This window comes from Lagopus muta, chromosome 5 (assembly GCF_023343835.1).
Source record: "Lagopus muta isolate bLagMut1 chromosome 5, bLagMut1 primary, whole genome shotgun sequence".
In the NCBI taxonomy this organism is placed as follows: domain Eukaryota; kingdom Metazoa; phylum Chordata; class Aves; order Galliformes; family Phasianidae; genus Lagopus; species Lagopus muta.
Window position 1 is genome coordinate 29,009,433 of NC_064437.1, and position 108,792 is coordinate 29,118,224.

Sequence of the window (108,792 nt, forward strand, 5' to 3'; positions counted from 1 at the left end):
GACCAACCCCCACCTTGCTACAGCAGCCCTTCCAGTAGCTGTAAGAGAGCAATAATATCTCTCCTGAGCTTTCTCTTCTCTGGATTAAACACTCCCAGTTCCCTCTGCCACTCCTCACCCTTCAGCAGCTTCATTGCCTTTCTTTGGACATGTTCTAGGGCACCAATGTCTTTCTTGCTGTGAGGGCCCAAAACTGAACACAGTACTTGACCAGCGCCAAGTACAGAGAGACAGCCATCTCCCTGCTCCTGCTAAAGTCAGGCTCTATCAAATGAGGAAACATGCCAGCCATTTATCCTACTTCTAAATATAGTGCCAGTAGACCTTAGGGATTTCCTCAGTGCCCTTGCTACAGCCATGTCCAGGCACTATTTGGTGTCCAGTATGTTCACTCCTCACAATGAAAGCGAAATTTTGCTACCAATATCCATGTCTGTATCCTGTCAAGAATAGTGTGGCGTTCAGTCTACTAAAACTGGCTTCTGTCCAAAAGGGTTTCAGGCCACTGAGCTGAAATGTCTTCGAGATATCAGTAATTTTAGAACTTCATAATGTAATAAGCCTTTGTTCAGTATGAACACTGATAAGCCACGTAAGACTCTCCTACAATACATAAAATACAGATATTACTTGATGTCACATAGACCTATCTAGTGTTTACTGACTGTTAATTAGTTGAATTATCATTTGATTTTCTTCAGAAATCATGTTGTAACATCAATAAATGAGGCTCTTACCAACTGATTCATAGTTGAACTGTTCTATCAGGAGAGTTAATGCTGTAGCAATCATTTATCAAGTAAATCCAATTAACTGATGTCATGATCATCAGTAATAGCATAGGGTTGGTTTTTTTTTTATTTATGGTACTTTAGGCTTTTGTATCTGAGCTTAATTTTCCCAAAGGGAGAGCAATCTAGCATGCATTTACATCTTCATCACTGGTGAACAGGCAGAAAATCTTCAAATGCTGAAACCATGCCAAAAAGCTTTTAAACACCAAATCCTCTAGAAAATCAGATTTTATTACTCCTAGAGCTCACAGAATTCTTCTCCCTTCAGACATACAGCAAGCTGCATATGTCTGTTACTCTATCCACCTCCAGTGCCTGCTGCAGTTAATTTGAAGTCTACAGTCAAATGCCTGCAGCAGCTCATGTTTAACCAAGTGTTACGTTCTGCTGCATAATCACATCTGGAGGGAGAAGAAAAAACATCATGAGAACATTGAGAACATTTATCTATCTCTTGATCTCACATTTTTGATTACCTGACCAGCTGCTGCTATGAGAAGAGATGAGGACCTGGCTGATTTTATCACCGCAGCAATGAAACAGAACTACTGTGACACTTTGCAGAAAGTACCTAAATTCTGCAGCAGGTTTCTGAAGCAGCTGCACCAAACCTATGCATAGTGGTGTTGCAAAAGTTGGGGATGTAGGACCAGATGCCAGCCTCTGGGTTTTATGACAAGGAACACGGTGTTAAGATATTTGCAATTCACTTCCTATTTTACTCACCAGAAATTCATGCTGTTGAGTACTCTGTCAGCTTGTTCATGAAATCAGAACTGAAAAAAACAAAGAAATTCAGATATCTTCGCCCATACCTAGGACAGCAATACTGTTACTTCTGTTTTGAATAAGCACTGCTTCTTTTCACATCACGTAGGTGACACATAATACCGAATTTTCTCCAAATTTTGTCACTGGGAGGTAAATTGGCATTTCAATACTGTATTAGTGCACACATTGGGCTGGCGTGCATAAAAGAAGAGATTGAAATGAATCACAGGAATGCATAGTAAGATTTTTTCCAGAGAAGATAATTACGTTCCCTTCATTTTCCTTTTCCCCCTTCTCTCATTCTCCCTTGCTCTGCCTTAGGCAAATAAGCTTCCTGATATCTCATGTTTCATGTTACAACAAGCCATTTTCTGTTGATGCTGATGCATCTCAACACAAGAAAGGAGAATACGTTAGAAACTTTCCAGAAAAAATAAAATAACACTGCAATGAAATTAGTGTATTACAAGTTGATATAACTACAGTCTGACCGTGGCAAAGGCTAAAATATTCAGAATTAATTTCACAATAGGGCTGTGGCATACGAATGCCTTAGGAGCATCTAGATCTACACAGAAAATTTAGCCCAGAAGTTTTGCCGTACATAAATAATTTCAAGTCCCAGGAAAATAATTCAATCTGCTGTTTATGCAAGCTCTGTTTTTGGGGTAGGATAGGAAAAGCGTGTGTTTTAAGTCATCAGTTATCTCTCTAAATTGTGACACTTATTTACGCATTCAGAGAAAATCTGTGTAAATGCATTAGTTACTGTATGTAACTACACTCCCAGTATCCTTGGTCTGTAAAGAAAGCACAAACATTAATTCTAATCTCCAGCAGGTTTATAAGCCACATGTAAGGTTGTTTACAATTTTGCTGGCAAAAGTTCACTGTTTATAAGTAAGAATCTATCATGGGAGCTGAAGAAAAATGAGAAATCACTGGAATGATACCAATGGTTAAATAAATAAATAAATAAATAAATAAAAAGCTGTACAGGAAAGGAATAAACTAGGTAATGTAAATCCTATTGAAATTACAGCTCTGCTGTGCTCCCTGTGGTCACATCATATTGTCTGCTTTGGCTCTCATCTTCTGGTTAAAGTAACATGAGGAATAAATTAATTATAAATTCCTTGTTTTATTTCATGTATCTGTAGTTGCCACAAGAGTGTCAGAATCATATAGTGGAGACAGTGTTATATCTGATAATGTGAGTGAAAAGGAAAAACAATTCAGCCCAATGCACTGTAAAGCTGCAGATGGTTGGAATGGGACTTGGGCATCCACCATTCAATTAAATGCCTTCTAAACAATTATAACTTTATTTGGTAAATATCCAAGTAAAAAACATACATCTAACTGACACAGCTTTATAGTTCATCAGAGGAAACTTTTTTTCCCCTTATTTAGGACATGTTGATCCCATTCAGGCGTCCTTTTTGCCTTTACAACATACACCACTTCTACATGCATATCTTCTCAGATAAGATAAATGTGGAAATTAACCTCCAAACCAGGAAGCAAAGCTTATTACTTTGTGAAAGGAAAACATTCCACCTTTTAATGACTGAAGATGAAGCTATTATATTAGAGTAAGGACAGAAACAAAACACTTCTGCCATTACGAGTTAGCCTGTCTGCTTGGGTCTGTCAGTCCTAAGGGAACACTTCCAAGGCAGCAATGAACTTCTCAAGCACTGGTCCAAGATGGGTCCTTCATCAATATGCTCTCCTTAACAGAGCACATTCTTGTTTGGTCTGCTATGCCTTACCTTATGCTAGATAATCACCACAAAACACACATCAATTTAATAAAACTGACAAGAAGTTAATAAATACTCTCAAGAGCGCTTGTCTGAAGTGTTACAAGTTGCTCTCTGTTCTTCTTTCTCAGAGGGAATTCCAAGTGGGGCAACTAAGTCCTGCTCCAGAGGAAGGAACTGCTGTTATCCAGCATCAGAACTGCAAGCTAACACAACATCTCAAATGATGGGAACGTGACAAACAAAAACTTCACATATCCCAGAGGATGGTCAGAGGTAGCCAGGAATTAAGAAAATGTGAAATTCAAAGCAGATGTAAACAAATTCTGTTCAATTGCCTAATTCTATCAAATTTGACAATAAAGCTGCTTATTATGCTTACCCAGCCTTTATACCAAATCCGATTGCAAGGTCAATCCTGCCTTTTGCAGATAATAGTAACAAAGTATAGCTACAAAAAAAGCAAAAGCAAGAATGCATGTTGACATACTTTTACAATTACAAATATACATTAAAAAGAAACAACAAACAAACAAAAACAACCTTTAACCAAGTTAAGAAGAAAAATCATCAGAATTAAAGATAGTTTCTCAGCCAAACTTATTTTGCTGCTTTCTGCAGGCAACTTCTCACACATCCAGAGCTTTAACAGGCAATCACAATCAAACATTACCCCAAACAGTCAGTGGAGATTCACTCAAATTCACAAGTTTAGATTCCCCCAGCCCTCCCTGCAGGGGCTCCTTTCTCTTGACAGAAAAGAACAGTATGAGCCCCTTTGAAGTGCCCACTTCTGCTTCTAGACCTTCACAATTAACTTCTCAACCAATGTCAGTGCCTTGCCTTTTTCATAAAAACTGCTCCTTGGCCTCTCTGAATGCCTGTCTCCAGTCACTGTAGAATCCTAGTTCAAACGCAAGAGATTTTAGACAAAACACAGGGATGAGATGCACTGCCAAACACTGAGCTTGAAAAACCCCCCTCAGCAGGGTACTGCTTTCAGTGTCATTCAGCAAAAAGCTCCAACAAATCTTTCAGGAATATGTTAATTCGAGCAGGAATACAGATGTTTTGAGTTCAGAATCTGAATATATACTTTAATATCAACTGAAACATCTGCCCTGACTTTTGCAGGACAACTCAGGTCAAGCATTGAGGTTAAACATGGATTGAAGCTTGTTACCTTAGATATCTACATTTCAAAACGTTGGCTGCTCTCTAAGTAAAATCCTGAATTTCAGGGCATTTACTGCTTAGCTTTTAGTTTTTGGGGGAGGGGGGGGTGGTCTTCTGTGGTTTTGGGTTTGTTTGTTGGGTGGGTTTTTTTGTAGGTTTTTTTTTTTTGTGCTTTTTTTTTTTTTAATCTTGTTAATCTTAATTGAAATTTGATAATATTAAACTTAACTAATTTTCTTTCTGAAACAATAAACCAAGAGCAATTTTAAAATGCCTGCCTGCTGCCTCCCCTTACAGGACATAGTGACACTATGGAGAAATAGACTGATGTAAAAGAAGTTGAGCTAACTCTCCATTTCAGAGTGAAATCCAGAAATAAAAAGTTTAATTTTATAAAGACAATCAGAACTTGCAGTTGCGTAAGTGAATAGTGAAAGCAAATGGCAAACTATAAAACATGATCTATAACATTTCAATTACTTTTCATACGCATAATTATAGGTCTAATTTAGAAGAACTCTTAAAAAAAAAAAAAAAAAAAAAACGTAAAAAAAGTATACACATTTTTACCCTGTGATTTTAAACCTAAGTCAGTGCTGTGAAACCAGGGCACATTGAGAATTTACGGAATTTTCTTACTGACCAAGCCTTAAAGATAATTGAAACATTGAACTGCACCTGTTTCAAATGTTTCCGTCTCACAGATAAAGAACAACGTAACTGCCCCAAAGCAGATAGAACAAATAATCCAATCACCCTCTCATCAGTCACAGTAATCTACAGTGAAGTTGACAGCTTTCTACGTCAAGCCCTCCTGGGTTTCTTCCTCTCATAAAACCTCTTCTTTAAGCTAATAAGGTCCACTCTAGCATTATGACTTTTTTTTTTTTTTTCTCTCAGACACAGTGATGTGTAACTCTATGTGATATACCACACCAGCCAAGCACTAAAGCGTTCACCCACCCATCTAAGTCTTTATTACAAGTCTCAGCAACACTGCACTGGTGCGAATAATCATGCAGGGTGACTAAAGTTTTGAAGGTTGGCTCTGAAAACAGAATTTACCCTCCTAGATGGAAGGTATCACGCATCACTGAATATAAAGGGAGCTGTAGCTACTTCTTCAGGCACTTCTGGCTAGCAGCTATCTGCTTTAGTGCACACCACCAATGACCTGCGCCTGGTGATTAGAAGTGCTTAAGGCTTTCCGCTCCCTCTGCATTGTGCTCGCAACTGGTCTGAAATTCTGACCTCAGACCTTGACACTGCCTTTGCTTACGTAAAGATGTTAATGCCACTTGCAAATCTAACTGCATACATGACAGAGGATAGATTATTATTTTTTTTTATGAGAGACCAGCTGGTTCAACCTTGTGCTTTCAACCTCCCCCCTCCAAGTTCCTTATTAAGCATTCTATCTAACAGAAAGAACTACAACATACAGAACATGGAGCAAAATATGAACAATTTTTTGCAAAGGTAGTAACTGTATAGTAACTATAGTAGCAATAAGTGGATTATGTCCAGGGCTAAAGCACATGCATCCTAACTAACCAAACTGCGGAAGTATAACCTCAAACACACAGTGTGTATTCCATGCTGCAGATCACACCCTGCAGTGCACACAAAATGCACTAACTGTGAAAGCTTCAATGACATTGGTGAGCTGGATTAGTCTCTTTAGGAATCTGTCACTATTGCTAGCACAGAAAGGCACCTGCTGCCTCCAGTCCCAACAGCAGGTACAGTTTCACATGTGGAAGGCTCTTGGTTCTGCTATACTGGAAAATTACCACTGCCTACATGATGGAGATGATGCAGTGTTCCAGTTACAGTCAGGATCTTTCCTAGAAACTGTCTGGGAGCAACATTTGAACACAGTCTAGAAGAGGAAGTTCAGATCTCACTATTGGATTGCACAGAATGTAATGAGACCAGAGTCCTTCAGATCTCACAATACAAGATTTTCACTTCTGTCTCTGTATTTCTACTATTTTGTCATGGACAAAGACCACAAAAAGGTGAACACCTACAGGAAAATGCATATTGACATAAGAAACTGAAGTCACAAAATTCTATAGAGTTGCTATGGTACTACTGCCAGTCTATTTGAAATAGTGTGCAGACTACAGTTTTTAAGATATTATTCAGAATATATCATTTTGTTTCTTCTAAATTCAACTTGAGCATTTAAGTCTAGACCTACTTCTCTTGGCTTGCTTATCAGGTGCCCATTCGCCTGATAAGTTCACTTGGATACAGGGAAGTGCGGTTGAAGAATTTTTTCACAAGGCAAGAGCCTCACCTGACACCTGGGATGCACATGCTGGCTAACCAACCATCACACATAGCTCAAAATATAAACATGGAATTACATCTCATTGACAAATATCTTTTAGAGGACACCATTTACTTTTCATCCTTCCATTTCCACAAGTCCAGTAAATTTCATAGTTCATAGGCAATTTTATTTTTATATTATTTTTATGTATTACCTATAACCATCTTATGAACACGTTTTCACATATGTGGCTTTGATGCCCTTCACAGCAGCCTCCATCAAACACACGATACTGAAATTAACGGGCTATATTGTGACAATTCCTAGTTCTAATAGGTTCCAGTGACCTCGTGACCCAAAAATAAGAAATAACAAGTAGAGAAGCTCAGTAATTCTGTAGGCTTACAGGAGCAATCACTCTAAAAACAGTAATAGAAGATAAGTGAAATTGAGTTTACAGTCTTTATATCCCAAGTACAAAGCTACCCAGTATTACTATGATTGCCAGCTTCTGCTCAAAAGAGATCACACCTGTGTAATCACTGAAAAGCTTGGAGAATTACACTGTTGCAGAGCACTCTGGAGAGATGTGAACAGCAGCTTTGCCACTGTGCACAGGCACAAGGCAGGAACTCCCCACTGATCATATAATTCTCACCTGCACAATTCCATGCAACTAACCACTGCCTTCCAGCTCTGCCATCCACCAGGTGGTAGGGTCAATTCAGGTTTATGAGGACTGTGTTAACACATGACCTTAAATTCCTGAAGAACAGCACAGTCAGTCAACTAATTGGGATTCACAGACAGCTGGGAAAGTGAACACAAATGTTCTGGTCCGTCCATGTGGATTTACACTGTTTGCTTTACTATCTCAGCATCCTGCTGCCCTCAATCTTAAAAATTTGTACAGGTAATGGCTGGGCATATTTCTAACCAGAGGCACTTGCAGAACGTGCTTTACAGCTGGCAGAACTCAGCTACCAGCATCCTCATATTTATCCAAATATTAGGAACCTATTTTTAACATGGGAAATACAGCATGCTCAGACCCCTCAAGGACCTCTCACCCCCCCCCAAAAATCCAACAAAACAGAACAAACCACCAACAACAAAGAACACATCTGAGTACTTCACTAAGACACAGGAGAATTCCCTACCCTCGTGATCGCTATTTTGGAAGGAAGAGTATGTATTACAGAAGATACAACTGATCCAATAATGCAGCTTCCCATGGATCTCCTTGCAGTTACATGTTCAAATGTGTGTGTCCTCGGGTGCCTAACTGGGAAACACCTGGCTTGGACAGCCTGATTCTTGCCACATCAAGCTAAAAACTATAAATATTTATAACTTCATTGAGAGGAAAGAAGAATAATTTGCATGACTTGCTCCAGGCTCATAGTCTGACTCAGTAGAAGGCTGTGAAGTAGAATTTTAGGAGTTCCCATCTCCCAGGATTGTGGTCAGCTTACCAGCCTGCATATTGCTAGGATCATTGCCTCATGTCACTTCAATAGAGTGGTGAAATGCAACTTTGTGTTGCTATTATTCATCCAATCTTTTCAGCTTTATTAGGCACAACAGATCACCGATGTATGTTTTAAAGAGAGCTTTCATTTGTTAGGCAATCAGTTTCCACCATCAAACCCTCTCTTTCCTCATAGAAGAAAAAATCTCCTCAGCATCAGCACACAGTACAGCTTCCTGTAGATATCAGTGTAAGAGTTGAGATGGACTTCCAAGGCTTTGAGCTAGCATGTCCACAAAGCTGTATATTACTGACATAGGAAGGAGTTTCCGTTTTGCATGTGAGAAGGGATTAGCTTCATATTTCTATTCAAAATCAACTGAAAGTTGAGTACCGCGTTCAGTTTTGGGCACCTCAGTACAGAAAGGACATGGAAGTGCTGGAGCAGGTCCAAAGAAGGGCATACAAGGCTTGTGAAGGGCTTGGAGAATATGGCCTATGAGGAGAGATTGGAGGAACTGGGGCTGTTCAGTCTGGGGAGGAGGCTGAGGGGAGACCTTATTGCTCTCTTCCAATATCTGAAAGGTGCTTACAGCAGAGCGGGGCTGGTTGTCTTCTCACCGGTGATAGGTGACAGCACAAGGGAAAATGGCCTAAAGTTGCACCAGGGGAAGTTTAAGTTGGATATCAGGAAATGCTTCTTCACAGAAAGGGTTGTTAAGCACTGAAATAGGCTCCCCAGGGAGGTGGTTGAGTCACCATCCCTGGATGTGTTTAAAAGCCATTTTGATGTGGTGCTCAGGGACATGATTTAGCAGAGAGTTGATAGAGTTAGGGTAGGATGGTTAGGTTGTGGTTGGACTTGACAATCTTTAAGGTCTTTTCCAACCTGAGTGATTTTATGATTCTGTGGTTTTATGAAAGAAAATTGGGTCCAGTAACAGGATTTATGCACAATGACCTACCTACAGATATACCTACATAAAGAATTTCTACTGGTTTCTTATATACTTTCATCCCAAAATAATTTTGATTGTTTTGATTAATCACCAGCAACATATGTGTGGAAAGACTTATACTCACATTTACTAATTAGAATTACTAATTAGAATTAATCCCAATGCACCTGAGAATCAGATCCCTCGTGTCTTGCGCAGCCACCATTCCACTTTGTCCTTTGGCGCTAATTGGTAAAAAAAAAAAGTGTATATCCTCTTGTGCACACTGGAAACACACTGAAGCCATTCAGGTCTAACTCATCAGCAGCTTTCAAATATGCCATTCTTGGCTGTGTGGCCAAGAATTTAGGATTTGCTTTAAGATTCTACCTTAACACATGAACAGTTAAAACTTAATAGACCTGGTCTAGACTAAATGGGAATACTCAAATTGTCTGCCTTAAGATTCCTGTGAACAGTGACATCTGTTCAGTGTTCAGTGACAAATTACAGTTTTCAACTACAAACGAAACCGTTTTTAACCTTCTGACACAGAAAATTGATCTGCTTGTGGAAGCTGCACGACCCCAAGAACATTAATTGTGATTATCAGGAAACAGCAAACACCACCTTGACCAGATGAGACCAAATGGTCTCGTCAAATCCTGCTGCTCTGTAATGCTCTGGCAGTACCCAAAACTCATCTTTTGAATTCTTCACATACAGAAACCTCTCTCTTCCCTTAAAGAGCAGTGGTTCTACTTCACTCCTCAAAAAAGTGTACAGCTTGGGCACTGCTGTATCACTGTATTCTATGGTTGGTGCCTTGCTCTTGGGTTTGTTCTATAGAACAGGTAGAAGAAAACAATTTATATAATAATTTCTGTTCCTTAAAAACTCAGATGAGCCAGTACAAGCAGTCTAACTCCAGGATATTCTGAAGTCCATTGCCCAACAGGTACAAGTACTTAGCTGCATGCTCTGTATGAGAAATGAGCAGTTCAGGCAATCCTTAAAAATGAAGACATTGGCAGAATGGATAATTAATAGGTTTCCACTTTCAAAGGGAAGAGAGTCCCATTGCAGAAAAGTTTACAAGCAAGTCTGTGCTATATACAGACTATGCTCTGAATATCCTATGATGACTATGAATCAGCAGCCTAGGCATTCTCAGTGTTTGTTCATAGATCTTTTAGAAGAGATTGACATATCATCCCAGTTGCTTTTTACAGCATAATAAACTCTACAGCTATGTGTATTCTGACCTTCACTGACACCTAACTGCTACAGGAAACTATACATCATGTGCCATCCTCCTGTAAACATATCCCTTTTCTATCCTGTTTTTGTTTTTTTGTGTTTTTTTTGTTGTTGTTGTTGTTGTTGTTGTTTTTTTGAACCTGCAGCATCTTCTACTCCAGTCACCAACATGGAAGAAAATGCAAACACCAGTTTGGAAGAAGATTTCGAAGGACAAGCAACACACACAGGCAAGAAAACTGACTATACTTGTTTTCTAAAAATAAGCAAAACTTCCTCTGATCACTAAGGAAGCCTAGAGTCCATCTACACTAACTGGGATGCTGAAGTCCTTGAACAGAAATGTAGGCTCCAAATCCATTGAGAATATATTTTGGATTAAGTGACAGCTCTCATGGGAAGGCAGGTAATACCAAACCAATTTCTGTGACAGTCATCCTCGCATCTCAAACAAATGACAAATGCAGACACTTGAAAAAGCCTCCAACAGCAATTGCCCAATGCAGATCTTGTTGTTTTATTGTTTCAGTGACAAACAAACTGCCATTCTTCTTTTTGGGGGAAAAAAAAACAAGGTTACAAGGTTCCACAATAAAGGCTGAATTATTTTTTCCTTCTTTTGGAAGGAACATTCAGTGCTGAAATTGCATCTATAGATTCTTTTGGCAAACACAGCATAGCATTTAAAAGCTTTAAAGGCATTCTTGCTTGGAATCACAATTCTTTTTAATCCAGCGCTCGATCACTAATCCTTTTCATGAGTACTGACACTGCACTCAATTCTACGGACAGGTATCACTGCATCCTATCTCCCTAACAGGTAACTATATATGCTTTAAGGCAAGCATTCCTCTCTGTGCTTTGAAGGCTTCTTTTCTTGTGCTGTAATAACTCTTGTAGCTCTTGTAATAACTGTTTTTTAGGGTTCTTTCCCAAGAAGCCTTGCTGCTGTTGGCTAAGTTGGCATTTTTCAGAGTCAAATGTAGGGTACTATATCAACACTTAGGCTTCTAAATAATTTTTAAAATCAAGTCACTGTATACTTAAAGCGTTATCACTATGCCAAGACTTACAGGTTAATTCCTGTCTTGGAATCTTGTTTGCAAAAGACAGTTCATCTTTCCTTTCCATCTAGGGGGTGTACTGCTTTTAGCTGCCTTTCAAGATATCAAAATCTAATCTAAAACAGACTCTTAGCAACTGGCAACACTACTCTCTCTCATGAGTGGGAGAGCTTAACTAGCCACTCCTGAATTTCCACAGAAGAAAACTTGATCTCTGAAAACATTCAAATATTCCTTGGTTTTACTTTATGGTGCAAATTTAAGTGTTTTGCTTTGACAAAACAACATAGGAATTTTGAAATGAATGTCTTCTTTTCCCCTCTCCACTCCAAAATTTAACCAATTCAATTAACCAGTTCCAAAGAGCAAGATCTGCATTACCATGAGAGTTACTAGACCACTGCCTTACAGGTTACACTTCCAGTGGAATATACATGGACTTAAAAATAAACAAAATCTTGAGGGCTCCAGGATCTCACTTTTACAATGAATGCCAATTCCTTGTGCCTGGTATGCATTCAGACCCTGTCCATAAGGAAAGGCAAATGCACATTTATGAAGCACTGGCTTTGGCCAAGGTATCAGTTTTAAAAAATTTCCACAACCTCATCCTAGTTAACTATTCATGTAGATCACTAAAATATTTTTTATGATAATGATATAAACTAGATCACCTCTTCTGGAGGCTAATGAATACACTGATTGTAACGTTCTGATTCTCAGCCCTCCTGGAGAGTATTCTGAAGGGAAAAGGGGTGGATAAACTGCAGCATAGGTAGGCAAGCGAATAGAGGGCAAACTTAAGGAAGCTTTTTGTTGCCACCAGTTTCTCATCTAACAACTTCTCTCTTAGGGCCCAAAGGTGTGATCAATGACTGGAGAAAGTTTAAATTAGAAAGTGAAGATAAAGACTCCTTACCCTTGAGCAAGAAAGAAATTCTTAGACAAATGTCTTCACCACACAGGTCCTTCAGTAAAGATGATAAAGATACCAGAGAGAGATTCTGCCGTAAGGTAAGAGAAAACAAAACAAAACAAAACAAAAAAACAAAAAACATTTTGATTCTATATAAAACACACAATGCCATAAACAAGAAAATCCTGAAATCATCAGCCTTATTTCCTCTGCAGCTTAGCAGAGGTCATATCAGACAAACAAATCAGAATTACTGACAGTAACTTTACTTTGTATTTATACTGTAAATATAATACGAAGCATCCTCTTGGCCACAGACCATACCACGGTCACAAAGTGGCATGCACATACATAGTGCCACTGAGGAATAAGACCATATTCAAAGAGAAAAGACTGACTTGCCAAGAGAACAGCAGCATTTGACCTAAAACACAGACCCAACCATTTATATAGCCCTCTCTCTCTCCAGAAGGTTTTAAGCTCTGTAAAATAAGCAGTACACTTCACAACAGTCACACGACTCTGAGAGCTTGACCCTTCTTTCTCCAATCCCTGCTTTAATACTCTATCTTTGGTTAGGGCAACTAAAAGTTTGTAATATGCTTAAAAGTCATGGGATGGGATCATCATACCTATCCCTTCAGAAGCCATGAAAGAAACTGTAGGAAGTTGTTCTTCTAGCTAAGCTTTCTATGCAGTGTTCTTTAGATAGCAACTTCTTATCTTTCTGTTTGGCTATCAATAAACAACCACTTACTCATACAGTATTCTCTCAATATTCACAGATGAGTATGCAGGAGTATGAATTAATAAATGATGAGAAAGAAGATGAAAGTTGCCTACAAAAATACCGTAAGCGCTGCATGCAAGATATGCACCAAAGGCTGAGTTTCGGGCCTAAATATGGCTATCTGTGCGAGCTGCAAAATGGAGAACAGTTCCTGGAAGCCATTGAAAAAGAACGTAAAACTACCACTGTCATTGTTCACATTTATGAAGACGGCGTCAAGGGCTGTGATGCTCTGAACAGCAGCTTAACCTGCCTTGCTGCTGAGTACACTACTGTGAAGTTCTGCAAGATCAAAGCCTCTAATACTGGGGCTGGAGATCGCTTCTCAGACGAAGTGCTTCCCACTCTGCTCATCTATAAGGGCGGAGAGCTTCTGAGCAATTTCATCAGCGTTTCTGAACAATTCAATGAGGAATTCTTTGCTGTGGATGTGGAATCTTTCCTAAACGAGTATGGGTTGCTACCTGAAAGGGAGCTTCCAGCACTCGGAAATGTCAACACTGATGAGCAAGATGTTGAATAGAAAGCCATAGTCCTCGCTGCCTTCCCTTTCTCTCCTGCACATTATATATCAATCTCAGTAATACCCACCTCATTTAGAGAAGGCTGTCATTGCTTCCTAAAGAATTTCTGAGATATGCATATTTAAATACTCCTTAGCTATTAGTGTGTGAATTTTTAAGCAAAGCACATACAACAGCCAGCAATGTACATAGTTATTTCTACACCAGGCACAAATAACAGGAAGAACAAGAGATGATACTGATGATCTGCAAGAAACTAGGCAAGCACAAAATTAAAAATCAAGGGCCTGAGCAGGTCTCTGCTATGCACAAGAATGACTTCACATCAATAGGAACAGAACTGATCTGTGCCTGTGCATACAAGAAAAGCCATCTCCATCATCAGAAATTGTGGAGAGTCCTGGCTCCACAGATTCACTTTCCCAACTACTTTCAGTAGGAACAAGACTTCGTCAATTCATAAGGGCAAACAAATAGCTTGAAGCCCTTGCAATCTTAAATGGCTTAGGTACCTAGGACACTGCTCCATTTTCCGCATTTAAGTCTCAGTAATTGTGAAAATACAACAGCTAACACAAACAACCTACCAGCTAATTTCAGTTCATCATTTCTCCGTGTTTTGAACTGTATTATTTAAAATATTTGCAAGCTACTGAAAAAGTATATTATGCTTATGTAATAACTCTGAATAAAGCTTAACAGCTTTCAAAAACTGCCATGAGAAGTGCAAAATATGTTTTTAATCTGTAACATTAAAAATGTGGGAAGTATCAGAAAGTACTCATTTATTCAAGTTTTTATCTTTAAAGAAAAGGATACTACTGATAACAATTTTAAAACTGATTTCAGGAAGACACTTTGTAGATTCCCTACACATCTTACTCACTGCTTCTCCGCACCATGTGAAGATGTTCCGCTTTTGCAGCAAGACATTAGTAAAGTTTCAATAATTTCTTTTGCCAAGTGAAGGCTAAACTTTACTCTAAAAACAGAGATATCTGCATCTTAACTGCAGTTTTGCTGATAATGTCTGATATTACCAAAATCTTCTGGCACTCATCAGATTCACTTACCAGTTTCTATTTGATTTGCTAGTTTCACATTTTGACCACTTTAGAGTGAGAGATTCAGTTTTTCTTCAGGTCAGGATTCCATCATGGAAATGTCTCCTTGTGAGAGCCTGAACATGGATCAGTGCAAATGTACAATTCAGCATCAAGGAGCTATGAGATATGGTTTAGAGGCTTGTGGTAGCAGTGGTAATGGGAGGACGATTGGACTAGATCATCTTGCAGGTCGTTTCCAACCTTGTGATTCTATGATCAAGGAACTATTGCTGTGCTCTAACCCACACTGCATGACTTAAAAGCAGGCTCCTGATCACTCTTTTGAACACATTTTTTTCCACTTTTCATTCATATAGAAAATTCACAGGGTAAACCAAAGTTACACCACTTTCCAACGGATCTGCACAACAAAATTATTATACTTTAAAAAAAAAAAAAAATTCCCCTGTAAAAACCTGCTGTAGCAAGATAGCTTTTCAAATAAAATGGTTAGAACAAAACTTCGGATTCGTTTTAAAAAGCGTCCACTTTTAATGGCTATCAAAATATTTCTGAATTTATTTTCAAAATTGTTTTGCCATGGATTTATGTTTTAACAGAGTATTCAAAACCTTACCCTGCATAAATTAAGCAATAAGAATGAAGTTTCATATCTTAACAACACATCAGCTCCTTTAAAATGTGAAACAATGCAGGATTTTATTCCCCCAGGAGGTCAAAGACTATCTTCTCAAAATTTCATGAGTTCTGTGTCATAAATTTCTGAAGAACCAACAAATACACAATACCATACATTTTTCTGACAGACCCCTGATTGGGATAAAACTGGCAGCAGTCTTTTTCCTTAGACCAGACCCTTTCTCTCTTCATCAAGCATGATGCTTACTCCTCAGTTACTAGCATCTTCATTTCCTCTTAATGTTGCATTTGCATCAGCATGCCAACTTTTCAAAAAGCTACAAATTATAGATACACCTACTATCACATGATCATATAGAAGGTTATGCAGAAAATAATCAATTATATTTTGTCCATCACAAATACAGCTAGCTTCCTGTGTATCAAGACATTTATCTTGGGTTTGGCTGTTTTTTTTTTGTTTTTTTTTTGTGAAATATTTGAAACAGGAGGTATAAAAGATTTTTGTAATCCACACACGGGAAAGTCTCCAAATAATTGGTTGGAACTTAACACTCTTGAGAATTCTTCCTTCTATCAAACTTAATTCAAAAGTTGGTAGATGAACTTAAGCAGTCTAATCACATAAGCTTCATTTCTTTGAGAAATCAGACTGAAAACAAAACCCCTTTACAAACAGTAACCATCCCAGAAAATGCATTAATAGCTCGCTGTAAGAAACAAGCTGACACTCCAATTTAAAAGACAGATTAAACATGCTTAAGCAGGATTTCTGTCAATCTGTAGTTCAAAAAAGAAAGAGAAATGTGACACCAAGCCTTAACAGCTCATGACTAAGTTTCAAATAAAGTTCTGATCACATCCTTATTTCTGCTAGAAAAGAAAAAAAAATAGAACCTTGAAAACATAAAGCAAGACTTGACTCAAATACCACCCTACTGCAAAGGTTCTCGAATAGCAAGCAGCAAATGTTTCAACAAGACAATGGGAGAACCCTTTCTGCTTCCTAAATATGAATTTATTCTTCCGTTTGACTCAAAGTGGCAGGAACCCTACATGTGTTCACATACGCTGCTTCAGACAAAAATGAAGGTGGGAAAACTATCAGTGGTGTCTCTGATGACTAGATTAAAGACAGAAGCTCTAGAAGGAAGGATCACATCAAAATAATACTGTTTAAAAGTGAAGCATTTCATATTTCATAGATTTAAACACTGTAAACAAACAAACAAAAAACAGAATAATAACGACAAGCAGAGAAATAAAGTTTGTATAAAATTATTCCATAACTTCAACTTTACAACTAACAACTACACCTGAAGAAGACAAATATTCAGACATGGAAGTCTCAAAAGCCCCTCTAGACTCCTGCACATTAAAATAAAAATATGTTCTTATCCAGGGATAAGGAGTTAAACATCTCAGTTTCAATCACAATGGAATTTTCACAGATTGTAAGCTTTAGGAGCTTACAGTCAGAAAAAGGACGTGCTTATGTAAAACCTGAGAAAAAGTTAAGAAACAGTCTAGTAATAGACTTTAAAAGCTTTTAATTTTCCTTTAAAAAAAAACAGTATCTTAGGTTGTCAATGGCTAACAGTAGAAAAGGGATGGGAAGCAAGAAGACAGTGAAATCATCTTGATCAGTTCTGTAATTCTTAAACAAGTGAGAATCTGCTTTCTTCTACATCCACTGTTTCTCGCGGCACAATGACTGGAAGGTTCAATCTGTAGTTACAAGACAAATTACTCTTTTTTTCTTGGACAGGGCTAAACTGTTTTTGTACTGCAAAGATGAAGTCTCCTGTGATACAAAGCAGAGAGCTTATCCAGAGGAACTTTGTTCTTTGCGTTTCAATATCGAAGTGAAGTATTAGACTTCCACAGATCCTTGATACGTAAAAAAGATTAATTTGATGGTCTGTGATAACACTGTAAAGAGTATTTACTATACCCTGAATGTGCCTGCATGTGAAAAGGGTAATAGAATTCTTCCCTAGGTGATCCACAGAACATCTAAACAAGCTGTACTTTTTACACAACTGCCAAACAAAAAAACTATTGGAAGAGCACTTCATTACTATTTTCCTCTTGGGTGTAACGTAGCACCTGCAATGTTGTTCTTCCCATCCTTTGTGGAGTTGTGAGCAAAGCAACTACAAAAGAACTGCTTTGTAGTTTTACTTCCATGGAGGCACTCTGCAGTTAAGAACACTTCTGTTTACAAATCAGATGGGCTGTCTGAGACTGAAGAAGAAAACTTAAAACAGTGTTATAGAAACAGTCCCTTTTTCGGCTTTCCTTCATGGTGGTGTATATAGAAATTGCAAGTAAACCTGGGTGGGAGACGGGCAAGAGCTCAAGCAAAAGACTTGCAATTCATTGACTTTGTTGTTGGTACAAATATTCTATCTCATACAGAATGATTTAACCATGAAGTGAATCAGACAAATAGTCACACACACATACGAATATCAAGCAAATACAAGTTTAAAAATGTGACTGTTTAAAATGCAAGATGTTACTTCTATGCAACTAAGCTTGAGTCCTATCAAGATATGAGCAAGAATGAGGAAATAGGACAAGGATATTAAACAAAAAAAAAAAAAGAAAAAAAGAGAGTGATAGAGAGAGAGAGAGGGAGAGAAAACCTTTATTCTTCCCATTACTTCTGTTCCCTTGCAATACTTTCTTTACTCTGCTACAGCAGAGTAATTTTTAGACCAACCATATTATAAAGCATATTGGTAAACTCATCTCATTTTCTGGCAGCACTCAATTTCTATTTGCACAGAATATGACTCATCTACAAGCTATGCAGCAGTTGATGGACTTACCTGAAAACAGTATCTTCAATTATAACCTTCACTTTTCCCTGAGAGGCCCTACTTGACAATACTGAGCACAGAGGAGCTGCATTCCACAATAAGTTACAAAACTAAAAGTAGATAATTTTACCGAATATGTGAAAACAGAATACACAGACAAGGTAAGAGGATTTCAAATGCATACATCCCATTCTTGCTTTTTATTGAAAGTATTCAAATACATACTTACATACTTGATTATGTTTTAGAATCTAATCTTTAAGTGTTCCTGTGGCTTTACACTAAAAAGAAACCTGCAGTGATACTTAACTGTGCTAAAATCTGAAATTCCATTCTACTATGATTCAGATCCAAGCAAACATCACATTTCATATATGAATTACCTTTATCAACTTTACAAGAACTTTTCCTTCCCCCTGCATTCCTCATGTCAAGTTTAGGATAATGATATTGCCCACTAAACCCAGAAGAATATCTAATCATGGAAAGTTACCTGCATATGGTCTAAATATCAGGATTAGCAAACAAATTTTGACAGCTTAGTTATAAAAAAAAATAGTCTTTAACAGCTGCCTAGATGCAGATCAGAAGTAACAGGATAAAAGGCAGCAGATCCACAAAATTCTACACATTTTACTGATTTTTGAGTTCTCCAGGTCTTAAACTAAGTTATTTACAGTCTGAATTGGCCGTCTGGAATATTATCTAAAAAGTGCATGTGGTGAGACACTGGCTTTGTAAAATCCAATTTTCCCTTAATTAAGTTTAATAAGATGAGATATCTTTTAGCAAAGGAACTCCCGAAGTAAGAATTTTCATACTAAGTAACTCTGCTAATATTACCAATAGCCTGGAAAATACCAGCAGTAACATTTTATGTTAAAATTAGAAGCTAGAGGAAAATGGAGGTTCTGTGTTGGTTTAAGGACACTTTCTAGACCATAATGTCATTAATTTACATAAGAGTAACATAACTAGTTTTGTATAAATTTGATTTACCTGCTACTTGATATATTAATTGCATGCAGGAACAAAGTAGCCGGAAATGTAGCAATTTATATTGCGCATCTAACTGGTGGTTTTTAGGCAACAATCCTCAACTACTGGTATATTAAACCCCAATGTTTCCATCTTGTATAAATGTGATTACCAGACTCTACTTCAGTGAGGCTGCTTTGCTCGACTTTAGTCGCTGAAGTAATTGAAAGAGAAGATTGATGCAAAGACTGCAACAGCAACTGCTATTACCACACCTAAAAACAACAAAGGAAATGCTTTCGGTGAGCAGCAAGTCCAGTGAGTGGCACAGTCAGCAGCTAGGGTGTGGAGGGTAGGGTCACTATGAATGACAAGCAAGAGGAGATACAGCAAAAGCCACCCCAAAAGCTATGCACACCACTGCTCAGCCTACATTCAAAGCTATGATCTCAGATAATTAAATTACAGAAGCTTTTCATAAAATCTTTGGTCAGAGCAGGCTCCTTCCAAAAACCAGTTGACAGCACCTTCCCTAGTAACTCGGTCATGCCCTGCCCATAAAATAAGGCAGCGACTCCACACTACTGCTTAATTCTAGGAATACAACTAGCAAAAAACCCAAAATCTTCAGGCTTGAAGAAACAAAAGCTACTAAGTTCTTCCACAGAGACACTAGGGTTAGGGATTTTCTCTGTGGCACTGCATCTATTCCTTAAGTCTCTTTGTACCACAACAACAATTTGCTTATTGATTAATAGTTTGTTACTGTTGCAGTTGAATAAAATACACTGGGGTGAGAGGAAGGACTGATGACTAGAGGGAATAAATTGTTATTGTTACACTATGTGCAAACCTAACAGACATTAATACTTTTCTCCATTAAAGTTATCATGTTCTAGAATTAAGAATTAATAGAAAGCAAACGTTATAGTTGACTAAAGTGCAATTATTGTAATACAAAAAGACAGCTAAAGCTCACAGCAAGGAGAACTGCAGTAAGTGCAGATAAATGTATGAAAGCTGGAAAGCTGAATCAAGGGGATATAATGGAGAGACAGCAATTGGAAAAATTCTGTAGCTGCTCTTTCCTCTACTGAGGCTGAGAAATACCACCCAAGCCCATATGTATTCATCAAAAGAAGAAGCTTAGTCACTAGCCAATTTAGGGATGCCTGTTCGACAAAGCTACTCAGATGTGGGTTTTTTTCCCAACTACGAAATTATAGAAGTGATGGCTCTCCAATAACTTAAGCTTTCCATATTGACTTGTAGGCTGAATGAACTACAAGCACTGGTTTTGTTCAAAGAGCGAATTGATATTTGTCCAGAAACACCCTCTATCTACAACAGTAAAATTCTAGAAAAGCTACTGCATCTCCTCACAGAAGCAATGAAGAGGGCTTTTTTGTTGGTTTTTTTTTGTTGTTGTTATTTTTTAATTAATCTTACCAGCTGTGAGAATAATAATAATGCTGTGGAAGCAAATTATATAGAGAAAGGACTCATCATAATCCCTACATTGCCACAGTAGAAATAGGGAGGTAACATACCCATATTTTGTTGAAATTTCAACAGCAGTGTTGCTTCCGTCAGTTGTTTCTGTTGTGTATCATCCATGTTTTCGGAAACTGGACAAATACCAACTGCATGGAAATCAAGAGAACAAGTAAATACCAGGTGAAAAGATAACATTTGCATTTCAAACTTGAATTAATGCAGAAGATCATAAACTTCCTATCAACTTCACAAAGTAGAAAAATCAGCTTATTCCTGTAGAAACAGCAGCAACAGCACAGTATTAAAAGATTTCCCTTCAAAGCCATTTGTGCAGAATTTAGGGTACATGCAAAATCTACTGCCACTGAAACAGAAAGGCCAGCATCATTCACCTGCTGCACAAAAATAAATGTTCTTTTTGAAGCACAGAAATTTCTTCTCAAAAGTCCCTAAAAAATATACTTCCAGAACAGGAATAGAGGATCTACTCTCCTTTGGAACAACTACTAAATTCTTGGGCTGCTCATCCAGGATGAGAGCTTAACTATTTCCAGACTGATGGAATTCAAACCCTTATCTATTGCCTTTCCAAAGATTTCTCTAATCATTTTGATATAACCAGTATGTTGGAGAGAAGGGAGGAGAGAAAGAAGACCTCTCCATGAACGTGCTTGTTTGTCCCACACAGAGTGAGCACACTTTGGTCTCTGCAGTCTAACGATAAGGTCACTTAGTGGTGGCCATGGGCCAAATGCCTTCAGTTGCCATTCCTGTACAAAGCACTGTTTGTCAAGCATCAAAATTTTTAATTACAGTTCAGTAATTACTACTGCATTTCTGCTGTGGAAAAGTACAAAGGAAGTGGGAGAAAGTGCTTGTGCTATTGCAGTGAGATTTGGATGCCTTCAGAAAGAAGGGAATACAAACACAGATACAAGAAACTAACATGCTGTTCCTGTTCTGAAGACGAAGGAAAAAACAACAGCAGTGCCAATACTAAGTCTACAAAATATTGATCTAAATTAAAAAAAATAATAAAAAAAAAGGATGTCTCATTTTCAGAGTGGGGTTGTTAATCAGCTTTAATTACAAATTACATAGCTGAGTAATACAAGGCACATCCCATTATGATTCACGTGCAAATGATTCATGGAAATGTACTTTATCCTAAAGTCGGAGGGAAATGCATAATCTAAATGTGTGATCAGATAGGTTGTTTCTGTCATCTAAGATGAGTCATGTGTACACATCTTCAAAATCTTAAGTCAAACTTGCACAAGATCTTGCTTTTCACAAAAACATTCAAACTAGCCATTTACAACCTGTCTTTAGCCATTTCTATTCCTTAATCCATTGGCTTTGTATAAACTCCATGCCAGCAATTAAGAACTGCCTGATACAAAACTTAACAGGGTATCTTTAAATTTACACTAATATGTATGCAAATGTAAGCATAAATATGGCTGAGATCTGCCAGCAAGCTTCACATTATGTAAAATAAGAATAAAACCATTCAGTGCATGCACTGCTTTCTTGAAATCATCTTAACTTTAATATCTGAGGCTGTTGCTTCATCATTATTTTTTCTGAAGAACACAACTTCATCTACCCAAAATATGAGCAGAAATCTGTAACTAGTGTGCAATAAGTAAATGATTAACAGTAACATGACAGCTTTTTAAGTACTGTACCCAGTGTAGTAAGAGCACCACATTCTCTCAAAATTACTTAGAAGAGTTTTCAGTTCCCTAAAATAACCTCTTGCTTTTAGAGAAGTTGACTGCGTTTCTTGGGTCCTTTTTAAAGTCTAGATCTAGCAGGTAACTTTCTGCTCTACCTCTGATGCGCAAGTAGGGCAATTGGTGCCCTCTAAATTTACATTTCTTCGCACTGTTCTAAGAACAGCTACACATTTCTGAAAATAATTTTGAAGCTAAACATCAAGGCAGCAATGCCCACTTATTCATGAAAATAAAGAAAGAGAAGAAGCAAAAAAGAAATACCCTCAGGCTATTTACTTACTGAAGGCATTTATACCATTAAGTTAAGGAAGACCTATATTTGAAGTAGCTGTATTATAAACCATATAAAGTTTTCAAAAGCAGAATTCTACGAATCCTTAATTCCACAGCAATTCCTCAATTTGCTAACAAAGGTGGAGAAGAGATTACTATCACTGTCTCATCTTCTCAGCGTACTTAATACCCCCACCCTGAGGATGAACAGGGATTTAGAAAAGCCAGTCATAAATGCAGACCTTTCAATTGCTTGCATTAAAGTACTAAATATCTTGAAACCGCAGTGTTAGAGCTGCTTACATCTTTCAGTTACAAATAGTTCTGGTTTTGCTTTTTATTTTCTGTGTAATAATTTTAAAGCAAGACCTCAGAGCGACCTGGAGAGATGTTCAAGTGATTAAGAAAATAAAGCTGCAGGTGACAACAACGGGCCATATGAAGTCAGCACATGAACCTGGCCTTCTCCAAATATCTTCATTTCACATGTGCTGGCTACGTGCTTCTTAATCATAGATCTTTTCACGGTATTGACTGGATGGTCTTCTTATTTATATTTTAAAGAACATTAAAAAAGGCACTATTTGAAAAGCCTCCTTAAGTTTTTGATTTTTAAACAGGTTTTTTTTTTTAAGTAAATTTTCTGCATAACTTTGCAAGAGATATCATTTCTCTCATTAATTCAAGGTCAGTGTCTAAAATAACAGTAACTGCAGTATAAACAGGGAGATGTCAAGATTTGCAGCAAATCAGTTTTTATACCATATACTGAGTACTAGAAATATGTTTAGTAATGACAATCAAGCTTTGAGAAACAACAAATGCTGGCCATATTAGAATGATACATTGGGAAAGCACAAGGGAAACTCCAAACTTTCCTGTCACAGAACTATGTTTACAGCAATACACACAGGCTAAATCTCAAAGTACCAAGAGAGCTGTCAAGCTGTAGAATTAATGCTTTTCTTTACAATAAAGTAAGGAAAAACAACATAGCTAGCAGGTCTGGTTTGTAAAATAGCCTTCTGGTGCTAATAAATTGAAGAAGCATTTTGATAAATCTCAAGTTAATGATTTCTTAACAGTAATCATCAAACAGCACTGCGTGGATAGCATAATTACCACCAGGAGCAGTGCCAGAACCCATTCTTATGGGCAAACATTTTGATGTTCACCGGGGCGAGGTCAGTCTCATTTCTTTTGTAAAATCTTCTTGGTATGGTTTTCCTTTTCCTCTTTTATGCATTTACTTTAATTCACATTTAAAAAAATCCCACATATCTAGCTCCATTACCAGTAAGTTACAAGAACACAGCTCTACTCTGTGAGCTATCCAGACATCATTTTATACATATTAGCAGCTCCTAGTCTTTTTGATGCGCTGCTGTTAGATTAAGTACTGCCTTTCTTCCTACCTCTGGATTCTACATCCTTACATAAGCAGTAAAGCTGAACTGAATCATCACCTTTTCCCACACCTACCTTCAGTGCTGCATTAATTTACTTCCATAAGTTACATTAATTGCTTTAAGTTATTAGTTTTTAGTAATAACTAGATTTATGATTAATAAAAGGTACTGTCATAATACAATACAGATTTTTATTGCCTTTACTGTTTTTTCTCCAGGCTCTTACACTGTGCACATCTTTTGCTTCTCAATTCAACAAGTCAGATTCACTGCTAAGCTTAGTTAAAACCTAGAAAATCCAATAATTTCAGAAAGATATAAGAATTTATAGTTAGTTCTGAAATTAAGAAATTTTTAAAAAGCAAGTGAGCAAGGGGGTCAAGAAGAACATCAGGAATCACAGTTCAATTTAGAGAGCACGCTCTTGGCTACGCTATTTTTGTCCGCTAATACCAATATCAAGAAGATATCACTACTATTATCTAAGAAATAGTGACAATTTTTTGTACTTAAACTACAGAACTCTATCCTGCAGCTCACAATGACACTGGGGTGGGAATTTCTTCCAAGAGACCACAGGAACTATTACTAGATGCATTTCAAATACAGATTTGACTCCAAGATTGAAATCAAACTCTTATGGAAAAAATAGGGTACAATCTAATTCAGATTATACAGGAAAATCAGTAAAGTTTCAGAAAAGAACCAATAACTAGATTGTAGCAAAGTAAGTGTATTAAATAGAGGATAATAGTTTCATGAGATCATAAACTTAAAAAGCATTCAGTAGAAAAAAGAAAGATCTGATGGAACCACAATCTTTCCAAGTGAACCACAAAACTTCAGTTTTGAGCACTGCATTCAGTACATAAGAAAAAACACTGAGAACAAAGAAGAGACTTCATATTTTTGAAAAAGTAATGCTAAAAGCACTCAACTTCTCTTTCTATCTAGTATTAGAATTACTCTGCTCTTCAACTGCGAAGTTGAATTACTGTAAAAATAAGCAGAGTATAAAGCTTAATAGATTTTTCTCATAGTTTATCCACAAATACAGGATGAGCACAAATAAACATTGTTCAGCTATATACTTACATATCTATTATAGCTCATGAGCTGCAACCATGGTTGCATAGATAATAAAATTGATAAGAAAGTGCAATATAATTACAGCATTCTGTTACAAGCCAAAAACAGATGCTGCAAGAAAACATACAATTTTTGAGAAATATGTTTAAAACATAATTAGATAGATATAAACAAGCTTCAAAAATATTAAGTAAACCAACTTTAAACACACTAAACTCCATGTCTGCATAAAACTGGCCTTTGAAATCAATTAACACTTTGATAATTTCTGATGCACTCCATCCTGGCTCTCAGATACTCTATTTACCTGTGTTAACCTCCTCTGCTATATGGATATCTTCAGCTTGCACAAATTGGTCCAACATCTCAACAAAACGTTCCTGAATTTCTCCAGCAGCCTCATCACCAAACTTATAATCACTGAGCATCACACTGGATCCAGCAAAAGGAACAAACAGTCTTTGAGGTAAGACATGATATACCCTCTCAAAATCTAAAAGGAAAAGGGGAAAAATACCATCTAAATAAAAGCCTTGATAGTTATGATAAGATTCCCAACTAATCACTGACAGAAAGACAAAGCTGTTGCAAAAGAACTGCTCAAGGTTTCTATGTAAAAATCCTGATTACAAACATGGTTTGTTTAGATGTTACTATTTTATGAAAGATTTGGCTGCTATTATACAGATGTTTTTAGTCTCTCCAGAAATATCTGAGAGACCTCCAAAACAGACCACAAATTCTTAACAGACCTTTTATCGTGTTTAGAATGACTAGCAGAAGAACTCTGGGAAACACTGCAGATAAGAGCATGCACAGGACAGCATATAATTTCAACACCACAAAGGCTGCAAACACTTGGCTGCTTTATTCTCTACCTACAGCCACGAAGGAAGGGTGCCCCCTAGAGAGGAAACTGAAAATTGCATGCAACTGAAAACTTCAAAAAGGAGTTGAGATAAAGTTGGCTAACAGAAATGCAGAATGCTACGCAGGTAACATAAGAACAAGCAAGGCCATGCCCACAGCTGGTTCTTATAATCTTGCCAAATTTTATCATATCTTTCATTTTAATATTAGTAGGAAGGAACGCCGTAGAGGGATTTTGCAAAAACCGCACACTACAAATTAGGAGTTCAATTAGAGTTTGAACTACGGAATTTTGAAAAATTAAAGAATTCACAGTCAATGAGAAAAGGGCTGAAGTTGCATTTTATGGCCATAAGAACTGAACACAAACTTTGTGTGAAAACTGTGGTACCAAAAAACATATCTGGACTTAATCAAAACTCTCCCGACTTAAGAAAATGTCAATGCCAGCAAATTGAAATTTTGCAGTTTGTTTTGGTGTTTTTTTGTGTTCCTTTTTTTTCTCTAGCAGGACTTCAGTAAGGCAGCATAGCTTTTTACAAGAACAAAAATGTATTGCAAGTGTAAATGTTTTTTTTTTCTCTGAATTCCTACTTTTTTTACAATGTCCTTCATTTATTATGAGATCCTCAAACAGTATTTCACAGCGATCGCTCAATGTGTTTATTATGTCTCTCTTCAAAGCCTGCAGAAGGAAAAAGTAAAAATCTGAGCAACACAAAAGACATTTGCAAACCTTTCTGTTAGTAAGAAACAAGAACAGAAGTGCCTCATAGGTCTAAACCTTGTTGAAAGAATAGTTCTCCAGAAAATAAAAAGCTCTGAAGAAAATTAAAATAAGAGAAAATCTTATCAGATTTTAAAATCTCCAGTGGGAACTGAAAGTTCAATAAACAGAAGCTAGCATTACAAGAACTAGTATAAAATAGAAAACAACAGAGATGAAAAGCAGAGAAAAATTTTAGTATTGCTAGAACTGATGATTTCTGGACATCAAAATCAAACAAAAATGACAAGGCATTGACTCGATAAAGAACAAAAAAAACCACTGATCAAACAAAGTTGTATTTTACCTTCTGTGTGTACAAAATTACACAGTCTGCAACATTTTCTTAAGAAAATCTGTAACAGTCTAAACATAAATTATGCAAAGATTCACTAAAGAATAGTTTTAACAGAAGAAATAGCTGAAAAAGTGAAAAATGAACTGAACCTGCGCCCTCTACCCCAGTGATTTCAGAAACTAATCTATATGATCAAGGGGTGAACCCCAGTTTAGGCCACACCATTTCAGTGATGAAAAAAGCATGATAAATTTTACGTATTTTGGAAAACTATTTCTGATGAAGACATTACCTGAATAGCTTCTTTCACTTTTGGCTTGTTGTTATGTACATAGGCTCTGCACTTCACAGCACCTTTGAGATTTATGGAACCACTGCAGACCTGGACTGTTGCTGTTGATCTGTGACTTGAACCCTGGGACTGAAAAACAAACGTGCTTCAGTTTCATCTTATTACCTAAGGCACTTGCAGCACAAGTAACAAAAAACACAGCTAGGACATTAAACGCATACTTTAAGATGTTTACATGTAACCTGCCTTCCCTCATTATTTCTCTTTTTCTTTTTTAAGTTTTGTTAATTATAACTCAAAATATCTCTCCTCCTCAATTATTTAAAACTTATTCTTGTGATTTAAATATTTGTGTCTGTGATACTTCCGAAACATTTCAGGAAAGGGATGGTAAGTACTGGTATCACAATCTAGCAAGCTTTTAAACATATTTTTTTTTTAGTAATTAAGTAGTTATTTTACCATATAATAAGCATAACCTAGGGTATTCAGAGAGCCACCCATCAACAAGCAGTGATCATACATCTATCTAATATCTATTATATTATATATATAAATAAATAATTATATATATAGGTACAAAAATAAATAATATATATATATATCTACTATCTACATCTATGTTGTATTTAAAACTGCATCAACCTGTTTCCTAGAGACAGGTTCCTTATTTACAGAAAACAATGAGTACATCCTAGGAAGCATTTTAAGATACACCTGGAAACACCCGGATGTGTAACTTCTGCAGGAACTGTGTAATCAACTTCTGTTGTGACTGGAAAAAGTAAATGTAACCCTCACTTTTTAAAAAGGAAGGAATGGAAGATCCAGGGAACTGCATCCCATTCAGTCTCACCTCTGCACCTGGCAAATCCTCCTGTAAACTATGCTAAGGCACATGGTAGGTGACAGACAACATGGACTCACTAAGGTTAAATTGTGCCTGGCAAATTTGCTGGCGATCTACAGTACTGGTGGATAAGCTAAGAGCAACTGATGTCACGTACTGGGAATTGTCCAAAGGATTTGATAATGTCCCACACAACATCCTTGTCTCTAAAATGGAGAAACAGATTTGGCAGATGAATCATTTGATAGATAAGGAATTGCCCAGATCAGGCACATCCTGCAGCCCAACCCAGCCTGTCCTGCAGTCCAGCCCCTGCCCCGCATCCTCATGGCAGTGGCTCTTCCCATTGAGCGGCCTGGCCCAGCCCCAGGTGTGCACCCATTTCTGGGCAATGACCAAACATCAGTGTCAGCTAAAACCAGGGCATGGGCAGGGCGCAGTGCAGTGCTATCTCAAGCCATGGCAAATAACTGTATGCATTTTGATTTGTTGGCTAAACACAGTCCCGTGAACAGCAAAAAAATTCCAGCCTTGCTTTCCATTGTGATAAAGGAATTTGAGAACAGGTTTCAAGAATGCTGAAAAAAATCAATTTTTCAATTTTTTTTTTTTTTTTTTTTTTTTTTTTACTTTTTGGTCTGAGGTCAGTGAGATTATTAATAAAGTTCAACAAAACCAAGTGTCTGATTCTGCACTTCAGTCACAACAACCACGTACAGTGCTATAAGCTTAGGGCAGAGTGGCTGGAAAACTGCACAAAAGATCTGCTGGTGTTGGTTGGCTCAACTGAACATGAGCCAGCAGTCTGCTCCATCAGCCAAAATTGCCAATGGCATCCTGGCTTATATCAGAAATAGTGCAGCCAGCAGGAGCAGGGAGGTGATTATTCCTCCATACTCAGCTCTGGTGAGGTCACACCTCGAGTGCCATGTTCAGTTTTGGACCCCTCAAAGCAAGAGACACATCAAGACCCTAGAGAGTGTCCAGAAAAGGGCAATGAAGCTGGTGAAGTGCCTGGAGCACAAGTCATGTGGGGAGAGGCTGAGGGAACTGCAATAATGCTGTAGAAGTCTCAGGGGAGACCTTTTTGCTCTCTGTAGCTGCCTGAAAGAAGGTTGTGGCGAGGTGGCAATCAGACTCTTCCCTCAGGTAAACAGCAACAAGGGTAAGAGGGAATGGCCTCAAATTGTTCCAGGGGATGTTCATGTTGGATATTAAGAATTTCCTCTCAGAAACAGTGGTCAGGCATTAAAGCAGGCTGCCCAGGAAAGCTGTGGAATCATTATTCCTGGAGGTGTTTAAGGAAAGGGTAGATGTAGCATTTAAGCATGTTTTAGAATACTGGTGATAGATCACGCGTGTCCAACCTTTTGGTTTGCCTGATACAAGTTTTGTGAATAGAAATTGTGTTGGGCCACAGATATGTAGGCCACTCCAAAAGTAATGCCTCCTATTTATTTCAAGGGAAATGACAACATATACAGAGTGCACAATAATGTTATTTGATAGAGCAAATTCTCAGCTACAAAATACTATTTTTCAATATAGTCACCACCATTAACTATGCATTTTTGCTAGTGATAAACAACAGCCTGCATCCCATACTCATAACAATCTGACCCACTGTCACCACTGCTGAAACAAACCACCACTCACATTCACTGTTTGGTCTCAATAACAATTAAGAAAGTTTTGGGGAATGTCAATTGGTGCAAATTTTTTGCACGGAGAAGTTCAGTGACATACCTTTACTTCACACACACTTGCACATCAGATGCCATTTTGTCAGACTGCCCCTCTGCTGCCATCTGCCACATGGCAACAAAATGTAACGGAATACTGGTTGGAAGGTTCAACCTTTACTGCCATACCACCAGCATTTGCCTCTGATGTTATGGGCCAACATAATAAAACAGGAGGTGTTACTTTCAGATCAGCCCTCGCAAAATATACAATTCTATTATTAAATTATTTAGTATCAAAACATACTACTTTAAAATATTTTTCTTAAAATACTAAAAAAAAAAAAAAAAAAAAAAAAAAAAAAAAAGAGAAACAAGCATAAAACTTGTGGGATATTTGACTTTGTTTTTGTGAAACTAACACACCGGTCAGATTTGATGGCAGCAGCTGCAATTTGTAGTGAGACATTCAGGTGTTCAATGATTTTTGATAAAATCCTTTACTACTTCCGTACTTCCACCTTGATGGTAATTGTTCATAATGTCTGTACTGTCAAAAAGCAATGAATATGAATAAGGCACGATTGTGAAACAAAGGATATTTTTTCCTGCTAAGATAGGGATTGTAAGAGTGTAGTAAAGAATCACGATCAGATTTTTGAGTTGAATTTTTGACTGCAACTCTATACATTCCATTTGAAAATTTGCAGGTCATGTACTTATATCAATTGAAAATGATCTCACAAATGTAAACTGTTTTTTTTTTTCTTTTTTTTTGCACCCAAGGGACAGGCTGCCATTCAGACTGACCTACACAGCCTAAACAATGTGCCCTGGACAACCTCATGAGGTACAATAAATCCAAGTGCAAAGTCTTGCACCTGGGTTGAGGCAATCCCCACTACCAATATAAACTAGGGGACGAAAGGATGGAGCACAGCTCTACTGAAAAGGACTTACAGGTACTGCAGGATGAGAAGCTGGACATGAGCCAGCAACGTGCCCTCACAGCCCAAAAAGCCATCCATACCCCGGGCCGCATCAAAAGCAGTGTGACCAGCAGGGTGAGGGAGGTGATCCTGCCCCTCTGCTCTGTGCTGATGAGACCTCACCTGGAGCACTGTGTCCAGATGCAGAGTCCTTGGTAGAGACACGGACCTCTGGGAAAGCATCCACAAGAGGGCTGCAAAAATGATCCAAGGGTTGGAAGACCTCTCTACAAGTACAGGCTGCGAGAGCTGGGGCTGTTCGGCCTGAAGAGATGGCTCCAAGGTGACCTGCAAGTGGCCTTTCAGTATCTAATGGACAGCTATAAGAAAGAAGGGGACAGACTCTTTAGCGGAGTCCATGGTGATAGGACAAGGGGAAACAGTTTCAAACTAAAAGAGGGTAGATTTGGGTTTGGTATAAGGAAGAAGTCTTCTACAGTGAGGGTGGTGATGCACTGGAACATGTTGTCTAGCTATGTGGTGGAAGTCTCATCCCTGGAGACTTTCAAGGCCAGGCTGGACCACACTCTGAGCACCTGATTGAAATGTGGATGCCCCTGCTCATTGCAGGAGAGTCGGACCAGATAATCTTTAAAGATCCCTTCCAACTGTAAAGGTTCTATGATTCCATTTTCAAATTCCTTTATCAAAACAGAAAGCATAGCTGCATATTCCTTGCTGTTCAAAGCTCTGTCTTTAGACAGTGTATCAAAATGCATATAGTAATTTGCTATTGCTTGAGTCAACACTGCACAGCACTGCCCCCCATGCCCTGGTTTCAGGTGACAGTGTTCACAGCACAATGACAGTTTAGCAGTCGCTGAGAGATTGGCGTGGGGCCGCCCTGAGGCGCAGAAACACTGCCTTTAAATTGCAGGAAGGGGGTGAGCTGCACTGTAAGCCGTGCTGGGCAGGTAGGACATGCCTGGATCTTAATGGCCTTTTGATGATTCTACATTATACATTTCGTAAGTATCCCAAGACAATTCCTCTTCACTCAAATGTGGCCCAGGCAAGCCGAAAAGGTGGACATCCACAGCCTAGATGCTCACTCAAAAAGTTACAGTCAACAATTCAGTGATCAGGCAGAGACAAGTGATGAGTGGTGTTCCTCAGAGGTTGGCATTGGGACCAGCACTATCTAGCATCTTTGTCAGTGACACAGGCAATGGGTCTGAGTGCACTCTCAGCAAGTCTGCAGGCAACACAAACCTGCATGATGTGGTCAATAAAAAGGATGCCATCCACAGATATAAACAGACTAGAAAGGTAGGTCCATGTGAAGCTCATGAAATTCACCAAGACAAAGAGCATGATCCTGTACACGAGTCAGAGAGATCCCAGACATGAATATAGGCTGAATGGAGATTGAATTGAGGATCGCCCTGGGAAGGACTTAGAAGTGTTAGTGTACAAAAACTGAACACAAGCCAGAAACGTGAGCTTGCAACCCACAAAGCCAAACACACCCTATTATCACACCTAAATCACACCTGCATTAAAAACAGTGTGACCAGCAGGGTAAAGGAGATAACTGTCTGACTGACTTCTGCTTCCCTTTCGTGAGAACATACCTGCAGTGCTGCATTCAGCTCTAGGGCCCCCAGCACCAGAAGGACACAGAGGTGTTGGAGTTAGTTCAGTTGAGGCGACAAGGCTTATCATGGGTCACATGCCGTCTGATCTACTATTAGACATGTGACCAAGGGGAGCCTGTTGATGAGGCCTTCTTCCTTCAGCTGCAAGAGGTGTTGCACTCCCAAGCTCTGATCCTAATGGGGGTTTTCAACCACCCGGATGTATGCTGGGAAATGAACAAGGTGAGCTGCAAGTGATCCAGGAGACTCCTGGAGTCCATTAATGACAACTTTCTGGTTTGAGTATTGGACAGGCCAATCAGAGGGGAAGTGCTGACAGATCTGGTACTCACCAGAGCAGAGGAGCTGCTTAAAGAGGATAAGATTGGAGGCAACCTGGGCTGCAGCGACCATACCCTGGTCGAACTTGTGATCTCGAGGAACATGGACCAGGAAAAGGGTGGAGTCAGGACACTGAACTCCATGAGAGCAAACTTCAATTCCTGGAATTCCAAGGAATTGTTGGATGAGATCCCCCTGGGAAACTCCCCGTAGGGACAAAGAAACAAAACAGAGCTGGCAGTGGTTTAAGAACAGGTTTCCGAGAGCGCAAGAGCTCTCTGTACTCCAGAATAAGATATCAGGCAGAGAAGGCATCATAGATGAGCAAGGACCTGCTATTCAAACTGAGGGAAAAGAAGAAAAAGTATAAGCAGTAGAATCAGGGAAGGGTGGCCTAGGAAGAATACAGGGATGCTGTCAGGATGTGCAGGGATGAGATCAAGAAAGCCATGGCATGGATGGAATTTAGTTCAGTAAGGAATGAAGAAAACCAGGCGGGTTTCTTTGGGTACATGGGTCATTAGTGTCAGGTGAAGGAGAGTGCACTCCCTCTGAAAAGGGAAAACTGGCCTCCTCAGATGTGGAGAAGGCTAAGGTACTCAGTGAGTTCTTTGCCTCCGTTTCCACTGCCAGTCAGGCTTCCCAAGTATCTTGAATCCCTGAACTTACAAGCAGAAGTCAGGGTAGCAAAATCCCTCCCAGACTAACAGCAGAGCAGGTCTGAGACCACTCATAAGGCTGACTGTGGACAACTCTATGGGACCAGATAATATATATCCCAGGATCCAGAAGGAACTGGCTGATGTGACTGCCAAACTGTGCTCCATCATATCTGAAAAGTCATGGCTGTTAGGTGAGGTCCCTGGTGACTGGAAAAAGGAAATCATCCTCATTTCTGAAGAAAGGGAAAATGGAAGACCCAGGCAACTACAGGCCAGTGAGTCTCAGGTCTGTGCATGGGAAGATCGTGAGGCAGATCCTCCTGGAAGAGATGCTAAGGCACATGAGATAAGGTGATCTGAGACAGCCAACACAACTTCACCAAGGGCAGATCATGCCTGACCAATCTGGTGGCCTTCTATGGAGTGATAGCACTGGGGGGACAAAGGAAGGGTGACTGATTTCATGCACCTGGACTTGTGCAAGGCCTTTGACATAGTTCTGCACCACACCTTTTTCTCTAAATTAATGAGATATGGATTTGAAGGGTAGACTGCTCAGAGAATAAGGAATTGGCTGGCTGATCATAACCAGAGGGTTGTTGTAAATGGCTCTGCTTCCAGGTGGAGGCCAGTCATAAAGCAGTCCCCCAGGGGTCCATCTTAGGACCAGTGCTCTTCAACATCTTTATCAATGACTCAGACTGCGGGATGCAAGTTTGCAGATGACGCTATGACACTGAGTGGTGTAGTCAATAGCACAGAAGGAAGGGATGCCATCCAGAGGGACCACAACAAGCCTGAAAAGTGGGACCATGAGAATCTCGTGAGGTTCCATAAGGCCGAGTGCCAGGTGTTGCACATGGGTCAGGGCAATCCCAGCTATGAGTACAGACTGGGAGATGAACTGTGAGAGCAGCCCTGCCACTTGGGGTCCTGGCGGATAAAAAGCTGGACATGAGCCAGCATGTGCTCTTGGAGCCCAAAATGCCAATGGTACCCTGGACTGCATCAAAAGAGGAATGGCCAACAGGGAAGCGGGAGGGAATTGTCTCTCTACTCTGCCTTTGTGAGGCCCCCTCTGAAGTACTACGTCCAGGACTGGGGCTCCCAGCACAAGAAGGATGTGGAGCTGTTGGGAGTGGGCCCAGAAAAGGGCCACAAAGATTATCAGAGGACTGGATACCTCTACAATGAAGAAAGGTTGAGGGAGTTGAAACTGTTTAGCCTGGAGAAGAGAAGGCTATGGGGAGACCTCACTGTGATCTTCCAGTACTGAAAGGAGCTTCCAAGCAGGAGAGGGACCAACTTTTTACGCAGGTAGATGGTGATAGGACAAAGGGAAATGGATTTAAACAAAAAGAAGATAAATTTAGGCTACATGTTAGGAAGCAATTCTTCACTCAGAGTGGTAAGGCGCTGGAATAAACTGCCCAGACAATTTGTGGATGCCCTATTCCTGGAGGCAGCCTAGGCCAGGCATCATGGGTTCTGGGCAGTCTGATCTAGTGGTTGGCAACCCTGCCCAGAGCAGAGGGTTGGAACTGAATGATCTTTGAAGTCCCTTCCAACTCTAGCCCTTCTTTAATTCTATGAGCACCTCTCTTATGGAGACATGCTGAGGGAGTTAGGGCTTGGTAAGTTAGAACAGCTTTCCAGTATTTAATAGGGATCTACAGGAAGGATGGGGAGGGACTCCTTCTCCGGAGTGCAGTGTTAGGACAGGAGGGAACAGTTCAAAATTTTTGAGAGTAGATTTAGACAAAACACTAGGCATATTTTTTTTACTCACAAGATTGTCAGGCACCGGAATAGCACAGGCTGCCCAGAAAAGCTATGGATGCCCCATTGTGGGAGGTGCTAAAAGCCAGGTTGCACAGGGCCCCGGGCATCCTGATCTGGTGGGAGATGTCCTGCCTATGGCAGGGGGCCGGAATTAGATGGGTCCTTTCAACCCAAACCATTCTGTAATTCCGTAATTACACCAAAATAAAAAGGTTTTTTTTCCATTGTTTTTTCTGAGATAATTAACCATTGGAACAGTGTAACAATGGAAATAGCTTAGGTACTCCAAAGTCTTTAAAATGACTTTTTATAAGTTTATAGATGTTTTGCTAGACACAGCTTTATGAAACGAAGGAATCAGCTAACAAAACAGAACGACCTGTGCTATGAAGGAAGACTACAAAGCAATGCCTGGGCATAAAACTTCATGACATGACTGGGGCACCTAACTCAGGTGTCATTTCAGCACAACCTCTGCTAGAAAGGAAACTTCTAACTTAGATCTGGACAGCTCCAGTTTTTGATTCAGCTCACAAGATCTGTACCTCAATTCAAAACTAGTGACAGCTTCTGATGAAAGTATTCAAGGAAATGTGCATAGCAAGCCATTACAAATAGGATTCATTCTGAAATTCAGAACAAGTGCAGTCACCATGAGTTCAGTGTACGTGAGGATACACAAGTGCCTTAGTATGAAGTGAACTAGTCTTCATTTCTCTAGTGAATGGTTCAATTTTTCCTCACAATTTTCATCAATGTTGTGCAATTCTTAGTCAACGTGGACATCAAGAAAAGAATTCCAAAGACAAACTATGCAGATCTGTCCACAGCCAGTTTCACAGTCAATATTTCAAAGTCAACATCCAGAGAAAAAAAAAAATATTAGGATAAACTAAGGAGGATTTCTAGACTAGAATCTTCTTTCATTTCTTACTGCATTTTATCAGATAGCACTACTTACCAGCTGTGTCAAAACCTTGACATCAAAAATCTGAGTACTGGAATGAGTATTTCCCCTTAACTTTTTCTGAAAGAAAATGTACACGTGTCATATGAAATATTTATGTTAAGCTGCTTTATAATCATTTTCACTATGGCATAAAATGGGCCATAGTTTATATTTTAAGAGGAAAAACAATGCTAAATAGCTGTGAGACTATAGTCACAAAATCAAAAGGAGAAATGACTGGGGCAGCCAATCAAGGCGTTTTTTTTGTTGTTGTTGTTTTGTTTTTTGTTTTTTTTTTTGTTGTTTTTAACATTTAGACATATATAGGTCTTAATAATCTCATCACCTACATCTACACCTACCTTGGATTTTTTAATGAGGCAATAAGGCCAGAGACAACATATAGGATGTTTTTTTTTTAGTCAGATGTCATATATTCACATTACTTTCACTATTGCAGAGGAAGAAGAGACAATTTGCAGCAATGAAAAAAGGAAAAACAACAATTTCTGCATACTATTTGAAACAGGCCAATTACATCAATAAATATTGTACAGAAATCCTACTGTTCCCAGTTTTATCAAACTGGAGGTTCATATATTAGTTTTTCCTTATTATATGGCACTCACCTGCCCTTCCAGCAGTTCTGTATCATTGTCTTTAACTTGTCCATTGATCAGAAAAATACTGTCTTCTATCTGCTTTGACCACCGATTTAACCCATTCTTTAAAAAAGTGAAAACAAAAACGTCATTTTGGGCCCCTCGCTACAGGAAAGACATCAAGGTCCTGGAGCGTGTCAAGAAGGGCAGCAAAGCTGGTAAAGTGTTAGTGAAGTGTTATGGGGAGAGGCTGAGGGAACTGGAATTGTTTAGTCCAAAGAGGAGGCACCTCAGGGGAGACCTTACTGCTCTCTACGACTGCCTGAAAGGAGGCTGTGGCGAGGTGGGGATCAGCCTCTTCTCCCATATCATTAGCAACAGGAACTGAGAATGGCCTCAAGTTGTGCCTGGGGAGGTTCAGGATGGATGTTAGGAAAAATTTCTCCTCCAAAAGAGTGCTGAGGCACTGGAATGGGCTGCCCAGGGAAGTGGTTGAGTCACCATCTTCGGAGGTGTTCAAGCAACGTTTAGATGTGGTACTAAGGGACACAGTTTAGTGAGGAAATTTTAGTGGCAGATGGACAACTGGAATGGAAGTCTTTTCCAACCTTGGCAATTCTATGATCATCATGATAATTGCTAACAATTTTGAGGAAAGGAAACCACAAACACTAAGCACAGCAAAAGAAGAGCTATCAGTATTTCTATATTAGCAATGCTTCAAATTGAATTTAAATAACATTTAAAAGAGGAAAAATAACTAGAAGATTGATGCAGTCAGTTACTTACCTTGGTATTCTTCTCCAAGTCATGGTTGGGTGAAGTCACAAGAAGTGGAATGTGGATGTTAACATTTACTGTGCAGCCCAAGGACAACCAGGAAGCAGACAGAGCACTTTGATATTTCCAGTCTGCTGGTTTAGCTGAACCCTGAGGGCAGAAGTAAGCAAGAAAACACCTATATGAAACATTATGTAACTCACATACAAGGTATTTTTAAAACATGAATTGTCATGCATTAAAAGCTGCACACAATGCAGAGCAACAAACTTACCTTTGGATCTTGTACATCATAGGTCCGGCAAACTATTCTTCACTACTTAAAGAAAAAGATTGAAAGGAAAGCAAAAAGCAAATAGAAACAATTTGCAATTACTTTATCCTTTGTAGTAGTAGCTTCTTTTTTGAGAACTGAGAAAGGTCTCAACTTTAATTAATATAAAAAAGTAGAAAAATATTTGACTCTAAACTCCAAATACCATAGTGATGCTGGGTCATCCATATTAATATCAACAAGTACTCACAAGGAGAACCACCAATGCACAAATTTGCACTTTGCCAGTTTCTCTGAATTTGTTAAGTAAAATCTTGCTTTCTCCTCTTGCATTTACCTCATTATCAACAAACCCAGACTTCTTCTGCAGGACCAGTAGAGATCCCACATGCCTGGCACTTCTCTATTTCCATACGCGTATCTCTTTGAAGTTTAAGTTATGCAATACTTCAGATTTCCTTATTCTACGCAATTTTTTTCTTATGGTGAGAGGCAGTTTGATGCCACCAAACACATACACAAATTTAACAGCAAGAGACTGGGGAAATTTTACCCAAGTAAGAGAGCCAACAGTCCTACTATGGCTTATCAGAAAAGTCCATGATTTCAGCTTAAAGGTATATCTCAACTAAAAAAAAAATAACTTTCCCCTCCCAGTTCATCTACCAGCCAAAAACCTTGCTCTCTACTCCAGAAACAATAGACACATCTATCAACTAATGATTACAGAAGACGCGATACTGTCTTGCAGCTTCTACATTAGAAGTACCACCAAACGTAGCAAATCCATTCATTTTAATTCACAGAAAACCATAATTTTAGTATGAGCAGTCTTATAGTTCACTGTACTTGTACACAATACAAAAAAAAAAGAGAATATAGATGCCAACTAAACATGCCTTACAAAGCCTTATGACTAGTTACACTAGGCAGAGTTATGATAAATGGACATGGTGCCATGAAATGAGCAAACCAGAAGAGACTCCTTTTCAAGGGTTGTATAGTAAATTAATCCTCTACAAAATCTTGTATTCAAAAATAACTACAGAAATCAGATTGGGATCTCAGTCAACAAAATTTGCTAAAAAAGGATACTTTTTTGTAGCCGAACAAATTTGAAGAGCTGCTCTGTCTGAGACATCTTCATCAGCAGGTTTCCAGAGCCGTCTCTTAGTCAAGGACTTTTCTATGGAAAAGATTAGCTAAAGATTTAAAGAAAAAAAAATATTACACGTTTTTCCAGCCAACTGATCTATTACAAGTTCTGGAAAACAGTTTTGCACTGAGGTTGTAACTCCAACAATCTTGTGATTATGGATAAATAACATTTTCATATATGTCACCAAAATTTCATACTGAAAGAAAATTCAGCAAAGATTCATAGGCTAACACTCCAAAGTGAAAGTTGCATATGCAAGCTTAATTCACCTTCCATATAAACTGAAGCAAGCAATACATATTCACATGTTCAAATTGTAAGATTTTCTCCTACAAAAAATGCTACAGCATTTCACCTTAGACCAAAGGCTGCAAATCTTTCACATTAAAATCACTTATGTTCATCCTATGAAAAAAAGAAAATGAACCTACATCTAAAGGACTAAAACTAAGCACAGCACAAGGTGTTTCAATACTACAATGATGCATTTTAAGCCTGTAAGACATGACAACAGGTGGTTTCTAAATACAATCCCATGGACCTAAATCAAATAATAATATCTCCACATAAAACATTCCTTTTAGAGAAATTAGAGTTATAGATCTTTCACTATTTTAAATATCTCTAAACAATCAAAAAGCTAATATGTTCCATTGCCAATGATCGTGCCACGAAGATTTAATAGAAACGGCATTAAAGAGATTTTCTCTAAGCCAAAGCATCTGTTTTTAGTAAATGCTTTAGGATAGTATACTTGAGCATTGTAGTGCTTCAAAACGCCACAAGAGACAGAAAGCTAGCAAATGCCAGAGCACAGTCTTGGAGGTTTCACTCTCAAAACTCTAAATCAAACCAGAATGTTTTTGCCACTTTATCTTTTAAAAAAAACATATATACTAAAGACAATAACATAAAATTACTCAGTTATACACCTAAAAATACCCTAGCCTTTTTCCCATTTTTCTCTACTTACCCTGCGTAAAGCATTTTGACTATCTTTTGATAGTTCTGGAGTTACAATTATAAACACACCAAGAACTAATAAGCCTCCAGGAAGCATTCTAGAAACCTTAAAGACAGGAAACAACATGTATTAATACAAATCATAGCAGAGGCATAACACAGTGCATCAAAAACTTCTAACAAGATGAGTACGAGTTGAGAGCAGATAAAAGCAAAGCCATTTCTCAGATACAGGTTCTTCCAAAATAGAGGAACAGACTATCCTGCAAATTTTCTTGCTTTTTAGCCCTATTACGTTTCTGTTTTATCATAAACTTCGGAAGCAAAAAATAAAGACATTTTGGTTTAATAAACCAAAGTGTGCCTGAGAAAGTGTATCTTTAGAAGAAAAAAAAAAAAAAAAAAAAAAAAGCTAGAGATTGCAGAAGTGATGGTAGCTCCATATCATCTCCTTTCCATTTCTCCCAGCCTCTCCACAAACTCAGATTGCACTACCTGACTGGCATGTGCAGTGATCCATTCTTCATCAATGGAATCCAGTTTTGAAGGACTGGTATTTCCTTCCTTCTGCTCTTCCTTTGGAGGCGTTCGAGCAGCTCGAATTACGTAGTCTCTTTGTGGAGAACACTTGCAAAAACAATAGGAGCCAATAGTTCCATGTTAAATCCAAGTCCAGAAACATACATACTATGTAACACAGCACCTGTAAGTGCCACTTTACAACACTTAGGGCTAAACTGTATAACCTGCTACAAAACTACTTCCTGCATGAACTTTTTCTGTCTTTGCCTTAAAAAACTGATTGTTAAGTGTTACCATTAAGATTTTTCTTTTCCCTGTGTCCAGTCTTTCAAAACATTTTTTTAGAAAACTTGAGTAGTCAGCTGATACTGCAAATGCTTTATGGACCACCTTACAATAGAGAAGCCCTGTGGAATACCAACAGACAACACAGACTTTGGAAGTCAATGGGGTTTTCTCCACCTAAAATGAGTACAGAATGGGCTTCGCAATCCTTCCCCATATGCTTACCTGCCCTATTAACAGCCCAGTGACATAAGGCTTAAACTTTACGCTGAGGTCTGAAAGGTACTGCCCAACAGTTTCCTCAACAAAATACGTTCTGCCCATTGCTGCAAGTTCAAGACCAGGTATTTCAGTTTCAGCCTACAAAACAAATCATGTACAAAGTCAAATCGGTTATACAGTGGTAACTACATTGATTACATGAAAACAACAATCAGAAAAAAAAAATCCTGAGCAGGTTAATTTTTATTTCTCAAGAAAAGTATCCTATGATCTACAACTGTTTTTCAATGAAAAAAATAGAACTCCGCAGGCTAGAAAAAAAGTACACGCTAGCCTTACTTGAAAGACTACTTTACAATACCCACTTTAAGTGCCCATCACTGAAATGACACAAGTCAAGCAAGTAAGCATTAGGAAAACCACGTTTTCGAGCAACGACCTTCTGCCGCACCGCGCTGCGCCCAAGCTCACGACACGCCATTCCTCCTGCGTTCAGAGCCCTTCGAAAGAACTTGCTTTGGTGCCCAGTTGCACCGCTTAATTATCAGCCCGCGGCACAGCTGGAGCTCAACACCACAACGAGGACGGCCGCCGTCCCCTCACCTCACCACCGCCGGCACCCGCCTCGCTTCAGCCGGCTCCGTACCGCCTCTGCGCCGCTCGATGCTCTGCTGCTGCACCTCAGCGCCGCCAACACCGGCCAACCCAACACCGGCCGCACGGCAGCCGCCGACACCTCTCAGCTTCGCCTCAGCGCCGCATTCCGATGACGCTCAAGAGCGGAATAAAAGCGCGCGGCGGGACGGCCCGCCGCCATGTTTTGTGTGGCCGAGGCTTCAGCACCTTATCCGTACTGCCCAGAATGCTTCGGGAAAGGGAGCGACTGCACGGCAGATCTCCCCGCAACGTGCCCGAGCCTCCTAGCGCCACAGCAGCCACTCTCACTCGTCCGGCAGCAGCCGTCACCTCACCCAACGTGGTGGGATAAGCTGCTCTACCGGAAGCGCAAGTACCGGTCAGCACTAGGCCCGCCCCGCGGAAAACTACGCTTCCCATGGTTCCGTGGGGCCCGGCCCGTCGGCCGCGCGGTCGGGAGCGTTGCGCCTGCGCCCTGTGCGCGTCGCGAGCGGTGGCGCCCTGCACTGCGCCCAAGATGGCGGCCGTGCTGCAGCAGGTCCTGGAGCGGGCCGAGCTCGCCAAGTTGTCCAAGCCGGTGCAGGGAAAGCTGGAGCGTTTTCTGGCAGATCAGCAGAGCGAGATCGATGGGCTGCGAGCCAGGCATGAGCGCTTCAAGGTGGACAGCGGTGAGTCTAAGGGCAAGGAGGGCGGGCGGCGAGCGGCAGTGGGGCCGGGGCGCCGTGAGGGGCCAGGGCGAGGCGCTGCCCGGAAGTGGCTGGGCTGAGTGGCTCGTCCTGCTGCCCGGTGGGGCCGTTGTTCCCTCAGCCGGGGCCTGGGCCGGGGCAGAGGGTGAGGGGTGGCGGCGGCGAGGTGCCCTCTGACGGGAATGTTGGGACAGGAGGATGTAGCGCTCGGTGTCTGCCGCGGCCTGCGCGGTTCCTGGGTCCCTGGCCCGCGGGTCTCAGCCGGGCCCTACCGGGGTCTCCTGCTGCAGGGAGTGCGTGCTGCGAGGGAACGACGCCTTGTCGCTTTTCTGTGAAGCTACAAACCGCTTTAAAACTGCCTTCAGAATGGACCTAAGGAACAGCTCTTTGTCAGGCTTGTAACGAGCTTTGATCTTTGTCGTGGAGGAGCAATAATTGTTTGTTCGCTCAACCCTCGAATAGTTTTCCTTCTTGATTCTCTGTTGGAAATCATAACATATGTGGATAAAACACGCCATATAGAAACTAAATCTTTCTATTGATTTGGGGATTACTTGGTCACAGAAGACTGGATTGTTGTAGAGAGCTGGAGCAGAAGTTCAAACAGAGGGGAGGAGTAAGAGCACTGGGCAGTGCTGGGAAAGTGGGTCAAGTTGTTGGGGACTGCGACCTGCTGCCTCCCCATTAGCCTCTGTGTTTTTCATGGTAGAAGTCTTATGGAAGTACGTGAATAAATACTGTGAGTTAAGTTGAGGTAACTACATGCTGTAGCGCGTTATTCTCTTTCATGTCCATGCTTCTCTCACATAACTGGAGGGCAGTATTACTTGGAGCTATAAAATATGCTCTGAAACATAAAATATGCAAAAATCATTCAGTGCTTCCCCAGAAGTCCACAGTGCCTGATAACAACACAAACGCTGGTTTTACAACGTATCATGTAGTTAAGTGCTGTAACACACTGTTTCAGATGATAAATCAAAATGTCTGCCTAATTATTTTTTGAGTATGCTGGGAAGTGCAGCGTAGACCTGCATAGAGTTAGTTTTAAGAATCATTGAACGTTTTCCAAATCTCACAATACTTGTCTTTTATTCTATATATGTAGAATTAGTCTACACATGCAAGAAATTTTAAGGTGACATGAGTGAGCCAAGGCTGTATGGTTGTGCTGCTGTAACACTCTAGCTAAATCAAAAACGTTCAAGTGTAGCAGTTAAGTAGAGTTTATTTGTTGATTGGTTTTGCAAGCATAGCAAGCATATTCCTTTCCCATATTAATGAAGAGTTTAAAACAACGTTAATTCAATATGAAAGTTCAACTTTTGGCTTCAAAAGGATATTTTCTTTCAAAATCTACAATAGTGTTATTATTTTTAAAATATTTTATGATTAAATACTGTTTTAAACTAGTGTTCGATAGTATGCATCCTCCGTAAGGAGAAGAAAGAAGAAAAGTGCATTTGAAGTAGAACTCAGGTAATGTTATTAACTTTGCAGAACAACAGTACTTTGAAGTAGAAAAGCGTCTGGCTCAAAGTCAGGAGAGACTTGTAAATGAGACACAAGAATGTCAAACTCTCCGTGAGGAGCTTAAAAAACTTCGTGAGTATTATTGCTTGTTCATAAGACTGGGCAAAGTTGTCACTCTTTAGTCCAGTATTGTATTGAAATGTCTTTAAGTTTTCACTAGGAGTTAAAATTCATAAAATACATTTATTATTTCTGCAAATAGAGACTTTGCTTTTAGTGAAATTTTCCATTTTAATGGGAAAAAAACTGTAATAGCTTTAGAGTCATTTACATTTTGTTCTTCACTATAAATGCCTCTGGCCCCATGATGGTTTTAGTTTGTCACAGTACTGTCTCCCCATCCCATTTACTGGATTTTTGTTACAGATGCCTCACAACTGTTTGTTTTTATCTAATAGATGAACAGCTGAAGTTGCTGAATGAGAAAAATAAAGAGCTCGAAGCTGCTCAGGATCGTAATGCAGCCATTCAGGTACTGGAAGAACTAGACACAGTAAACAAAGAGTTGAGTTTACCTGTCTGATCCTGCAAAGAACACATACAGTCCAACTTGAAATTTGGTTCAGTACCAGTACGTGTATCGATAAACATATTTACATGTCTTTGTGGACGTGTGAGCAAGATAACTGCATGTCTTTTTTTTTTTTTTTTAAGAAGTTAATGTTCTAGCAAACTGAGTTACAGGTGAGCATAAGCCAGAGTAGATCCTTTTATTTGAATTTGAGTATATTCTTACCCCATCTGAAACCTACCAAAGTGTTCCAAAGTGACTTTAAAGTGAACCTCAGAAATCAAGGGTGTGTTTTATATTACTCCTTATCAAACACTGAGCTGCAAATTAGAGATCTGTTTTTCCTCCATCCTTTCCCCTACTCTGGTACAGTTTTCCTTGCATTATGCTCATAAGTGATAAGGAATCGCAGAATGAGTGACATTGGATGACTGATCCAGCAGAACACTAATTTGTGGAGCGGGAAGATAAAATATTGTTATACTAATTCTTCAAGCATGAAAGAGCTATCTGATGTTTCCATGCAGGGCTGTACTTCAGCTTTGCTGAAGTAGTTCATAGTGCTTCCTTAGAAGACAACGGCAATGCTTTGGCTTGTAAATCATGCAAGGGTATTCAGTTCGGGCTCCATTTTTTTCTTTTATGTGTGTTCATTCCTTGATTACTCTGTTATCTTTTGTTTAACGAAATAAAACTGTTTCAATGAACTCCGTAGCTAACAAAGCTGTCCTGCAAAGCACGTTATAATTACATATTGTTCTAGACAGTTCTTTTTGTTGTTTCTTTTGTATTTCTACTGGCCCTTTTGTTGATTTCATCTGCTTTATGTACAAAAATTTCCATTCTAGTCTTTGTTTGCATACAGCTATAATCCTGTGGCAGTCTGGATCTCTATATCCCAGTTAAAAGGCAAAGGCATGGACTCTACCTATGCTGCTGTTGGAAGTTGTGTGATGCTTCTTTCTCTGCTTTATTGTCTGATATTAGACATTTTGTGTTTAAGGACATAAGTCCTGTTGGACATGAATAGCAGAATGATTTATGAGAAAAAAAATAAAAATTGAAACCTGTTATTTATTATGCACTAGAAGAAAAATGTGTTAACTTGCAGTTGTTTGACTTGTTCCCAGTGTGACAGAAACATTGGACTCAGTCATAGTTTCATGTTATGTAGTTTAGACTGATTCAGTTGTCCATCATAGAAGCCTCTTATCCCAGTTTTCATTCGCTAACATTGGAGGGGGTAGCATTTAACACACTTCTCTGTGATGATAAATGTAAATAGTGACTAATCTCTCATAGAAAGCTGATCACATTTCTTTATTACTTTTTTTTAATCTTTTCAGAGCCATTTAGGTAGAGAAAAAGAAGAACTGGAAGCTGAGAAGAGAGATTTGGTTCGAACAAGTGAAAGACGATCTCAGGAAGTTGAGCATTTGAATGGTATAACCAAGAATATATTAACAAATTGGTTCACATAATTATTCTAAGTAGAAGACTTACCTGAACAATTTTACAAGTATGGAATATCCAGTTAGTATAGGCAGTTCCAGAAAATGGATTGGAAAACTAGACAAAAGGAAGCAAAGCAGAAAGTTTTATGGTAATTGGAAAAAACAAAATGTCTTGCAACAGTCTGATAACAAATGTACATGATATGATTTTACATTTACAAAAAAAATCAAACAATATATCATTTTACAGTATACAATTATATACTTTATGTGTCATTTGTCCTCATTCTTTAGAACTTATTTGAATTTGGACAGTAATGAAAACTGATAGTTCTACAGTTAATTCTGCAATTAGCATTTTTCAAATATTGGTTTCGCTTTCCACAGAGGATGTTAAACGCTTAAATGAAAAGCTTACAGAAGCAAACACAGAAAAAGTGAAACTGCAGCTGAAGTTGGATGAACTTCAAACATCAGATGTTACTGTGAAGGTTAGTGGTTTTTCCGTGCATAACGCGTGTTAAGGCTAAAACTGCCAGTGAGCGGTTGTTTACAAGTGATGTGGTCATTTTGTCATTGTTGACGTTAAAAGTAGGTCAAGGCTATTCCTGCTACTTATGACTAATGACTTTGTTATAAAACTGATGGTTGCGGCTGGAGGTGACAAGTGTGTTTATAGAAGACAAGGAAAGACATCAAGTTAAATAAACATGCCCAAGCTTCAGCCGTGGCAGTGGTAGCTGCTTTTGTCAATGAAACGTAGTGATTCTGTATCCACAAAAGCAGGTAAAAAGGAGAGAACCAATTGTTTGGTAAAAGGAGAAGAGGAGGAAAATTTTGATGTCTTAATGTATTGCTTTGATTAGGATAATATGTAGTTAAATGTTCCAAACTACGATAAATGTTGAGGAATGTGTGTCAGGAAGTTCTTAGTAGTCTGAGACCTGTAAGTCAGTATTGCCAATACAACAACCTCATTTGTGGTTACCATAAATCATTGTTACATCTACTCTGTAGTGCTTTGTTAACTTCTTTTCTTTCTATGGAACCAGTACAATTGTGTTTTCATTTCTCTTTTTAGTACCGTGAGAAGAGGTTGGAGCAAGAAAAAGAACTGCTGCAGAGTCAAAACACTTGGCTGAACTCTGAGTTGAAAGCCAAAACAGATGAACTTCTACATACTGCCAGGGAGAAAGGCAGTGAAATCTTAGAACTTAAATGTAATCTGGAGAACAAGAAAGAGGAGGTATTTTTGAATTGAGTGCTTTCGCCTTTCTTTTCTTTTTTCCAAATTATACTTCCTGATTAGCTGAATTAAATGAAAACAAATACTTCATTAACTATTATAAGAAAAAGAAGTGTAATTTCTGCCAGCTGTAAAGAGGTTTTTCGTTTAACTTGTGAATTATAAGGAATATATAGGGAATATATGAGTGTTGAAAATCAGAGTCAGAGATTTTAATGGTAAGCTAGAGATTTTGGCATCACTGATAACAAAAGGATATAACGATATCATGCTATTAAAATGCATGGGAATATAATTCTCAATTGTGTAAGAAGCAGAAGAATCTGCTTTAACTTTTGGTGGGAGGGAGAGCAAGGAATGATGTGTTGTTTTTTTTGTTTGTTTTCCTGGAATCAAAATACATGGCAAAATCATATTTTTTGAAAATGTTCAGCTTTATTGAGTTTCTGTTTGGGTACTTAAGTAGTTTGAACTGTGTCAGTTGATCAGGTTTTCTGTACTGTTTTTCTCCTCTGAGGCTCATGAAGTTACATGAGCGGTTTGAAGATTGTCACTATTTCATTTAGCTGAATGTATGAGAGCCCATTAGAAATGTAAACTAATGCTCTTTCTGGTATCTTTGTTTGATTTTGAGTGAAAGACAGACTGTATTTTCTAAAATAAGTTACTAATTTGTATGATATAATGACAAATCTATACACGATACTCTCATTTACTGTTTGACAGGTTTCCCGGATGGAAGAACAGGTAAACAGCTTAAAACAGTCTAATGAAAATCTTCAGAAACACGTGGAAGACCTTTTGAATAAACTGAAGGAGGTAGGGCAGCTTGAAGTGCATGTATAACAGCATTACAGTTGATTCTACAAAATAAAAAATGTGTGAAATTAATGGTGAATTGCTCCACACCCTGGCTCTTCTTTACTAGGCAAAAGAACAACAAGCTGGTATGGAGGAAAGATTCCACAATGAACTGAATGCCCACATCAAATTATCTAATTTGTATAAGGTAAGCTGATAAGTCAGCAGTACATGTTGTTAGCATTACTTGGGGCTGAGTTTTAGGTTTAAGAACATTGCACACTGATTGGCTGGTTGGTTTTCTCCCCCCATGAAGTGGTGGATTTGAGAAAGGCTATCTTACAGTACAAAATATTGTAAAATGTCCTGTTTTAGGTAACATTTGTAATCTTAAGTTGTTTGCATCACATGGCAGTTTAATCAAAACTGCTTAAAACAGTAATTTTATGCTTACTGATTTAGTGCTTCATATCATATCATATGAGTTGTGTTTTATGATGTTGTATTGACAGTTAAAGCTTCTTACGTAGAGGTTGACTACGGAGGTGTTTTAGGTTTGGCTATTTGAAGTTTACTGCAACAAACAGCACAAATACCAGTGATGTGGTTCAGGCAGCTGGATGTTATACAGTGTCAAATAAGCAGCCATCTAAGCAGGAATTTGTGTCGGTTGTTTTGTCAGCTCAGAGTGAAAAATATTCTGTAGTGTGTTAAGACAGCTGAAAGAGCCAGCTGACTGGTCCTCTGTTTATCTGCTGATTTCACGGATTAAGTAATCCTGTTTTGTGAGTTTTCATGCATTGATAGTTATATACCTAGCATTAAGTGCAATAGAATGCTTAATTTCTGCATGAGTATTTTGTCTGGTCAGATCATAGATGATGTTACCCCTGCCGAAGCATTGTACAGTCTTGTACTTCTGAAATCTTTAACTGAAAACAAACACAAACTGTGTATATAATATTTTGAATCTCAAATTCTTAAGGAGATCAAATTTGAATACTCAAAATTTCTTAGAACTGTTCCTTTTCTTCAATAAATAAAAAGCTAGTACCACCTATAAAGCAGCTAAAGGGCATGCCAACATTAGTTAGCTTTGTCGTAGCATATTGGTGTCTGATGTGTCTTACTTTCAGGTAGGTGTCTTGCATCAATTGAGATTTAATCCACGTGGAAACAGAGTTGTCCAGCTTAGGTGAATCTCCTACTATTTTACTCAAAATCTCTATAATTTTGGTCTGTTTGAACTTTATTATGAAGATAGTTGCTCTTACTACATAGTAAAAAGTTACACGAAATGCTTTTATTTAGAGTGCTGCTGATGACTCAGAGGCAAAGAGCAATGAACTGACAGGTGCGGTAGAAGAGCTGCACAAGCTTCTAAAGGAAGCAGGTGAAGGTAAGCTTTGAATGAGAAGTGGAGGAACAGAACCTAACAACCTCTTTATAACTAAGTTGACAAGCTTTATAACTAAGTTGAGCATTTATGAAGGGATGATCCTTAGGATTTGGGGATGGAGGAAACGCTACACTTTGTAACAAACATTTTATGTGTCTATTTTAATTTCCTTGGAGGTCTGTGTGTACGAGGGAATCCTCAGATACACATGAAATTTTATTTTGAATGTTGAGGAGAGGACCTAATTTTGCAGCTTTTCTTTTCCATTTTATTTCTCAGTTTGGATTTCATTGATAAAAGGGCAGTTCTCATTTTATCTCTCTTCTATGTGAAGGTGATAGGCAGCAGTTCTTGTTTCTGTCATTATACTGGGTATTCTTATAAGCATGAGCTTCTGCAAGCTCTGTAAAGTGGAGTTTAAAGTTTGTATGCCAACTTAGATTGTTCTAAGTGGGGGGGGAGAAAAATGAAAATTGCCTGTCAATTTTAGCTAATAAAGCAACCCAAGAGCATTTGGCTGAGTTGGAAGAGGCAAAAGCTGTAATGGAAAAAGAATTGAGAGAGAAGATAAGTAAGCTGGAAAAGGAACTGGAGAATGCTAACGATCTACTGTCAGCAACAAAACGTAAAGGTAGGAGTGACATTAGGAACTAAAATGCATAGAGCCTCAGACATTTTATCCTTACCAGTTTTCCATGAAATTAGTAATGCTGCATGTATATAGGGAATGCAATAATTCGTATGTAATGTGTATGTAGGTAGGTGTTTTTCCCCACTAGATAAATACATTTTTTTTTCAAGTTCCTCTGTTAATCTGATATATCTTTTCATATAAAAAGTAGAGGAAAATTTCTCTAATGCTGAATCCGTTCTACTGTTAATGGTTTTATGGTGACTATAGCATGAATGGTAGACTTCTAACGAAGAAATCTGTCCTTAAATTTTTATTTACTGCTAAATCTTGCTCATAATTGCTCTAGTTTTTTGTTGTTTTGTTTGTTTGTTTTTGGAAAGAAGAGCCTGTTTATTCAATACCTGTAGGAAGTTTGTGGAGGCAAGAGAACAGTCCAAGAGGGAACAGAGGCATCAAGTACATTTGTTATCTCTGTAAGGAATGTCAACAAGTCCTCTGCAAAAGCTGTTCATAATTTCAAATTAAACTGGTTGAAAGGCCTAATGATGTGCAATAAAGAATATTAAGTATAATATCAATCACTTGCAACGTATACCTAGAGAAAACATTTCCACCAGTAACTTTAAGAACTTAAAATATAATTATTTAGAATACACTAGTTGTAAAGTACAAAGGTATATGAGAACATTCTTTATTTTTAATAAAGAATAATTATAATGGTATTATTGCTCCTTTTTTTTTTTTTTTTTTTTTGGCTAATTGGTGGTATTATGTGTTCAGGAGCCATATTGTCTGAGGAGGAACTGGCAGCCATGTCTCCCACTGCTGCAGCAGTCGCTAAAGTAGTAAAACCTGGAATGAAATTAACGGAGGTAAGTGAGAAGAAATTTGCCAAGTTTCAAGGCCCTTGAAAAGCCAGCAGAGAGATACTAGTAATGGAGGAGTGTAGATTTTCATTCACTGGCTGAGAACTGGTATAATTCCCAACTAAAGTAAACAAAATGTTGTGTTTCAGGCAGGCTTGACTAGCTATAATATTGGCATGTTTATGCAATATACATTTTAGATTCAACTTAGTATATTAAAACATACAGAAGTTTTGGTTTTGTGTCTTTTTTTTTTTGTTTGTTTTGTTTTGTTTTTTTTTGTATTCCTGGATTTTTTGTGTATGTGCCCACAGCTTATTTTCTGTATTTTTGACAGGACGTTTTCTTTGTTGATACATATTTGCATAATTTAGGTATTTTTTCTGCTGTGGGCTTGGCTTATACTTGAAGGAAAAAATGAATGTAATGATACATGAATGTGTAGATTTTTTTCCATCTGTCTATGGAAATGTGTTCTTTTTGTTTTGGTCATTCTGTTCAGCCATAAAATTATATTCCATGCTTGCTATTTTCTATTGTGATACTACATTTCTATTTTTTTATATTTCTATTATCTTTAGTTTTCTTAAGGTTTGTCACTTCTACGTGGAATTCTTTAATTGCATACAGTTGCACTGTAACAGTTTGCATTTCTGAACTGCTCTGCCATGGTGTGAGTTATAAGAACTTTTTTTTCTTTTTAAGTCAGTCTGGTTCCTTTGAATTAATTTGGTTACCACTGTATAAACCTACAGTGCTCTAAGATACCAAATGTGTAATTACCAGTGGTTCTTTGATATATCTGGCCAGATTTGTCTGTAAATAAATAAATAAAAATCTTGTGTTGCAGCTCTACAATGCATATGTAGAAACTCAGGATCAGTTGCTTTTGGAAAAGCTGGAGAATAAGAGAATCAATAAATATTTGGATGAAATAGTGCAGGAGGTTGAAGCCAAAGCACCAATTCTGAAACGTCAGCGTGAGGAATTTGAGCGTTCCCAAAAAGCTGTTGCTAGTCTATCTGCAAAGCTTGAGCAAGCTATGAAGGTTAGTATAAAAGGAAAAGAAGCACAAAAAATATGAAAAAAAAGAAGATTTTGATGTCTTTAATTCCAAAGACTGCTAAAATATGTATAAACAGGGTCTTTTGTTCAGCTGTTCCTGTGGGGGAAATGCCCATTAAACTTCACCTTGAGAATTATTGAGCTTTTACAGAATTACATTGTGTTTTACAGAAACAACATTTTTATTACTTTGAAGTTAGCCTTTAGATGTGATTTTTGTGGTGGAAAAAGAATATAGACTTCAGTGTTTCTATTAATGCACACTCTAATGAAGCATTATACGTCATGGCTTCTGATTCCTAAGTACATGAGGTTTAACCTTTTAACTTGAGGAAATAAAGCTTGATTTTAATTGAAAAAGTAAAGCTGCTGGTTAGTCTCGAAGTAAGCAAGATTAGTAAAAATCTGTTATGCATATTTAATTCACAGTGCATACCTCAGTAATTGACATCATATTTCTCTCTCTCTCTCTCTCAAAAAAAAAAAAAAAAAAAAAAAAAAAGAATTTTCTTGAATGAATTACTACATATTTTTTTAACTGCAGGAAATCCAGAGATTGCAGGAGGATGCTGATAAAGCCAATAAGCAGACCTCTGTGCTTGAAAGAGAAAACCAGAGACTGGAAATACAAGTGAAAGACCTCTCACAGCAGGTAGAACAAATGCTGCTGTAGTTTTAAAATGTGCTGTTTACAGTTTGTTTATTAATATAGTGCTGTTTTTCTAAATCTACTTGAAAGCTGTGTTCAGCTATGCTCATTCTTGGGCTGTCATAAGAATTATTAATAGCATTTCCCTGAGATAATATGATATTTACATTTCTGCTTACAGAACTGGATTAAGTTTATGGATAGAGGAGAGGCATCTTTAGAGTAATACCGTTCAACATCTGTCTGGAAAACTAAAGTATAATTTGTTTTTTGTTTTATTGGAAAGCCCAGTGGTAGGTTTCAGGAATTGAACACCAGAAATATCTACTTCAGATTTTGATGTGGTTTTCATTCTGCCAATCTGTCTTTTTAATAATGCATTTACCTCACAAGGATGTGTTTATTGTAACAGTTCATGTGTTGTAGGAAAAAGAAAATACTTGAAATTATTTTGTAATACTGTTTTTTTTTTTCTGAATGAACTTTTAATACTATGTGCAAGTCTTATGCTAGATTGTTCTCTTTCAGATTCGTGTGCTGTTAATGGAACTTGAAGAAGCTAGAGGCAATCATGTGATTCGTGATGAAGAAGTGAGCTCTGCTGACATCAGTAGCTCTTCCGAAGTAATATCTCAACATCTGGTGTCTTACAGAAACATTGAAGAACTTCAGCAGCAGAATCAGCGTCTCCTGGTGGCTCTTAGGGAGCTGGGAGAGGCTAGAGAAAAAGAGGAGCAAGAAACAACATCATCCAAGTAAATAATTTGTTCTTTCTATTGAAGTGTTTATACTGTGTAGTAACGGAATTACCTGCAAACTGTTCAATTTTTTGTTCTTACTGATTATGTGTATATAAGTTAATATATGCTCATGAGCAACTCCGTAATTGTGGTTTAACCTAGGAGAGGGAGCTCAGCACCACACAGCTCTTTGCTCATCCCCGCTCCCAGTGGGGTGAGGGAGAGAACTGAAAGGGGAGAAAAAAAAGTGGAACTTAAGAGTTGAGATTAACAACTATTTACTAAGACAGAAAAGGAAGTGGGTAAAAGATTAATAATTACAATATATAATACAATAATCACACACACAAACACACAGAACAAGTGATGCACAGGCAGTTACTGCCCCCCCTTGCCAACTCCTCACTGTTTTCCAGTTCTTGGTTTTTTTGCACTATGCCATATGGGATGGAATATCCCTTTGGCCAGGTTAGGGCAGCTGTCCAGGTTCTGTCCCCTCCCAGCTCCTCGTGTTCTCACTGCCCCACCTGTGGGGGGCTGGGGAAATAGTTGAAAAGCAGAATGTCCTTGGCTTTGTGCAGCACTGCTCAGCAACAACTGAAACATTGGTGTGTTATCAACATTGTTTTTCTCGTGAAGCCAAAATACAGCATTGCACCAGGCATAGTGAAGGAGAAATCTATACTGTCTCAGCTGAAACCAGGACAGTAATATATAAGGGCAATTGTTATTAAGCAGATGCCATATTGCTGTATTGCTTTATGTCTCATCATTCCCCCTTCAACATTGTTTATTTGACTAATGAAAATAATTTTTCTTCAAACATTCTTCCTAAACATTTTTTTTTTTCATAGATACACAGGTCTGAGAATACACAGTGAAATGACAGCCTATCATAAAATAGGAGTAGTCTGTGTGAAAATCTTTTAAACTTGTGACATTCAAGAAAAGTGATTGTCAGTCCTCCACTAAATGCAATTCCACACATAGATGTTATTCAAAGAAGATTAAGTTTTCATTTGTGCTGAGGAAAAAAGAAAAGCATATGGTCTATAAAGCTCATAAATAATGTGATTCTATATTAAACAGTCTCAGCATGATTTTCTGTTAATGCTGCTGTTCAAAGTTACTCACGTGAACAGAATTACCTCTATTCTGCCTTTCATGAAAGGGGACGCCTACTTTCTTTCAGTCATCTACAAAAATCAAGACCTTATGCCATTTTTCCCATATGTTTTCTGAAACATCTCAGTGATGCTTAGCTTTCAAAGGTAACGTGTACTCTGGAAGACTTGTCACAAAATCTGAGAAGTGTGTAACCTTGGTAAGCCTTGTTGTTATATTACTAAAAACAACTGGTCTTGGTTTCAGAATTTCTGAGCTTCAAAGTCAACTTGATGAAGCTCTCAATGAGCTAGAAAAACTGCGTGAGTCACGTCATCATCAGTTGCAGCTCGTTGAGTCTATCGTTCGTCAGCGTGACATGTTTCGCATATTGTTGGCACAGACCACGGGAGCTGTCATTCCTTTGCAAGGTCAGTTCTGTGCTTCTGTGCCAATTGTTACAAGCTTCCAGGGGTGATGCTAAAATGAGACTAGTAATTTCTGTTAATTTCCTATTCCACTTTTACGCTTAGTTAATTGAAGATCCATGAATTGCATTTGGACACATGATTCTATTTCTGTAGTGTAATAACTTCCACGTAATGACTCGCCTGTAGTGGTGACTACATATGTGATGTAGTAGCATACTGTAGGTGTAAAGAATGGGCAGTCAGTCACTTGCTTAGGAAAACACACGACTTTCCTAGCAACATAGTATTGTTCTTAGGTTATATGATTTTCTGCTTTGCAAAGCCTTCATTCAGTTGTCATCTTTAAAATTTATTTTTTTCTAGCATCTGGTATCTTGCCAGAAGAGATTTCTCTTACATCTACTCCAAAGCGCTCAACTATACCTCAAGCCATGTCAACTCCAGCTCCAGCGTCAATGAGTGAGTCAGTGGAGACTGCGGAGGCTAAAGCTGCACTTAAGCAGGTATTATTTTTTTTTTCAGAAAACACTGCACAAAGCTGTTATTGTGGTGTTGGTTTTGTTTTTTGTTTTTTTTTTTTTCACTTTTCTAAGCACATTGATGTCTATTCTTTGATGCAGTTGCAGGAAGTTTTTGAGAACTATAAAAAGGAGAAAGCAGAGAATGACAAGTTGCTGAATGAACAAAATGAAAAGCTTCAGGAGCAAGTCACAGAATTGAGGTCACAAAATGCAAAGATATCCACACAGCTGGAGTTTGCCTCCAAACGGTAAACTGGCAATTTGTGTTACTTTATGTATGTGCTCTTAACAGAAGAATCACATGGTCTGCTTGATATAGGTTGCTTGGGAAGAGTTACCAGTTAAGTATCAGCATTATCTATTTTGTTTAAAAAAAAAAAAAGAAAAATATCATAAGGGTGGGATTGAGAATATACCCCGTAGTTAAGTACAGGTAGAGGCTATCTGAAAACCAGTGCATATCAACATGAAATGTATGTCTGTGTACTTACACATCTTATGTTTAAATTTAAAAAAAAAAGAAAAAAAAAAAGTATGATGGCAAACATTCTTTGCTATGTTGTTCTCTGTGAAGTTATGAAATGCTGCAAGATAATGTTGAAGGCTATCGTCGAGAAATAACATCTCTACATGAAAGAACCCAGAAACTCACAGCAACAACTCAGAAGCAAGAACAGATCATTAACACTATGACTCAAGACCTGAGAGGAGCTAATGAAAAACTGGCAGTGGCAGAGGTGAGTACTACAATGGATGAGGCTTCACGTATCCCAAGTTAGTGCTAGAATTTTTCTTAGAAGTTGTTAAAACTGGATGTGTGATAGTTTTAAATGTCAACTACTGTATTCGTAGTATGTATACTTGTGTGTTTTTGAATCTAATGGTGTTTGTTTGCAACTTCACAGAAAATATCTCAAGTACTGAGTAAATATGGAATAAGATATCCAAGGTGTTTCAGTACCCGTATTTATATAGTAAATAGAATGTGATAAATGAAGCAGTTGTGTTATTACTGTTCTTGGCCTTGATTTATACCCTGTAGTTTTAAATCAAAAGCTTGCTGCAGTAGTATTAAATGACCATGCTGGTACTATCTGAAGTAAAAAATAAAGACCAGATTTGGGACAGATAACAAAATTTGTATTGTTTGCTATCTTAAAGGTGAGAGCAGAAAATCTGAAAAAGGAGAAAGATATCTTGAAAATGTCAGATGTGCGTTTGACTCAGCAACGTGAGTCTCTACTGGTTGAACAAAGAGGACAGAACTTGCTACTTACTAATTTGCGAACTATTCAGGTATGGAATGTTACTCATGGTAAATATCTGTCAGTCTTCGGTAAATGTCAATTGAAATTGACTTCCTGAGTCATAGAATAGAGTCTGAAAGAGGGTTGTTTATTTGTTACAAGTTGACACTAAACATAAATTATTTGAGCAACTTCTTTAAGATCTTTTTAATTCCTGTCTTGCATTTAAGATTTTGCCTGTGTAGATAATAGAGAGTTTTGAAATGATAAACAGGGTTTTTGCTTTAAGGTGGAGACAAAATGTGAAACAAAGAAAAAGGAAAAAAAAAGGTTGTGTGTTTTTATAATAGTAAAATTTACCAATGCTTGCCTTAATAAAGTATGCCTTAAAACAATAGGGGAATAGACTATTGTTTTCAGTTTTTAAGGTAAACTTACTTTTGTAGCATAAATATGTAAGGTTGCACATTTTGTCATATTCAACTTTTGTAGAAGGCTTTTTGTTTTTTTAATCCCTGTATTAGACCACTTGAGTAATGGGTTTTCTCCTGATAATACTTATGTCCATATTATTAAAGAATATTTCAAAACTAAGTCTAAGTCTTAACTGCTGTTTCATGTATAATTATTGCTCCATTTAGTAATTAGTGTGGTTAGAAGTGTTATGACAATAAACCATTATGAAGTGCTGCAATAATTCAGAAGAAAATTATTGAAATATGTTGTAAGCATACTGCATTATGTTCTTTTATCAGGGAATACTGGAGAGGTCTGAGACGGAAACAAAACAAAGACTCAATAATCAGGTAGAAAAGCTGGAGCGTGAGATATCTCAGCTAAAGAAGAAACTAGAAAACGAGGTGGAACAAAGACATGCTCTTACCAAAAATCAGGAGGTAAATATAACTATGCTAAACTTGCCTTAGTAAAAATAAAGCAAGAGTTGAATGAATGGCTTCTGCCAGCTTGCAGTGGATTTTCAGATGTGAAATTTAGGAGCTCAGGTATATTGGAACTTCCTGCTGTGTGTTCAGGTTCACATCCTGGATCTTAAGAGGCAGCTAGAGACTGAGACAAACCGTCATGTTCACACGAAGGAGCTTTTGAAGAATGCCCAGAAAGAAACTACAGTGTTGAAACAACAGCTTAATAATACAGAGGCTCAGCTAGCATCTCAGTCATCACAGAGGGCTCCAGGGAAAGGTAAAGATGTTTTCCTGCATTGAATTTCTCTTTATTTTAAACACTATTATGTGTAGAATGGTAAGATTCATTACAATTTAGAATTAAGGAGGAAATATAGTAAATAATAAATCACCTCATTTTTGCAACCACAAATTTGAGTGAAAGATAACCAGGATGAGTTTTTAAAGTAAAATCAATGTCCAGCAGATTTTAAAAATGGAAAAAAGTAAAACCAAACTAAACGAAGAATCGCTTTTATTTTTATTTCAGGGCTTTTACATCTTTAAAGTATCTGTATTTAAGCAGCCAATTTTTTGTGAATCAGCAGTTTGTTGTAAGCCATTCTTTTGTTTATAAATAACAACTTTCTTTAGGGATGCTTTATGAGGGTGATTTTATTTTCTTCTAATTTTTCTCCCAGTTATCCTCAAAAAATGTCAGTTTTTAAATGGAGCAGCTGTCTAAAAAGCTGAAGTAGACTTCCACAGTTAATGAATATCTCCTGATGTTATAGGTCAGCCTGGTACAAGTGAAGATGTGGATGATCTTGTAAGTCGACTAAGACAAGCTGATGAACAAGTCAATGACCTAAGAGAAAGACTCAAGACTAGTTCTAGCAATGTGGACCAGTACAGAGCCATGGTTCTTAGTCTAGAGGAATCTCTTAATAAGGAAAAACAAGTAAGTAGTTAGCATCTAACACTCTTTATTAAAGCAAAACGAGAAATATAATGGAAGATTTTACTTTTTGTTTGTACTGTGTTCTGTAGATTTATGGGAGGAATTAGAAAGCACCTGAGGGTAGTTTAGTTTTAGCACTGTAAAATAATGTAGTTAGATCAGACTTTACACAACTTCATTAAAAATACTTATAATGAAGGAAATATTAAATGTGTCTTGCAACATATTTTTAAAATGTTGAATTGTAAATTTGACTTAGCTTTGTACTTCCTTCAAAAGAGGAAATTCTTCCAAAAATTCTTCCTCGCTGTGATCATTGTTCTAAAAATATTATCTCTCAGTCAAAGCAGTTAAATCCATACCTTCTTTAGCTAAATAATAATCTTCAGTGATTCTGAAGAACATTCTTGATGTGTTCACTGGAAGAGCTTTATAACAACTCTCCCTTCTGTGAAATACTTGACCATTTTAATGGTGAACGAGGTGATCTTCTTGCAAGATTTTCAGCATATCAAAATAAGATCACGGAAGTAGGACACTCATTTTCTAGTGAAGTTACAGCTTCATAAGATGGTGTGTTTTTCTAGTATCCAGTTCTCTTCTGATCTGTGATCTGTCTTCTGTTACTGTATAACTTAATCTTAATTGTGGCTTGATTTGCCTTATGAGTGTTCCAGGTTTAGTGTGTTTTAAAAAAATAAAAATAAAAAAAATGTTGATGCATGGCTGAACGTAGTCATCTAAACTGTATCTTAGGTGTACTTCTAGCTTGGAGAAAAGAAGGTTCTGAGAAGACTTTATTGTGTGCTTTCAATACTTAAAGGGATCTGTTAAGCAGGAGGGAGACCAGCTTTTTACATGGCCTAGTGATAGGAAAAAGGCTGGGGATGGCTTTTAAACTAAGACAGAGGAAATTTAGGTTAGACATTAGGCAGAAATTCTTTACTCGAAGAGTGGTGAGGCACTGGAAAAGGTTGCCCAGAGAAATTATGGATGCCCCATCCCTGAGGGCATTTAAGCCCAGGTTGAATCAGGGCCCTGAGCAATCTGATCTAGTGGAAGGCAGCCTTGCCCGAAGAAGAGGGTTGGAACAAGATGATCTCTATGGTCTCTTCCAATCCAAGATATTCTGTGATTCTATGTATTGTAGTTTTGAAAAAATAAAATTTTTTCAGTGTTATTTTTTAGTTTCAGCATCTTCAGTGATGTACTAAATGAAATGTTGAGAAACATTCTCAACCTTCTCAACCAGAGAAACCTTCTCTGACTATTACTAAATATAACTAAAATCAAGGTGCCATATTTAAAGAAAAAAAAAAAAAAAGAAAAAAAAAACCCAAACGTATCTATATCTAATTATGAGCTTTGATGAAAGGTGACAGAAGAAGTTCGTGCAACAGTTGAAGCTCGTCTGAAGGAGTCTTCAGAGTATCAAGCACAGCTGGAAAAGAAGTTGATGGAGTCAGAAAAAGAAAAGCAGGAACTTCAAGAGGAAAAGCGTAAAGCAGTGGAGAATATGGAACAACAGGTACACATCAAATACCACCTCTCTTAGGCTCTCTTGCACTGTCATCAAGAATGAGTTTTTACTTGATTCCCTCCTTCTGTAGGAGCAGTGCATTGTAGTAGTGCCCCAAACTAAATCTCCTAGGATATACTGAAGTCTAACTAAATCTGAGAGGTTTCCAAACATGAAGTTTATCACTTCACTGGGATAGTGACAGCTTTAAATGGACTACCATCCTCTTGAACTCTAAGCACTAGTTACAGTAAAATGTGAGCAAGCCTTTGAGAAAGGTTTTGTGTAATCTGTTTTGGAACATGAACCAAAGCAGTACCTGTAGGATGCATGTATCCTAAAACTAGAGTAACCTTTGTCTCTATTTGTATCTTATTTGGGCTCTAACTGGGCTGGAAAGAAACATCGTGAATGCAGTTAGTACTGCATTGAAACCAGACTCTGGAAGAACAGTATTATTTTTTACATAAGAAAGAACTTTGAATGTTTGTAAGACAAAGATGAGGGAGTGTTTCTTTTTATGTTTTAACTGTTATAGAATAATTGTGCTTCAGCTTTAATTTATTCACAACTGCCTACAGTCAAAGCTGCATTCAATACTTAGTTAAATACTTTGTCAGTTAGTCTTTAAATTTTTATTTGATTTTTTGTTTGTGTTTGATTTCTTTTTTTTTTTTTTTTTTTTTTTTTTTCTTCCCTCATTCGTCACTGTAGCTATCAGAACTAAAGAAGAGCCTGTCAGCTTTGCAATCAGAAGTTCAGGAGGCCCTTCAGAGAGCCAGCACAGCTCTAAGTAATGAACAGCAAGCCAGACGTGACTGTCAGGAACAAGTATGTTTGTTGTATTTGCCTGTTTTAGCCAAAGGTAGTAAAATTAATGTTAGTTTTTCATTGTTTTTCTCTTGAACTCAGGGCATTTTTCAAGGTTATCCTGCCAATTGTAATAGAGAAAATGAAAACAACTGTAAGAGCATTTTATCTGTTTTATGAATCTGCCTTCTTAATGCATCACTGTTTTACATTATCAAACGTTTGTAAATTAAACTGACTTTGAGATAAAGTGATGCTGCAAGCACAGTTTTTGTCATTAAAAAAAGCAATGAATTCCAAGGTTTGCTTCATTATGTAAAAAATATATTAGCAGCATGTGATAAGGTTAGCTGTTGTTTAATCCAGCCCCAACATTTATTAGACAGTCTTCCTTTTTTTTTTTTTTTTTTTTTAACCTAATGTTACAACTGCAGGCTGTCCTTAGCTTTTTACCCTCATGTACTATATATCTTTCCCATTCACATGCAGAAATAATTGGCAGATGTTTTTATAAAAATTTCCATGTCTCATCTGTGCAATCTACAGCAAGAGCATTGACTGTAGATTATCTACAAAAAGTGTTTCTTCCACCGACCCTCTCAAAAGAAATGATTACGCTTTCTAACTTTTTAAAAAGAATAATTTCTTCAATTAATTTCAATAATTTCTAAAAGTATCAATATCTTCTACACTTAGGAATGATGAAAGGTTTTGGTCAGTGGTTTTGTTTTTGATCAGCATTCACTAATTTTGTCCAGCATTTGAGAATCTCCAGGTAGTATCAAGCACAACATAAAAGGTAACAGAATCTGTAATTGTTTTCTTCAGGCAAAAATGGCTTCTGAAGCTCAGAATAAATATGAACGGGAATTAATGCTTCATGCTGCTGATGTTGAGGCATTACAGGCTATTAAAGAACAAGTTGCCAAGAATACAGCAGTAAAGCAGCAGCTTGAGGAAGCTGCACAGAAAGCTGAGTCTACGTTGCTAGAATGCAAAGCCTCCTGGGAAGAGAGGGAAAGAATGATGAAGGTATGATTGTTTTTATGGTTGCAGTAGGTGTTATCAGTTGCTAGTCTACATGAACTTTAAATTACTGAATAATTTTGTTGTAGGATGAAGCTTCAACACTTGCATCCCGCTGTGAAGATTTGGAAAAACAAAATCGATTATTACATGAGCAACTGGAAAGTCTGAGTGACAAGATGGTGACCTCTATGAAAGAAGCTATGCCAGCTGCATTAAATGTTTCTCTCAATGAGGAAGGGAAATCTCAGGAACAAATTTTAGAAATTCTTAGGTAAATTCAGCTCTGAGCTCCTTCTGTTGGTGGTTTTCATTCAATTTCCCAAATAAATAGTTCAGTCTTACTTCATATTTGGGAGACAATGTATAAAACTTAAATATGTTTTTAGTAGGTAGGAGATGATTGTCCTATATCAGTAAATAGTAAAGAGAATTTCTTTCTACTCCTAGAAAAACAGCAAAGTCAGTTTTGACAGGAAGCTAAGGTAGATTTTACAATGTGTGACTGGCAGGAAAGTTTCATAGAGATTTTCTTTTTTTTTCTTTTTTTTTTTTTTGTAAATCTAAATTTTTCTATGGTTTTTGTCTCAAATTTTCATCTTTATGGATCAATTTCTATACTCCTTTAGATAGAGGATGCTTCTATTTAAAATGCCTTGCTTCATGTTTTCATTGACATGATGCCTTGTTTGTCTTGCGCAGATTTATACGTCGAGAAAAGGAGATTGCAGAAACTAGATTTGAGGTGGCCCAGGTGGAAAGTTTGCGTTTTCGTCAGAGAGTGGAGCATCTGGAAAGAGAACTCCAGGAAGTGCAAGACAGTCTCAATGCAGAGAGAGAGAAGGTGCAGGTATGGTTCAATATTAATGTTTATGATGTCAGGAAGTAGAGGGTTGCTCTCTGTGTTCTGCTTTCTCTCATTGCTGCTTGTGCTCAAGAATTTTGGAAGAATCAGAACCTTCTGTATTGAGGTTGGTATCTAGCCAAATGGAGAGTCTTGTCCTGGATCCTGAAAAGCACTGGCAATACCAAAAGCACGTAAATGGGGAAAATAAAGATCCTTTATCTGTTTTTTTTCCCAAACTCTTTTTTTCTTCAGTGATATTTACTTGTTTTGAATGTCTGTGTGAGATAATGAATTTCCACAGTAGTTACATAAGTTAGCATTATGCCTAGTCTCAGTCAGTATGGATATGTGTACAAGCAAAACAAATGAGTTAAATATTTTTAAAAGGTAACAGCAAAAACCATTGCGCAACATGAAGAATTAATGAAGAAGACAGAAACCATGAATGTACTTATAGAAACCAACAAGATGCTAAGAGAAGAGAAAGAGAGGCTAGAACAGGAGCTGCAGCAAATGCAAGCAAAGGTTAGTACTGGTCTCACGTATGTTTGCAGGCATTCAACTTGGTGAGTTAACATATGGATATACTGTTAATTACTTAAATTGTGAGTATTCTTTTACATCAAACTCGTATGAGGAGATGTTCCATTTTGGATTTAAGGTGACATTGTTCTTAGAATATTGCAGAGTCACAAGTTCAGTTTTCTTTACTGAAAATCAGCATTTATCACTGATGTTGTAACAAGGATATTATCAGCAGATAATGGCACAAAAATACATGCAAAGTAGGCCACAATTTTATTGAGAATGTAAAAACAAAATGTATAGATATCTCTTCCCAGTTCTACCTACGCATTGCTTTAATAGAATCCAGTGTGGTTTTGCTTGACTTCTAATACACAGTAATTCATTTCTTACAGCGAAGGACAAAGTAATGGTTTTGAGATTGTGAAGCTATAACTATAGTTGTTTTTCCTGTAGGATCATAGCCTACTCTTGCTTTCTGTTACTTTTCCTGCCTCCAGCTGGCTACTGAGAGGCAGAGTTGGGGAAAAAAAAGCTTTATCATGACTTTCTTGGGGATGTTTTGTTTTTTTTCTACAGTCTTTTTGCTGTCTCTGTCTTTCTTATAGTCATTAAACAAAGCCTACCATATTCCATTTTCTTGAGTCTCATTCAGTTTAATCTCCAACTTTGATTTTCAGGTACGCAAGCTTGAGGCAGACATTCTACCTCTACAGGAGTCTAATGCTGAACTGAGTGAGAAGAGTGGAATGTTGCAGGCAGAGAAAAAGCTTTTGGAAGAAGATGTCAAACGCTGGAAAACCCGAACACAGGTGGGAAATGTACATTTTAAGAAGTGTTTTGGAAGGGAAAGAAGAGGAAAAAAGTTCCAAAACATTTTTTAAAACAAAAAAAACCACACAAAACTATGTAATTTAAGTGACAGAAAAAAAGGAAATGTATTTAAATTTAAATCTGCATAAGCAATGTTTTATAGGTAGGCTGCTCTAATTCATAGGCAGACTAAATCAAAACACAGAATGACAGAATCATAGGGTTTGGAAGGGATCATCGAGTCCAGCTGCCCCAGCAAAAGCAGGTTTGCTGCAGTAGGTTTTACAGGAAACCATCCAGGAAGGTCTTTAATGTCTCCAGAGAAGGAGTCTCCACAACCTCTCTGGGAGGACTCTTCCTATGTTCCAGTTTGTGCCCATTGCCCCTTGTTCTGTTGCTGTGCACCGCTTAAAAGTGCCTGGCTTCATCTACTTGACTCCCACATTTTAGGTATTTTTAAATAGTGATCCCTTCTCCAGGTTGGCAGTCTGAGGTCTCTCAGCCTTTACTTGTATGGGCGATACTCCAAGCCCCTCCTCGTCTATGTGACCCCCCACTTGACTCTCTAGAAGTTCCTTGTCTGTTTCAAACCCTTAGTTTTAAAGTCCGGAGCTGGATGCAGTCCTCCAGATGTAGCTTCACCAGGACAGAGTAGAGGGAGAGGGATAGCCTTCTTGACTGTGAGAGCACACTGCTGTCTCATCGCCAGCCTGTTATCAACCAGGACATCCAGGTCCTTCTCTGCAGAGCTCACAAAACAGTAACTTGTTTAAAAAGATACCCTGAATGTGTCTGTTTAATCATCTTGTGAAAACGCAGACTGTTTTGTCAACCTTTCAGCATTTGTTGAGTCAGCAGAAGGACACGGATCTTGAAGAATATCGGAAGCTACTTTCAGAAAAAGAGGCAAATACCAAGCGTATACAGCAAATGAGTGAAGAAACAGGCAGGCTTAAAGCTGAAATTGCCAGGTATTGTAAAAGTCAATCAGTAAAACATCTGATGCAAAGCTTAATGTTTATAATAAAATTGCATATGGAAATGTAACTTCTTCACTATTTCCATGTAATTATTAAACTTTTGGTGTTATTGATGTAGCCTGATAACATACAAATAAAATAAGAATTGTTTTGGAAGATGTCTCATAGCTAAAGAAGCTCTAAAAAGCATTAAACATTTGTACTGTAAAATCCTAGAGAATACGATTTACAGTGGATGGTGCCTACAGTATTGCATAAATGAGTGATATTGCAGTATATTATTTCAGACTTCTCACTTGCATCTCCTTTTTCTTTCTTGCTATTTAGAACTAATGCATCCTTGACTACAAGCCAGAATCTTCTTCAGAACTTGAAGGATGAAGTAGCCAAAATAAGAGCAGAGAAGGAAACTTTGCAGAAAGAACTAGATGTTAAGGTGGCTGATATACAGGAAAAAGTGAAAACTATAACACAGGTCAAGAAAATTGGGCGCAGATACAAGACTCAGTATGAGGAGCTGAAAGCACAGCATGATAAGGTAGATATGATTTTGTTTGCAAAGAAATTCAGTTGTGTGTTTTCATGTAAAGGTCATTAGCTGGATTATACATTCCCTTTGCTGTGACATGAGCACTTACTTGCAAAGGGAAAAGCAGAAAATTACATAGTTATGCTAACTCAGAAAATGAGTTCTATATCATTTAATACTTTGCTATGTTGTTAACACAACACTGGAGTTCATTAGAATGCCTGTGTTCTACCCAGAACTTTTAAAATTATTGCTCTGCATGCAACTGCAACTTGTGAAAGTGAATGTGTTCTAACTGGACAGCATCATTCAGCCTGATACCACTTGACATATTTCAGATGGTTGCCGAAGCAGCAACTCAGTCTTTAGTAGAGCAACAAGAAGAACAAGTTTCTGTCCAGGAAGTACAAGAACTGAAAGACTCTCTCAGTCAATCTGAAGTGAAGACAAAGACTTTGGAGAATCAGGTTGAAAATTTACAAAAGGTAAGAACAGAGCAAGCAATTTCAGAGGAATTTTTCTGGAGTCTCAAATAAATAACTGTGATGACCATGATGGTGGTGGTCTGTGTGCATTTGCACATAGATGTGTGTACACACAGAAACATAGTTTTCTGAAATAGCTCATTGTGGCCAATCTTTCTATAGACTATAACAGAAAAGGAAACTGAAGCTAGAAATCTTCAGGATCAGGTATCACAGCTACAGTCAGAGCTTGCTCGTTTTCGTCAAGATCTGCAAGAGAAGACTACACAGGAGGAGCAGCTTAGGCAACAAATCTCTGAGAAGGAAGAGAAAACTAGGAAAACCTTTCTCGCAGCCAAGCAGAAAATTGCGCAATTAGCTGGTATTATTAATTTTTTTTCCTGTTCTTAAGGTGTCTTCTGTTTGGATTTTTGAGTATTCCTCTGGGGAAGTATTCAGACAGTATTCTTAACGGTATTTTCTACATTAGATGTCTTAAAATCATTCTAAGATTTAGAAAATTTAGTTCCTTAAGGAGATGGTGCAGGTACATAACTACTGTACATCTGGGGGATCAAAATTTTGTCTAATTTTGGCCAACCAATTTTTTTATGGTCTTGTTGATTACAGCAGATTGACTCTCCTAAAGACTTCAGTAATTCTCCCCTTGCCTCCTCAGAATGTAAGGGTGCAAAATATGCCACTTCTTCTTCTATTTTAAATAGATATTGAGAGGAATGATGGTGCAAGTACTTGCTGAAAATATCTTGTCCTCCTATGACTGCTTATTTATTTATTGGATATATTTTTATATTCAATTTTTTTATTTAATTGCAATTAAATGAATGATATGCAGAAGTTAAAATTGTCTTGAAGAACTCCTAAAGCTTAACATATTTAGGATTTCAAAATTATTCAGTCATCTTATAAAATCAGATGGGCATTCAGCATGCAGAGACCTAGTATGCAGTTTTACAGTAGCAAAACTGGATCCTTTCTATTAAATTAGGTACAAAAGAACAGCTAACTAAAGAAAATGAAGAGTGGAAGCAGAAGAGCAATTCATTAGAAGAGCAGAAGACTGAACTGGAAGTACGGATGAGTGCACTCAAGTCACAGTATGAAGGTCGAATCTGCCGCCTGGAAAGAGAGCTTAGAGAGCAGCAAGAGCGACACCATGAGCAGCGAGATGAGCCGGCAGAATCTACAAATAAGGTACAGAATATGTTTATATGGCTGCATGAGAACAGGTTAGCCTTTTTTATGTGTCTCGTACTGAACTACAGTAGCTTTCAGCCCTAGCTCTGTTGTACAGTTTGGCTTGTTTTTTTAATGTATTCGTATGGGAGAACTTTAGGTGAAGGCTGGTTTATCTAATACTAAACAGTAGATGAAAATTCTTCTTATAAATAAATAGCAGTGAACCTAGCAAATAGCACTACTCAAGTTCCATTAGCCCCAGACTAGTGGTTTTGGAGATATGCAGGCTCGCTTTAGTAAGGATTCAGAACTTAATTTAAAACTTGTTTCTTGCCAGTGTCATAATACCCAATGCTGGCAAGCATGCAGTTATCTTGATCACAGTGAATTAGCTGATAAATTGTTTTCACTATGCTTTTGATTTTTATATTTTCATACACATGTTCAGCTATTTTTGGCAGTGTTTTATATTTCAACAGCTTCAAAAAATATCTGAAAAGTCTTGAGAAATTACTGAATTAGTTTACATACTTGGTATGACTGCTGTGATTTTTTTGAGAGAACTTTTGATTAATCATGGAGTCTGATTAGGCACACTAACAAAGATGTTCTTAAAAACAATTGTTAATGAAAAGATTTGTCTGCTGAAGTATTCTACCTAGTTGCTTGCTCTGTTTTGTATTTATATGTCACAATGCTTTTGTTTCCTACTTCATAGGTTCCAGAGCAGCAGAGGCAAATTTCACTCAAGTCTACTCCAGCTTCAGGTGAAAGAGGAATGTGAGTTATAGGGCTTGGGGTTTTCTGCAGAGTTTCTGCTGTTTTTATCTTCATTTGTGTTTTTTTTTGTTTGTTTGTTTTTTTGTTTTTCAGAAAACAATTGGCTTTTTCCAAGTTTTCTTAAGCAGCTGTAAAATACTGATTGGCATATGTTCTTCCTATTTTCTTAGACCCATTTAATCATTAATCAATAAAGCTTTCCAGATTTGTCATATAACTGCTAGGAACAAGATACTTGCAAAACACTAAGTCTGGAAATTCTTCAAAAATACTTGAACATTCATAATGTTGTTCAGTTTTGGTTATTACCTTTAACCTATTTGTAACAGTGGAGGGTGAGATGGGGAAAGTTTCTTGTGCAAGGAGCTCAGATATGAGAAATGGACTAAGTTGATGGTAACTAGCAGATAAAATTGTCGAATGGAACAGCAGCCAAGCTCCAAAATGCATAATATTATCATTTTACTAAGTTTAGTGAACTGAATCTCTTTTAATTTTATTATATCATACATTTAAACTAAGACTCTGATCTTCAAAAACACCTTGTAAATTTGACTGATCCTCATGTCAGTCAAGAAATTATATTGTTCTGTATTTAGTGAACCAATTAGCTTTAATATAAACTGCATTACTCACCTTAACAAAAATACCAGTGCAGCTAACATTATTAACTGTGCTTGTCCTTTTGATCTGCTTACAGATTGCTCACAGATTGTTAGTAGATTACCCTTGAAGAAATCTGTCAGTCCTCTAAGCTGGACAGAATGTTACTGATGGAATTGTTGGCCTGTTTGTTTGTTTTTTCCTTTATTTATCATTAAAAATTAAGCAAATTTTGGAATACAAATTGTTATGTCCTTGTCAGGTTTTCAAAATCTTCAAAAATGAATATTTCAGAATATGATAATATATTTAAATTCAATATTTTAAAAATTTTGCTTTCTGTGATACCATGATGAATCCAATACTCTCTTTTTCAGTGCTAGCACTTCAGATCCACCAACAGCAAATATTAAGCCAACACCTGTTGTGTCAACTCCAAGTAAAGTGACTGCTGCTGCTATAGCTGGGAATAAATCTACTCCAAGAGCTAGTATCCGTCCAATGGTTACTCCTGCTACAGTCACTAATCCTACCACTACTCCAACAGCCACAGTTATGCCTACAACACAAGTGGAGACTCAGGAAGGTGAGCATTTTAGTAGTACTGAGATCTACATCAGCTATAAGGTCTGTTTTTTTCCTTGAAGTCTCACTAGATGTTTGAGGTACTTTCATTGATACCGTGTCTCTTTAAATACTGCTCTCTTGTGAACACTTTTGTTGCCACACAGTTCTCAGTTCCTCATCTGAGCACAGATAGAAGCAATGTTAACTGAATCTGAGAAACATTTCATCTGCATATTCAGGACGTTCTGATATTGAGAAATGTGAACCTCACTTGATTATATGATGACAGTTGAATGTACTACTGTTTGCCTTTCAGCTATGCAGTCAGAAGGACCTGTGGAGCATGTTCCTGTCTTTGGAAGCACTAGTGGATCTGTGCGTTCCACCAGTCCAAATGTTCAGACATCTCTCTCTCAGCCTATCTTGACTGTTCAGCAGCAGACTCAAGCAACTGCTTTTGTGCAGCCCACTCAGCAAAGTCATCCTCAAGTCGAGCCTGCTAATCAGGAGCCATCCCCTACCATTGTAGAAGTTGTACAGAGCTCTCAAATAGAGAGGCCATCCACTTCTACAGCAGTGTTTGGCACAGGTTGGTTTCATTTTATTGGCCTACCTTCTTGAACAGTTCCTTTGAAGTAGCTCCATTGTCAAACCAGGCCTAATTTCAGCCAAGGCATATACTTTTTTTCTTTCCCTTATTATATTGCATGTTCTACAAAATCTCTTTGAGTGGACTTCTTTCATAAACTTTCATAAACCTTCAGAAGAGCTACCCCTGAAATTCAATTGTCAGGACATTCCTTAAATAGGGATTAAAACTCATGTGTATCTATCCATAGCAGTCTTGGGGTTTAATACATTAAACTTTTTTGCTCCTGTTTCCATAATAGATTTGAAACAAAGTTAATTTTAGGATTCATGAGTAAAATACTTAAGTTGGAATTCGAGATATAGAGAAGAACACTGAAACTACTCTGTGTAGTGCATTTACATCTGTTTGCCACACATAGTATGGAACTCAGTTTATTTCCCAAAAAACACTTTTGCAAACAGCTTTTTTGTTTTTCAGTACATATTCTGTTAGTTTTTAGGTGCACTTTTCAGAAGCAATGATGTGGTAAAAAAGTATTTTAGTGTTGTAACACTTGGAATCTTACATTGGAGTCCAGTTAGAGAATATGGATCCAAGAACATAAGATTTGTAACCCAGCGTACTGATGTTTTCTTGTCCTAGAAGACAGCAAAACACAGTTCCAGTTCTGTTATTCAGAGCAGAAGAGTTGGTTTTACAGAGTAAAACACCGAACCTTCCAGTTTTCTGTTTTGTACATTTATAGTTCTCCTCCAAATAACTGAGAGTTTTTTCTAAGTTTCAGCTACCCCAAGTTCTTCACTGTCTAAACGTCCACGAGAGGAAGAGGAAGATAACACTGTGGAAAACTCAGACCAGATTTCAGAGGAAACAGTGGATGTACCTCTTCCAAAGAAACTGAGGAGCATACAGAGGGTTGGACCTGAGGTTTGTAAGAACATAAACATGCTGCTGGTACATTGCTGCTTTGGTTGATTTTTAATGGGAAGAGGAAGTATATTACTTCGGAGTTAAGTCAGTTAATTTTAAGCATGAATATTTAATCTATCAGAGAAGAAGCAAGTTTGGGTGTCTTAAAAAGCAGATGTTGTCCCAGCTACAATGGCTAGCACAAATCATAGTGAACTGGAGTGTGGGTGGGGAGAGAGAGAGCCATAGCCTAGCACAGAAGAGGAAGAAGTTAAAATATTTTTAGATGTGGTCTGAAAGATCATTATCTACACTGATTGTGGAAGAAAATAGCGTGCTTGAGGAGATGCCAGAAAAGGAAAAACGAAGTGCTTTTTTGAAAAACATCGAGGTGATGCACATGAAATGTTAGTTTGAGGGAACCAGGATATCCTGAGAAAATAGAGTGAGCTTGAGACTCCTCACAGCAGACAATTTATGAAAAATGTTAAGGAATACAGACACTTCATTAGCTGTGCAGGATAGGAGTGGTGCATAACATAGAAGGACAAGATTGTAATGAGATTATCACTTAATTAGCTGAGAGGATAGGGTCTGAATAGGAAACTGAGGATTTTGTTTAGTTCTATGTAGATCTAGGAACACAGAAGAGAGTCAGGCCAGTGAACCAGAATGAGAAGATGGTATTTCAGGACAGAGAAATCAGAGGTGCTAGATAAAAACAAAACTAAGGAATAGTAGCAAAAGGAGAAAAAATGTTATCCATAATCTTTGTGGGAAGAGAAGGAATAGAAAAGAAGTCTAATATGCTAGAGAATCAAACTTGCAGGATTAACGATATGTCTTAAGAAAGGTATATGGTGTTTCAGGAGGAAGTGACAGCAGAAGAAAGCACTGATGGTGAAGTAGAAGCTCAGACATACAATCAAGACTCACAGGACTCCATTGGAGAAGTAAGTATATTTGAAAAGAAAAAAAAAATCATAGTTTCAGAAAAAAAACTTTTTCTTTTTTACTATTATGTCATACAACACTTTTGAAAGAGGGCTCTCAAATCAGATCCTACAGAATGTCAGTTGAAAACAGTTACAACCGTTTGAAGTTTAAACTTGCTATCTTTAAGAATAGATACTGATTTTTTTAATTGCACTCTACGTGCACCTATATAAGTAACAGTGAGAATGTTAATGAGTCTTTACAATTTAATATGACATTTTAGAAATCCTGGTATCTTTAGCCCCAGGGCTGTGTAGTGAAGCTGAGACATAGAGGTTAAATGTATCACAATATAAAAACAGATGTGGAGTTTACATTTCTTCATTTACTTCTTTGCTATCTGGCTTTAGTTTTAAAGAAATATTTGACATGTCCTTGGATCATGGTATGATAAACAAAGGAAAAGAAGTTGCTTTTGTGCTAGTTCTGTAAGATGCATGTTACAGCTGTGTTAGGAATGCTAAATATAAGTGAAAAGCAGATATTTAATCTTTGTCTTTAGAAACAAGCACAAGTCATGGTAGTTCTCTAACTTAGCATAGTCCCATCTAGAGTTGTGAAATCTATTTTCTTTAAGCAGTGGTAAGTACTATTTAGAAGACATGATAGGTGTTTACCAATAAATGCTAGCTGTGTGCTTTCTATCTTTCTATCTATGCCATGTATTCTTAAAATTTAATACTACTACTCAATGTAATTTAAATTCTGCTGCTAAACACCACCTATTTGCATTACAGTGACACATTACTTGGTAAATAACAGAACCTAGTTATCTAACCTGAGCCAGAAAACTTGAGTGCTATAAAATATATCCAGTAGAGTCCTAATTTAAGTTTTGTGAGAGTTTTCTCCCTGAAACATTTTATTTCTCTTGAAATACTTTCAATACTTTCAATACTTTCTCTTGAGTACTTTCAATCATACTTGTATATTCAAAATGTTTATACTGAATCTGACATTTGTACTGAATGTGAAGAGAACATGATGACTCTGTCCGACTGTCATGCAAATTTCATAACTTTTCATACAGACTGAAAGAACTCTAGTAAAATAGTAACTCAGATTTCATTTTTCAGAAGAGAAATTGTTATTTCTTGATCCTGGAGAGACTCCTAGTTGTTTGTATTCAGTGGCATCATAATCTCTAGCATTGTCTTGTTTTCTCCTATTTTGTTGGTTCTTAATGAAGTGATAAGCAGTGTTTCTCTTGCAAGTATCGATCTGTTTCTCATCTGATTATCTACAGTGTTGTGCACTGCCATTAACTGCAATGTCCTTAGGCTGCTCAGGGAGTTAGTGGAGTGCTGCCTCAGCTGTCAGCAGTGTTCCACACACCCGTATTCACTTACTGTGCAGGTGTTGATGATGGCTCCTTGGTTATCTGAAATAGAAGGTTGAACATTCGGACGGCAGCTTTTTATGGCTGTGTTTTTGAATACATCCTATATGAACACAGAGCGTGTAGTGATAGTCCCCCATCCCAAATCAGAGTTGGAAGCGTAGGTCAAAATACTTGTGTTGTTCAACAGGTCTTCTGTTTTATTGAGCTTAGAAGTGAAACCAGGGAACTCCTATAAGTGCAGTGGGTGCTTTCGAGATGAGCACTTTAAAGAATACATATGCTGCATTTCATTTCCTTTTGTAATTTACTCTTATCTTCTACAGGGTGTTACACAGGGAGAGTATGCTCCCATGGAGGATAATGAAGAAACTTCTCAGTCTATCCCAATAGATCTTGGGCCTCTTCAGTCAGATCAGCAAAATACTACTTCATCTCAGGATGGTCAGTCCAAGAGAGACGATGTCATTGTGATTGACAGTGATGATGAAGATGATGATGATGATGAAAATGAAGGCGAACAGGAAGTATGTATACTGAGGAATCAATTCTATTTAGGAATTACTTTACTTACCTTTTCTGTCTTTGATCAACTGCAAAGCTAATATTGCACAACTATTTTAATCAAAAATATCTTTTTTTTGTGTGTCTGTAAGTGTTGTCTCTGTTTCTGTTGCCTGGATGTTTAGAGTTTTAAAGACTCTTGTTAATTTCACCTGTTGTTTTGGGGTTTTTTGTTTTGTTTTTTAAGTTTTAAGTGCTTTACAGTCCAGCCATTCCTTTTCATACAGTGCTGCCTCTCTTTGTCGCCTGCCCTACTTGTCTGTCCTGTAGAGTCTATAACTGTCCATCACGACATATTGCTTATAGTACTCTTCTCACCAAGACTCTTTTTTTCTCTCCCAAGTTTATTCTGTTTTGCCCGTGGCTGTAGATGGTAAGCCATCTCTCAATCTTTATCTTGCTCCTCAAATTTTTCCATTTTATTTTGTCCATCTGTCCTGTTGAAGAGAGGGAATGAGAGCAGCTGGTGGATGTCTGGCATCCCGCCAGTTGTTGGAAAATACATACAACCAGTCTACCAATGGTAAATGCTGAAAATCTTCACATCACATCTTCACACAAATCTTCACAAACAAAGGTGGTCTCTGTACGTGAAGCAAGTGAAGTTTACCACTTTACCATGTGAAGAATTCCTACTGTTTCAGCATTTCTGTAAGATGTTTTTATGGTACTATCACAGGATTATGAAGATGAGGAAGAGGAAGATGAAGATGATGATGAAGACACAGGGATGGGAGACGAAGGTGATGACAGTAATGAAGGAACTGGTAGTGCTGATGGTAATGATGGATATGAAGCAGATGATGCTGAGGTGAGATTTGCATTTCTTTATAGTTTGTTAAAGTACTTGGAATAAATTGGCATTGTAATGCAACTGTAAAGATTTGAATATTTGAAAATCTTAGTGTGAATTTCTCCCAGAAAATTGAGGCTGTATAGTAGATGACAATGATTTCTGTTAGAACTGGTCTTTTCACAAGAAAAGGTCAGCTTTGAATATATAAAGGAACTGAACGAAAATGTAAAATATAAGACACAGCATCGATTACTATGGATGCAAAGTTAATAAGGCAGTTTCTTCAAATGCCAGGTATTTCATTGTCATTAAGTGGTGATGGCTATGGCATTCACATTTGTGTCTGCAGATATGCAGAATTTTTAACATTTCTTATAGTTGTGTACATTTAGTCTAGGAGGTTTCTGGTGTGTATGGAGGATAATTTTTTGATGCAGCTGGTGAGAGAGCCTATGAGAAGAGCTGCCCCACTAGACCTGCTGTTCACAAACAGAGAAAGTCTGGTGGGAGATGTGGAGGTTGGGGGCTGTCTTGGACAGAGTGACCATGAAATGATAGAGTTTTCGATTCTTGGTGGAGCCAGGAAAAGGAGTGGCAAAACTGCTACCTTGGACTTCCAGAGGGCGGACTTTGAATTGTTGAGAAGGCTAGTAGGGGGAGTCCACTGAGATTCAGTCTTGGAGAGTAAAGGACTCCAAGATGGCTGGTCGCTCTTCAAGAAGGAAGTCTTAAAGGTGCAGGAGCTGGCTGTTCCCTTGAGCCGCAAAAAGAACCGGTGCGGAAGAAGACCGGCGTGGATGAACAGGGAGTTATTCTTGAGGCTCCGGGAGAAAAAGAGAATCTACCTCCTGTGGAAGAAGGGGTGGGCGACTCAGAAAGAGTACAGAGAAGTTGTTAAGGTATGTAGAGAGCAAATCAGAAAGGCAAGCAAAAGCCCAGCTTGAACTCAACCTGGCTGCTGGGGTAAAAAGGAACAAGAAACCCTTTTACAAATACATCAGCGGTAAGCAGAGGACTCAGGAGAATCTTCATTTTTTACTGGATAAGGCTGGGAATGTGAGCACTGAGGATAAGGAGAAGGCAGAGGTTCTGAACGTTTTCCCTACATCTGTCTTTAAAGGGGTCAGACCAGTTATCCTCAGGATACTCCTCTCTCTGACCTGGTAGTCTTGGCTGGGGAGCAGACTGAGCCCCCTGTGATTCAGGAGGATGCGGAAACCTACTACTCCAGCTGGACAAGTCCCTGGGGCTGGATGGGATTCACCCTAGAGTGCTGAGGAAACTGGCGCAGGTGACAGCTGAGCCACTTGCTATTATCTATCAGCACTCTTTGTTGACTGGTGAGGTCCAAGAAGACCGGGGCTTGCCAATATGACTCCCGTCTACAAGAAGGGTTGTAAAGAGGATCCAGGGAACTACAGGCCTGTTAGCTTGACCCCTGTGCCAGGGAAGGTTGTGGAGCATATTGCCTTGAGGGAGATCATGCGGCACGTGCTGGACAACTGGGGGATCAGACCTAGCAGCATGGGTTCACAAAGGGCAGGTCCTGCTTGACCAACCTAATCTCCTTCTGTGATCAGTGACCCATCTGGTAGACGAGGGAAAGGCTGTTGATGTAGTCTCCCACAGCATTCTCCTGCGGAAGCTGACAGCCCGTGGCTTGGACAGGTACACTCTAGGCTGGATAAGGAACTGGCTGTAGAGCCAGGCCCAGGGAATGATGGTGAATGGAACTAAATGCAGCTGGAGACCTGTCACGAGCAGTGTTCCCCAGTGGTTGGTGCTGGGACCTGTCCTTTTCAATATCTTTATTGATTACCTGGATGAGGACATTGAATGTACCATCAGTAACTTTGCAGATGACACCAAGTTGGCTGGAAGTGTTGATCTGCCAGGAGGTAGCGAGGCCCTATAGAGGGAGCTGGACAGACTGGAATGCTGGGCTGAAGCCAATGGGGTGAGGTTCAACAAAACCAAGTGTCGAGTCCTGCACTTTGGCCACAACAACCCCAGGCAACGCTACAGGCCTGGGGCAGAGTGGCTGGAAGACTGTGTAGAGGAAATGGACCTGGGGGTTTGATTGATGCTCGGCTGAATATGAGCCAGCAGTGTGCCCAGGTGGCCAAGAAGCCCAATGGCATCCTGGCTTGCATCAGAAACGGTGTTGCCAGCAGAGACAGGGAAGTGATTGTCCCCTGTACTCAGCTCTGGTGAGGCCGCACCTCGAGTACTGTGTCCAGTTTTGGGCCCCTCACTGCAAGAAAGACATTGAGGCCCTGGAGTGGGTTCAAAGAAGGGCAACAAAGCTGGTGAGGGGTCTGGAGCACAGGGCTGATGAGGAGCGGCTGAAGGAGCTGGGACTATTCAGTCTGGAGATGAGGAGGCTCAGGGGAGACCTCATTGCTCTCTACAACTTCCTGAAGGGAGGTTGTAGTGAGCTGGGGTTCAGCCTCTTCTCTCATGCGACTGGTGATAGAACTAGAGGGAATGGCTTCAAGCTGCACCAGGGGAGATTTAGGCTGGATGTTAGGAAATACTACTTCTCTGAAAGAGTGGTCAGGTAGTGAAATGGGCTGACCAGGGAGATGGTGCAGTCACCGAGCCTGGAGGTATTCAAGGAACGTTTGGAGTTTGCGTTGAGGGACATGGTTTAGTGAGAACTATTGGTGATAGGTGCGTGGTTGGACTGGATGATCTTTTAGGTCTTTTCCAACCTTGCTGAATCTGTGATTCTATGATTTAGATAATTTTGTAAAAATTTACAGAAATAACTTGAAGATTTTTTCATATATGTTTATTTACTTTCCGAATACTTTTACACTGCTTACAGTTTTATTGCAGACAGTAGGTGTTTGGTGCTACATCATTATGTCTGTGGATTTTAGGGTGCTGATGGTACCGATCCTGGAACAGAAACTGAGGAAAGTATGGGAGGAGGTGAAAGCAACCAGAGGGCAGCAGATTCTCAAAACAGCTGTACGGTTAATTCTTGCTTCTTCAAAATCTCTTTGTAAAGGGAAAAACGTAACAGTGATTTTGCATATGTTTAAAAAGTTAATTTAATGTAAAATAATGTAACATCAAAAGTGGATTATTTTGAAATGGTCTCTTCTAGATATAGTCTACTTTCCTTTGAAAACACAGTAGACGCAATTTGCTAATGCTATCAAGCTGCTGTTGATGTTCCAAAAGATGAACCTCCTCTGTGTGAATTACTGCTTGAATAATCACTGATTTGTTTCAGTGCTGGTGTTGACTTAGCTCACACAAATCTTCTTTTAAATGACTTTAAATAATACTGAGAAGTCTATTTATGCAAAAGTAAAAAATGCCTGTTTAAATGTGGTAGCAGAATTTGAAGACTTAATATCTTCAACTCAGGAAAATGTTGGATGGCATAAATTTAATTCTCTGAATTTCCATACTTTTTAGGTGAAGGAAGTACAAGTGCCGCGGAGTCCACTTTTCCTCAAGAAAGTTCTAGAGAACAGCAGCCATCATCTGCCTCAGAGAGACAGGCCCCTCGACCACCACAGTCACCACGCAGACCACCACATCCACTGCCTCCACGATTGACTATTCACGCTCCTCCTCAAGAGCTAGGTCCCCCAGTCCAGGTATAAAATAGTTCAGAAGAGCCTTTGTAAAATGTCTTTTTTAACTTAAATTTCTTTTAACTTAAGTCTGAGCACTGAGCAAATTGTAAAAATTGTTCCTATCTATTTAGCATCCTCAAAATGGAAACTGAGCAAGTTGACTTAACGTTTCTCGTTCTGCAGATTATTTATGGAGAAGGAATACTGAAAGCAGACAAGTACTCATCACGAATATGTATCTTGAAGTGATTATACCAATGTTATTTGTTAATGCAGAAAAAACCCTCTTCTCAAACAGACTGTATCTCAGAATGCTAGGGGTTTTTATTAGTCTCTACCCCTACACAGATTGGGCAAAGGAATGTCCGTATTCATTATCTAAGCTAAAACTTTCACTTCAGTATTTGACTGATGATTATGCGTTGACATAAGCATAAATTTATTAAATGAAAACATCACAACATACATTTTTCTAAATAATTTCATAGCCGTTACATTTTTTATGCTTTACTGTTAACTTGTTGTGAGGACTGTGACCATTATATTTTTGTGTCCAAGTTTTCTGTCCTCAGTAGAAAGTTGAATGAAACAGTAATAGTGTTTATCCAAGATTTAAATCTGTGTGTTTCTCTTCTGTAGTTAGGCCAGGCAGCAGATGTGAGATGCTGACTATCTCCTGCCATAATCTGTTTAAAGAGATATGATGCTGTATTGGGCAGTGTTATATACTGAAATATATTTGTTACACTATTACCAATGTAGCTGCTATTCTTTACTCTGAATAACTCCTTGCTATTGAAATTCTAGAGAAGCATTCACACAATTTTTTTCTTTTCTTTGCTGTAAAGAGAATCCAGATGACTCGAAGACAGTCAGTGGGACGTGGACTTCAGCTAACTCCTGGTATAGGTGGGATGGTAAGTACATGAAAATCTACTACTAAAATCCTGTGTTGTAAGGATATTTGTAACTTTAGTTTTATTTTGGTGAGTTTTGTTTTGTTTTCTTTTTAGAAGTCTAGCTGCTGAAGTCAGGAATGGCATGACTTCTGTAGCCTTGCAGGTCACATTAGTGCCATTAATTTCTGCATTAATGGAAGGCAAACTTGAGAAAAGTCTGAGAAAGCAGAAACTCTTCTTAAAGTTGAACTTATTTTGTCCAAGTCAGTTTTAATTACTTACTTTTAGAATCAGTCTTTTACAGTTCATATATTATTGAAAGAAGTAGTTTTCAGTCTCTCACTAAAGGAGCAAGGCAATTCATGTATGTTCTCTGGAGATGAAGAGAATGATGAATTTAGGATAAGAGAGAAAGGAAGATGAGATGTCTGGCTTTGTAGGTAGTGTAAGAGCGAAGGATACAAATCCATAGAAAACAGATGATTTGATTCATGTTGTGAAGAATCCCATATATTAGGTTATGTTACAACAATCCAAACTAAGACAGGTCATTTCTGTCTATTTATGAATGAGTCACCTCAAGATTTGTTTGTAGTCAACAGGGAGATGTGACACTTCAACATAGTGTTCTCATGCAGTAGATGTCACCCATTAGGGCAATCTTTATAACTAGCTCAGATTCAGACATCTGAAATTATGCATGATTTGTTTTAGAGTTAATTCTGGTGTTGACTTTTGGGTTTTTTACTCAACAGTATGGAAAGAGCAAACCATGTTTTAATTTGACTAGATAGGAACTGGAAATACGTTGTAGGCTTTCAGTTCGGCCTCTTTTTTTTCCAGCAGCAACACTTCTTTGATGATGAGGACAGAACAGTTCCAAGCACACCAACTCTAGTAGTTCCACATCGTACAGATGGATTTGCTGAAGCAATTCAGTAAGTAGTAATTTAAAAATAAAAGAGTAGATTTTTGGTGTCTGCATTTTTTTTTTTTTTTTTTTTTTTTTTTTACTTAGTGGAATGAAAATAAATGAAATGAACTTGTGGTTGGAGTGACATGCTAAGTAGTATGACATATATTTCATCTACGGTTAAGCGGATATTAAACTCTGTATTGCAAAACTTAGCAACGAATCAGGAAAGAGGTCATCTACACTGTATGATAGCACGTTGACCTAAGAGGGAGGAGATGTGCAAAAAATAAGGATCTTTTATTTCTTTCAGCCCATATGCTAATATTTTAACAATTAGTAGCAACTGGATAGATTTGTAATATTTGTGCTACTGACCAGCAAAAGGTTATCTGAGGTTCTAGTTTTGAGATGGTTCTACAGGTGTTCAGTTATCCACGTAAAATTGTGAGGATTAGTAGCGTGAGTAAGCAAAGAATATTCCATTCAGGATTTGCCTCCAGGTGCAATCCAAATAAGTTTGAAAAACTTATCACTGTTGCATTACTAGTACTTGAGCTGTTTTTTATGGTAATTATTGATTAATTTTGTCTCATGTAACTTGTTTTCTTCTCATGTTTAGGAAAATCACAGAATTCTTTAAATCTTTATTTTGATAGTTCCCCTCAGGTAGCTGGAGTTCCTCGATTCCGATTTGGACCCCCTGAAGATATGCCACAAACCAGTTCAAGTCACTCTGACCTCGGTCAGCTTGCCTCACAAGGAGGTAAGTCATTTCTGTACTTCTGTCTACTTTTCCATGGTTGTTTGAGTATAGAAATAATAATAATTCATCCGTAGAAAGGCAGTTCTGCTTTGTGTGCTTGCAACTTCTCTGTTAGCAGACAGAGACTAGTGGAAAATGGGAAAGTGTTTCCTTCAAGGTGCTATATTTCTATTTTTAATATGATTTTAAAAGTACAAAGCTTCTGGGGGTGAGAAAGACAGCTTCTGAAGTGAAGAAACATAGCTGCAGTTTTATGCAGGATAGATTGACTGCTGGGTGAATGAAGCTTAATTTAAGGAGGATTGAAATGCTGAAGGAGTGCCTTTTTCTTTTTTTTCTTCTAGTTTTCCTGTTGATAATAGCTTTTCTATAGTGAATTTGTGTGGTTGTGTGCAGAGCTGAAAGTTGTACTCTACACCAAATCCAAACTGTGTATGTAAGAGCAGTGTCTGAATGCTCCTTGAGCTCTGGCAGCTTGAGGCTGTGCCTGCTGCCCTTTAGTGCAGGGTCTTTTCCTAATGTACAGCCTGATGCTCTTCTGGCACATCTACATGCTGTTCCTTTAGGTTCTCTTGCTGTCATGAGAGAGCAGGGATCCAGCGGAGCTGCAGGCTGCCATGAAGGCTCTTCTTAGCATCCTAGGTTGAACAAACCTACGGACCTCAGCTCCTCCACACATCTTGCTCCCAAGACTCATTCCCATCTCCCTGACCCTCCTTTGGATGTCCTCTGGTAGTTTTATGTCCTTACTTTGTAGCACTCAAACCCACACACAGTGCTTGATGTAAGGCAGTGCCAGGCAGAGCAGGGTGGTCCCTTCCCTCACCCAGCTGGCAGTGCTGGGCCTTATGCACCCAGTGCACACTGCTGGCTCAGATTCAGCTTGCTGCCAGCCATAACCCCCAGGTCCCTTTCCAAGGGGCTGCTCACCAGCTTCTTGTTCCTCTGTTTGTATGTACAGCCAAGGTTGTCCCATCCTGCACACGGTTGTTAAACTCCATGCAGTTGGTGATTGCCTTCCAGTTGGTCAAAATCTCTCTTCAGTCTACCCTCAAAGGAGTCAACACATCCTCTTAAGTTAATATAATATGTGAACTTACTTAATATGCATCTAGTCCTGCATCTGGATTGTGTATGAAAACATTAAAGGGCATTTCCCTAAAGTGGAGTACATCCTACTAGTGACCAGCCATCAGCCTGATGGAGTTCCATCTGCTATAACCCTTTGATCCAAATCCTTCACCCAGTTGTTCACCTGTCATTTTATGTACTTGTCTAGCTGTATGCTGGACGCTTTGTTCAGATGGATATAATTAATAGAAGAAAACAGCAATTAAAAATGAATTTTCAGGGTATATCCTTACTTGCTAAGAGAAGACCAGACAACCTGTCTATATTGTCTTCACTGTTGTTCTGACTTGGTACCTTTTTCTTGCGTCCTTGTTAGCATGGAACAGTGTGCTGTGCTTTGAAGAAAGGTCAGTGCAAAATAATAATGTAGAAGAAATGGCTAAAGTAAAGTGAGTGGTAGTATTTTTATCAAGTTGGTACCTTTTAAGAAATTCTAACTAGCTACGGCAGTAAGTCAAAACCACTTGCAATAACGCATCTCCATATTTAAATATGTATAATTGGATTTCATCAAGTGTGTAGAGAGAAGACAGCAGCTAATCTGTTGGGTTTTTTTTGTCTGTTTTTATTGTCACTGCAACATTGTGTGTTGCAGGTTTGGGAATGTATGAAACTCCGCTCTTCCTTGCTCATGAGGAAGAATCAGGCGGTCGTAGTGTTCCAACAACACCTTTACAAATAGCAGCACCAGGTAAGCGGCAGGAAATTCACAGGTAAAAGTTTGAAACTTTGACTTTCCAGAAAAGGTTATACAGTCAGGAATATTCCAGTAGCTTTTCCTCGTGCTTAAGATTTCCATAAACTTTATTTAGGAAATTCAAGTTAACTCCATGCTCACCTTTCTGTACAGTTACAGTTTTTACTGAAAGTACATCAGCTGATGCTTCAGAGCATGCTTCTCAGTCTGTTCCAATGGTTACCACATCTACTGGCAATCTGTCCACAACTACAGAGGCTGGAGCAGGTGATGATGGGGATGAAGTTTTTGCGGAGGCAGAATCTGAAGGGTAAGCTGTGATTGTTTGACTTGAAGTCACCTTAGTTTTTGTAATGATGTTTCATTCAAATATGCCCTGCAATCCACTAAGTTTTGATTTAACCTGTTCTGGTAGGAAGGATGCTCAAGCAAGCTTTGGTAATTTTGCGAAGTAATGTTATTTGATCTTTTCGTGTAGAAGCAAAGCTTTTCTTCTGGTAGTTTAACATTGCTAATACATGTCACCTTAAAAAAAATAAGACATTTCTGTAAATGTTCATAATGTAAGGGGCCCTATGGCAGTCAAATAGAGATGGTAGAGGCCCCAGATTGAGTGACTGGGGTTTGTAGAATAAAAATAAAGCATTTCTGTTGGCCAGCAAAGAAGATCACTCGTACAGTCATTTTGTTAAACCAGTCCAGAAGGGCAGAAAATTAGTAACTTTTTAAAGAACTTGATAGACAAATAATTTACCTCCTTCCTTGCTATTGCTTTTTTTTTCATTATTCTTACAATGATTCCTGTATTCTGTATTGTGAACAAACAAATTATGAATCTAGAAGGGAGGAAGTTATATTTTTATCATACATTTTGATTTTTATTGGTTGCAAAGTAATAAAAGATACTGTAATGCACAATTTTTCAAAACTTGCATCTACTAATTATTGGTTTCATCATAAGCAGATGGAATGTTACTGCTGCAGGTTAGATGTGCCATACAGGTTTCTTGATGCAGCACCAGCTTGGATTATACAGTCTGTCTATATTGTGCTTTTGAGTAGCAATTGTTACTCAAGATGGGTTTTCGGATGTTACAGTCATGGATTGTTTCCTACCAAATACCTAATTCTTACTGAATTACATCCACAGAGAAATAAAATGGTTCGCAGAACTATGTTTGTACTTAGGAATAGGCCTTTGGCTTGACAGGAGAACAGATCAACAGGTGTTTCTCATGTCTTAGGAGTTTTACTTGTCTTGTAACTTTTTTTTTTTTATAACTGAAGTAAATGTAAACCACATGGCAAGCTGCGTTTTAACAAAGTTGAGACCTTCTCTGGGAGGTAATTAATGTTATGTGTACATTGTATGTTGAGCTACATATCAAAGAAAATATTTATTTATTTACTTACTTTAAAGCCATATGAATATCTTATGATTAGGCACAGAGAGCACGGAAGAAAATTTCTGGGAATAGATGTTTGGATAGAAATCTTTCTGCTTTGTGATGAGGACTTTTTTTTTTTTTTTTTTTTGCTGAGTTGTTTGACACTGAGTACATTTGTATCTTTTCTCATCCCTTGCCCCCCTCCCTTTCTCTTTTAGAATTACTTCAGAAGCTGGCCTAGAAATTGATAGTCAGCAAGAAGAGGAATCTGTTCAAGCATCTGATGAGTCAGATCTTCCTTCTACAAGTCAAGATCCTCCATCTAGTTCCTCTGCAGGTACTGGTTAATTACTAGAAACTAAGTTGCTTTGCACAATTCCATTAAGTGTGAGGACTTCTTGGAGTAGGATCATGGGCTGCTAATGACTAAGATATACAAAATAAGGCAGCAAGTCTTACATAAAATAAGAACATGCTTGTATGTTTTTAGTCCTAATGGCAAATCATTTTTACTTGGACCAGAGTAATTAATGTGTCCATGGTAAGTATTCTTCAAAGAGCAAGTTCCTGATACATAGATGATTCCATCCAATGATAATTATGTCAGATTTAAAATAGTTTTCATTCAATTAAATTGTCAGAGAATTATGTTTATCACTGTTCTGTTACCATGTTACCAGATAATATAGACAATGAACAAAATACCAAACTTACATGTTCTGAGGCTTTTATTTATATCAGAGATTATGTCAATTAAATAGAATGCACCTTCATAATTGTAAGGTAAGTTCAAGAGCATAATGTATATCAAATCATGTAAATGCTAATGGTGCAAAACTGTACTAAACATAGATGTTCTTCCCTGTACTTGCACTTTTTCACAGACACCAGCAGTAATCAGCTTAAGCTGTTTCGACGTGTAAGGCTTCAGCCACCAACTTTAAGAACTGGTGTTCGTGGTCGTCAGTTCAACAGACAGAGGGGTAAGTGTTCAGGGCTTTTTACCCTCTCAGACTAGTCTTTAGTACTTTGTCCCTTTGGGGACTGCATATGTCCTACTTTCTATGCATATGTTTGCTTGTAAGACAGTAATACCACATCCCTGAATTAAATTTTTAATTATCAGGAAACTGATACCAAATATGGCAAGAATGCCATATTTGTTCTTTTGCCAAACAGCCTGAGATAGACCGTAAGTCAACAACATTCTCTTAATGACAGAAGTATAATGTAGCCATAGCAGCAGACTTTGGGGAGAAAGAGGGAGATGGAGTTTTTCCAGAAGGGAAGTGTCTCATTGCCATAGCAGTTGCTTATGGGAGGATGAAACGTCATATGCATCAGTGTTTGATTAAATGGCTGAAAAGGATTTCTATTAATGCATTTTTTCTTTCCCAACACAGGTGTAACTCATGCAATGGGAGGCAGAGGAGGCCTGAACAGAGGCAATATTAGTTAAATGATCTGTAATTACAGCTATGTATACAAATGTGCCAGTTTTTGCCTGTGGTTGGTTTAGTGTAATGAATGCGTAAAGCAGCATTTTATACTTAGATTTGTGTGCACACATTTCAATGTCTTTATTAATAAAACTAGACAAACTGTCAAAATTCAAATGGTATCTTTTCTAAAAAATCCTCTGCTCTGCATCACTTTTCAGGACAGTTGTACCAGTCTTTAGATACAGTCTTTCCTGTGAGAGCCGTTACAGGTCTTGCTATTCTTTTGCCCACATCCAGACTGTAGTACCGATCTGAAATGAATAGACATCAGAATTAAATTTCATAAGCTACAGAAAGAATCTTGAAATTAAAGCCTGCCTTTTAATTTTGTTAAGCATGAATAGTAGATTTTCATTCCACATCTATACAAGGATTTGAAAAGCTATAAAAATCCATTTTTAGCCTCAACTTTTTTGACATGCAGATCATTGTTTAGCTAAATTTAATTTCCACAATACCACTAATAATTAAGTCTGTCACAAGAATAAGGAATACAGGAGACGCTAGCACTGCTAGAACACAGAAATATTTTTAAGAATTGAGAAACCAAACAAACTAGAAACAAAACAGTCCTGCACCAGTTGTGAAAGTGGGAACTTCTGTGGTCCCTGAGTGTAATTATGTAAAAGTTATCAAATTATTTTGGCAGGAACTTATTTTAGTATCCTCCTGTATTTGGATATGTGTCTAATACTTCTAAATTTTTTTTTTCCACTGATTAACCAAGAAAATTTCAAGAAATGTTTTTATCTGATCCTGGCTGAAGGAGAAAGATCTTCTTAAACTGGAACTAGAAGTAATTATTTCCTGGGAAATCAAATGGTTCACGTTGCCAGTGAAAAGTCTATCAATGTGTGATGGTCCAAGGATTTTGATACATAATTGCTCATTTAAGTGTCAAGATTTTCTCTTTTTATAAATACTAGGACAGTGCATTCCTCCACAACTGTACAGTTTGAATTATTGTACCTCATTGCTCATAGTTCTGTAACTTGATTTTTGAATAGAAATATCTCTCAATGACAGGCAACATTTTATTTCTCAGGGCTTCTCAGTAGTGCTTGCTCAAAATTAGTGATGCAGAATCACAAGTTGTAACTTTGTGCTTTAGAGAGCTCAGAGGTTTCTTTCTTGCCTACTCATTTGCTCCTTAGTCTTTTTAAATAGAGTAACTTGTGTTAGCTTTAACTTACTGTAAGAGAAGGCATAATAATCGTAGCCATCTGGTTTATTGTAGTTGGGTACTGAGATCGTTGAATGAACTACTTTGGGGAGCCCTCTCCAGTAGGCAGTCACTTTAATTTCCTTGCGCAAAACTCCTGCAAGCAAAAGAAAAGTTAGGAAGTGTCACAGTGTGTCTGCCAAAAGCTATCATCTACTTGTATTATCTAGATCAAACAAGAATTACTAGATTGAGAAGAAACTGAAGTGTTATATTAGGAAAAAAATGGAACAATGTTACATTTCAGAAGCTACAAAGATTACAATGGTTGTATAAAAAAAAAAAAAAAAAAAAAAGAATAAACATAAGTTACCAGATTGGTATGGATTGATTCTGACAGTCTGAATAACTGTTGGCATTCCTACTGCACGTTGAAAGCGTCTCCTTATTACAAGTCTTGGGACAAAAGCTGGGTATCTTATAGTAATGCGTGCTTTCCGTTGGCACTTCCTGGCTGGTTCTTGCCTGTATACGTACTGTTGCATGTTGCCATCTAAAACAGACATTGGTTTAATATGTTTAAAAAAAGAAGAAAAAAAAAAAAGCCAGCTTGATAACGTTAGATGGTGATGTTGGGTAGTATTTTTGTAATGGGTAGGAAAACAATACCACTTTGATACTCCTACAGCTGTCTAATGATGTTGCAACTTGCAGCTTTTTATATTCGTTCCTACAATCTAATGTAAAAGCCTTGCTCTAAATCCAACATACACTTCTAGATGTAGTAATAACTCCAACAGCTTCATTAACATTACTGTAGTAAGTACAGTTCCAAGGGAACTACTTTGATTGCCATCGTACCTGTTTATCAAGACCAGCGTGAGACCATCTCTTTGGGGTAGGTAATGGGAAGACTAGAGTCCAGAAAAGGACTTATATTTAATTATCCTAAGCTTTCTTTTGTTCCCAAAACAATTCTTCTGTTGCCATACATTGTACGTACACAGTAAGGAAATTATGCTCATTTGAAACAGGATAAATAGTTAAGAATGAAAGAACAGAGGTAAATTTCCATGCATTAGTTCTGAACTAAAAAGGTTATTTAAGCCTTTCCTTTGATTAATTTGAGACTGATTTTTTTTTTTTTCCCATCAGATAAAACTTATCTTTACATTTGTCTTCTGAGATGTAATCTCATGCAATCTGATATATTTTGAAAAGCACTTAAAGATTTGTAGAACTTAGAGATGTTTAAGGCCTCAGGCTGTGTTTTGACTAGCAAGTGTACTCTGATATTCACTTAGATGTCTGTTTTTGAAAGAGATATGCCTATCAGTCAGTAACTGTTGTATTCCTCACTAATGCACTTCAAGTATATTTTGATCATTTGTGAACATCTGAAATATGAGACTTACCTCTTTTGATAAAATAAACAGATTCTGGTCTGCCATTGTAACTTGCCACTGGGAGGGCTGCCCTTATTTTCCCACTTAGCCCTGCAAATCCATTTGTGAGAGGTTTGGGATAGCCTTTATCCATTACACCATTAGTGAAACGCCAGTATAGAGGACCCTAGTGATTTAAGCAAAATATGAACTTGAGAGGAAATTCATTATTGGTAACTGGGCTTCAGTCAAAAGTAATTGTAATGCAAGCATTTTGGGAACCACCTTGTTGTCCTTGTATTTAGGGGCTGCTAAAAACAAACAACTACAATGGTAATTTAGCAGTGCCTTTAAGCAGGGGGAGAGTGTTTCAGAAATTATCTGAAACAATGATTGCTAAGCAGAACAACTTGCTTTCTAACTGCATAACATTCTTAATTAGACATGCATCTATCATTCCTTATGGATGGGGAAAGTATTGGGAGCAAACCTGGTCATCTTTGGGCAAAGGAAAGATTCAATGGAATAACTGCATTTTAAAGGTTTGGGGCTGGGGGGGGGGGGCGGGAGGGGCAGATAGGGGAGTTTTGGAATAGATAGTTGATCAGTAAGCATGGAATTTGGCATTTTGAGAAGCACAGTGCCAAGGCAGAGGCGATGGAACATGGGAAAGGTTTCACTTCACTTAATTTCACATGTGAAAATGCTGAACGTTCTACAAAATGAGCAACGTGGCCTTGGAGCACAAGGTTGCACTGAACAGCCACATTATGTGTCAGGGCTGTGCTTCAAAGCCTCCCTACTTTTCCCACCTTGATGAAGAAAGTCTTGCCATCACAGTTGCATCTGGAGAAGACAGCATCAATGGGGGACGGGATGCCCCAGCCTACACTGATCCTCTGGGGACTGGTTGTTGGTGGTGTCCTGCCATTCAGCAGCCAGTAGTAGTGACCTGCAGGGGGGAGGAGTCATGGCCTGCACCGTGAAGCACATGGCCAGATAGCGATGCAGGGAAAAAAACTTGGAAAGGAGGGGAAGATGTCTCCTGCACCTCCTGACCCTCAGCAACAGTGAGGCCAATGGAGGGCACAGGGCCTGCGTACCTCTGAAGACGGCCAGGGTTCCATTGGGCAGGGCGACCATGCTATCTGCTGGCTTCCCACTGCACAGGTCCTTCTCGTTGGCCTTCCCCACTGCAAAACAGCATGTCTCGGGATGGTTGGTTCTTTTAACAAAAATTACATTGCCTCCCCCATCGCCTGAAACAGCACTACAGTTAAGTGTATTTTTTTTGTCTGTAGGACCAAGTTCAGGGCTCTCTTTGGGCCTTGCTCAGAATATATTCTTGAAAAGTTTAATCTTGTGTTTTCCTCCAAGGAACGTAAGACCAGCTCTTTACACAGCTATATGCAGTTATTGTAATTTGTTGTTTACCTCAGTACCTATAATTCAGATAAAGGTCTATAGGTGCTTCACATGCTGCGTCTCGTGTTCAATTCCTTCATGCTTACGGATGCTTACTCCAAATTTCCCTAACAAGTCTCCATCCTTCATTCTTTAGAGTGCATTTACATTTATTTCAGTTAAATGTAAAGGAAGGATATCTTTTCAACAAGAATCCCAAGTATTTTCATGCAAAAGACCTATTTGTATTTATATACATATATATTTATCAGTGGATCTAAAAGTGCCCAAGAGCTTCTGCACTGTGGTACATAGTGAGGACATCAAAAAAGTTACTGAAAAATTAAGTACTACCCATTCAGGATGCTGACATGGTCTAATTAGAAAGTACTTGCACATCCTTTACTCACAAGTTTTGCTGTGCTCTCTGGTTTTGTACACTTACTTTCTGCTCCTCCAGATAAAACTGGCAAGTCTGCAGTTTGTATTAAAGGCTTGTTTATCTCAGGCTCTTCTACTGGCATGGTTTTAGGGCTGGGTGGAGAGGGCTCATCATGGGTGTCAGTAATCTCCTGGAAGCGTATAGATGGCTTGGATGTCCCTCTAGGAACAAGAAACATTTCTTCTATTGTGTCTTTTTTATCTGTTGTTGTTCTACCTCTGATCACTGTAGTTTCTTCTTTCTTGTCAAGGGTAGGGGACTTTCCAGGGGCATCTTCTGTTTCTTTTTCAGTAGTGTAGCTAGTTTCCTTCGCAAGGGTGGTCAACTCTTTTTCACCAGCTGTTGTCTCTTTAGAGGGAATGATGCACTCAGCAACTGCTGGTACAGCCGGTGTAGTTTCCATAGTTGTGTCTCTTTTAGTTGTTGTCACAATCTCCCTGGGTTTAGGAGTTGAATCTGTTTTGGCAGTTGTTGGCAGCATAGTGGGCTTACGTATAATGCTTGTAGCTGCTGATGTTGTTACAATTATGGTTCCCACAGCATGTTCTCTTTTAGCTGTAGATGGTAAAGTCTCTTTTGGTGTGGGAGTTTTGTCTTGTGTAGCTGGGGTTGCTTCTCCTTCCGTAGCTGCTGTTGCAGCCTTTTTGGATGTAGTAGTTGCTTCTAATTCAGCTGTTGTACTAACAGCTTGACTGGGTGCAGGGGTTGCATCTGAAGTAGTTACAGTAGTTCTTCTACCTTTCAAAATGTCTTTAAGCACAGTAGTTTTGTCTTTCTTGGGTATTGTTACTTCCTTTTTCTCCGTGGTTGTTTCTTTTTTAGTTGAGGACTCCATGGTTACCGGGGTCATAATAGGTTTAGTTGTTGTTCTGTCACTTTTATCGGTTATACTTACTAGTTTGCTATATATAGTAGTTGCGCCTTGTTTAACATTTGTGGGTGCAGGTGTAGAAAGTTCAACTTCAGGAATGGTGGGAGAGTCAGACAGGGATATTGGAGCATCTGTGACCTTAGGCATTATTTCTTTCTCTTTGGGGATTGTTGACACCTTTGTGGCACTAGCAGTTTTCTCCTCGGCTTTGGGAGTGGTGGGAGAATCAACCTTGGTTGTTGGTGCTTCTGTGGCTTTAGGGGTTGTCTCCTCAGCTTTAGGGGTTGTTGGTGCTTCTGTGGCTTCAGGGATTTTCTGTTCAGATTTAGGTGCTTTTGGTCTGTCTGTGCCTTTAAGGGTTGTTCTTTTCATTTTAGGGGTCGTTGGAGGATCTGTTGCCTCAGGGATTGACTCCTTGGTTTTTGAGGTTGTCAGTACCTCCGTGGCAACAGGGGTTGTCTCTGCAACTTCAGGGGTTGTAGTCTCTTTGGCTCTGGGGGTTGCCTCTTTGGCCTTGGGAGTCGTTGAGGCCTCCGTGGCTGCAGGGGTTGTCTCTTTGACGTTCATAGTTGCTGGAGCTTCTGTGCATGCAGGGGTTGTCTCTTCAGCTTGTGGAGTAGTCACAGCCACTGTGGCTGCAGGGTTTGTGTCTTCAGCTTTGGGGGTTGTTGGTTCCTCAGGGGCATCAGGCGTTGTGTCATCAGCTTTTGAGGTTCTTGGGAAGTCTGTGGCTGCAAGGGTTGTCTCCGTGACTTTGGGGGTTGTTGGTGCCTCAGTGCCTTCAGGGGTTGTCTCTTCCACTTTGGGGGTTGTTGTGACCTCCGTTGCTTCAGGGGTCATCTCTGTGACTTTGGGGACTGTTGGTGCATCAGTGGTTTCAAAGGTTGTGTCCTCAGACTTGGGTGTTGTTGGTGCCTCAGTGGTTTCTGGGGTTGTGTCTTCAGGTTTGGGTGTTGTTGGTGCCTCAGTAGCTTCAGGGGTTGTGTCTTCTTCTTTGGGGGTTGTTGGTGCATCAGTGGCTTCAGGGATTGTCTCTTCAGGTTTGGGTGTTGTTGGTGCCTCAGTGGCTTCAGGGGTTGTGTCTTCAGGTTTGGGTGTTGTTGGTGCTTCCGTGAGTTCGGGCGTTGTCTCTTCATCTTTTGGAGTTGTTGGGGCCTCAGTGGCTTCAGGGGTTGTCTCTTCATCTTTGGGTGTTGTTGGTGCCTCAGTGTCTTCTGGGGTTGTCTCTTCTTTGGGTGTTGTTGGTGCCTCAGTGGCCTCAGGGGTTGTCTCTTCTTCTTTTGGTGTTGTTGGTGCTTCTGTGACTTCAGGGGTTGTCTCTTCTTTGGATCTTGGTGTCTCAGTGGCTTCAGGTGTTGTCTCTTCTTCTTTGGGGGTTGTTGGTGCCTCGGTGGCTTCAGATGTTGTCTCTTCTTCTTTGGGTGTTGTTGGTGCCTCAGTGGCTTCAGGTGTTGTGTCTTCAGCTTTGGGTGTTGTAGGTGCCTCAGTGGCCTCAGCGGTTGTTTCTTCAGCTTTTGGTGTTGTTGGTGCTTCCGTGAGTTCGGGCATTGTCTCTTCATCTTTTGGAGTTGTTGGGGCCTCAGTGGCATCAGGGGTTGTCTCTTCAGGTTTGGGTGTTGTTGGTGCTTCCGTGAGTTCAGGCGTTGTCGCTTCATCTTTTGGAGTTGTTTGAGCGTCAATGGCTTCAGGCGTTGTCTCATCAGGTTTGGGTGTTGTTGGTGCTTCCGTGAGTTCGGGCGTTGTCTCTTCATCTTTTGGAGTTGTTGGGGCCTCAGTGGCTTCAGGGGTTGTCTCTTCATCTTTGGGTGTTGTTGGTGCCTCAGTGTCTTCTGGGGTTGTCTCTTCTTTGGGTGTTGTTGGTGCCTCAGTGGCCTCAGGGGTTGTCTCTTCTTCTTTTGGTGTTGTTGGTGCTTCTGTGACTTCAGGGGTTGTCTCTTCTTTGGATCTTGGTGTCTCAGTGGCTTCAGGTGTTGTCTCTTCTTCTTTGGGGGTTGTTGGTGCCTCGGTGGCTTCAGATGTTGTCTCTTCTTCTTTCGGTGTTGTTGGTGCCTCAGTGGCTTCAGGTGTTGTGTCTTCAGCTTTGGGTGTTGTTGGTGCCTCAGTGGTTTCAGGGATTGTCTCTTCATCTTTTGGAGCAGTTGGTGCCTCAGTGGCTTCAGGTGTTGTCTCTTCTTCTTTTGGAGTAGTTGGCGCCTCAGTGGCTTCACGGGTTGTCTCCTCTTCTTTTGGTGTTGTTGGTGCCTCAGTGGCTTCAGGGGTTGTGTCTTCAGCTTTGGGTGTTGTTGGTGCTTCCGTGAGTTTGGGCGTTGTCTCTTCATCTTTTGGAGTTGTTGGTGCCTCAGTGGCCTCAGGGGTTGTGTCTTCATCTTTTGGAGCAGTTGGTGCCTCAGTGGCTTCTGGGGATGTCTCTTCATCTTTTGGAGTTGTTGGCGCCTCAGTGGCTTCAGGGGTTGTCTCCTCTTCTTTTGGTGTTGTTGGTGCCTCAGTGGCTTCAGGGGTTGTGTCTTCAGGTTTGGGTGTTGTTGGTGCTTCCGTGAGTTTGGGCGTTGTCTCTTCATCTTTTGGAGTTGTTGGTGCCTCAGTGGCCTCAGGGGTTATGTCTTCAGCTTTTGGTGTTGTTGGTGCCTCAGTAGCTTCAGGGGTTGTGTCTTCAGGTTTGGGTGTTGTTGGTGCTTCTGTGAGTCCGGGCGTTGTCTCTTCATCTTTTGGAGTTGTTGATGCCTCAGTGGCTTCAGGTGTTGTGTCTTCAGCTTTGGGTGTTGTTGGTGCCTCAGTGGCTTCTGGGGTTGTCTCTTCTTTCTTTGTTGTTGGTGCATCGGTGGCTTCAGGGGTTGTCTCTTCAGGTTTGGGTGTTGTTGGTGCCTCAGTGTCTTCAGGTGTTATCTCTTCATCTTTTGGAGTTGTTGGTGCCTCAGTGACTTCAGGGGTTGTCTCTTCAGGTTTGGGTGTTGTTGGTGCTTCCTTGAGTTCAGGCGTTGTCTCTTCAGGTTTGGATGTTGTTGGTGCCTCAGTGGCTTCAGGTGTTGTGTCTTCCTCTTTGGGTGTTGTTGGTGCCTCAGTGGCCTCAGGGGTTGTCTCTTCTTCTTTGGGGGTTGTTGGTGCCTCAGTGGCTTCAGGTGTTGTCTCTTCTTCTTTGGTTGTTGTTGGTGCCTCAGTGGTTTCTGGGGTTGTGTCTTCAGGTTTGGGTGTTGTTGGTGCCTCAGTGTCTTCGGGTGTTATCTCTTCTTCTTTTGGTGTTGTTGGTGCCTCAGTGGCTTCAGTTGTTGTCTCTTCAGGTTTGGGTGTTGTTGGTGCCTCAGTGGCTTCAGGTGTTGTGTCTTCAGCTTTGGGTGTTGTTGGTGCTTCCATGAGTTCGGGCGTTGTCTCTTCATCTTTTGGAGTTGTTGGTGCCTCGGTGGCGTCAGGGGTTGTGTCTTCAGCTTTGGATGTTGTTGGTGCCTCAGTGTCTTCTGGGGTTGTCTCTTCTTCTTTGGGTGTTGTCGGTGCCTCTGTGGCTTCAGGCGTTGTCTCCTCTTCTTTTGGTGTTGTTGGTGCCTCAGTGGCTTCAGGGGTTGTCTCTTCAGGTTTGGGTGTTGTTGGTGCCTCAGTGGCTTCAGGTGTTGTGTCTTCAGCTTTTGGTGTTGTTGGTGCTTCCATGAGTTCGGGCGTTGTCTCTTCATCTTTTGGAGTTGTTGGTGCCTCGGTGGCGTCAGGGGTTGTGTCTTCAGCTTTGGATGTTGTTGGTGCCTCAGTGTCTTCTGGGGTTGTCTCTTCTTCTTTGGGTGTTGTCGGTGCCTCTGTGGCTTCAGGTGTTGTCTTTTCTTCTTTGGGGGTTGTTGGTGCCTCAGTGGCTTCAGGCGTTGTCTCCTCTTCTTTTGGTGTTGTTGGTGCCTCAGTGGCTTCAGGGGTTGTCTCTTCAGGTTTGGGTGTTGTTGGTGATTCCGTGAGTTCAGGCGTTGTCTCTTCATCTTTTGGAGTTGTTGGAGGAGGACTGGTCACAGTGCCAGTATCTGTAAGAGGAAAAATATTTTATGGCATAGGAATTGCAATGCATGCACATTTTCTTATTTTTTTACTACACTGATAGAAAATAGCTTCTTGTCTTATGAATAGCACATAATAGCACAATATACACAATAGCACAGAATAGCACAATAGTACATTGTTTTCATAGCCTTTGCTGAAAAAAAGAAAAAGCTTTCTGTGTAAATCTGTATTTAATTTGTGTTACAGCTGTTGAAACCTCCATTGTTTTTTGCTCGTTTGTAAAAGTGCATTGAAACCTATGTTAGATTTGATAAATACCTGTTACAGCAAGTGAAAAGATACATTCATAGAGTCATAAACATACATTCTTTAAAAGAGCTGAACTAACCTGTACAGTGAATTTTTTTTGTATGCCTGGGACTTTGCAGCAGCTAGATTTTAACTAGTAGCATTGATTAACCCAGGCATGTCCCACCCACACCAGCACAGCTCACCATGTGGCTGCCCCATGCCATTATGTCTCTGCTGTGCACAGCCCAGCCCAGCCCAGTGCACACAACCATCACTCAGCACCAATTGAACATTGGTGTACTATGAACCCCATCTGGGGTGAATGCGAAGCACAGGGAGGGTAGAGTGCAGTGCTAATTCAAGTTGTGGTGAATCAGTTTATGGATTTTCACCCTCAGCAAGTTTGCTGATGGTACGAAGTTGGGAGGATTGGCTGACACGCCTGAAGGCTGTGCTACCATTCAGCGAGACCTGGACAGACTGGAGAGCTGGGCAGAAAAAAACCGGATGAGGTTTAACAAAAGCAAGTGTAGAGTCTTGCATCTGGGGAGGAATAATTGCATGCACCAGTACAGGTTGGGGGATGACCTGCTGGAGGGGAGCTCTGCGGAGAGGGACCTGGGTGTCCTGGTGGACGACAGGTTGGCCATAAGCCAGCAGTGTGCCCTTGTGGCCAAGAGGGCCAATGGCTTACTGGGGTGCATTAAAAAGAGCGTGGCCAGCAGGTCGAGGGAGGTGATCCTCCCCCTCTACTCTGCCCTGGTAAGGCCTCATCTGGAGTACTGCGTCCAGTTCTGGGCTTCCCAGTACAAAAAAGACAGGGATCTCTTGGAAAGAGTCCAGCGGAGGGCCACGAAGATGGTGAAAGGCCTGGAGCATCTCTCCTATGAAGAAAGGCTGAGTGAGCTGGGTCTGTTCAGCCTTGAGAAAAGAAGACTGAGAGGGGACCTGATCCAGGTCTATAAGTATCTAAGGTGTGGGGGGCAGAATGGCGAGGCCGGACTCTTTTCAATGGTGAATGGTGACAGGACAAGGGGAAATGGCCGGAAACTGCAGCATAGGAAGTTCCGCACAAATGTGCGAAGGAACTTCTTTATAGTGAGGTGACGGAGCACTGGAACAGGCTGCCCAGGGAGGTGGTGGAGTCTCCTTCTCTGGAGATGTTCAAGACCTGCCTGGATGCCTACCTGTGCGACCTGGTGTAGGGAACCTGCTTTGGCAGGGGGTTGGACTCGATGAGCTCTGGAGGTCCCTTCCAACCCCTACAATTCTGTGATTCTGTGATTCTGTGATTCTCTTACCAGAAAGAAATACCCCTAGCTTCACAATCGTGCCTCAGTCATATAATAACTTTTTGGCTGTACACACACTTGTGAACAACTGTTTTCAAGAATGAAGCATAGGAAGATTAACATTTTATCAAAAGTCTCTGATGAACACTTCCAGAACTCAATATGAATTGTAACCACTGTTGCTGAACCACTGGTTTCACAAAAACTGGGTCACATATTCCACTAGCTTTATGCTTTTTTTTTTTCTCTCTTTTTTATATGTTTTAGTGAAAAGAAAATAAATTAAAAAATAAAATAAGCTTTGTTACTTATATACATTAACTATATTATATACTTATATTATATGTATTATACTATATTATATACTTATATTATATTATATTATATTATATTATATTATATTATATTATATGAGGGCTGCTCTCATATTATATATATTATAATATTATATATATATATAATATATATTATAATAACTATATTATATAATATTATACTATATTATATACTTATATTATACTATATTATATACTTATATTATATTATATTATATTATATTATATGAGGGCTGCTCTGAAAGTAATGCTTCCTATTTTATTTTATTTTCCCACAACATCATAGGTGGGTGTTGTGGCATTAGAGGTTGAACCTTTTCACCAAGATTCCATTACATTTTGCTACCATGCAACAGATGGCAGCAGAGGGGTAATCTGAGAGAACGACATCTGATATGGAAGTACATATGAAGCCAAGCGTTGGAACTGAATTTTTTCATGAAGAAAAAAACTGTCATTCATTGACACTTGCTGAACATTTATGGAGACCAATCAGTGGATGTGAGCGCAGTGAGGGGTGGGTGATGAATTTAAGCAGGGGGTCACTTCTACAGATTCTGCAGATTTTTACATGTACAGCATGCATTCCTTGTTCATCACTGCTGAAACTTCTTAGCCAACAGTGGTGACAGTGCTGAAGAGCATTTTGTAGCTGAAAATTTGCTCTATTTAATAGTGTTCTCTGTATTGATTATAGATTCCAAGGAAGTGATCAGAAGGCATTATTTTCAGAGCAACCTCCATAAATGCAGCCCTGTACAATTCCTCTTCATTCAGTGCTGCCCAGAAAAGCCAAAAGATTGGACTTCCATAGATTAACCCATAGTGACTCTGAATTCAATAGGAAAGATTTAAAATTGTGTTTATATGTGAAGCCATGTAACGTTTCTATCTTTTTTCATGGAAGGGGACCTACATTATAAAATATAGTTCTTTTAATAGGATACTTCTCTTCACTATCAGTTCCTTTGATTTATTCTTTTTTCCTTAATAAAGCCTGCACCTGTGTCCTAGACCTGATGGAGAGAGCTACAGGAACTGGAGGAAAAGGAACTTTCTGAGTACAGATAGCTAGTAACATCTCCTGTGTTGTGTCTTTGTTATTTTTCCTCTTTGTGACATGCAGCTTTAAGACTCTACTTTTATAGGTAGCTACACAAACCTGGGTCAAATTATTAATATAGATAGATTCAGCAGAAACTGACAAAAAATGTCTGCCATTGCAGACATTACAACCAAATTGACACTTGGTTCTTGAAAATCTGAAAATATCAGGAGCAGCATGACGTGACTTTGGACCTCATTGTTTTGAACAAATCCCCTAAAAAAGGTATTTCGAGATCTGAGCTGCTGCTGACAGTCTCTCAGCAGGCTGGAAGCACTGAGGACTTTACAGTATGAGAAATAATCCCTACAGAGACAGTGCAGTGTGAGCAGAGCATTACAGAATAGGATTTCATCCTATCCAGTATGTCTGAAATAACAACAGTCACGTGGGGTCCTGTTGTCTACTTTTCCTTAATTTTGTTCCATTTAACCTTCTAGATTGACTTTGCAACAGGAAATTTGCACAACAGAAAGGTAAATAGTCAAAACTGAAAAACAAACTAAGGGCTAAGCTATTGGCCAGTGTTGACTTATAGCCTTGTTTCATTGTTATAACTTCAAGGTTTCAAGTTCGAAGGGATCTCCCAAGTTAGCATTAATAATGCTGGAATAGAGTATCAAAGAGCACAGGAACATGGCATGTTTTCCATTCAGAAGAAAATAAGTTATGTGTGTTTTCTGAAGCTGCAGGATGCCTGACTTGGTTAAACTAAAGAAACCTGTTTTTCTGTTCTGGTTCTGCCAGATCTTCACTGTCCCAGAATACAGCACCCTGTCTGTTCCTGCAGTGGATATTGTCCAAAACTGACAGTGGTGTGTTATCTTATTGAAGATATGTGTGGAAATCAAATAGGGGCACAGGAGATGTCACCACACCCCAACATGTCTTAAGCAAACTCTGCAAAGTCAGTAGAGTCTTTCTTGAGATGTAGGTGAGGTAATTAATTTATACTCTGAGTGATTCCAAGGTTGGTAATGTCTCACATCACTTTTCTATTTCCAGAGCAGGAAAACAGTCTCTAATGTCCCTCCATATAACACCCACCCTTTTTCATTCATATCCTTTCCTACCTTCCTCTGGCTTCTTTTCCTCATCTGTAGATGACCTTTTGGACGTCGATTTATTTGGGGGAGGAGTCTTGGGCACTGGCTTTTCTGTGTGTACTGAAAGAAACGACACAGTTTGTTAATGGGATCGCATTGAGATGTTTGTTGTAAGCAGGTGGTACTGTGGTACACAACTTCAACGATACTTCTCCACATCCATTTTTTTAAATATATTATTTATTGTCCGTGGGATTTTTTAGGGTATTATTGGGAAAAAGACAAATGGAAAAGAGAAAAATACTCTGGGGATCCCTAAATGCTTATCACAGACCTGAGCAATCTTTTTCCCAGAGGTGAGAGGTGAGGCATTCCAAGCTAAAAGGAATTTTCAGGTGGGAAGAATATGAATACTAAGTGGAGTTCTAGGCTCTGAGAACTTGTCTAATCATAGAATCATAGAATGCTTTGTGTTGGAAGAACCTTTAAGTTCATCTAGTTCCAACCCCCTGCTATAGGCAGAAACATCTCTTTTGGTTACAAATACATAAATTACAATGAGGTATAGCATCATTCCAAAGACTTTAGCAGGTTTCTTAGTTACTCACAGACAGCAAAATCATTTAAATGTTGGTAGAGAGCAGAGCGGATTTGGGAACATTTGGTTTTGTGTTGATATTTGTTGTTGGTTTGACAAAAATTAACAGCAAACCAAAGTAGCAGTGGCTGCTGTCACTGTGGAAAGCTGCTGTGTGGTGCTGGATGGGACCTGTGGGACCCACATGCATTCTTGCCTGGGGCAGAGCCACTACCAAGCCAGCAGGCCATGCTTTTCTCAAAGGCAGAGTTGCTATCTCTTTCTGAGTCACAGAGAGATCTGCTCAACCAGCAGCTCTGAGTGAGGTGTTTCCATTTTGTCTACACCCCTCGCAGTCCCAGTGTTACACCTGTAACCCTTGGGGAATCTTGCTCTAACTGAAGGGGTTTTATCACAGGGATTAAAAAGCAAGAAGGAAAATAAGATGGAATGCAATCACTGACAAAATGGTAGATAATGTCACTTAAATCAGGTGGCATCCTGGCACAACAGCTGAGAAAAGCAGGTTTTAAACAGCCTCAAAGACAGCAAATTCACCTCAAGACATTTCTAATACATTTATCTTCTTCTGCACATTCAGTCAGGAGTGCTCAGAACAGAGTCTACTTCAGTATAAACTGCTGTGCACCTGGGGACTGGGACTGCCACACTTTAGGTGTACTGGCCAACAGTAGGATTGGATTAATTTTATGGTAAGATTCACCTGAGAAGGTGGATAATAACCAGAACAGTCTGTGTGGTCCACATTTTATGGCTGCCTAAGGTATCTAAATTTAAATATATATTGGGAAAACATTGTGATAAAGAAATTTCTTACATTCTTTACAGTGTTCTTCGTAGTCTGGGCAGCATTTTCCATATTGTTTACAGTCTATGTCACAGTCGCACTCTCTTCCTCTTTGATAGACTTCAAAGCAACGTCCTTTGCAGGAGACTGCTACATAAGGCAGAACAAACAATGGAGTTAATACTTTTGCGTAGCTCATATGTGACACTGGGACCTTTCTACAGTGACTTAAGCTGATTTAAAGACCAGCTTCCTATGTGATTACTCTGGTCTGACCCAGAATTTGATTGTGTGATTAATTGCAATGAGTTTTGGATCAGGCCACGTAACCAGAGCAGTGCTTTGCTTGGGATCTGTGGCAGAATTAAAACATAACCATGGACCTCACTTTAGATAGGTCCCATCAGAGAAGACTTGGCAGAACCAGAGACGGCTGACGCTGTCAGGGACCTCTGAAGGTCATGTCGCCCCCTGCTCTAGCAGGGCCGCCAGAGCTGGGCACCCTGGACCATATCAAGGTGGTTTTGGAGATCTGCAGGGAAGAGACTCCACAGCCTCTCTGGACGTGTGCTGTTTCCCTGATCACATAGGAGTTGTTTCAAGAATGATGGTTAAAATCAGTAAGAAAATAATTCTGGGCCACATTTTCAAAAAGGATTTGCACTGGGGCACTTCTCTGCATCAACAGTGGTGTGTCTACCAAAGCATTTCTGAAAAGGAATAGGGCCTACATATGTTGTGATTGACTGCACTAGTTGTCAGTGTGCAAGTACTGCATCTTAGTTGTTGATGTACTGCACTGGAATACTTTAGACCTAAAGTGGATATTTTGGGGGGTGGGTTTTTTTTTTTTTTTGTTTGTTTAGGATGCTTAGCATCTCATAGAATGGAGCTAAGAATTAACCATTACTTGGTATTTTCAAAATTATCATATGATCTGTTGCATAGAGCTGTATTTTACAATTAAGTAATTATCTAGCAAAGTTATGATTGCTGCATAGGCAGGATTGGAACAGCTTTAGACCAGCAGGGGAGTGCTCTGCTGATGCAGTGGATTAATTCCACGTGCCTGAGCAAAAATGGTTTTTATTTTTTAAAGAATTATCATTTTAGGTAATGCTTTTTCTGCATTAAAATTGTTAGCCTGTACTGCTAAATCTAAGACCTTGAATCTTGGTCTCACACCTTTAGTCTTACTGGAATTATGCTGTAGTGTAGCTATGGTTATCTAAAACCCTGCTATTTTTTGACATATGGGTAATGCATAAGAAAATAATTTGAGAACTTCTCCAGCAGAACAAGTTTGAAGTATCTGTATTTTTTTATACCATACAGTCATAAATTTCACACAAACTAATACATGTCCATTCATCTTATCCATCACACTCCAGCCACAGTTCTGATCCACTCAGTTTCTGTCAGGACTTCCTCTGACTCCCCACAGACTCCATTCCTCTTAAATTTGGGTGGGACTCCCTAAAAAATTTTCTCTGGAAGGTCCTGAAACTTTCCTTCTTACCTGAACTTATTTTTAATTTTTGTTGTTGTTGTTGTTAAATATTACAGACAAACAAATACAGTACAAGTGCACAAAGGAGGAGATAACAAGCAGTAGGGAAAATCCCTCTCTTGCTCTGTTCTTCCAAAAAGCAAACTCCTTTTCTTGGTGACAACCTGCAGATGCAAAATTTTCATTGAATTGGCTGTGAGAGGTTATCACCAAGCTTTTGAGAGGGAGCATTATACATAGATGAGAGGAGCACAAGGATGAGCAAACTGAAAAAAGAGTCTAAGCATTCAGAGGACATAGGCTGGTGCAAGCAGGAGAAGCCTTTGCTGATAGGAGCTGGCTATGTTTGGGAACTTACCCCCTGTGCAGACTTTGTTGAAGTCAGGGCAGCACTCCTTGTAGTGTTGGCAGCTATAATCACAGTGGCAGACATGCTCTCTAGAATACCCTTCCCCACATCTCCCTGTACAGCTCCATAAATCTAAAATCACACGACACATGATGTAAACATTGCCAAACTGAAGTGGTATGTGAGGAAACTGAATGGCAAAGCAGGAAGATTTACGTTTCCCTGAAGAATGCCATTTCTGTACTCAGAGCAATGGAAGCTGTGAGCCAGTGCAGCCCGTTTGGAAGTCCTGCAGATCAGAGCTGATCCCTGGGCTGGCCAGTGAGCAGGCAGCAGAGATGGGCTCTGTCTGGTTTGTCCTGTTTCTCCTAAAGATCAGAGGATCCTGAGGACCAGTTCGGTGACACGGCTGCACTGGTTATGGCATTCAGACTTGTTCCAATTTATCTGAGGCAATGTATCAGGCACTATGTCATTTCATTTTCTAACTTAATGCACTCTAAGCATGGCCACAGAAGTGTAACTGCACCAGTGTACCTGACAGATACATTAGGCCTGCCAGATTTTTACTTTGGTAATGTTCTTTGTAATAAAATCAGCTCAAGTTTTAAATGGTGAGCACTGCCCTAATAAATATAGGTCCCCAGAGCCATTTTTAAGCCTGCCCTTCACATAGTTGTTTTTTGCTTTTTTTTTCCTCCAAAGTCAGAGAAGAATTTGGTGCTCACCCTGAGGCTAGGAGAAGTTGAGATCTGGTCCTGCAGCATTCTACAAAGTGCTCCTGTTTACTAATGAGAAGGTTGCTACTAGCAGAATAACCTAGGTGCTTATTTCACACTGGCAATATGGCTCGACTGCTGCAGTGCTGCAAAATGCCATATAATAAATATGTGGTGCAGGCCACAGGTGGCAAGCAAGACAGCAGATATCTGCTTCCAAAGTATCAGATATTCACCTGGGCTTACTCCCCCTCCTACCTGAATCCCCCACTAATGTGATGCTCTATCACTTCTTCTGGAAATGCAGGACCACAAGTGGAGTGTCCCTAAATACAAACAAAAAGCTGAACAATCAGCGAGCTACAACAGACTTTGGGTAATCAGCTAAAACATCGAGGAACAACAAAGAAACAACAAGGAATAACATGTAACACAACACAACACCAAAGACAGCCATTTCTACCAGTACACACGCTGTGCATGTGGAGGTAGAATATAGCATAACAAAAGATTGAACCTGTGAACCTGTACTGAGATTTTTCAGCAATTCAGTAGTGAAGGATGGAAAACACCTCAATGCTTACAGCTACTCTTGGCAAGAATGTGATTTTTGGAGGAAATAGTATGAAGGCACCCAACGACCTCAGGGGGAGCAGAGCCAGACATTGCTGCCCTGCAGGTAGTGCCTGACATCTGCTGAGCCCTGGTGAGCTGCTCACCTGCACAGTAAAATGTGTTTCACAAGCCAGTGATACACTGTGTTATCAGTGTAACCACTTCAGAGCCCCTTGAGAAGAAGCACATCAGGGGGCTTGCCAGGCTATTGGTCCTTCCACTCCTTCTTCATGGGGCTGTTCAGTTAGAAGGCAACTGCAGAGCTTTGAGAGTAAATTACGATCTGCAGTATTGTACATGCAATTGCCAAAATCAGCCTGTGCATTTACTAGCAAAGGACTTAGTCCCACGTGCACATTCCTTTCCCCATCCCATCCTGTTTAGGTATTTCTACCTCAATTTTATGGATATTATAATTCTAAATTCTTCCTTGAAGTATATGGCCAATCATTTCTGCTAAATATATCAGCAGAAGGACAACAGGATCAGTAGAATATGTCTGCAGGAAGAGACATAAATTTATACGAATCTTGCCTAATATTCATACATATGCTATTTCTCAAAAACATAGGACTGTGGTCTACCAAAATTAATTTATGAAATTATTCAGTGAAGATAAAACCGAATCATAATGACTGCGTGTGAAAAAAAAAAAATGTTTTAAAGCTTAGTATTTTTATGAAGATAAATTCGAAGCTTCATTTTGAAGCTTTCTTATCATTTTTCAGATCTCCTTGGCAGCCTCCCTTCAACCGGATGTTACAGTACCTTGAGAAGCCACTTCTTGAATCAGGGACAGTGAAAGGATCACCAGGGATATGTAAACTATGTTCCATATGATCATTACTTTCAGGTACGACATCATCCCTAAAAAGAAATAATTTCACATAATTACATGCAATTCTTGTATTTTTTAATAATTAATTTGTTAAACTTGAAATGCATATCTTTATACAGAACACGAGTTTCACTGCAACACAGCTCACATTAAAATTACTCCAGGAGAAGTTGGTAATTTATAATTACTCCTTAAACCCTCTCATAGTAGCTGATTAGCTGCTAAATTTTTCAGTAAGACTAGGAATATTCATTATTAACAAATGGGATCTGAAGTCAGTCTCCTCGTTTGAAATGGGTGGAGTTTGGTACACCAGTCTCTAAGACTACAATACTGATAAAGGTAAATCTAGAACCAAAATCAATACTGCCAAAAGAGTGATTAATCAGCATATTTTTATAAACATAATCCGTCATCAAAATATTAGTGCTTAAGCATGACAAATGAAATGACAAAAGTAAATCTCTCTCAAAAAGGAAAAAGTCTGTTCTTTCTGCTGCAGCCCATCATTTTCTTTGCATCAGAATGCTCTGAGTAGAGAAGGGAATTACACTTACCTAACGAAGATTGTGCCTGCTCTCAGGGATGCTTCAGATGCCTTATATATCACTTTATAACTACGCTGGGGTGAACTAATTAGTCTGCTTGTTAAACATAACTGCCAATGACAGCCTATGACAGCAGACTTTCCACATGTATTGGAAGAGATCCCAGATGACTAGACTAACAGAACATCTGGAAAACACTCCCATTAAGAAAAAAGATTACTGAACAAAATAAACAGAGACTTACTAGTCAAAACACATTTTGATCACTGAGTGAAATGAACAAATTGTCCTGAATGTATCTAGAACACATTAGGTATTATTGTAGCAATAAAAAATCATTATAGGCAAATGCTGAGTATATTTTCGTTCCTGTCAAAAGAAGCTTGGGTGACAGTAACCTAAAATTATGCAGTACTATCTGCTACTGATGGTGTTTCTTCTCCAAAAATATTCAAGATCAATTCATTCAACAATATATAATTTACCACTTGTGCACTGAATGTGTGCTACTTTCCCCTGAGTTGAATAGAAATGTTGCCAAGGTGTTGGCTAGAAATCAAGCAATTTAGTCAAATCTCAAACTGATTCTATCTATTCTATGCAAAACATCAAAAATGAATGGAAGAAACATTAAACTGTTCTAAAAGTCTTCGTGATCATCCATTTCCTATTCAGAGTATTAGGAATGGCTACTTGTAATGCTCAGAGCTAAAGGACGCTTCTTGGAAACCTGAATGTCTAAATGACATTTAAAAATTAAATATTTAAATGTAGCAACAGATCTGGTGCTGTCAAGGACTAGCATTTAAGAATTGGCATACATGTAATATCTATTTGTCTGGTTTTGTTTTACAAGAGGAATTTCACTTCATTTTGTAAAAAAAGTGGCAAAAGACTCCACCTGAAAACGCTGCATTTCTTGTATTCCATGTAATTACTATACTCTAAATTACAGTTTTCTGTTGTCAGGCCTTTGGAGCCCCTGAAAAACTAGCTTTCTATTCAAAACTTTCTCAAAAGAGAGTATTAATCACACAAAGCTATCTTGAACTGTCAGGTGATTTTCATGTTCTGGATAAGCTGTACATGTGTCACTAGGGATATCAGCAAACCCTTCCTCATTCATCATACTGGTTACTTTTGAATGTAGGCTTTTAAAGCTAAAACACCGGTGTGTCAACTGGTGTCAACCGGTGTGTCTCCATTCACTATTATAAAAACCTAGTACTCGACCTCTACAGAATGTGCCCACTCTATGGCTTCATTTAATTTACGTAGCAACTTCACAGCATTATGCTGCTTTAAACCACTTTGAAGGAAAACATTTCCAGCTAACCACCCTGCCCAATCCAGTTTGACAGAAAATGGTTTTGTTGTGTTTGTTGTTTTTTTGTTTGTTTGTTTGTTTGAATTTCAGAACAGACTGGTTTTTATAAAAGGGCTCAAATCAAGTAAATGATTTTGAAGAGTATTACTTGGTCAGAAAGCCAACATTTTCAATGAACATTTTATCTCTACACTGTAACATTCTGAAAAGTAATGTTTGCTTTGTCTTTCAGGCAATATATATAAAACCTTATAATTAGTTCTATTGGGTAGATATGAGCTGAGCAGTAATTTAATTAGACAAAGTCTTCAGGCAGCATAAGCCCTTGATGAAATATTTTTATGTGTATCCCAAATGTTATCTATATTTCCTAGCTTCACAGACTGAGCACATTGAAAATAAAATAAATTGCTTTGCACACTGAAATCATCACAGTTATAGCACTATTTTTTTGTATTTAATTTTTGACTAACGAAACCCACATGCTGATGCCCATTACTCAGCTATATTCTTACGCCTTTCCAGGTCTTGGCTTTTTCTGAAGTTCATCAGGCAGTTACATTCATGATAGTGCTTTCTGGGCTGTGCTCATATCCTCTGAGATTCAGGCAGAAAATGTATGCCAGTAAGATCCAAGAAAATGGTCATGGTGTCAGTCTGAGTCTGGTCTGACTCATGCTTTATTGCTTGTCGGTCCTGTTATTGATCCCCAGTGTTAACCCATTAGTATGCTCAAAGTACAATTTCTACATTAAAAATAAAAGTTACGTTTGGAACATTATGGATCCCTGTGAGAACTCAGGTGGCTGCATTAGCAGGAGGAATGTGCCAGCAGGAGTCATACAGAGAAACAGCTGAGCAACAGTACAGCAAGTGAAGAGAAAACAAAAGACAGTGTTTTTAGGGTAGTGCTTATTTACTGAATACTCACTGATTAGTGTACCCCTTTTTAATCTTTACATAGTAGGAATCATAAAAGAAATGTAACTGAAAAATTAGATGAGAGTGTTGGGAGTTGAATTAAATTAGTTCCTAAGAAGAAGAATTATGAAGAGTCCAGGAACACTTTTGCTTTCTTTCTTGGTGGGGTGAGGAAGGAGAATGATGCAGAGAAGGAAGAAGCCCTAACGTGGGAAGGGCATGGGGTTACAAATTAATTCTTCTGTGCAACTGGCAACTGACCAAGGGAAATTTCCTTCTGTTACCTTTTATGATCAATCACCTTTTCCTTACAGGTACTGGTTACATTTTATTTGCATATTTTATTTGATTCTAGGGGAAAGAAAAAAAAAAAAGGGAAGAAAAAGAAATACTTAACTTTGAAAAACACTTAAATATACTGACTTAATGACTTTTAAGAATACTTTTAAGAATATTAACACCATTGATTTTCTGTGATATAGGAATATTGTGAGAAGTATTTTTCCACACAGCGACATCAGGTGAGGCAGTAACAATAGATGGAAGATGAAGGCTGAAATCTGCATGGTGTCTGTGCTATTTTTATAGGACTATTGAGATCAGTAGGAGAACAGCTTTTATTCCAGAAGACCCTGTAGTAGTTCTCACAGCTGCAGACGTTACTGAATATCCTGAGAGGCAGAACGAGGGGAAGCCAATCTGCTGGATGTTACACATGGAGATATGCATAACTTGATTTTCTCTGAAACCTTATCTCTAATAATCACTCAATAGCTATTATAATTAGTCTCTGAAGATCCTAAATCTTTCCTCTGGAAGAAACGTACAGAATTTTGTCTCAAAGCTAGAGTGTGTATTTACTTGAACTAGGCTGGAATCACATTCTGTGTGAATGCATACTGAGTCGTGCAAGTGGGCAGTTCCATGTCAGAAAGTTACTGGGGAAATCTTCCAAAGGACACTGTCTGACAGTGCAGGGGCAGGATGCTACTAAACCACAGCTATTAATCTCCCCTTTATTTCCAAGCATATTAGTTAGTCTGATGAAATGGTTATTGATTTCAATCTAGACAGACTAAAAAGTGGCTACTGCTTCATTCAAAGTGTCTCACAAAATGAATTGCTTTCCATATTTTTTGTTCTTTTTCAGTAAGGTACATATGAAATAGTTCTTCTACTGAATAAAAGCAGGAAGAAAGCAAGATGTTCAGCTACAGGAAGAAACAAAAATCACAAGAGGTTTGGCTGACGTGAGGATTGCAGATGACCAGAATTATAAGGAAAACAAACATGAGAGAGGTGAGTGGAACAGGAGAAAGGTAAACTTGGGAGAGTTGAAAAGGGAGTTCCCAATTAAACTGCAGAAGCTGAAAGAGCAGAGGCTCTTGTTTAACTTGTGAATGAAGGACGCAGAAAATTATTTCAGACTGCAGTGATTTCATCCCCATCTACAGGATTGTTAATAAAAATTCCCAAAACCAACACCACTCTTTACATGGCTTTTGCTAAGTGTCAGCAAAAGAATCTGGGACAGCACTGCAAGTTTTTGTTCTACTCTCAGACTTAGTGTGAAGTAATTTTCCTGTTACACAAAGAATCGTCATCCTTAAACATCTCACTCAGGCTACTATAAATAATTTCCTTTATGCTCAAGATTTTGCCTCATACACTGAAGCAAAAATATCTGTTTAAATGTCTGTATTTAAGGGGAAAGTCTAACTGTGCAAGTACACCACTTTTGAAAAGATTTTACTGAATGAAACAGTTCTTTATTAAGTAAACGAATAAATGTAATGGACTAGGATTTTGTCAGGTAGAAAAATATAACATAGAGTACAAGAATTGGCATTATCTTAAGTAAGGAAGGCTTCTGCAGCAGATGCCTGCAACAAATAAGATCATTCCAAAAACATAAATTGTTCAGTGAGGCTGTATTACAGCACAGGTTGTGCAGTGCTTTTCTAAATCTGACGGAATAACTGGCAGCAAAGGCAAGCCTCTT

At 38.8% G+C, this 108,792-nt stretch overlaps 5 protein-coding genes across 8 annotated transcripts; 2 read left to right on the plus strand and 3 right to left on the minus strand.

Annotated features, from left to right (window-relative positions):
* Positions 1–10,626: 10,626 nt before the first annotated feature.
* PDC (phosducin) lies at positions 10,627–14,206 on the plus strand. Its single transcript, XM_048946659.1, has 3 exons — positions 10,627–10,687; positions 12,375–12,535; positions 13,223–14,206. Exons 1-3 carry the CDS (start codon positions 10,627–10,629, stop codon positions 13,748–13,750), a joined length of 750 nt encoding a protein of 249 aa, XP_048802616.1. The 3' UTR covers positions 13,751–14,206.
* A 4,264-nt stretch (positions 14,207–18,470) lies between these two features.
* Positions 18,471–42,146, minus strand: ODR4 (odr-4 GPCR localization factor homolog). 2 transcript variants are annotated; one of them, XM_048946652.1, is made up of 14 exons: positions 41,786–42,146; positions 41,143–41,277; positions 40,606–40,737; positions 40,121–40,216; positions 39,084–39,190; positions 37,989–38,025; positions 37,724–37,864; positions 36,962–37,057; positions 36,345–36,410; positions 27,500–27,628; positions 26,738–26,828; positions 25,581–25,766; positions 20,814–20,906; positions 18,471–19,538 (listed from the first exon to the last, which is right to left on the minus strand). In XM_048946652.1, the coding sequence occupies exons 2-14, from the start codon at positions 41,239–41,241 to the stop codon at positions 19,471–19,473; spliced, it is 1,341 nt and encodes a 446-aa protein (XP_048802609.1). In that variant the 5' UTR covers positions 41,242–41,277; positions 41,786–42,146; the 3' UTR covers positions 18,471–19,470. The 2 variants fall into 2 exon arrangements, with proteins under 2 accessions (XP_048802609.1, XP_048802607.1); XM_048946650.1 differs by having other exon boundaries at positions 41,743–42,146.
* A 94-nt stretch (positions 42,147–42,240) lies between these two features.
* On the plus strand, positions 42,241–86,809 carry TPR (translocated promoter region, nuclear basket protein). Of its 3 annotated transcripts, none has more exons than XM_048946639.1 (51): positions 42,241–42,443; positions 43,962–44,066; positions 44,393–44,466; positions 45,852–45,948; positions 46,347–46,450; positions 47,041–47,205; positions 47,932–48,024; positions 48,134–48,214; positions 49,318–49,405; positions 49,896–50,036; positions 50,820–50,911; positions 51,756–51,953; positions 52,515–52,622; positions 53,148–53,374; positions 54,731–54,894; positions 55,258–55,397; positions 55,515–55,663; positions 55,990–56,152; positions 56,577–56,711; positions 57,418–57,558; positions 57,697–57,865; positions 58,362–58,528; positions 59,904–60,056; positions 60,762–60,878; positions 61,686–61,889; positions 61,973–62,157; positions 62,586–62,733; positions 63,118–63,255; positions 63,936–64,067; positions 64,909–65,039; positions 65,376–65,586; positions 65,916–66,062; positions 66,225–66,423; positions 67,051–67,256; positions 67,960–68,021; positions 69,002–69,210; positions 69,508–69,780; positions 70,562–70,710; positions 71,562–71,645; positions 73,354–73,554; positions 74,271–74,402; positions 77,273–77,363; positions 77,820–78,004; positions 78,832–78,900; positions 79,726–79,820; positions 80,455–80,561; positions 82,288–82,383; positions 82,543–82,699; positions 83,996–84,114; positions 84,662–84,760; positions 85,181–86,809. In XM_048946639.1, exons 1-51 carry the CDS (start codon positions 42,293–42,295, stop codon positions 85,234–85,236), a joined length of 7,107 nt encoding a protein of 2,368 aa, XP_048802596.1. In that variant the 5' UTR covers positions 42,241–42,292; the 3' UTR covers positions 85,237–86,809. The 3 variants fall into 3 exon arrangements, with proteins under 3 accessions (XP_048802596.1, XP_048802597.1, XP_048802598.1); XM_048946640.1 differs by having other exon boundaries at positions 79,729–79,820; XM_048946641.1 differs by having other exon boundaries at positions 70,568–70,710.
* A 126-nt stretch (positions 86,810–86,935) lies between these two features.
* On the minus strand, positions 86,936–89,331 carry LOC125693183 (proteoglycan 4-like). The gene is made up of 4 exons (XM_048944740.1): positions 89,303–89,331; positions 88,930–89,153; positions 88,639–88,778; positions 86,936–88,013 (listed from the first exon to the last, which is right to left on the minus strand). Exons 1-4 carry the CDS (start codon positions 89,329–89,331, stop codon positions 87,825–87,827), a joined length of 582 nt encoding a protein of 193 aa, XP_048800697.1. The 3' UTR covers positions 86,936–87,824.
* Positions 89,332–89,436: 105 nt separating this feature from the next.
* On the minus strand, positions 89,437–104,018 carry PRG4 (proteoglycan 4). The gene is made up of 4 exons (XM_048944741.1): positions 103,925–104,018; positions 99,994–100,113; positions 98,606–98,698; positions 89,437–94,532 (listed from the first exon to the last, which is right to left on the minus strand). The coding sequence occupies exons 1-4, from the start codon at positions 104,016–104,018 to the stop codon at positions 89,611–89,613; spliced, it is 5,229 nt and encodes a 1,742-aa protein (XP_048800698.1). The 3' UTR covers positions 89,437–89,610.
* Positions 104,019–108,792: the final 4,774 nt, after the last annotated feature.

Bases quoted from the DNA above. Each gene is read 5' to 3' on its own strand.
- TPR (XM_048946639.1), top strand. From the start codon at position 42,293: ATGGCGGCCGTGCTGCAGCAGGTCCTGGAGCGGGCCGAGCTCGCCAAG. The intron at 44,467-45,851 runs GTACTGGAAGAA...TAATCTTTTCAG, and splicing joins ATCGTAATGCAGCCATTCAG to AGCCATTTAGGTAGAGAAAA. The intron at 47,206-47,931 runs GTATTTTTGAAT...ACTGTTTGACAG, and splicing joins TGGAGAACAAGAAAGAGGAG to GTTTCCCGGATGGAAGAACA.
- LOC125693183 (XM_048944740.1), bottom strand. From the start codon at position 89,331: ATGAAGGAATTGAACACGAGACGCAGCAT. The intron at 89,154-89,302 runs GTGAAGCACCTA...ATTCTGAGCAAG, and splicing joins TTGAACACGAGACGCAGCAT to GCCCAAAGAGAGCCCTGAAC. The intron at 88,014-88,638 runs GTGGGAAAAGTA...TTAAATCACTAG, and splicing joins GCAAGACTTTCTTCATCAAG to GGTCCTCTATACTGGCGTTT.
- PDC (XM_048946659.1), top strand. From the start codon at position 10,627: ATGGAAGAAAATGCAAACACCAGTTTGGAAGAAGATTTCGAAGGACAA. The intron at 10,688-12,374 runs GCAAGAAAACTG...CTTCTCTCTTAG, and splicing joins AGGACAAGCAACACACACAG to GGCCCAAAGGTGTGATCAAT. The intron at 12,536-13,222 runs GTAAGAGAAAAC...CAATATTCACAG, and splicing joins GAGAGAGATTCTGCCGTAAG to ATGAGTATGCAGGAGTATGA.
- PRG4 (XM_048944741.1), bottom strand. From the start codon at position 104,018: ATGTCGTACCTGAAAGTAATGATCATATGGAACATAGTTTACATATCC. The intron at 100,114-103,924 runs GTACTGTAACAT...TGCCTTATGTAG, and splicing joins TCAAGAAGTGGCTTCTCAAG to CAGTCTCCTGCAAAGGACGT. The intron at 98,699-99,993 runs GTAAGAAATTTC...CGTTTCTTTCAG, and splicing joins CGAAGAACACTGTAAAGAAT to TACACACAGAAAAGCCAGTG.
- ODR4 (XM_048946652.1), bottom strand. From the start codon at position 41,241: ATGGGCAGAACGTATTTTGTTGAGGAAACTGTTGGGCAGTACCTTTCA. The intron at 40,738-41,142 runs GTAAGCATATGG...TGTTTTTGCAAG, and splicing joins CTGGGCTGTTAATAGGGCAG to TGTTCTCCACAAAGAGACTA. The intron at 27,629-36,344 runs GTAAGTAGTGCT...TTTGTTTTTCAG, and splicing joins TCAAGGTTTTGACACAGCTG to TCCCAGGGTTCAAGTCACAG.